Source organism: Choristoneura fumiferana, chromosome 10 (genome assembly GCF_025370935.1).
Source record: "Choristoneura fumiferana chromosome 10, NRCan_CFum_1, whole genome shotgun sequence".
NCBI lineage: Eukaryota > Metazoa > Arthropoda > Insecta > Lepidoptera > Tortricidae > Choristoneura > Choristoneura fumiferana.
This window is the reverse complement of record NC_133481.1, coordinates 18,730,661-18,874,839: the sequence shown is the minus strand read 5'-3', so window position 1 is coordinate 18,874,839 and position 144,179 is coordinate 18,730,661. Positions and strand designations below refer to the sequence as shown.

The 144,179-nt window shown below is 38.4% G+C and overlaps 2 protein-coding genes across 6 annotated transcripts in view; both read right to left on the bottom strand.

Moving 5' to 3' along the window:
• LOC141432247 (uncharacterized) overlaps positions 1-17,248 on the bottom strand; it is a 38,175-nt gene extending 20,927 nt beyond the window's left edge. The window contains exons 1-6 of the mRNA XM_074093786.1: positions 17,169-17,248; positions 13,899-14,081; positions 2,890-13,278; positions 2,247-2,447; positions 1,257-1,435; positions 445-571 (exon numbers count right to left, since the gene is read on the bottom strand). Of these exons, the coding sequence (XP_073949887.1) occupies positions 445-571; positions 1,257-1,435; positions 2,247-2,447; positions 2,890-13,278; positions 13,899-14,021 (11,019 nt within the window). The 5' untranslated portion in view covers positions 14,022-14,081; positions 17,169-17,248. The remainder of the gene's footprint in view (positions 1-444; positions 572-1,256; positions 1,436-2,246; positions 2,448-2,889; positions 13,279-13,898; positions 14,082-17,168) is intronic.
• Positions 17,249-25,941: 8,693 nt separating this feature from the next.
• Positions 25,942-137,231, bottom strand: Msp300 (Muscle-specific protein 300 kDa). Of its 5 annotated transcripts, none has more exons than XM_074093780.1 (36): positions 136,714-137,231; positions 95,514-95,575; positions 94,756-94,851; positions 94,247-94,423; positions 86,263-86,426; positions 85,035-85,311; positions 83,556-84,736; positions 83,011-83,217; positions 82,185-82,418; positions 81,103-81,279; positions 79,914-80,157; positions 78,598-78,777; positions 77,969-77,995; positions 75,038-75,412; positions 66,543-74,591; positions 66,395-66,469; positions 62,228-65,955; positions 61,929-62,106; positions 61,533-61,718; positions 60,259-60,606; positions 59,611-59,871; positions 58,715-59,185; positions 57,301-58,599; positions 56,530-56,703; positions 54,158-54,259; positions 53,146-53,383; positions 52,608-52,942; positions 50,044-52,494; positions 41,756-41,888; positions 40,679-40,851; positions 37,760-37,911; positions 31,589-32,381; positions 31,356-31,514; positions 31,065-31,277; positions 30,717-30,992; positions 25,942-30,056 (listed from the first exon to the last, which is right to left on the bottom strand). In XM_074093780.1, exons 1-36 carry the CDS (start codon positions 137,204-137,206, stop codon positions 26,025-26,027), a joined length of 27,720 nt encoding a protein of 9,239 aa, XP_073949881.1. In that variant the 5' UTR covers positions 137,207-137,231; the 3' UTR covers positions 25,942-26,024. The 5 variants fall into 5 exon arrangements, with proteins under 5 accessions (XP_073949881.1, XP_073949882.1, XP_073949884.1 ...); XM_074093784.1 differs by lacking the exon at positions 25,942-30,056 and adding an exon at positions 30,171-30,403; XM_074093781.1 differs by lacking the exon at positions 77,969-77,995.
• Between the last annotated feature and the right edge of the window lie 6,948 nt (positions 137,232-144,179).

Sequence of the window (144,179 nt, the reverse complement as noted above, 5' to 3'; positions counted from 1 at the left end):
ATGAACCAACAAATGGCGCACATATCAAATTACTGGTTAGTTAGGTCGTAACTTTTTTTCCAAAAAAGGCTCCTCAATTATTTTATATTTATCTGTCAACTTTACCTTTTCCACATACATTTTAATATAACAGATGTCATATTGTCTAACACATTTGGTATCTGAAACATCTCGTCGTCAAATTATTATTGTAAATGCAGACCAAATCGCGTGATCGCGCCAACTACCTTATTTCATAAACGAGCTAAGGTTTTTAATAGTGGCTACAAAATATAAAAACACGTAACAAAATTGCATTTATCACTTATTTCTGTCGGACAACGAATGAGGATCTAAGAAATGAAACGATCACGAACCCCTGCGTGTTTGACAATACGGCCTTAAGTTTGTACCTTACGAAGGGGTATAGTCAGACATGAAGCATTTTTGCGCAATTTCACTAACCTGAGCGGTAGCCGGGGCGTCGTCTGGCCTCAAAGCGTGTAAGCTGCCTTCTTGTTGCTCGGCGAACGCCCGCACAGTGGCCGCAGCGTCGCGGTAGCGTTTCCACAGCTCCACGGCTTTGTGGTACCTGGGAGCGATTTGAGGAATATTACGTTTTTGTTGACGACACGATAGTCATGAAGACAACGGTATATATAGAACATTGATTTTACAGTACTAATAAGGAAAAGAACGCTAAATTGTTTGTGCGGATACACTACTAAATACCTGGTACTACATGCAAGAGGTCCTCGCTTTCACATTTCGTAAATTTAGTAAGAGATTTTTCGTTTATTTCCCTTATTTAATATCTTCTAAAAATAGTCATGGTAGCCAAGTGATTTGTCCTATGGCCACTCAAGCTGAGGACTGTGGGTTTGAGAGCCTAGCCTTAACCTTTGAGATTTTCGTAATTTTATGCTGAGATGCGACAGGGATTTGCTCGGGGATTAAAGACGAAAAGCACTTACTCATCGTATCGCACAGTTGCGTGAGGTTCCGGCACGTGTGCTCATACGCAGCGGCGGCATCGTCGAGCTCCCTCTGCATCTTGGCCGTGACGGCCGGCTCGGTGCTTGCGGCAGCTTGCCAACTAATTTTCTGTTGCGACGGGAGAGGGATAGGAAGACAGTGCTTACTTGTCATACAGCTGGACGAGGTTGCGGCATGAGGTCTCTCAGCATTCAGGCTGCAACGGAGGAATCAGGTCCGCAGCAGCTCGCTGTTGTGGCACGAAAACGATTCGCTTGGGGTTTAGTTCGAAAAGCGCTTACTTGTCGCACAGTTGCGTGAGGTTCCGGCACGTGTGCTCGTACGCAGCGGCGGCGTCGTCGAGCTCCCTCTGCATCTTGGCCGCGACGGCCGGCTCGGTGCTGGCGGCGAGCGGCGCCGCGGCAGCTCGCAGCTCGCCGACCAGCTCGCCGTTGCGACGGGAGAGAGATTCGCTCAGCGTCTGCAGATGGAGAAAAGGTTAGAAGAATCTGCGACAGCTCGTGATTGCATAAGTGATTTATAAAATGGCTATAGAAAATACAAACATTGGAACATAAAACCTCCTGCTTTTTTGAAGTCGGTTAAAAATGATGACATAAAACAATTGGTGCTTTAAAAATAACCCTCAATATGTTTGTTGACATCATAAATGCACACACAAATCTCATCTTTCTTAAAAATAAAGTTGTGTTAAATACTTGTGATGTATAGACATCATTTAATAAATCTGTTTAAAAAAATATACCTCGTTGAGTTTCTTGCCGGATTCTTCTCAACAGAGGTTTTTTCCGAACCGGTAGTAGATTTTTTGACATTCATAAGTGCTTGTTATAGCCTAAATTGAATAAAGATATTTTGACTTTGACTTTCGATTTTGAACACGGACCACTGGATTTTTTCCAAAAACCATACATACCTAGTTAAAAAAAAAGAAATCATTTACAAGAAAATACAACACAAGACACAACAAAAAATCGTCAATACGAAGGATAGTGTGTCAGCATGATGCTGAATCGTTAAAACACCCCAGTGCTGATTTTCAGTAAATAAGGAAATAGTCTTAGGGGCTGTTTCACCACCCCTTGATTAGTGTTAACTGACGGTTAAATGTGATGCCGTCTCTATTTGTTTTGTTCAAATAGATGTAGACGGCATCACATTTAACCGTCAGTTAACACTAATCAATGGGTGGTGAAACAGCCCCTTAGTGTTTTCTTCACAGTTTTGTGCCTGTTTTAATAATCAACTGGTCCATAACCAAATGAACCAACCTCAAGCTTCTCAGTTGCCTTCAGCAGACGATCGTAGTCGACTTGGCCCTGGACAGTCAGCAACTCGGCCATGTAGTCTGCCTCTCGCACAGCGCCCTGCACGAGCTCCAGCTGTCGCTCGAAGCGCCGCCACAGTTGGACTTTGGAGCGCAGACGGGCACTCAGCTCGCTAGCATCGGCTTCCAGTTGCGCGTGAGTTTCCTGGCAGATAATGAAGGTTATGTTACTAACATACAGAATAAACCACACTAGCTAGATATTTTTTGGCAGACATATTTCTTGAAGATCATAGGGGTGTATCATAGGAGATTCAAAAATTCGGCAAAAGCAGCTACCCTTATTTTTACATTTCTAAGGGGGTTAAAGCTAGTTCAATATAAAAGTAGACAAGATCTTGAGCAAAGATTATCGAAACTAGGCCATCAAATTTGAACCTTGGGATTTCGGCAGTGGGATACAGAAAAAAATACTTGTTTAAGGGCCTGTTTCAACACTGATTGATAAATTTTATATGACAGAGGTATCTTTGATGCCGTCTCTGTTTGTTTTGTCAGAATAAATCGAGACAACATCTCATATATCTGCCAAATAAAATTTATCAATGAGCGGTGAAATACAGGCTCTAATTGTAGTATTAGCTTACCTGTAATCCATTGATGTCCCTCTCCAAATCCGTAAGTGAGACAGACACACGTAGACAGGTGGGCAGGGTATGAAGCGCCTGGTTAAGCGCCCTTATGTCCCTCCACTGCGCTGCCAGGTCTTCAAGCAATCGCTCACAAGTTTCCGACGCCCGCTCGACAACATCACTGCCAAGACGCTCCGCTGCCTCGCATTCTTCAATAGTTAGCCGAGCGCGGCGCTGGCTCTTCTGACAGCGTGTGATACCAGCTTGCACCTGGACTATCTTCTCCTTTAATAACATACTGCGTTCTAGTTCTTCAGCTATCTGGTCGTCTAGGTTACGCGATTGCGATAGCAGAGCGCCCAAACGGTCCGATTCGGCAGTGGGCAGCAAACTTAATCTGCCAAGCTCGTTTTGAATCCTATCGACTCGTCCAGTCATCACTTGAAGTCGCTCGATGTAAAGATTCAACTCATCTTCGCTTTTTATAACAGTTTTTAAGCTGTCCAGTGTGGCACGTAGCTCTCTAATTTCATCTTCTAGGATGTTCAATTTCTCCCCTGAAGATACGTCGCGATCAGAAATACTCTGGATAGCTGAAGAATGTAAGCTGTCTATTTTACCAGCCAGCTCTCGCCATTCATCTTCTATCTTTAAGAAGAACTGCCGTTGAACCATCTCATCAGATATCGGTAATATTTCCAAAGCTTTTTCAAACTGAACTCCAGATTCGTTCCTTAGATTGTTGTGAACTTCGTGCTGAGCCTTTAGCTCCCAGAAACGTCGTAGGTTACCTGTCGTGGTTATGTTCTCAGGAGTAATATGTTCGAGTTCCCTATTAGCAATCTTCATCCAGTTTTCAATCCTTTCTATGATGTAGTCGTACGTCATCCAATTCTCCTTGAATGCTGTCAGGCGAATAAGCCTGGAATCTACGTCTTCTTGTAGTCTGAGTAACGTATCTAGCGCCTGGGAACACTCTGATTCCAAGCCCGAGCAGACTATAAGACTTTGAAGACCCTCAGTTATTGATAAGAGGCGTAAGATTTTAGCATGATGATGTGATACATCCAAGCTGACAGACTGGTACAGGTTGATATATTGCTCATGGTCGATAGAAGTGACGTTAGTAAGATCAGGGACCCTCTGTTGAGCTACTCTAAGCCACTGCTGTTCGTCCTTCATGCCTTGTTCCAACGTGGTCCATCTGGAAGCAGCTAGTGTCATTTGTTGGGCGCGACCGGCTGCTCTATCTATGATGGCCGTAGCCCGATCGTGAAGGGAGTTGTGTAATGATGAGTATTTGGACCTAGTTTCATTGTCCAGATTATCTTCGAGAGACTCTAAGATTGCTCGACAGTGGCTTAAGTTAACGAAGAATTTTCTGTGTTTTTGGATTTCTTCGTGCAAATGTTCCAAATCTGATACAATTATCTTTCCATCAACTAAAGCTTCTGCCACATCAGTAATTTGACCAAAGTCTTGTAAAGTTTGTTCATATTCTTCTGCTAGCGCTGATAATTGAAGAATTCGATCACGTTCAGTGTTTATGGAATTTTCTACTTGCTTGGTGTCATCATCACAAGTGTACAGGTTAGCTGGACATTCTCTCTTTGGATTAGTTTCAACAAGAATGCGATAGCGTCTAAACATCTTTGTAACTGCATCAGAGTTCGTTAAATTAATGTTTTCTAATTTGTCAAGCTTTTCTAGTTTTTGTTGTGTTGGAATATCAGCTAAAATAATATCATCCAAATTAGACTTTACTTTTTCCACTGATTCTTGTAATTTGTCCGTGTCGTTTAAAAATTTGATCCAGTCTTTTTCAACTTCTTTTACTGTGAGTGGACTTTGGCTATTCAACGTACTAACAGCGTCCGCTTGGCGTGTTAACATCTCAATCAAAGTGATAATTTCCTCATTCACTTCAGTTATCTCAGTGATTTCTTTCAGACGTCGAATATAACTATGCAACGAATCTAGACGCTGATCTTCATTAACTGATTTACCGTTGGTTATAGTTTCTTTTTGGATTCGGTATTGAATTTCTTCTAACCAAACAGAAATTGTTTCAATGATAACTACAACACTCCTTTCAGTTTTTGTTGGATCATGTTTAGTAATGGCCTTCTTTAAATGATCTAGCTCCTTATGAATGACTGCATCATAGGATTTTTCTACTGATGGATCTAATACAGCTACTGTCATAGAGTCATCAGGGACATGTCTAGGAGACTCTGCTAAGGACTGAGTTCTTTTTTCTAAAGCATCATGCAGCCTTGCTTTCTCAGACTTTCGAGAGAAGTCAACAGATTTAGACGGAGAAGGCGATTTAGATTTTGAACGTTGAACAACATCAGAGTAAGTAAGTTTATGAGGAGCAAATGTCTCTTGCCGGTCAGGTGATACAGGGCTAGCAAGTTGAGAAATACCCTCGTCTATAGATGAAGTATCTTTACTGGAATAATCTTCGCTTGTAGGAGTTACCGACATAAGCAACTCTGTTGTAATAGGATCTGATAAACTTTCTGGTGTTTGCGCCAGTGGTGACTCCATTTTTCTTTTATGTTTTTTCTTCTTTTGTTTCTGTCTTTCCCCAATTATAGACTGTGGTGCTTCCATTTGGCGTTCGTTATCAAGGAAATCATTCGTCGCCTCGGGGATAGTTACTTGTGCTCGTAGGTGAATTTCATATGGTTCATCAGTAGAAGTAGATATGGAATCTTCGGAATACACTCTTGGCGATGTCTGCTGTGTATTGTCAATAGTTACTATATCTCTTTTACTTATATCCAGATCAACTGGTCTGGGTGTTACAGGTACTTTAACTTGAGGATGTTCGGGTTCCCTAGGAGTAGTCTGTTGAGTACTATCAGCTGTCGTGAGCTTCTTAAGATCTAAAGCAGGAACCGTTTCCTCTTGTACTGATTCCATTTTGAGATGTTCTGGTGTTCTAGGAGATGTTTGTTGACTGACATCAGCAACTTCTGGTTTTGGAGGAGCAGGTGCTATCACTTCGGATTTCTCCTCAACTGGCATTTCCTCTTGTGGTTCATCAGACTGAGTAAATGTACTTACAACAGGAATATCTGGAGTCTGTATGCTAATTTCGATTACTTCTATTTCTTTTACTGGTGTAGTACTCGTTTCCTGGTCAGTAATTTCTTGAGATGTTTGAATGTCAGTTTCAACAGTTTCAATCAACATTTCAGTGCTCTTTTCATCTGTTTGTATTTGAGGTACTGGTGATGTTTGTATTTCTTTACATTCTACTATAATTTCAGGAGCCTCCGATTTCTCTTTTTCTTTCGGTTCTTCTAAAGGTGATGAAGTTTGTGAGAACTTTTCTTCCGGAGTAACAATATCATGAGACACTACTTGAGTTGTCGCTTCGGACTGAATCACCTTTTCCGGTGATTCCGTTCTACTTGTTTGTATTTCCGTATCAATAACGGGTGTTTTTTCAGCAACTGTAATTATTTCTTCAACAGTTTGAGTATCAACCTCTTTTTCTTCCCTGGGTGTTGTTTGTGCTACAGTTTCAGTAACAGGTGTTGGAGATGTTTGCAATTCTATTGCAACTGTCTCTAGTTTCAACTCCTCCTTGTTCTCTTTAATAAATTCAGTTAGTTCAGGCGAAGTTTGCACAGAATATTCTTGAGTAGGGATTTGTTCAACTACTGGTACAGTAAAGGTTACAGTAGTCGTTACATCTTTTTGTAAAGTTTCTGGACTACTTTGAACACATTCTTCAACGATTTTAACTGTACTAATGTCAGATGTTTCACTCATTGTATGGTAAGATTCGTCTTTAGGCGATTCTACATTTTCATTTCCGATCTTAGGACTTTCGGGTTTTTGTTCTTCAATGAATTCGGGCTCCTGTGGTACTTCCGGTTCAGATGGTGGCTTTTTCTTACCCTTCTTCTTTTTACCTTTCTTTTCTTGTACAGGTTCTACTATTTCTACTGGAGATGACACGGACGTATCTTCAGAATCAGCAGTGCTTTCTTTCGGGTAAGTAGTTTCTTCACTAATACCATGAGGTTTGCGTTTCTTTTGCCTTTTTCTAGGCACAGGTGTTGGTCCTTGAGAGATCTCTTCGGCTTCATACCCCTTCTCTTCAGTAGTTCTATCAGATTCCACAAATGAGTCTGGTTCTAATGATTCTACTTTAGGTTCTAAAATATCTTCAGATGGTTTAGGCGATTCTAAGGGTGGTGATGTAGGTAGTTCAACATAGTGACTTAAAGAGGAGCTGTCTGTTTCTAAGACACTCTTATCAGTTTCAGTAGGCAATTCAAAAGGCAAGTCTGATTTTATAGACTCATCCAAACTACCCTCTGGTGTAGGCTTGGGTTTCTTTTTCTTTTTGCTCTTTTTCGATCTCGATGAATCAGGTGTCTCGCTTGAATCTTGATCTATTTTTTCAATCTTAACTTCGGCGACTATTTCTGTTTCTTTAGTATCTTCTAGAAATTTATCCTCTGTAACAGGCTCAGGAGTAGGTTCTTTTACAACAATTATTTCTTCTTTAACAGGTGATGGAGAAGGTTCTTTAGTCACAATCACTACTGGTTCATCAAAAGATTTTTCTTCAGCTATTGCGATTTTAGGATGTTCTTCGGTAACCTTGATATCACTGGGTAGATTAACATCGATATTCTTTTTAACTATGACCGATTGTTTCGTATCAAACCCTTCAAATTTGAGGTCAAATTGTACTTTAGGCTCATTTTTCTTAGAATCTATCTTTGAAAGTGACATAGAAATATCAACAGTTTGTAACGGTTTGGCTTGTTCGCTTGCATTACTGGCAATATCGCTTTGAACACCCATTGTTGGCTTTAATTCTCTTACACGAGTGTCATGACGCTCTGATTCAAGAAGTAGATTGATGTCATACTTCTCTGGTTTTTTGGATATTATATCTAATTTTTCACTAGGCATTAACAAAGCTTGATCTTCTAGATTTCTATGAATATCAATACCAGTAGCAACTGTCTCTTGATCACGAATATCGTGTAGTTTCTGGTCTTGTTGTACATAAGAAACTTCTGAGGCTAACGGGAGTGTTGTGGCAGTTTCAGTAATAATGGTTCCAATCTCAATAGGCTTCACTTTTATAGGTGATTGTGCCGAAATAAGTTTTTCTTTAACTTTATGCACTTTCTTTTCAATCAGAGTATCTTTTATTTCCACTGTCTCTGTCTTTGATTCCTTTGTTAGTGGTATTTCTTTTGTATCTCTAGGTTCTTGAATAGTTCCTTCCAAACTTAAAAGTTCTTGCGTTATGTCAACTACGTCTTTTTGTGACGGTGAACTGATCTTAACTTGGTCTAATAATTTTTGATCCTTAATTTGTACTTGTTGTACGATAATAGGTTCTGTTCGCTCAATTATATGTGCCACAGTAGTTATTTCACTGGTTTTTGTTGCTTGTGGGTATTCAGGAACAACATCTTTTATAGTTTCAGCAGGTAAATTTTCTAGCTTAGATTGTTCTTTTTCGGGCTCAATTTCAAATGAAGCGTCGGAAGGCTCAAGTGCATCTAATGGTAGGACTTCTTTAGTTTGAAGTATACTCGCAGATTCTGTCGTATTGGTTTTACTGACAGTTTCAGGTAAAGTAACAAATTTCTCTTTTCCTGCAAGCGCTTCAACAGCAACAGTATCTAGTGTTCGAGACTCATCAACTGTAATCTTGTCTGAATGTAATTTTGGTACGCTTGGTAATATAGTATTTTCGGCTTTTGGAGATTCTGGCCGGTGTTCTGCTTCTGGATGTAAAGCATGAGCTCTCTCGTTTGAAATAAAATCAGTAACTGATACACTAACCACAGATGAGACTGGTTTGCTTGTTATCTGGGTTTCAATTTGTTGAGGAGATTCTGGTTTGCTTTGTTCTTTAGTATTGATATCCTTAGGTGACTCTAACTTGCTTGGCATGTCAGTCTCGTCAACTTTGGGAGATTCTGGTTTGCTTTGCAATTCAGTTTTGTCAAGTTTAAGTAATTCTTGTTGTTTTTTCAATTTATCTTCAACAGATTTAGGTGATTCTGTCTTGCTTAGCAACTCAGGTTCATCAGATTTAGGTGATTTTGGTTGTTTCTTCATTTCACCTTCTACAAATTTTGGTAATTCTGGTTTGCTTTGCAGCTTAGTTTCCTCAGGTTTAAACGATTCTGGTTGTTTCTTTATTTTAGTATCTACAACATCAGGTGATTCTGGTTTACTTTGTACAGTTTGCACAGCTTTTGGTTTGAGACTTGCATCTGGCTGTAAAGCTTGAGCTTTCTCGTTTAAAATGAAATCAGTAACTGATGTGCCAATTTTAGATGATTCTGATAGTAGCTGTAATTCAGATTCTTCAATCTTAGGTGAGTCTGCTATGCCTGAGAACGTTGTTTCAACTTGTTGAAGAGATTCTGGTTTACTTTGCAACTCCGTTTCGTCAAATTTGGGTAATATTGGTTTGCTTGGCAACTCAGTTTCGCTAAGTTTAGGTGATTTTGGTTTGTTCAATTCATCTTCAACAGATTTTGGTGATATTGACTTGCTCTGCAACCGAGTTTCGTCAGGTCTAGGCGATTTTGGTAGTTTCTTCGATCCACCTTCTGCAACTTTAGGTGGTTCTGGTTTGCTTTTCAACTCAGTTTCGTCAGGTTTGGGTAATGCTGGTTGTTTTTTCAATTCAACTTCAACAGATTTAGGTGACCCTGACTTGCTCTGCAACTTAGTTTCGTCAGGTTTAGGTGATTTTGATTGTTTCTGTAATTCACTCTGTACAACTTTAGGCGATTCTGGTTTACTTTGCAACTCAGTTTCCCCAGGTTTAATTGGTTCTGGTTGTATCTTTACTTTAGCTTCAACAACATTAGGTGATTCTGATAAACTTTGTACAGCTTGTTCAGCTTTTGGTATATGACTTGCGTCTGGGTGTAAAGCTTGAGCTCTCTCGTTCAAAATAAAATCAGTAACTGATCCGCCAATTTTAGGCGATTCTGACAGTAGCTGTAATTCAGATTCTACAACATTAGATGAGTCTGTTTTTGTTTCAACTTGTTGAAGATATTCTGGTTTGTTTTGCTCCTTAATGTCAATTACTGTTGTTGATACTGACATGCTTTGCAACTCAGTTTCTATAGTTTTGGGTGATTCTAGTAGTTCCTTTACTTCGCCCTCTATAACTTTAGCTGACTCTGGTTCATTTTGCACTTTACTGTCATCTATTTTAGGTGCTATTGGTTTGCCTTGCGATTCTGACACTATTGGTTTGGGTGATTCGGATTCACCTTGTTCTATTTTGACAAACTGTGGCGACTGGTCTTGACTTGGCAAGTCAATCTTTAGTGATACTGGTACACGAATTGCACCAGGATGCAAAGCATGAGCTCTTTCATTTGAAATAAAATCGAGTACTGTGCCAACTTCAGACTTCACAGAATTAGTTTCTCTAGTGATTGCTTCTAGTTTTTCATCTTGTGCTTGTGTGTCTATTCCTTTCTTATTTTTTTGTGTAATATCAACGGAAGATATTTCAAAGTCAGATTCTTTTCCATGTATTGACAATTCTTTTGTTAAGTCGATTTCAGGTAATGAGTCATCTCTAGGACAAATGTCTGATGTTTCCCGAATTTCAATTTTGTCTTGTTTGAGTTCTGATTCCATTACTTTAGTCGCTTCTTCAGGTGCAGAACTTTCAATCAATTTGTCGACAAAGGTTACTCGTTTGGTCGGCGATGCTGATTTAGATTTTCTGTCATGGCTTGTTATTTTTTCTACTGACTGTTTTGTTTCAATGAATATAGGACTAGATACTTTCTCAAGTTGTTCTTTAGTAGCATGTGTAGATTCTGGGACTTCTTCATCTTCGGGAATAGCAACAGGTATTCGTCCAATATTAACATCTATTTCAGTTGTAACAGTAGTATCTGGAGTAAATTCGTCATCTGGCTCCTCGACTATTTGCTCTGTGACATGTTCTTTGCCATTTATAATTTGAACTTGTCTTATTATTTTAATACGTTTAGTCTTTACGCCTTGTTCTTGAACGGTGTGTGTTGACACTTTGGGTTCTTCTTCAATAATCTCTACATCATCGGGTTCATCGATTACTTCTTCCGTAACATGTTCTTTGCCATCAATAATCTCTATATGTTTGATAATACGTTTTCTTGTTCTGGTTATTTTTCTTGTCACTTTTTGTACTATCGTAGCAGTATTAGAAGAAGATGTTTCGAAAGTGGAATGATGGTACCCTTCTGTCGTTAAAGTAGTGTGGCCCTCGTGTGGTTCTTGAACGAAGTAAAGTTCTTGGGGTTGTGTTCCCTCTGGCACACTTTCGTACATTTCAGAAACTGTCACCGTTTGTTCAGGTGTTGTTTCTCTAATCTGTGACTGTCTGACTGTTTTACTTGACGTTGTGAACTGTGATTGCTGTTGACCTTCCATTTGTATAAATTCTTTCGATAAATGCTGATTTGGAGATAATTGTTCTGTGGTAGCTTCAGATACTTTAGGCGGTTTGTCATCACCATCATCTGGCCTACTGTCTTTAGGCTCATCATCAGATTTAGGACTTGTTCTTGGATGCTTGTCGTCTTTTTTCTTATCAGGTAATGCAGGTTTATGATCATGATCCTGATCATCATCTATTTCTTCATATTGCACACCACCTTGGTCTTTGACACTTATTAATACTTTCGGTATCTGTTCTTCGAAGACTTCGACATTATCAGGTTCATCTATTACTTCTTCCGTTACATGTTCTTTTCCATCTATAATAACGACTCTCCTTATAATTCGTCGTTTTGTTTTCACTATTCTCTTAGTAACTTGTTGAACAACAGCAGTCACGCTTGAAGACGATGTTTGTATTCTAGTATTACCATCACTTTCGGCTAGCTGTAGGATTTCTTCAGGATTCAATCCTTCTTCTAATTTGACAACCATGCCAGGTCTTGAAGTGAACTCTTGAATTGTCACTTCACTGCCTGGTAGCCCTGTAATGACTTGGCCGCCGAAAGTTTGATATTCAAGTCTTTGAACGCCACCATCATCAAGCATCGTTGAACTGGATCCCTTATCTTCTTTCAAGGTGATTTGCGAAATCGATTGATCTTGTTTTCCGTCTGAAATCATTTGTGTAGTATGACGATGGCTATGAACCATTTGCTGACGCGTAACGAGAGTTTTCCTTATTTTTTTGACAATTATCCTCTTAGTCCCATCGGCATCGACTACTACTTCGGTTGTTGTCTCATCAGGCTCCACCATGACAGTTTCAAATGACTGCGGCAGACTATGCGTTATATTAAGCTGAGAATCTTTACCTTGTTTGTCATCTCTATAATTAGCATCAACGAACAACGATTGCTCATCGATCTTTTGATCTCTGAACACGGGTCTACTTTCGATTTCAAATATTTCATGGTCACCGGCAATGGTTTGCCTTACTTTGATATTTTCTAAAATTTCTTTTTTATCTGATATCGGGTCACTTGTTTGTATCTCAACATCATGCGGTGGAGCACAAGTAATGGAAACATCCTGAGTTATTATTTTCTCGGGCTCGCACATGATAGATTTATCTGTAACAAATGGCGATTCAGATCTCAGACTTTCTCCTGTTTGAGTCTCAATTGTGATCGTCGGTTTTTCTTCTTTGACAACAATATGTTCTATCACAACCTTCTTTTCACTAGGTGTCTTTTCAATCGGTACTTCCGCTTGACTAGGTGCTTTCTTTTCACTGAAAGTTTTCTCCAGGTTAGGTTCTTTCTTTTCAGTGAGTAATTTTTCACTAGGTTCTCTCTTTGTACTGGGTAACTCCTCACTAGGTTCTTTCTTCTCACTTTGTAACTTTTCACTTGGTTCTTTTACCTCTTGTTTCACTTTTTGAAGACTTTCTTTGAACGACGGAACTTCTTGTTTTTCCTCTGCTTTGACAATATCACTATCTCTAGGAGAAGCAATTTCTTCAGGCATTGACGTTGAATCAATGGTCCTGTCTGTCTGAGATATATCTTCCTCAATGACTTCAGCTACAGATCTTATCTGCAACAATACCTGTCTTAACCGTTCTATCTCTACAGTGACTAGATTTCTCGTTTCTACTAACGATTGTTGTGTTAATTTCAATTTATCTTCCAAAGATTGACTAGATTTATCATTACCGATTATAGTAATCGATTTTAATATAATTTCATACTCTTCGTATTCTCTGATATATCTCTCATAGACTTCAATATATCGTGTAATGTCCTCTTCAGTAAGGACGTCTAATTGTTTGGTAGATTCTTTAAGCTCGTTGTCGATGGTTTCTAACCAGTGGTCTAGTTTGGCAATTTTCTGTTTTTGCTCTTCCATTTCCTTTGCTTGACGAGCCACTTCTACTTTGGCGTCCTGTAATGTATAAAGTATGGTTTAAAATCTAAAACATAATTTTTAGCATTCATAGTCAAATAAACTTTGATAATTTAGAGAAGCGATTACAAAAACATAAACATGAAATAATTTCGTAATTTTAACAAATTTAGTTATGTGAAATATTTGACATTATATCACATTAGTTATATGAACTTAACTGGAATGAAACATTTGAATGGTCGGTCGGCTTCCTAACGATCAGTCCCAATAATCTGGTGAGGGATAGTTTTATTTATTAAAATAAGGTTTAACATACAGGTCACTCATGTATTCGTAGCCGATGTACGTTCAACATGTTTTGAACCAATCCGTGGTATCTCATCAAGGTGAGCGCGAACAGAAAGCCAACCGTGAATAAGCACACTATTTTTATAATCATACCTGTGTCACACGGTACATTTAATTCAAAGTGTCTGGCCAAAAGTTTAATTTTGACTCATTTTTTTTTATTGGCAAGTACAATTCGTAAATGGATTATTGGGACCATTTATTAGAAAACCGCATAATATCAGTGCCTGATTCATATATCATCCACATACTATGATTTGTATTAAAACAGACAAATAAAAACACGCAAATAAAAAATAACCCATTACCTTTCTTACCTGGATGATGTCCAGCCCCTGCCTTGCTTGCTGCAATAGCTTGGATATCCTGACTCTAATCAACATCAGCTCCCGACTCAGGGATTGAATCTCCGTCTCCTGGCGATATTCCATGATCTTGGATTCTAGGAGCTCCGCCGCTTCATCACACTTCGTGAGTACTTCGATGCCCTCCTGAAATTTGAAGGTTAAGGAATAAGAAGGGGTTAGGATGTCAACAGTCTTACAACAATCCAAGTATGTTCCGAACTTGTACAATTGTCATTACTAAAATCGAGTGCTTATATAAACAAAATACATATCACGGGACACTAGACACCAATTGACCTAGTCCCAAAGTTAGCAAAGCTTGTATTACGGGTACTAGGCAACGGATAAACATACTTAAATAGATAGATACATACCGTAAACTCAGGTTTCTATAGTCCGAAGCTTTCATCAATAGTCCAAACGGACTTTTGAACATTTCAAACCATCACAGAACTGCTAATGTTTAGGAGGTTCATCGTGCATTTTCTATTGGATCAGGCTGAGATGAACCTCCTAGATGACGTTAGCAGATCCGTAATTGTTCGAAATATTAAAAAGTCCGTTTGGACTATTGATGAACGCTAGGACTATAGAAACCTGAGTTTACGGTACTTAAATACATATTAAACACACAAGGCTCGAAAACAAACATTCGTATTTTTCATACAATATGCCCCGACCGGAGATCGAACCCAGTATCTTAAGCTTCGTAGTCTAGTTCTTTATAACCACGGGGTATCTAGCCGTGTTTTTTTTAACTTCGATGTTTGCTACGTAAAACAGCTTCCGATGCCTAATTCTACTTATTTGAAGTCATAAAAAATAAAGTTTAGCTCAGGCACCACGAAAGTACTCCAAGACAAGAGGTGGAGGAATCTAGTCACGGCTTCCTTCGATCAAATTTCTTACAAGCGCTTTTTCTTAGCAGCACTTAGCCATTTTGTTCTGGCATCCCCCTACCTTCGCGGTTGCTGGCTGAGCCAGAACGTGTACCTACTTTACAGCGATAATCCGCTTTAATTTGTCATATTGTTCATTACATCACGTTGTTAGTAATTGGCAATGAGAATTATTTATTACATCCCACTAATTCCACTAATATTATAAATGCGAAATTGTAAGTCTGTGTGTTTGTTTGTTTCATTTTTACTTCATCACGTCCTCGGTTTGAGTCCCGGGGAAGGACATAGGATAGTTTTTATCCTGGAAAATTGCACAGTTTCCGTGGGATATTGCGCGGATGGAGTCGCGGGTAACGGCTAGTATAATAAATGCGAAAGTTTAAAAGTCTGTTTGTTTGTTTATTTATTTGTTTGTTACTTCATCACGCCTAAACCTCTGAACCGATTTAGATAAAATTCGGTACTTATACAAATAGTTTGAGTCCCGGGGAAGGACATAGGATAGTTTTTATCCCGGAAAACTGCATGGTTCCTACGGGATAGTGAAACCGAAATTTACGCGAACGGAGTCGCGGGTAACGGCTAGTTGTCATTTACATAGTGGCTCAAAATTAAATGTTCACAAGAACGCACTTTTGTATTTAGCCACAAAACGTGACTAAATAGACCTTGAAACGATCAAATATTTTAAAACTAATTTCTTCATTCATGTTTGAATAAGCTAGCAAACACTATTTTAAAGCGTGATTGTGTTGAGGAAACTTCTAAATATACCTTTACCCATGACTTGTTTACGCTTCATCGTAAATGATACTTATGTCATTGTATGTTCACAGAAATGCAAATTGTGTACGTTTAAACAAGACTTGGTAATGGTTAATCAATGGACCGCCATTTAAATCCATTGAATGCCCTATACCTAAATGGTTAATTCGACTGGATGGAGCAAGTGGGTCTCCTGATTTAGACAACTGCAACACCATTGCAATGCGTTGCCAATACCTAAACCTCAAGTAAATACTCTACAATTTATTCTTAGTTTGGTTGATGATATTTCAATTTATTGAATGAATTTACGGAGAAACATTAGGTATTGGTTAAACAAACGTGAGTGATTTGAGTTCTATTTCTTTTTTGTTTGGCAATACAATACCAATATGGTAAACAATCAACGACTTGCTCTTTTAATATTTCATTAATGTTGAAAAAATCGACCCAGAAGTCCATCGTTATGTGCGTTGATATGATAATTAATTTAAAAAAAAGTGGCATTACTTCCCGGACATGTCTGGGAAGTGTTTATTATTGTGCAGGTTTTTTACTTTTACAAGATTGTAGGTAGGTGGTTGTATAAACATATTGTGTCGTATAAATATAATATTTTCGTTTTATTTCCTCGCATATTCGAAGAAAAGCAGTATACAGGCCTCGGCAGGAATGTCATTTCCCGCCTCTGCAGTAATATACCTACTATTAGGTACACAATAAATTAACAGTGTAATATAGATAATAGTAGTAAAGTAGTTTATATTACATATTTCTATTGCTCAAAAGACTTCGTCTGTAATAAACGTTTATTATAATTACTATACCTAAGTAACTTAACTCTTGGTTTTTGATGACAGTCTTGTTTTTTTTTAATTAAGACTGATTGAATACAACAAAAATAAAATATTTAAAAATAATTCTGCCATCATACAGAATGATTACCTACTCTAGTACTCATGGCGTCATGAAAAACAAGACACATGATACGAAGACAAATTCAATTTTAAATCAAAAGCTCAAAATACTTCTTGACAAGAAAACAAATGATTAAAGACGCCCTTTATTTATGTTCTTAGTATGGTGACTGTCAAAGACTGAAATTAATGTTCCTAGCGTTTACTTCTCACTATTATGTTTATATTTATCTCCAAGGTTTGAAGTTTTATGTTAATAGCGAAGTGAACTATATTGTTCGGTCATAAAATTGATTTTACTGCCTCTTGGTTAAACACAACATTGCTGTTTGCATCATTAAAAATATTGCACCGTTAAAACTTTTAATACTTGCCACTAAAATCAATATTGAAGTATAAAAGGATTAAAAATTATTAAGCACTTAACTTTTATTCTGTAAGTTTTTTAGGAAGAAGATTTTACAATTGACTTTATTTTTTAAATATATGTAAAAAAAATATCATGTACTTAGCCATTTTTAAACTTAGCTTTCCCCTGGAGAAATTTCAATATCAAAGTAAATAATTAACTTTTTTTACCGTATTTGTTTTTCAACACAATTCCGCATTCACTGTTTACTTATGCAATAATTTCAATATTCACTCACTTTTAGAAACAATTGAATTTTATATAGCTTAACACTTCGCAGCTCTTTGTGGTTCGATTTCGGTTCGAAGTGTTCCGCTGCCCGCGAAACACTGTCCCAATGAATGATGCCAAACGCCTATATTTATTATTAACCTATGTCGTAATGTATAGTACCTTGGTGACATCATCACAAAACATGGCTAAAATGCAGTCATTGCCGTGATAAATCAATATGCAGGAATTGATGACGTTGTAGTTTTGTACAACAGATTCTAGTTTTGTTTACGCTGGGCCCAAAATATCGTCAAGCGTTTGCCAACTGATGCTATCATCGGTTTTATTGTTGAATTGTTTCTATAGACTTTGTAAATCGCTTGATAATTCTGTCTAAAAATTATCAAAAATGCTAAGGAAAATGCTTTGGAAAAATATCTAGTCATTTTTGTATTAAGGTGCACATCAAATTAAGTAGACTATGTAGAGATAAGTAGAGATAAAGATTTCCACAATGAAAATAAAAGCAAATATAGGGGTTATTCAGATATTGATTATTAATAATTGGAGACAGCAATGCATTTTTCTGCACTAACCCTTTAAAAAAGTAAGCCCTTTTTTCGAGATCCATAGCTAAGTTACGAGTATTGAGTCGACTAGGACTTTTTATCGAGTAACTATATTGAATTTATTTTGAACTTGAATTTAATATCAATTAAAAATATAATTAAACAGGGAGTTTTCAATTATCTAAACGACCATCGTAACTATATAAATAAGAAATTAATTCGCTTCTTCGTTCGTTTAAGCGTTCGGTTATTTACTTAGAAGAGTTTTGTTTACTTAGAAGTAGGTATAACTTCAGTACCTAGTTCGATAATTGTGTCATTATTCGAAAGGTAGATACTTACTGCATTCATGATTCTTTTTTGAATGATATAAATTATATTGCGTTTTCCACGCGGACAAAATCGCGGGCAAAACTGAATTAAAAGCCTATAGAAACACCAACAATGTCATAAGTGGGTCGGACAGTTAATTTTAAGATAAATGGTATATTTACAGTGAAACTTACCCTAAGACCTTCCTCCATGGCTCCGAGACTTTCATCAGGTAGATCCGAGAGGCGTGCTTGCACACTCTTTACTTCTTCTAGTAGACTTTCAATATCATTAGACAAGTCATCCTGAGAACACACACCCAGATTAGGTACTACTACATTATTAACTGGAATCGAATCTAAAGATGGATTGACATCAACGTTTTTACTTGCTTCATCTTTAAGTTAATCATCATGAATAAGTTTGTACTATAAAATATTATACTTTTTGCAACCAAAATAAATAATTTTGAATTTGTAATAGTAATCATAGGGGGCATTATAGACAACGTGAAATTTAGTTTTTGTTTCATCACTAAATGCTAAGTCCTTATCATTTTTAAATTCTAAATTGTTTTCGAAAGCATCACCATCTTTAAATTCCATTCCATTTACAAAGATTAGATGCAGGGGTAAAAATAAAACGTCGAGCATTTCAAATGCATAGGCATGTTAGCTACGGACAACATCAAACCTCAAAATAAACTTAGTCGACGCCGGCTCATGCTAAAGCCATTCAACATCAAAATATTATTGGAATTAGGGCTCGTGAATAAAGCTGGGCGTGTTTTAGGAGGATGAACACGACGTCATAAGAAATATTATTTAATTCATTATGACATTTTTTTAAATGTAGCTAGTGACAATTTAAGTTAAGTTACCAATGAAGAATAACTATGAGAGAGCAATATACTGAGCTATGCTCGCAATTAGCCAATTAGCACAAGGACAAGCTAGCCAGTGTAATTTTATATTCAGAGTAAAAATTGTAAGAAAATTTTAGTGTTCATCCGTAATACATTTTATTGTTCATTCAAAGGAGAGTACTAGGATTTCTAAAACTACATCAAAGTCACAACTGACCTCAGCTTTTGCTGTGTTTTGCAAAAACAGCATTTTTATCCATCTGGTGCTAGTTTATGAATGCCAAAGCCCAAATAAAACATTTCTGCCTCAAAATCTTAAAAAAAAGCATAAATTTCGTCGATCGTCTTGTAGGGGCCAAATTTTCGCTATTTAAAAAGTATGTTTTTTTGGAAAAACTATATTTAAGTAACAAAAAAAAATTTTACGGGTCTTTACCAAAAAAGGTTCATTGTTCAACAAAATGTAATAAAAAACATTTAAATAAAACCATAAATGCAATCATATGTTTTTATTACAATCAAGTTAAGACCACTGCTTAAAAGCTAGGAAACAGTGTTCGACAAAAATGTGGGTTAAATATATAGATGACTAGACATGACTAGATTTAATGCTAAACACACTACATCGACTAGAATAAATAAAACTACATACATACTTCAAATGCGTAAAAACTATTGCGACTTACATACAGTGCATGCCAAAATTGGCTCTACAAGACGAACGGCGGTTTGGTTTGACACTGAATGTTCACGATACAAATCGTAATATGTGATATTAAGAATTTAGTATAGATATCATGCCAAACATAAAAAATAAATTGCAAAGTTGTACAATACGACTGTAGGTCAGTCACCTTGGGTGTCCTCTGGGCTGCCGCGGCCGCCGGCTCCTGTAGGGGTGAGGGGGGGGCTGGCTCTAGGGGTAGGTTTGTTAGTATATCCTCTCGGGCGTCACCTAATGTTTTTTCAGTAAGAGAGTCAGTGAGCGTTTCGACGCTCAAGTAGGAACTCTGATCTTTCCAACTACAAATGCCGCCAGGTAGGTCCATTGAGATATAGTTTGAGTCGAACGGCGAGCCGCAAGAGTCTTTAGACTCGTCCGCGTCAGAGGCGTGGCCCGAACTACCACTCGGGTCCTTATCTTTATCATTTTGATCGTCTACGTTTACTTCTACTTTAGCTATAGAAGGTGTTTTAGATTTCCTAGCAATCGAAAGGAAATATTGGCATTCCGCGTCATGATACAGGTGTTTTTCGGGCCAGAACGAACTATCGTTTACAATATTTTCTTCGAGACTATCACGTATAGTTTTATTGTATGTTTTAGCTTCAAGTGAGACAATTTCTGGAATTTCTAATTGCTTTTGTTCAACATGGCGACGTTCAGCGTCATCTATCACTGATTTTTCGACCCAGAAATTGTCTACTTCAGTATTGGATAGGGTATTAGTAATGGCATCATGGGCAGTGTTAGAAAGGTCTGTTCCTACTGGTACAACAGTTTCTACTGGTATAACAAACGTCTCAGCTGATTTTTTTTCTTCGATGATTTGCTGGATTTCTGTGACAACTGGTTCGGTAGTTATCATTGTATATTTTTCTTCTGTATTATCAAGTTTTTCAGGTTCATCTTCTAACAAAGCGTCGATCATGCTGACACTAATATGTTTGTCTTCTAGTTCTTCTTCTATTGTGGTAGGTCTTTGTTCTTCAGAACATTTATCGCCTTCCTGCGGGCTTTTGGCAGTACTGATGGGTATTTCTTCAATATCAGTTCCTAATGTCATTTCATGTTCTGGAGACGCTAATAAAGGCGTCATACTATCTAATACATCATTTTGGGAATCTGAAGTTTGGGAGTCGACTAACTCTTTCGGAGTGCTATCACTGACTTGAGAAGAATCTTCAGGTAAAAGCATTTCTTCGATTTCCCTTTGTAAATCAGCCATTTTACTTTCAAGAGACCATTCTTCAGTAATCTTTTCTGCTAGACTTGTTTCTTGTTTATCGATACTTTCAGTATGTTTTTCCTGTACTACACTCACGAAAGCTGGTTCTACATTAGAGGAAATACCAATGGGTATAGTTTCCTGTTTAGTTTCCATGGTTATAGAAGTTACTTCTTTCGATGGACTCAATTCAATAGTTAAAACGTCATCTATGCAACTGGGATCATTCTTCCAAAATTGAGCTTCATTGTAAAGTCGGTCTTTAATTGGTGTATTTATTGTCTCAGGTGTTGACACTGAAGATTGTGTTTTTATTTTTTCTTCAATACGTGATACCGTTAGTTCTGATTCAATAGGTGATAGTTCAACTTGAGGGGTCGTAGTAGATTTATCTTTTTTCTTTTTCTTGTTTTTCTTTTTACTGCCAATTTCTTCCACAGATGACTGTATTTGGACAGATTCAATTTCATCCTTACGCTCAAGTAATGTTTCTGTAACTATTACTTCTGGTTCAAGCTTTACAGGTTCATCAGGTCTAATACTTTCTTTTGCTTTATTTGATCGCTTCTTTTTATCCTTCTTTGACTTGTTTTCGCTCGTGTTAGGAGTAATAACAGGAGTCTCAATATCAATTTCTTTTTCTTTTGATTTAGCTGATCCACTTCTTACTTTTTTCCGCTTTTCAAGGTTTACTATCGGTTTTTCTTCCACGTCAGGGGTAGTTGGAACTGACTCTACAGTTTCAGACTTAAGGATCGATAAAGCTTCAAATCTATTTTCAGACTTCTCGCGTTTTCCCAACTGTTGATTGATATTAGATTTAGATCTGGATCTATTGTCTCTTGATCTTGATCGTGACCTGCTACGTTTTTCAACAATGATAAAGCCTTCCGCATCTACGTGCATTTCAGGTTTATGTTCTGTATCTGATTCATCTACTAATATAACTGGTGGTTTGTGAACAGCAGGAGGCTCACCGATAGCATGTTTTTCTTCTTGGGTTACTCTCTCAGGAGTCGAGCGATTAATTGCAACAATTTTAGCCCAAGAGTTTTCAGGGGACTCAAACATATGAGGTTCTTCTTTAGCAGCTACTTTGATTTGAACAGGCGCTTCTGTCTTCACAGGAGACTCGTGAGCTCTAGGTAACTCTTGTGGCTTAACAAATTGGGCGGATTCAGTGTGCTCAATTAAGCCTTCAGCAACAACTTCAGCGTACGATTTACCATCGTCAGCACATTTAGCCCATACATTAATTGTTTCTACGGGAGCTACCGTCTCAGAAGCAGATACAGCCGAAGGCGACATCACAGGTTGTTCAACAGATGCATCTCTCTTATCATCCTTCTTCTTCTTTTTCTTGTGTTTTTTAGGTTTCGAATCAGTTTGATCTTCTTGTGTTAGTTTTTCGGTTGTTACTGTAAGTTCAGTGGTTGTACTTGATAGGTCGGAAATATCTTTTTCTACTGTAATGACTTCCCTTTCTTTTTTTGTTTGCAAAATTGTTGAATAAGTTGTCTTTGTGTCAGCTTCTAATTGAGGTACAGCATGAGGTTTTTCATCATGTTTATTTCCAATCAAATCAGGGAATTGCTTCTCATCATCTTCTAACGGAATGATGACTTCAGATGAAGTTTCAATAGTTTGGTACATGTACGAGGGCGTAAATTCTGGGGCATCAGCTGATAAGTTTGAAAACAATACAGAATAGGAAGGTTTGAATTCAGGAATGGAGTCAATCGAGGGTAGTAAGTCTTGTAGGCTATGAATAGGGGATTTAACATTTTCAGTTCTTACATCTGTATTAGCTTTGGATATTAGAACACTTTGTCCTGGCTCTAAGAAAGTTTCTAGATCTTTATCGATATTGGTAGAAGCAGTTTGTTTAGAAATTGCTACATTGGTTTGAGTAACCGTAGGAATTACAGAGTCTACCGGATTTAATACTTCAATATCAGTTACTTTGTCTTTAAGAACTTGTGTAAGAACACTTTCGTCCGTAGTATTATCAGGCATAAGCGTATCGTAAGATTTATTTCTAAGAGTTTTGAATTCCATGTTTGATTGTATTTCACGCTGAAGGAACTCGTCCGAAATTTTTTGAGGTGTGACCAGTTCGGTATTAATAGCATCGGCATGTTTAAAAGGTTCTGGTAAATCTGTATTTTTGTCGCTTCCCGAAGTGACTTCAACTAATGGATACTCTTCAATTTCTGGATTTTTTGTGAGAATTGTGTCTTGAGTGACACTTATTTCTCCAGTTTCATAAGGCACATGCGTTATCATGGTAGTAACATCTGAGCGAATATTGTCCATTGGTGACCTTACAACAATGTCATCAGTACTAATTATGACAAAATCAGAATCACCAATATCGTCAACCGTGACATCAAAATTGTTATCAATTTCTTGACAGGGTTCTACGATAACACCCAAATCTGCACTTAGTGTATCTTGAATTTCAGTTTGGGCTTGAGCAATCGAAATATTTTCTGCAGATGTTTCATCTTTAAACACCATTGACACTAAAGTGTCATGGAGAAAATCAGCTGGTAATGAGTATTCTGGCTGTAATTCTAATATTTCATTTGATTTTCTATCTGCAAAATTCTTGTCAAGCGGCAGCAAAACATTGCTTTCACTTGAAATAAAGTCTTTAGTATGTTCAATCAAAGTTTTATTTTGTGTTTCTATAATCTCATGACTAAATTCTTGGTTAGAAGTTACTTTTTCTGTTTCTATATATAGTTTTTGTGATTGCTGCTTATTTTCTTGTTCGGTCAAAGTTTCTTTTTCATCAGAAACATAAACTGATTCGATTTCAGCTTCATCTTCAAGACTTTTTTTGTCAGTCAACATCACAGCCAATTTTTGTTCAGCATCCTGTATTTCATGATAGCTATAACGAAGTGATTCCAAAACTAGACCTAAACTACCAGCAGGTTTAATAGACTCCACAATATTGTCTTTAAGTTCTTCATTTATTTTGTCATTGTCACTCTTTATTAAATTGATAGAGTCTATTTCTTCTTTAGGCTCCACTTCTGTGCCAGTTGTTATAATCAAGTTATTTATACCAAGTTGTTCTGCTTCAAAAATGACTTCAACAGTCGCCTTTTCTAGTTCAATATTTTCTTCAAGTGGCTTTTCAGGAGTAATTTCATTTGCAATTTGTCTAGACGTGCATATTAATGCAAATCGTAGTTCAGCATCATTTACTTCCTGATAATTATACCGTGGGAGTTCGTGTAAACACAGTCGATTTACTTGAATTTGTTGGTTAGTTATTACAGTCATGTTATTGTCTATTCCATTAGAAATTGGAATAAGCTCGATTTCTCCAACCATAGTTGCAGTAGTTGTCTCAGGTGAGGCAATAGCGAGCACGGGTTCTACAACTACTTCTTTAACTTCTTCCGTGGTTTGTGATGAAGAAGGCTCTTGACTACCTTCCCTAGATTTGGTAATACCTAACAAATATTCCGCATCTTTAAGTTCATGGTAACTTTGCCGTGGTCTGTCATCAATAAATTCAGATGGCGCAGAAATAACCGACGGTGAAACTGTAATAGTAGTTTTGTCAGGTATATTAGCAGCAGCTTGTAAGAGTTCCTTTTCAGGTTTTACAACTAGTTCAGATAAGTCTTTGACGACTTGAGAAGGTTCCTGGCTAGCTTCTCTTGATTTGATTACTGCTAATACATATTCTGCATCCTTAAGTTCATGGTAACTATTTCGTGGTGCTTCATCAACAAATTCAGACGGCTTCAAAGTAACTGACGGTGAAACTATTTCAGTAGACTCGTCAAGTATAGAAACGGGTTGTAAGGGTTCTTTCTCAGGTTCAACAGTTATTTTTTCTACAACTTGAGGAGGTACTTGGATACCTTCTCGCGATTTGATAGTACCCAATAAATATTCAGCATCTTTAACTTCATGATAACTTTGCCGTGGTAATTCGGCACTTATTTCAGAGGGTTTAGATACGATTAATGATGAAACTGTAGTTTCAGCAGTAGTGTCTGACACCGTTACATCTTGCAAAAGTTCCTTAGCTGATTCTACAGTTACTTGTTTTACTTCTTCCACAACTTGCGGCAGAGAAGGTTCTTGGCTACTTTCCCGAGATTTAGCAACAGCTAATAAATATTCCGCATCCCTTAGTTCCTGGTAACTTTGTCTTGGTGGTTCAACAACTAGCGACAATCGTTTAGAACCCTCTAACCCCTGCGCTATTTTCTCTTCGGTAATTATTTCAGGTTTAAGATCTGCCGTCAACTCTTGTTGAACATGCGTAATCTTATTACTTTTATCAGGAACTTTTACTTCTTGAACTGTTTTTATTATAACATCTTTCATCTCTGTTGACGACATAGTTTTAGTAAGCGCATAACGATTTTCTGCATCTGCAACCTCATGATAACTTTGCCGAGGTATTTGTTCACTCAAATGCTGTACTATGCTTGCAAATAATTCGTTTTCTTGTTCTTCAGGTTTGTCTATATTTGACGTATTATTATCATTTACATTTTCGAGTACGATTTCTTGTTCAGATGTAGAAACTGGTAATGTAGCATCTGATTTTTCAACTGATGTTTTTTCACTGCCAAAAGTTTCCTTTACCTGATTATCTACTACAGTTTCCAAAGAAGGTTTATTCTTTATAATAGTTGATGCAAGCAGAATTTCAGCGTCTTGAATTTCATGATAACTATGCTTTAGTACTTCTTCTTTAAGTGAAGAGACACGATTTGTTTCTGTAGGTAATGATCCCAGTATTACGATATCTTCAACTAAAGGAGTTTTAATAGACGATGATTCGATTTCAAGTGTTTCGGCTTCAACATATTCATCTTTGGTCGATTCAACTGAAATAAGTTTTTCGGTTTTTTCACTTTTATCTGGTTGGTTTTGAATATATTGAGAGTAATCATAACACAACTGATCAATATCCAAAACTAGCGAATACGTCTTAACGTCTGCTTCAAGCTCTTCGTATGGTATTGAAAATTTATTGAATTCTCTAGATCTATTGCGATCTTTTACAGATCCAAATATCGCCTGCTCAATATCTTCATCGCAATATTGTTCTTTAGGACGAGCGGCTACTTCGTAGACATTTTCCTCTTGTTTTATTTTAGTCGCCTCAGCTTTAGTTTGAGGAGCATTTGTGGTATCAGGTCCAGTCAAATCATCCTTCCTTGTTCACCTTCCAGCTTATCGGCAATAACTTTAGAAATGGTTATCTCGCTCCCATATTCTGAAGTTTCACTAGCTAAGGTTTCTGGTGCTTTACATGGTAAAGTCTCAGACAAGCCAAGATCAGATTCAGATTGCTGGATTAATTCTAAATTAGCAGAACCATCTTTACAATCTGTTACATTTATGGTGTCAGTGGAAGACATATTTTCAGAAACATTTCCAATAGTGTCTAGTTCTTCAATAAACTTTCCTTCAGTGTCCGTTTCGGATATTGTTTTGTCACTTGATTCTTGTAAACTAGATGTAAAATTCTCGCTTACTTTGTCTTCAACAGACTCTACTTTTTGATCAGCAGGCTGTTTACCTTGAATTTGTTCATCTGCTTTCGTGGTTTCTAGACTACTGGAAGCAATTTCATCAGTGATTTTGTCAACGACAGCCTCATCGAGTATGCCAGTTTCAGTAGTTTCTTCCAAGGAATTAGATTTACTACTGAAAACTTTTACAGTTCTAATAGGAGGTAGTTTCTTTTCTTCATGCGTTATTAGATAAATGGTTTTGGTTTCGATATCTCTAGATACAGGTGTTGTAGTTATAACTTCTTCAATGTTGACAGTCTCTTTGAGAGATTCTGTATTGAAATTTTTATCATTATTATTCTGTTCACTACCAGGACTTGATGTTGAAGATGATATGTCCTGTTTTTTCTCCGTCGTGTCAACGGCAGTAACTATATTTGTATCTCTACTTGTCTTTGAGATTTCATGTTTACTATCTCTTACTCTGTGTTCGCTTTTTTGCTCTTGTATAGCATTTGTTTCAACTATTGTCACTTCCGTGGCAACATGTTTAGATGATTCTTCACGTAATGATTTTGGTAAGTTGAAAGTTTCTACAGAAGTAGATTCTTCTTCAGCCATCAATGTGTTCCAATCCATTGTTATGACACTATCCTTTGAATGCAAATCTACAGACTTTTCTGGTTCTAGTGACAAGTTAGATTTTTCTGTTGCTAAAACACAGGATCTTTCATCTACAGGCTCTTCTAATTTTAATGACACGTTAGATTTTTCTTTTGTTAAAACACAGGATTTTTCAAGTGTTTGAGTTTTATCTCTTCGTTTTTGCGCCTTGTCTTTTTTAGTGCTCTGCGACTCTTCAATTTCTTTGAGAGCTCTTTCTACTTCGTCATCTACAGGTTTCGGTTTCCTGGATTTACTCTTTTTCTTGTGACTTTTAACGACTTCAAATTGTTCTTCTTCAGCCTTTGTTATTTGTTCAAATTCTTCTAAGACATCTGATACAATCGTTTCTGGAACACTTTCAGTGTGTTTACTTTTCTTTGTTTTAGATTTTTCTTTGATAAGTAAATTACTATGTACTACCTCTGTAGTGGATGTACTTTGCATCTGAATAATAGTATCTTGAGATGTCTTTTCTCTTGTTTCAGTTTCAAATGAATCTTGTTTTTCAGTAACAATATCGTCAGGGATACTTTCTATCCTTTTTGATTTTTTGGACTTAGACTTTTCTTTATTGGTTTTAACTTGATCTTTAAGATTAGTATCAGGTTCAGATGTAATCTTTTCAGTTTCGGCTACCATGATTCTGTCTGGTTTAATGTCCTTTACTTCAGCAGGTTTTTCGTTTTTGGATTTCTTTTTCTTAGGCTTATGTTCTTCAATTTGTTTGACTATATTTGGTATTTCTTGCACAATAGGATCAATGGCTTTTACTGTTTCTGATGGTATTTCCACAGTTTCCAAAGTAGTTTCTACTAATAAAATATCTTGCTTATCTGAATCTTCGGAATAAGTTAAAACCGTTTCAGGATTTCTCAAATCTTTGTCTTCAGACAAAGTCAAGACTTCGGACATTCCGGTTGTTTGCATCGCAGATTTAATTTTATCTTCATCACGATCTCTCTTTTTCTTTGATTTCCTTTTTGGAATTTCAACATCGGATACCTTAACTTCCTTATCAATAGAAGATACCAGTTTATCCTCTGCAGACAGTGTAGCCTGATTGTTATCAGTATCCACCAAACTTGCATTGTATTGTTGATTTGAAACGGTTGAAACAACTTCAGTACTAAAACTACTACTTGCGATGCTCGTCGAAGTTACAGCTTCAGACCAGGTTTCCGTATTTTGCAGGTTCAAAATTTCGCTGCCTTCTTGCACGTTTTTACCACTCTGTGGCAAACTAACCTGTTTTTCGTATTTTGTTGATGTTAAAATATCTGCATCAGTTAGAGAGTCTTTTGAAGTTTGTTGAACAGCATGTGATTTTTGAACGTGTTTGGTATCGTCTTTTTGATCCTTATTTTTCTTTTTAGATTTTATAGTGTCTACTTCTTTCGTTGATTCGATATCCTTTATCAGTTCATTTATTTTTGTGCCTATATATTCAGTATCCATAGTTGAATCTTTGTCTTCTTCAATAGATTCATGACAAGTTGTTTCTCCAGTGACAACAGATTGATCGAAAACTTTTAAAGATGTAGCAGAGTCCGATTTGACTTCAGAAATCTTGGATTTGTTTTTCTTTTGTTTTGGTACAATTTCTGATTGCTTCAATTCAATTTCTTGGGTCTCAGTTTGTTTTACCTCTGGTTGTTTGACTTCTGATTCTATTGTTATATAATCTGTCACCATGACTTTAGTTACATCTTTGTTGTTTTTATTCTTCTTTGCCTTGGATGAGTCTGGCATTATTTTTGAGATTTCAGAATGCTTCTCACGGATGTCTTTAAATTTTTTCTTTTTATGTTTATCAGAGCTTTCAATCTCTTTAAGTGCCTTTTCTATTTCATCTTCGTTACTTTTAGACTTCTTGGTCTTTTTCTTTTTATTTTTTTTACCTTCGCTATCGTCATCATCATCTTGCTGATAATTTTCTGTTGTAACTGTTTCGGTAACAGTCTCTACAACAGTAGCGCTGTGTTGTACTTTTTTAGTGATCTCTTTTTTTACGATTTCCGGTTTTTCTGTAACCTCAATACATTGTGTTACAGGTTCCAGTTCCACGTCTTCAAAGTCTTCGACTTCAATAACTTTCTTGACGGGTTTCTTTTTTTTGAGAGTTTGGCCTTCAAAGGCCTTAGTTGGTCTTTTTTCCGGAGCTCTTCTCTGCCTGGGCATGTCTCTAGAGCGACTCCGTTGACTCCTCTCAGGCCTTTCCGGTTTTAGCCTCAACGTGTCAACACGTTCTTTTTTGATTGGCTGCGCGCTTTCACCGCTGTCTACCACGATCTCTTTTACGATTTCGACTTGAGCCACCTGAGGTTTCGGTAGGGGCACTATGACCTGAGTTTTAGGTTGCCTACGTAGACCTAATGCTAATATTTCCGCATAAGATAAATCTTGCGACCTGCCTCGACTATCGCGACTCTGATCCCTTTCACGATAGTCGGATCTGGCGTACTCTAAGGACGGCACCGGGATCTCTTCCACAGCCTGTACGACCACCCGAGCGATCGGAGTGGGCTCTCGAGCAACCGGAGTAGGCTCTCGAGGGACCGGACTGTGGTCCACGGATCGTTCCGCATCGTAATCTACTTCCTCGGTAAACGTCACGAACTCGTCCCGAAAGCTCGGGACGTCCACGACGGGTGCACTATCACTTTCATACACTCGGGTCGTGCCACCGCGGTCGGACCCGTCACGAACATCGGTCACACTTTCACTGTGGGGTTCCTCTCGCGGGGATGCGCCAGTCTCGGCGGTCTCATCGACTTCCGGGTGGCTGTGTTCGCTCGGGTATCGGGGCGAGCACGCGGAGCTGGACCGGGAGCCGTGTCCGCGCACGATCTCGGCGTACGTGGTGCCGCCCTGGCAGGCGGGGCTGCGGGCGCGGGGCGGGGGCCGCGCGCGGCGCGCCTGCGCGGAGCCGGCGGCGGCCGCCAGCGCGGCCAGCGCGCGCGCCGCCTCCTCGCCCGCCGGCGTCGGCATCACGAAGTACGGGTCCAGGCCGTGCACGGCCCGGGTCAGCTCTTCGATACGCCGGGTGACCTCCTGATACGCAAGTACGGACAAGACATGATTTACAAGTGTTCTTTTTAGTTTTTAAGCGATTCTGTATCGTGTGGGCGATGAAAGCTGAGGATCATGAAAAGAAACGACCGAGGCTGCAATGTTTCGATTATATATATTTAGCGTTTTTTTATATATATAAAATTTTATAAGTAGGAATCGAAAATAACTAGTGTTCGGGCTTAAAGCTAGATGATGGGTTTCGCGAGGGTCGCCTAGGCGTCCGGCAGCGGGTCGGGGTCGGGCGCCCCGCGCTGCACTATCAGCTTGACGCGTTCGTTTCGCGCCTGTATCTTGCTCTGAAGCGATTTGACTCTCTCCCTACACGCCTACGAGGACACGTGACCGGACAGTTAGTAGCGTGGGGTGAAGGAACAAAAGAAAAGAAAATAAAATGAATGCGTAGCCAGTGGTAATGTACAGGGCCTCGCCTCGAGCGGCGGGCTCGGTGCCGAGCGGTGACCGCCTCGATCGAGATCGATAAACAAAACTAGAATATTCGCTAGCCTCCTACGGGCCGATGGTGTCGGTGCGTGTACAATCTACGGACCGACGCGTGCAGGGAGGAGGCCCTCTCTACTGAAACCGGTATTAACATAGGTTCCTCCGTGCATGCGCGGGTCGTCCTGCGTGTGGGCTTACCTGCTGGTCCCTATGCGCGCGCTCGGGGTCCCTGGGGCTGTAGTTGGGCTGCGCGGCGTGCCTCAGGCGCTGCTCGGCGTCCAGCAGCTGCGCGCGCAGCCGCGCCACGTCCGCGCAGTAGGCCTCCACCTGCGCCAGCGCCGCGCCCAGCGCCGCGGCCTGCGAGCCCGTGGCGCCGCTCAGCGCGTCCAGCGAGCCGCTCAGCGCGCGCGCCGCCGCCGTCACGCCCTCCGGCCCCGTCGACTGCGCCGCCACGCCGTCCGGACCGAAGTGAACCTGCCCGCAAATACGCGTTAACATACGTCACAAACCCCCTCCGAACCCTCGGTAAGCAATCTTCACACTCACGTTGAGTTTCTCGACGGCGTATGAAATCTTAGTTTTCTGGGTCGAGATGTCGTTTATGAGCTTCTCTCTGAGAGCGAGCCGGTCTCTGAGAGGTTTCTTGGCGTTCTGGGGCGCTTCGAGCGCGCGCGTTGTCGCCTCGAGCCAGTGCCCGACGTCCTTCAGTTTCTTCTCGCATCTCTCCCATTCCTCCGCCAGTTCTTGCAGCAGGCCGTTCTGAAAACAATGAAAATGTTAGGACCCGGGTATTCTCGTAAAAAATAAACGCATGTTCACTCTTCATCGTGTACTAACGGTCTTGGCCAGTCGCTTCTCGACATCTATGGTGGCGTTCTCGGCCGCTTCGAGCCTGCCGGGAAGGTCCCCGGAGCTCGTGACGCGTTCGATAGCTTCTATCTCCTTAGTCATATCCGCTAAATTTTTAGTCTGCTGCTTACAACTCTTGAGTGCATTCTGTAAACAAAGAACAAAAATGAGTTAACGGTCCGACGCGCGGCACACTTCACAAGTAAAAGGCGAAAGCTCACTCCGTATTCAGTCTGTTTCTGCTGGGCTTCGGCCAGGTCCGTGAGGGGTAGAGGACGCGCGAGGAAGGCGCGTTGCGTTTCGACCCATAGAAGGACGCGCTCGAGGAGCGCGAGGACGCGCGCGACGGCGTCGCAGGCGTCCTCGACTGCTGCTTGACGAGCCTCGAGCTCGCTGGTGACGGCGGCCAGGCGCTCGGCCAGCGCGCTGACCGTCGACGACACGAGCTGTCGCTCGGCCGCGTCCCGCGAGCCCTCCACGATGGCGCGCGCGTTGCGCGTGAGCCGCTCCATGCGGTCGGCCACCTGCGGGCCGTCGGCGCGCGTGGCCACGAGCCGCTCGCGGTAGGGCGCCGGCGGCAGCGCGCGGTCCCGCGCCGTCAGCTCCGCGGCGCGCACCCAAGCTTGCACCTCCTCTACATCGGCCGCGTACTCCGTGCGCGCGGTGCGTGCCCGCTTCCACTCCCGCTCTTTCTCCTCCATGGCGGCGGTGAGCGCCTCTGCGGACAACTCGAGCGCGGACAGCTCCTGCGAGACGTCCGCGGCGGCAGAGCCGCCGGAGCGCTTCCCGCTCTCCTCCGTGAACTTCTTCGTGGCCTCCGCGAGGTCGGAGACTTCTTTGGCGAGCGCCCGCAGGCCGCTCTCGTCGTCCTCGGCGAACGCGTAGAAGGTCTTGACCTTCGCGAGGCACACCTCTATCCGCTGCCGGAAAGCTTCTATCTTCTCGGACACGCGGTCGAATTCGGACACTATTTCGTCGATCTCGGCGAGCTTCGCCGCTAGATTCTGTCGCAATCTGCAAAAGAGATGCACGTTAGAGTGATTAGCGAGTAACGCGTCGACTGTTTGGAACGGGGATCGGCGAGGAGCGCACGAGTTTAGGAGAGCTGCCAAAGAGCGACGAAAATAGTCTGACGGCGCGTCGTGACGCGGCGCCCGTGACGGCAAGGTCGCCGGCGCCGTACCTCGTCGTTCGTTGCCGGTCGCGCGCGGCGCCTGCTCGCCTCGCCCGCTCGTCGCTCAATGAACCGTTCCGATAGATTCGCTGGACGCATCTAATTTTAAATTCCACGCTCTAATGTTTGCACGGTGACATCAGACCGAGTTTTTTCGTTGCAACGGCGAGTGTTTACGTTTTGCACGGTTTACATTATGATAATCGCGGCCTCGACTCGGCACTTAAACGCCATATGTTGGCAAAAAGGCACACTATTATTCAGTAGAATTGTTGGCAGAAAGTTTGAAGTCATCATGGCGTAACGGTGATTAAGAACGCATAACATCCGCCGCGCCGGCCGGCCGGCTCGCCCCACTCGGGTAAACAGTATGTCGGCCGCTGCCAAATCTAGTTAGTTAGTACACAGATCACATCTTACTAAATCTCAGGCGCCCTGCGGCAGCTCCTGCTCCACAGAAATACGCGTGCGTCGGTGACTCATCTCATCACCGCTAATAGGCACCCCACATTTTCCCCGGCAATACAGTTTATAGCCGCGCGAGAGCGACTCGAACACGTCGAGATATCCTTATAGAACGTTATCTTGTGTCGAAACGGTAGAAAGCCCACAAACTGCTTATTTTCGGACCGGTCTGCGTAGTATTGTTGTTGCCTCGCGGAAGCACCGCGCGGGGCCGGTTCGCGGCTCGCGCGTCGCGGCCGCGATCGTTAAGCACATATCGTCCTTAAAGCGAACCCGTTTCAAAATCTATAATTTAGAATAAAAATGGCGTATGAGCTAACAATATTCCTGTGCCTAGGTTCCAGTGCCGACTGAAGCCCTGACCTACAAAGCGGCGGGGCGCATGCGCGAGCCACATCGACATACCTACGTCTGTCAGTTTGAATAAGTAACGATTACACGGACGTCCCCCGGACCGGCGGTCGTCTGGGGCATGCGCGCTGGGAAAACCAGCTTTCTGGTGAACTGGGAAAGTTTCCTTTCAGGCGTGACGTAGCAGGACTTAAGGCGTTCCCTTGCTGAGAAAGCAGCTGATTGATTCTGCTCTAGACTGCCTATAGGGCATGAGCGAGCTAGACTTCAGACAACTAGTTAGGCGTTAATTAGGTGAATTATTAAATGGTAATTTTAGCTAATTAAATCCTCGTGCTCACTGAAATAGCCTCGGCAGACGTATTCACTTCCTGCACCGGAAATAGCGATGACACAATACGTTAACTAACCGCGAAACGTCTGTGTATAACGCGAGAGGAAAAAAATCTGTAGCATCGAATACAGTGAATATATATTTCTTGCCAAGACAATTAAGAAGGTTTGTACACAGAAGTACGAAAAATTTGTAGAGTTAGTAGCGTTGAATACGAAGTTAATTTTGGAAAAAAATACAAAACAGTTGCCTCCGTATTAAAGTACAATAGTAACTAGAAAACAAAGGAAACCTAATTGGTTTAAAAACTGTAAGTAAATAAAAGTTAAAACGGGGAGAAACAAGTCTAGTGGTATAGAACTGTGTTAAGTGTCTTAAAGTTCGACAGTCGGGAGTCCGGACCCATTCAAAATCGTAACCAGCTCAAAAATTCCCAGTAATGGATCCCAACTGTTAAACTTTAAGTTACTGACTACTAGACTTGTTTTTTTCCTTTTTAAATTTTATTTACTTAAATGATACCTCATAACTTGAAAACCATCCAACTGTTTAAGTTACAGGGAGGACTAAAGAAACAGACATACTTATACATACGAGTACATACGCTCGACAAAACACAACCGTCCTTCGGGCAGTGGGGTGAAAAACGATTACTCAAACAATTAAATTTCACTAAGCCTAGCTAATTTAATAAGAGAATACATTTGAATTCTACTTTTCGTGAAGAAGCGGAAATATAGTTTGTGCATCATGACCGCAAATAAATCAACAACGTGACGTCACGCTCGAATGAAACATCGCCCTGGTATTCTGCGATTCAAGGTCAAACGGCCAAAGCTACACATTCACCAACCATTGCTGTTTCCCGTCCAATAAATCACCATTTTGCCGTCCAAGCCGCGCAATGTACACAAACAACGGTCCTTCTAAAAATTGTCGTGACGTAACGTTCTACAGCCGCCAGGATAATTTGTGCGCAGTGCGAAATTCCATTCAATCGATTTTGAGCCCAAACCCCACCAGCTTAAGTGTCCCATACATTTATATGAGTTGCATTTATTAAAATTGTCTACAGTTCGCATTTATGACATCATGGCGTAACTAAAAATCTTCAGTCCTTGGATATAATAGTGACACTATTGAATTATGTAATCATACAAATATTCCGGTCTAAAATTATAGGTGAGATCATTTTTCGTACTGAAATTAGAAATCATTGATTGCAAATGAGTGATTGCATTGGCAGAGTAAATGTAAACATTTTTTATGTCAGTCTGGTTCAAATTATATCCTGTTTTACTTCGCAGTTTGTTTTATAGCTATTGGATTGGTGTCTAGTCTAAGTTATATGGCTATGAAGCGAAACAAGGACCGAAGTGAATGCATACGTGTTTGCAAATTGACTCTACATTATTGCAAGCGAAGTTTCTTCTTAGTCTCTGAGAGTTTCTGACAGAGAGAGAATCATTTAATCTGCATTTTACGATATATTGCAGGTACTTTATTTATAATATGGACCTTCACAAAGTATTGCAAACGTAACGTAATGTAACAAGTAGCGTAAGTAATGTAAGTAATAAGTATTTTTTGTACTGACTTGTGGTTGCAATAAAGAATATTTGTATTGTATTGTAACGCCTGAATTAATCAATTAGAGAAAACCTGGCAAACTGTACAGATATGATTTGGCACTCTTATTAATTTGCTTTATTTAATTTATCTCTATGGCGGCCATTATTAAAATCTACGAGTATATAGCCTTTCGTGTATAGACTCAATGCAGAAAATGGCTACCAGGAATAATCGTGGGAACATGCGTTATTGTGCTATTGACATTCGCATACATGTAGTCAGCAGGTTACCCAATTTAGCGATAAAAAGTGACTCATGCGTTTGTCCTTGACCGTCCAAATTGAGAACAAACCAATTCCGCCTTTATTACAATTAAAGAGAGCCCAGACTTTAAACCAACATACTCCAAAGGACCGCGCTGAATTTACAATTCGCATCGTTTGAGGACCGCGCTGAATTTACAATTCGCATCATTTGAGTTTCATATGCGATTGGAAAGACGTTACGGCAACGATGTAAGGTCGAGAATTAAGTTTTCAGACTTGTTTTGACACGATGACTCCTTTTGGTAGGCAATAAACTGGTCAAGGCACCCATTGTCTGCGATCGGAGACGAATCTTAATGATCTCCCTTTAATATATCTTATTGGGCACTGAAGAAACCTAGTGGCAAAGTGGTCAACGAACATTGAGTTTAATTAATGTTGACTTTTCTACTTAACTAGAAAGGATAAGTTATTTTGTAGCGCGAACAGAGCAGAATGTAGCATGCGATTGGAAAGACGTTACGGCAACCATGTAAGGTCGAGAATTAAGTTTTCAGACTTGTTTTGACACGATGACTCCTTTTGGTAGGCAATAAACTGGTCAAGGCACCCATTGTCTGCGATCGGAGACGAATCTTAATGATCTCCCTTTAAATATCTTACTTTTTGAATTGGGCACTGAAGAAACCTAGGGGTTCTCCATTGCTACCTATAACTGGTCAACGAACATTGAGTTTAATTAATGTTGACTTTTCTACTTAACTACAAAAAGGATAAGTTATTTTGTAGCGGAACAGAGCAGAATGTACCAATTGCTGTTTACACAAAGTAAGAGTAACTTGACGTATGTTTTTTTTTCCAATTCCATTTAATACACATTAGGAAATTCGTGAGGGCTAACGGAATGCTAAAAATGTGTGGGCAAAGACGCTTAGACGTCCGATGGCAAAAAGTAAATGGAGCTATTATTGTCGTGCAAATATGTAAAGCTATAAAGTAATCTATATTCCCAAATTAACCCCCTCTAGCCCAAAGTAACTAATTTATAACTTGGCATAAGCAACTCTACTGTCTCTATTTGAAATCGAAAGCCAAACGCCAAGAATCACAACTCTAAGTGAATGAGAATCAGAGCGAAAGTTTCTGGCAGCATTTGTAGGTAGGCATCACTCGACAATTAAACTTTAACAAATAAATATTGTTCCATCATTATTATAAAGATTGGATTGAATTTAAAAGGCAAGTCACCGAGAACCTAACTGAGGAACATTTTGTTGCTATTGCTTGACATTCGATTTTATTAGTTTCACATGTCCTGGTGTTTACCTAAATATATGTGGATTTGTCAAGAGCATAAGTCCGAATTCACATCTTTGAAAGTCATTGATCCACTTCAATTGATCAGATTAACTTGAAATTTGATATGGGTAATTTAAAAGGTGACAGAGCTTCTCTACATTTTTTTATAAAAAGGTTTTTTTATATATATTTCATAAATGTCATTTAAAAACAAGAAAACGTTAGACTCACTCTTTGCTGAACATGAAGGTAAGCCAAAGAAATTCGCAGGAAACCAATAATGATTTTTATGCTACTTGAAAAACCGCCAATTCCAAGTCATCAGTAAATGCAAGATTTCCGACTGTTTCATGAAAGATTTGTTTGGGTTGCTCAGTAGTTAACGCCAAATCGCCCGTAGGAGGCACACATCCACGCATTTAGACTTTATGACCTACATACAGAAAAGCGATTCTAGGAAAGTTCTGTAATTTCGCTCTGAAATTATGTGTGATGTAATTTTTTATTACTGAGAAGAATAAAATAACCATTTGACCTCATTCGATGAAGCTGAGAATTTGAAAAAGTTGCGATTTAATTTTAATGCGTAAAAAAACTTTTTTCTCTGCTTTCTCAGCGCAAGAGTACACTTGAACTTAAAAGATTGAATAACTTTCATTAATGAAATACCTATTAAAGAATTCATAATTATAAGAATATTCTGCATTTTTACTTGGCTATGAGTGTAATTGCTGTCTGTTAAATCTATAGTAACACGAATAATTTACAACGAAAATATCTTAAAGTTTACGACCGTAATAACCAGTGCCGCCGCCGTGCTCACATTTTTACCCTCTTCGACATCGTCGTGCTTCTGTTTGAGCACCGCGTCCGTAGAATAATGAAACACTTTCTACACTTAACTAGAAAAATCTGCACCATTGTCACTTACTTCTCATAAGCTTCCACCAACTCCTTGACAGATCTGTCAGTCTCCTCTGCCGCTTCCTTGGAGTGTGGCTTCAGAAGGGTCACGACGAAGTCTGCGTGTTCCAACAATTCATCCCTTGTATCCTCAAGACCCGCTACCTCGCTTTGCAGCTCCTGCATAAAAAGATTTTTATTGGAAAATCTTAACAAAAACTTTTGGCGTCACTCAAGGGATTCATATGAGTATTAAACTGTTTATGGCATACTTAAGGAATCATAATCCAATGTATCACGTTCAATTAGTCACCTACTTTATGTGTAGTATCATTAGTAGTTTCTACTATCAAGTAATTAAATATTTTTATGGAAAATAGGTCTGTGTTCGCAGTTACTTCTTGTGTTTTACTATAACTTATAGTAAACATGAATGAGATATCATTAAATGCTGTCCCATGTCAATGTCCAGACAGGCGCTACTTTGTCATGAATGGTTGAGAATTGTTAAAATATTCCACAGTTGGGTTATTGCCAGCCATACATTTGCCAAAATCAACACGTTGTTTTGGCAGAAGAAGCAATAATTAGGTCAAAACTGCAAAGTGTTGTGTGTCATTGCATGTTTCAAATTGTTGAATAAAGGCGTTGGACAATTAAACCTACTGTAAGTACCTATCAACAGGGCACATACTGGTGCCGTAAAAGCTTATATGTAAGTACCCAGGATAGTCCAATTCTTATTGCCTTTTAGCTCACTTGTGTGTAGGCAAATCTTTTGATATTTATCGCCACATGAACTTAAACTGATTTGTATTTCATATTTTCACTAAACTTGGCAATAGGGGGAAGCTTTATAACAGCTTTCGCTGTCGTGCTGTCCCATGGAACAATTCCAATATTCGAGATCGATTGCGCCGCATTCCTTTCGGCAAGGCAGACGGCACTCTGCGGGTTTTTCGGAAGCTCATTTAAATAAGCTCCCGGCCCTATGCTACGAAGTGCAAAATTCGAGCTTCGCCTCTTGCCGTCCCGCTGGCGCTAATTTTATTTAATACGAGAGTGAGAGGGACGGTACGATACGAACTTCAATTTTCGAATTTTGTAGTAGCACCCCTGGCTATTGCAAGGTTTTATTCAGTGACGTTAGATTAGTCTATATCTCTTTTTTTAACCCCCGACGCCAAAAGAGGGGTGTTATAAGTTAGATGCTACTGTTTGTCTTATGGCATTGTAGCTGCCAAACGGATGGACCGATTTTGATGCAGTTTTTTTACGTGAAAGCTAGTCTTCTTACGGTGGTTCTTAGCTATGTTTAATTAAAATCAGTTAAGGTATTTTTGGGATATCGAATTTGAAAGTTTGATAAACATATTAAGAAAATAAATTTTTGACATTATCTCTGTGACAGTTCAAGATAGAGGGTTGAAAGTTGGAGTGATTACTAGTAATGAGGCGACAAACAATTGACATTTACCAATTCAACTATTCCTCACAGGGGCCACATGTCCTTCCTTAGCCCTTTAATTTACAGCCATTTTTTAAAAATCATATATCTGGCTCTTTCTAAATTTTCTCTAAGTAGTACCCAGGCATGGCGCTATTTGCATATGACGTCACACGCTAGCAAGTCTTTCTCTCTCTAATATTGAACTACATTCATTTTTAACTCTGTTTTACATAAAGGTAGCTTAAATTTTCTGTTCGAATTTACAAAAATACCGTATTGTGAAAGAATGGTGAGCTTATGAGACGTTATTTATATCGTATTTATTGCGTCTATGTGACTCACTTGCCTGCTTGGATTAGCCTGGGCTTATTTTATGACAGAAATAACTACTTTTCTTTTATTTTGTCTCTACAATTACTGTATGCTACTGATTATAAGTAGGACAATCTCCTTGGAAGTTTTATAAGTTATTACTGTTATATTTGATTTCAACTGTTTGATGTTATGTTTTCAGATGTATGTATTTGATTTATAGTATACATTTGTCAGTCACGAACACGCGTATGCGTATTTGGTGTGAAAAAGGTCAAAGCAGTGACAACCAAATTCTATATTGGAATAAAAATTAGCGACATATCACATTGTCATATACCTACCATCAAGTGCTTCCAGCACCTATGTTCGAAGTTCATGTCGTGCGGTCCCTCTGACACTTATACTATTTAATATGAGAGCGAGAGGGACGGTACGATACGAACTTCGATTTTAGAACTTCGGAGTAGGCCCTCTGCTTGAGGCCTCGAGTTCTTTCCCCGGTCGGGGCATATTTTGTTAGAAAAAAAACAATATATTTGCGTGAATCTTGAATGTTTAAGTATGTGTGTTTATTTATACATATAAGTGTGTTTATCCGATATCTAGTAGGTATCTATAGTACCTACCTACCTGCAAGCTTCATTTAGTTTGGAACTACGTCAATTAGAATCAATCATCTCATGATTTCTTCATTGATTATTTTTAGCTTCCGGCACCAAAAGAGGGGTGTTATATGTTTGACGCCGATGTATGTCTGTTTTTCTTGCGTTAAAGCGAGTTTACTTGTGGTGGTACAGTCGAGTTTATAAACTTGTGAGCATTTGATCAAAAATATCTGAACACGACTCTATTGTTAACGGCGTAGAAGCGTGTTTAAATATTTTTGATCAAATTTTTGGTCACAAGTTTATGAACTCAACTGTACTTAGCTACACACACAACACATAAACATCACGCCTGTATTCCCAAATGAGGTAGGCAGAGCACACGAAACGTAACCGCTTCGGAGCCACTTTTAGCAATTTACACACTATGCTTTTTACTGTTTATGTACTTAGCTATGTTCGATTTAAATTTGTTCTGCCGTTCTAAAATATTGTCTAGCCAAGAAGGAATTATTTTTGAAATACTCGTATCCCAAGGATGCAGTAAAAGTTGATGCTGACTATCCTGACGCCTCACCTGTAACGCATGCCTGGTATCCACAGCTTTCCTCCTCGTGCTAGGGTTCGCGTCCAGCTGCCTCAGCCTGTCGGAAGCAGCCGTGACCGCGGCGGCCAAGCTCCTCTGGACATCCAGGAGTTGGCTCCACCGCTGCAGCTGGTTCTCGGCTGTGGCTGCGCGCTTGGCCAAACCTTTTGACAAATTTCTAATAAACAACCAGTACTCTGGCACAAATTGCATAATATCTAATATATCTATATTACCATTATTGTTACTATTTATTTACCTAATTTATGCACAATATCATTATTATTGAAATTATTGTAAATATTACACTACAATCCTGGTCTGACTTGTTGAGGTTTAACTGTTTCGAAAATGGTTATAAACTGATCGAGAGTTGCCATATATGCTTCCGGATTGAAAGTTTCTTTGCGAACTTCCTTTATGTTGTATGTTTTTATATGTTTTAGTTTTTAAATGGGTCCCACTGAAAAACAGCGTTGCGGCTTGCCGTGACACTATGCTGAGTGGGGTCCACTTTATACTATTCGATGTTATTTTTATTTTTTCCATCTAAGTAATGTATTTTTATGTGTATCGAATATGTGCAAATAAATGTCTCTCTCTCTCTCTCTCTCTCTCTCTCTCTTATATCCTTTGACGATTTCAATATAAATGCTTGTAACTTGACATTATGTACCTAATTTATGATGTGATAGGTATTATATTGAATGAATAAATACACTAAACTAAACTACCTATTACTTGTTTTTAACCACCAATGCAAAAAGATGGATGTTATAAGTTTGACCGTCATACGGCCGCGACCCCCATAAGGCCGCCACTGGGACGGATGACCCTGGAGCCGCCACTGGGACGGATGACCCTGGAGCCGCCACTGGGACGGATGACCCTAGAGCCGCCACTGGGACGGATGACCCTGGAGCCGCCACTGGGACGGATGACCCTGGAGCCGCCACGGTGTATACAGGGCGCCTCCAATCAACGCAACTGGAGGTCTGGAAAGCCTATGTCCAACAGTGGCAGTTCTTGATGATGACGGTGACGAGGGGGTCTACGACGGTGACTTACCTTCGCATGAAACGTTCCAGCGCTCGGCGAGGTCGCGCGTGCGCTGTTCGACGCGCTCTCCGCTCGCCGCGTCGGCGCCCGCGCACAGCTCGCGCGCCCGCTCCCGGACCACGTCCAAGAGCGGCTGCTGGTTCTGATGAAGACACTACACGTTACAACCAACCAACCGACCAACGTCCTAAGAGCGATTTCGAGTCATTATCCGTACGTTTCAAAGACTTCACTTTCGTGGTCACGCCTAATTTGATCCGGACTAGTCTTAGGATTATTCCCATGGCAAAATTAACTAACTGTAACTTGTCATTAGTTTGCTTCTGCTGAATAAATATTTTCTTTCATTCTTGCTTTCAAATTAGATGACGGAATCAGATTTAGTACGTCTACGACTTGTATAGATCTACGACCTACGACTGCTCCAAACCGTATTTTCACTGATTCAAAAACGGTCTAATAGACCACAGAGTTGACGGTGGAAACCTAGAGCGGGGGGTTGCGGGAGCTATTTTGCTCACCAAACGCTTTTAGTAGCATGTTGGTCAAATTTGTTCCAATTCCCGGACACTCTTCTTTTTTGCTATACGTGAGGGACACTTTCGGTAACCTATCAATAGTCCAAGCGTTTCCATCAATAGCTAGTTTAAGAGAATTTTATCCTCCTGGGTCCCCCGGTCCTCATTTGAGGATTTAAAAATAAAACTTTACATGATTGATGTTCGGTTCAAATTGTGAAAACAGATATTTTAAGTTAGGACTCAGGAGGTTCATTCGCATTGTCGTGTTAACGCTTCTAAATAGACATCCAGGGCACAGAACAGAATAATGAAAGAATCATAATGAATGTGTGGATTTAGAGAAACAGTTTTTTCTACCGTCGACAATTTCTCAATCCATTACTAAGCAGTAAGTAAAGTATTCAGTATAGGTTTATTCAGAGAATTCTACTTAGCAATAATATAACAAGGATTGTGCTCAAACGTTTAACAAGGGAGTATGAAAGTTACAAAGTTATCAGCAACTTTGTACCTGAATTCAATACGTACATACGTAAACAGTAAACTATTATGCTAAAAAAACTTTTGCAAATGTGTACTTATTGTATTGTCGAGTTCCGAGTTAGGAAAACTTTTATGAATAAGTCATTGATTAAAACTAAACTGCAACTTGGCCAGTGTAATTTGTTTGTGTTTTTTTAATAGTAAGTTTAACAGTCTTTTAGTTATAATCAACTGTCAAAGTCGGAGAAGTAAAATTAACTTGTAATTTCTGTATAAAACTTTAACTTGGCCGACTTAATAGATAAGATCACAATGCAACAAGAACTACCATCAACCAAAAATGATATACTTATAAAACTAGACTAGCTTTTGCCCGCGGCTTCGCCCGCGTGGAATTCGTTTATCGCACGCTATTCCCTCGGGAACTGTACCTTTTTCCGTGATTAAAAGTAGCCTATGTCACTCTCTGATGTCTCTCTCTCTCAAGATGGCGCGACGACTTGGTTAAGATCGCGGGATCGCGGTGGATGCGGAAAGCACAAAACCGGTCTGAATGGAGAGCCTTGGGGGAGGCCTATGTCCAGCAGTGGACGTTTTCGGCTGACATGATGATGATGATGATGTCACTCTCTGGCCCATAAACTATCTCTATGTCAAAAATCACGTCGATCTGACGCTATGTTTCGGCGTGAAAGACGGACAAACATACAAACGCACACACTTTCGCATTTATATTATTAGTACCTATGGATTGAATAGTACAGTCACCAGCATTAATATCTGCCACAGCGGAGCGTGCAAAAATATCTGACACGTCCTTCCGGCCCTAATAATAGAGTAGTGTTAGATATTTATGCACGCTTCTGGTGTCAGATATTGGTGCTGGTGACTGTACGAGGCCCCACGAGGTTAATGCATCTCTAAGTTTTTGACGGCCCAATTAACAATTGATAACTTTCGTTTCGTTTAACTAAATCAGGCAATATAGAGCAAGTAACAAAGCAAGTATAGTTCATAATAAAATTTGTCCTTTTACGGTAATAAAATAATATTGGCAAACATTTACTAGAATTGTCGGATTTTTCAATTTGCATGGAATAGGCGTGTGCTATATGGTGACAATTTTGAATTTTCGTCAACGGAACAGTGTAAGCTGCTTGCAGATAAATAAAGACTTGCGGAACGTAATATACCATAGTAGGTTGCCTGCCAACACCAAGATATTAAGAAAAAGTAGTTTTCTTAAGCACAAACCCATTTTAATGACGCTTTTGTCTCTAACCTCGCTCTGTTTACAATGTTATCACTGATAAGGTGATAGCGATTTATAGCTTTATTTTCTCCAGTTTCCAGCCAAACTGCGATTAAATGTATGCACTTTCTCGCAAATCAACATTTAGTTAAATTTTAAGATACAACGTGAAAATATTCAAAGATAATTCGACTTTGGGGCAGTTGCGGAGATTGCGCGCTATATTATTAAACCATGTAATATGCAAGTCAAAAATACTAGTCTCTATGCGTCTCTTTCATTGTTGGGATTAATTGTTAACGTGTAAGGCCGCGAAGCGGTTCAAACGACATAATATTCTCACTACCGAAATTGACGAATACATCCATGCACTGGAACCAATCAACATCCATGAAGACGGCCACATACGTCGGCGTAGCGGATTACCAAATTAATAATGTTATACTTCATGGAAATATTCAACGATTTTGGTAGCGACCTTATCCAAATACCAAACTAATATCTAAGCATCGTTAAAATAAATCAAAAATATTATACCTACACTAGGCAATATCAAGATGAAAAAGAAAAGTTAGAAAAAATATGTTACGCCTACAATGTAACTGCACCTGAAACGACTACCCTATGCTATAAATTTACTCTATACAGTCAAGGATGATGTTTCTTCAAAATTACTGTCATTTTAAACAGGCTACTCGACCTCCCGAAAAGTACTCATTTGCAAAATGTCATAGCCAATGTCAAGTGCCGGTTTTGACACAAATTGACATAATTGGCCGCGACCTTGACACTTTATCTAATAGCAATTTATCTTCGCGCAGCATACTTCTATAACCTAATCAATATGATAACGCGAAACGATGTGTTATGTAGGAAGAAAGTTTATACATGTATTTAAATTCAATTGTTTACTAATTCAAGGCTTATTTATGTAAATACTTAGTTGACAGAAATTTGAAAGACTAATCGTTTGACATTTATAAAGCCAGTTTCTGATAGCTCTGTGATAAAGTATCTAATTTATTCAAAATTTTACTATCCGTGTATTTTTATCTATGTGACAGTAAACGAGTAACACGGGTATTTTTAATGTTTATATTGTACGAATTTTCTTTCTTAAAAAGTAATGTAATAATAGAGCACTATCAAACCCGGAAATATTACTTCGCGATTTCATTTAGGTACGTTTAAAATCCGTTATGAGCCCCCTCTTCTATCGGCAATTAAATAAGTGTTTCTACTGTTCCATTTGAGTGTTTTCATAGATTCAACTAACCCACTGCACTTTAAATAATAAAACGCTTCACTCACCTTCCTTTTACGAGGAATTTTGAATACTTATCTCTACCTAACAAAAATAAACAAAACAATGTAGCAAAAACAAAATGCTACGTCGGCACGTGAATTTCACACTTGTTAAAAACAATACAATAGGGAGCTGTTTGTTTGTATGGAGTTGTCATTGCGGTGTATGAGCGACGACTGAGTGAGCCAGCCTTGACTTGCGTTGCATGACATCATCCAGTTAAGGCGATCATGAACTCCTGAGAATCATTGTGCAATCAATCAGCCATACAGATCGACGCGACAGACCTTTTTAGCAAACCGGCCATTAGAACAAGAGCTACCTAATTTGAAAAAGTTGCATACTTAGCTATAATTTTTATAAATTAAAAAAGATCCCGTTTTTAGTCTTTTTGCAGACTTTTCTACTTTATTTTCAAAATAAGTATTTGCATTGCTGGATAAACAGGGTCGTTTATGCTCATTAGCATAATCTTGACATTTTAAAAATTATACATAATCTATCAGTACGTTTAGTTGTAACAGTTGTAATTAATTAATCACAAAATTTTGACAATTTACATATTGAAGAGTAGCGATCAGCCTTATTACAATTAAAGGAAGCATTTTCCTACGAGGAAACAATGGCGTTTCATTCCTTGACAAGGATTTTTGATGAAACATTTATCCTTATTTGTGGTTCCTGTTTAGCTACTTAGCTCTGTTTAGTAAAATTTAATGTTTTTTTTTTATATTATATAAATAACGAAAGAATAGTTTCTCCTTAATAAACAGCGAGTGCATTCACCTATTTCAATGAAAGAAAATTGTGCTAAAAATAAATTAGATTTCACGTCAAAATAAGAATGGAAATACATAAAGAAATAAGTCAGGTATTTAGTTTTTTGTTTACGTTAGCAACACTTTATAAGGACCATAGGTGCAAAAAGTAAAAAAGACTGACGTATAATTCTTAGAAGCTTAGGTATTATGTATTAAGTATTACAATTTTATTATTAATTAGTAATGTTTTTATATTTTTAGGTATGTAAGTTATCCATTCTTCATGTCGATTTTCACCTACATTTAGTTATCGTATGGGCTCAAAATTTGTTTTGGATATGTAGATAAGATTACAATGCAAGTACAGGCATTAAAAATTACATTCAACAAATAAATAAAAAAGCTACTACAAACGTTTACAGTCAACTTGTCTTGTTGTTTTCTTAGATGGCCAGTATTTTTAAATCTGGCCACAAACATAAAATATCAACTAGCAATACTTAAAAAGAACACAACCTGACTGACCCTCCTTCAAACAGTGGACTCTTTTTTAAATGGCAACACTGTAAGGAGGAAATGACTCATATACCTTTGAAACAGAAACATTGTATGGCAGTTTGCGGTATGCCTACCAAGTTTCTATGTCACAATCTAAATTATAAGAGGTTTCTCTGTAGTAATTCGTAGGTACCTACTCGTACTAACTTACTGATAATTCTGGTAGGTAACTTGGTATTTCTATCAAGTCTAAGGAACATTGATAAAGTTATGAATTTCAGCTTGTAGTACATACTTTTTTGTTGCTTTTTCTATCGCAATGTCATCTAAACCACATTTTCAAACCAAATTTTGAGTCTATGCCATTATCATAAACTGTTGAAGAGTTCCGTCCTGCGCAGCCAAATTTCAGCTTAATCGGATACCAGGAAGTAAGAGGCCAACGAACTCAATTTTTGCAGTTATGTGAGCTTAGATGTTGTGAGTCGCGTATTTTAGGTCACGTAAGTTCTGATGCGTTCGGTTTTACACAAAACGTACTATTAGGTATCTATTTTGTGCTAAAAGTCCAGTTTGTGGCACACGGTAACGCAAAATGAGTTTTAAACAAATTGGACTTTGGTATGAAACTAAAATTACACGATCGAAAGTACGTTTTGTCTAACGTTTGGTAAACAACGAGGTTTAAAAATCTGCAAACCATTTTTTGACCACTCCGGGTGACACCTAAGTAAATAGGTAGTTACGTATAAAAACGTTGCAAAAAGAAAAGTTATATTAAAGAAATATCAATAATATTAGCGTGTATCTTTCTATCTTTAGATATATCCTTATATGTACATATAGAATCGACTGTATTATACCGTATCTGAGTTGATAAAAGTATTAATATTGTGCAAGCCATTGCCCTACAAGGAATCGATGCTGATATCTGATAGCATTGCGTCACTGATAGATAATGAAAGTTTTATTAGGAATGTAGAATGAAAATACTGCGCGTATATTTTTGTATTTCCATGCTAAGATCGTTTTAGATACGAAGATAGTAATGCTATAATTATTTTTAAAGTCAGAGGTTGTTGGTTTATAATTTTAAACCTATTGACTAAAGCTTTTCGGAGAAAAACAAACTAAAGCGGTCGGAGTAAAACAATTGGGTACCTAAAGTTTTCTAGGATGGTCCGTAATTTCTCGTAGTAGACTTATAATGTAGCTCACTCCTGTAGATAGATTTTTTTTTCACTTTCCGTTTTTTGTAAAAATAAATTGAAACTTTATACCACACGTTTCGTGAGATTATACCTAGTGCCATCCACGAAGGTACGTGATTTTGTCAAAATTAAACATTAATGGCATTGTAATAAGAACCACGGCACGCGTCATCGTGAATGACTACCTATAATAGGGTTTGTGCCTTAGTCTGTTTGATTTAAAAAAAAGAGGTCGGATTGACAGCTGTCAGTGTTGTCAAATGTTGCCGTACGTACGTACGTGTGTATGTACATACGTATGTGTCGTTGTACGGCGACATTTGACAACTGACAGCTGTCAATACGACCTCTTTTTAGAGTTCCGTATTTTTAAATCAAACAGACCAAGGCACAAAACCTATTAATCTCACAAAATGTGTGTTTTGCCGAAATAAAGTTTCAATTTATATTTACCTACAAAAAAACGGCAAGCGAAAAAAATCTATCTACAGGAGTGAACTACATTATAAGTCTATCGATAAAAAATACCGGGTGTGACCTGTAATACGAGCAAAAAATTAAAACATAGATCGTCCTCGTCAAACTGAACAACATTAGTTCAGCGACTTTTTAAAATAATGGAGTCTTTGAATTTTCCTTTTTTCTTACAAATTAAATACCTATTGCTAATATTGCTATCAATGTACGCCATCCTAGAACACAACTGTCATCGCCTGTCACGCTATAAATATAAAACATTTCGCTTTACATTGCTTCTTCGAATAAACTAAGTGTAATAAAAATTAAAAAAACGATTTTTTTTTAAATGTTGCTGAACTAATTTTTTGCTCATATTACAGGCCACACCCGGTATAATATGGACCAGCCCAGAAAACGTAAGGTAGGTAAGTACCCAATTAAACGAGGCGCCTACATTGACTCGTAAAGACGCAGACACTACCACATTACAAATTATAATTAAGTTTTTCTTCATAATCATATTCAGAATTAATTACTTAGGTGGCGTACCGTTCGACGCGCGCAGTAGTTACTTAAATTATTGTTTTTTCACAATTACGTACTTTCTTCCTTTTAATAAATTAATATACTGTGGCGGTTTCTTTGAACAATAACAAAAATGCCCAAAACGATTCGTAGTCAACAACGGATCATTGTAAATAATGTTTATAATAAACTACTGAAAGAAAAAAAACGCTTGGGGAATGAAACTATTTCACTACAAAACCTTTCCAAATTAACATCAGAGCTAACAGGTAAACGTTGTAGACAAGTCAAGATGTCATTGTTCCGACTATACTGAACTATTGCCATATAAATAAGAACAATAGCGCCCTCTTGACAATAGTCATATATTTTTGGTTTACCTTTAACTGTCTTTTTAAAATACCGCTATGTTCTCCATGAAGAGATACAAGTTATATAAAATATTCGCGCTTATTTTCGGAGTATTATTTTTAATGGTGGAGTTTTTGATTAAATTTTGGTTGTTACGAGTATTTTTATAAACGAATGAATAAACTGTGTATCGTGTAATTATGTTATAATCATCTCAACACAAATTACAGGCTACAGAATCGTATTTTATAATGTAAATGATCCTCCATCATAAAGCCGACTACAATCAAATAAAATTACCATTGAAAACTTCCCTGTTTGTAGTGAAGTTTAGCTTTTAAGTTATTGAGTAGGTATTAAAAATCAATGCTCAATATTACTGCCTACGAGTACACAACTATGTTCTCAAGAAACTAGGTATTACATACTGGCAAGAACACAATTACTAAGCTATATTTGACACATACTCGTACATCGGGGGGTCGCAACCCTATGGTTGTGGGATACAACAAAATCATCTATTATACAGAATGACTTCATTTTATTGTCAACTGCACCAAAAGTTCACTTACTGGTAAATAATAATAAGTTTATTATTATCAATGAAACTATGCTATTCATTCTGCGTAGGCGTCAAGATCAACGTTCTCTGATTCATCTATAACTAAACAATGTTTATATCTTGTATTAAAGTCAAGTACAGTTCTTTTCGAACACGTTTGAGCACAGTACGTTTTCGCACTGACAAAATGTCACTATCAAACACTTGTAGCTATTAAATAGTCATACGAAATTTATGCCAAATTTATATCAAGTGTGCTAACGAGTTACACGTCATCGCTTGAGAGTCACAATGTGGAGACAGTTGCATGAAAATAGGCATTGTAAATTCATTTTCAGTATTTTAATATGAATGGAATCAACACTTACCTCAAGATCATTTTTGGCGTGGTTCAGCTTCTCAAGATGCAGTCTCAGCGCGTCTACGGTCGTCACCGGTTCATCCTTGATGTCATTCTTATCCAACATCACCTTGATCTTATCCACCAGCTGGCAGAAGTCCTTCCAGATCTCCAGGTCTTGCTCCAACTGCGCTTGACGACTCTTTGCTGAGTTCAAAGTATTTTTCAACATTTGGTTGTGTTTTTGGTGCTCTTTTGATAGTTCCTCCTGTTCCGTCGCTGCCAATGACGCCCAGATTTTATCAACTATGTCCTGCATCCGCTTGCCTATTAGATCTTTCATTTCAGGCTCAGAAGCGTTGAAGAATGACTTGTGTTCTTCTAAATCAGATTCTATATTCTCAAAGTCAGTGCCATTCTTACCCATGTCTAGACGGATAGCCGCCTCATTTACCCAGATATTGAATTTCTCTACTAGTTGTAAGTATTGTTGCCTATGTTTCTTATTCTCTTGAAGGTATTTCTCTCGGTTTGCTAATTCAGCTGGCAGAGATGTTTGCAAAGAGTTAGCTTCTGATACCATTTCTATTAGTGATCCAGGGACACCATCATCATTCTTTATGATGTCAGTAATTTTCGTTAGTTTGTCTAAGTAAGACTGAATGCTTTTTGCTAGATTGACATGTTCTACTAGTTTTTTATCTACGCTACCTACGTCTCTGTTGAGGAGTGGTCGTGAGTGTACAGCGGCTTCGTTGTCATGTAGCCATTGCAGAATTTCTGAGAGATCTGATGCCAATTTTTTATGTTCAGCCGCTGCTCTCTCGTGCTCTTGCCGCTTCGACTCTACGGTCCTTCTTAAAGCTAACAGCTGTTGCTTTAATGACTGCAACAGTTCTGTTATATTATTTCTGTCTATAACCGTTCCTTCAGCGGCAATTTGTTGACCCTTATCTGTAGCGGTAGCCAACAAAGCTTCACAACCTTGAATCTTGACAATTATGTCATCATAACGTTTAATCTTGTCTTCTAAAGAGTCACTAGATTTTTCTATGTCAGCTGTCAGATCTGTGTATTTAACAATAAACTCATTGATTTCTTTAATAAGAGCAAAGAATTGCTCTCGTAGCAATAGTAAAACTTTCAGTTTCGATATTTGGTCTTCAATTGTGCTCATTAAGTCATCCTGTTGAGTTAATATATCTTGCAGATCATGTAAATTACCTCCTTGCAACTCATTCAACATTGCTTTATTCTTTTTGAGATCACCTAAAATTGATTCATAGGCTTGAATGATTGGTTGTACATCTTCCACTTTACTACCAATAGGTTTGTTCAATGCTTTAAGTTTATTCTGAATTTCAGCTAAGAATTCAAGAGCAGCAGCAATCTTAGCTGCAGCGTCTTTGTATTCCTTGATGTGTTTTAAAAGAACATTCTTTCTGTCATTTATTATGGCATTGATTCTAGCGAATCTATCAGATAGCACATTAACTTGTTCTTTAAGTTGCAGTTTATTTGAGTCAGATAACGTATCCAAAATGTCTTTTGATTTGTCTTTGATCTTGCTTATATTCTTTTCAACATCTTCTGCTTCTTTACTTAGTTTTTCAAACTTGGCTAATTGTTCTTCTAATACTTGTAAGCTTGAGGTCCTAAGTTCAGGTGTCGCTGCAACCTCAGCTTCATTCAACCAGCTTTGGCATTTAGCCAGCTCAGATTCAAAGTCATTTCTTCCATGCATCAACTTGTTCAAAGCAGCTAATTTATCATCAATGTCAACTTTAGCAGAAGTGTAAGATTTATTTAAGTTTTCTAAAATAGCTTGTAACTTAGCTCGGTCTTCTGGTGAGCAATCTTTAGAGACAGCATTGCCCTGACGCATAACTTCACCAAGCGTATCATTATTAAATTCTGAGAGATCGTTTTGATGTTTTTTGTGAATAGCAATTTCTTTTTCGACCTTAGCTGTTTCTAAAGGCACCGGGCCACCAAGTTTCTTAATTTCGGCCAGTTTGTTCTTAAGCCAATTTTTAGCTTTTTCAATATCATTTTCCAGTTTTCGCCTGTCTTCATGGCTGGGACCTAGTCTTTCAATTTCCTGTTTAATGAGTGACGCTAATTGTTTTTGTTTAGATGATAGTTCAGCTAATTCTGACTCCAACTGAGTTTGTTCAGAAGGCTCAAGCTCAGACTGGATATTGCTTACCTTCTTTTCGAGCGAGTCAATGATAGTTTTCTTACCATCTGTTTCTTTCAGTAGATTGGCAACCTTTTTCTGTCTCTCTTTAACCGATTTGCTTTCATAACCTAATGGTTCTGGATGATGCATGTTGTCTATTTCTTTCTGCATCCATTCGTTTTGTGCGTTAACCTCGCTCTTGGTTCCATCAATGGCTTTGTATGTAATTTCTAGCATCTGAAGTTTACGTTGGATGCGTTTAGCTATGTCGTTGTACCTCCTTTCAACTGATTTCATCTAAAATAGAAATAACAATTATAATTATGATGTAAACAATTATACAAAGTTTGTTGAAAGTCAATATTGATAAAGTATTTCAAGTAATTAGATCAGTGTTGATGAATACTAACCTGCTCTTCAACTTGTTGGCTCTCCAGATTGCTGACAATGTTGATCACTTGTGATCCAACAGATTTAATATTATCAACTTTGTCTTTGCCTGACTGCTCAAATTCAGTTATCAATTCCTTTAGAGCGCTTAGCTTTTGAGGACACGGGAGACCAGATCCTTTATCAGCTACACACATTTTCTTCAGTACTGAATCGAACCAATCATGTATCTCTTGGAATTTAGTGCGGTAGTCATCTATTATGCCTTGGTTGCCCTTTTCACGTGAAATTGCCTTGAGGATATCGTCTTCTAGATCGTCTAGTTCTTCCTCAAGGTTGATTTCGTCTTCTAGTCCTAAAATATCAATATAGAATTAGTACTTATACACCATGTCACTGTAATAGTATTTTTTTATAAAATGTTTACTGGGTTTAATGAGATATCGTTAGCATATTTTTTAAGATCAGGATTTTGAATGCTTAATCTCTTTTCTGCCACACCTGCTTGTTAGGTTAAGACCATTCACAGATGGAAAAATAAAACTCAATTCTACTTACCCTCAGTCGGTATTTCAGTCAGTAGCCTATTTCTCTTCTCACTAAGTGACGCAAGCGCATCGTTCATAGCAGCCATGTCTTGCTTAGCAGCTTCTGGGCGGAGCTTGGATGGATTCGCCAACCAATCACGGGCCAGAGCCTTGTGTACGTTAATCCAATCCTGGATTTCCACGACTTGTTTCATGGCTTCTTCCATGCCATGCACTGCGTCACCTAATGTCTCGAGGTGGCTTTGTACCTATGAAGAAAAGGAAATTTGGAGTAGCTGATTATGTTTATAAATCTGTTGATAGTATTATATAAGTTGGCATCAAACGATTATTCGTCGATATTGAAGTAAAGACCAAAATTTACTTTAGGCCACTATAATCTATTTTATCTGTGGTTGGTGAGCTTGGTGAAAAACTCAAGTAAATTACCTGTTGTGTTGTTGTAGTGCACAGAATTGATTGGGACTTAAGTCATTTTTAGAATATGGAACGTCTAAATATCTATAGTAACACGTAACTACTAGGTACATACAACAGGTCATATACTTAAATTTTTCACCTATAAGAAAATGGCAAAAAAGTCAAAGACGTATATTTGTTCAAATAAAAAAACTATAAAGCAAGGCAGCATGCGTAAGTTCCACTGACATTCATAGTACCGTACCTAAATAATTTCCCACTTTATTTAACTAACTTTAAGCTCCGGTTCAGAACTATAAAATGAGATTATATTTTGCTACAGGCAATTTAGTTTCATTATATTTTTTAACCTCCGACGCAAAAAGCTGAAAGCTCTTACACGCGTGGACCGATTTGATTGCGTTTTTTTTTATTTGAAAGCAAGTTTTCTAGCGATGGCTCTTAGAGATATTGAACTTTGAAGTGTCAAAGTCGGGGGTTTTCCAACTTTTTGTACAGTTTTTTTTTTAGGTTGGGTAATTGACAGATTAAATAAATTATTTAAATAACTAGGAGTTCTGAGGAATTAATCATATAAAAGTCAGTGGAGCCCAAAGCGTTACCTTTTGTTCGAAAGCCACAAGCTTTTCGGCGAACTCTGGCTCTTCGGCGTTCTTTAGTAACACATCGACGCGTTTTGTGGCGGTTACTTCACTCACACGTTTCTAAAACAAACCATGCATCACAGACATCGACTCACACAGTGCTGGTTAGTATTAGTGACCAGTGCACACAGTAATTAAGACAAGGTAATTAAGATAAAAAAGTTTTTGTTAAAAAAAGTTTTAAACTATTTCAGTCTGTTGGTTAAATCGACTTCTAAGATTTGACACGCACAAACACGGTAAGTTAAATAAAGCTTGTAAAATTGAAGGCACCAGTTGCTTTTTATCCTTCATCTGCAAATCACGAGAACTAAAAGCTTAATTTAAGGTTAGTTTTGGAAAAGATGAGGTATTGAACTACCTTGTCGAAATCATTCACAGAGCAATATTTAAGTATTCATAATAAAACAATCCAAACATTATTCTTAGAAATTTATCCTGTAGGTACATTGATGACATCATTTTTATTAATTAATAAATTGAACAAGAAAATGAGTTCTTTTTTATTATGAATACCTGGTCGTTCAATGTAAACTTACTTAGTTGTCACTGCATACAGGATATCCTACAGGTGTTAATAATTCTAGCAATAGTGAATCACATTTAGTGCAAACTCATTATCATATCATCCACATACATACGTGACTACAATCTGATTCAAGACAATTCAAAACAATATAAATTTACTCATAACTCTGTACTTTATGACTCTTCTCTCTATGAAAAAAAAGAGGTAATTTGCTCAATTATAATCACAGCACATTCGCACCTTATATTTATTATAAAACATTTTGTAATCGTAGGCGCTGATTTAATTTCGCTTTGTATTTTAAACACTTGTTTTATTGGTTTGCACTTTACGTCTTTCAAAGATCTAGGTCTGGCTGTTTTTTTTAAAGCTAAGCGGTAATAACCCTGTCCCAGTCTTTCATATTCTCACAGCCAACCAAATTCACCTATTATTTTCTTTTCCGTGCTTTTTTTGTTGCTAGCCAGTTCAATTCCAAAATAAGAGTGCTGAGGTATCAGGGAGCAGTTAAACACTTTTAGAATTATCTTGAATCAGCAAACCAGGTGCACAAAAGTACATTGCCAACGGAACCTACTGGTAATTGACCTAGCTACACTAAATTATTTATTTTTAAAGAAAACTACCGTGATTAAAGGCACCGGGATTGCTCAATAGTACTTATATGTAGATATCAGCTAATAATCGGATAGTTTCTGATTTATTCGGGATGCTTTATTCAAGGAGTATGTCTCAGTCTTGCATGCTTGTGAGGGTGCGTGCTTCACGCACTCCATGATTAAGCATCTCGGATAGATGCGAAACTGTCGGACAATTATCTGATATATTTGCAAGTAATCCGGTGACTTGCATTAATTAATGTATTTTAGTTTTTACACTAACTACTAAACTTATTAGTTTAAAATTTTCAAAATTGAAGCATCTTACGTCAAGATTATTCGTTGGTTCTGTAATTTGTAGACCTGGTAAACTTATGGATATGTTAAAAATAAAGTTAAATTACGCAGTAAGTATTAAATTATAGTTGCTTAAACTAACAGGAAGCTAACAGCTTAACCGTTGTTTAGGTTTCTTGAAATATGAGAGCTAAATAGTACAAGACAAGCTTATAATCTCAAAATAGAATCTAGGCTCTTTAAAGTGAAATATTAAAGACGTACCTACTTAATGTAAGTAACACGGAAATAAAACTGGCAAATGCAAAAAAAAACATTCAATGTTGAAAAAGGGTCAAACGTTATTAAAAAGTTAGAATTTTCGTTTAGGTGTTAATACTCGTAGCTTATCATATTACACAATATACAAGCAAGACCGATCGTTGATCACATTAGAGTAAGAAGTACTAAATTACATCTCTAATCTATACATAGTAGAAAACAAAGTCGCTTACCGCCGTCTTTCTGTTAATATGTTAATGTCTGGCTGTATATATATAACGTATATGCGTAGATTTAAACTACGGAACAGATATTGATGTGGTTTTCTTTTCATCAATAAATAGTAATTCAAAATAACGGTTTACAAATAAACGTAATATGTACCAAACTGATGACGCGTCCGGTTCCCGCCGGTGTATTCGGAAAGTAGAATAGAGTTGTAATTTTTTACTACTATAGAAATAGAAACAACGCTCTTTTTCTGGTTAAATACACAGGTTCACCCACTTGTGGTATTTTCGCATGATGTGTCAACAATCGGTCCTCACAAAAGAATCTATGTCAGCAGTTAGAATAACTGAAGTATAAGTTTAGAAAGAAGTGAGCACATCAGAGGCAAGGATGGCCCCTGAAGCGGCCAGTACCTGGTCGATTAGGTCTTCGAGTCTTGCCCGCACGTGGAGCTCCCTCGGCGGTATGGGCAGCGGCGCCGTGTCGGCCGGGGAGGAAGGCCGGGACACAGAAGCAGCAGCAGCCGAACAAGCGGCCACGGCCGCAGAAAGACGACTCTTTTCCGTTTGAAGGCGGTTGTGGAGAGCCTGAGATACACACGTAAGACGTCAGCGGGAGATAGATTTGCTGCTTCAGATAGTCAACTCACATTGAACGATGCGGCACATTTAATTGAGAGAATACACATTCCATTTGACGTATTCTCTTAGTGAAATGAGACGCTTAGTGAATCAATGCGAATTGCTCCTTGGGCTAAACAAAGCGAGTGTTCTTTTCGGTATCTCGGTTTTACTCATGAACGTACGACCGTACGTGACGTGGTGTCACTCACACAGCCGTAAGAACTAAACTGAAATTAATTAGGAAAGTGAGAACAATCAAAATTAGGTAGGTAACGACTTTGACTTTACCTATTCGTGATCGGTTTTCATGTGGTGTTACCTTAGTAACAGAAGAACTCTCAATTAAAACAGCACAATAAGGATGTACCTTCATAGATGCAGAGCAGAGTGGAGACCAGCAGAATCTATATATATTATGTGAAAGCTATGTCACATTATCACATTGTAGGATGAGTGGATAAAATATGGATATTATATTATTATACTAGTCCGATTATCCGTATCACTCCGTTCTGCTTCTATGGAAGCGTATACTAAAGAAAACGTTAATGTGATACTCACCCTAGCTTTATCGAGCAACTCGCGTCCATGTGACAGACCGTCAACCGGCACATCCAGCTCCGTAATAGCAGGCTCACAATCATCCAGGTTGTTCAAAATACTCTCCAAAGTATCCTCATACTCTTTGAATTTAGCGAGACCTTCTCTAAGACGTCGTTCGATTTGCAGCGCAGTTGCCAGCAGTGACTTGTGGCTGTCATTCACGTTCTTCAGTTGTTTTCCAACCGTATCACGAATAGAAGGCGTCGTGGCTTCGTAGCGCTCGATTTGAGCTCGTCCTTTACCTTCTAAATCGTCCAGAGTAGAGCGATACTTCTGGATATCATCCAGTAATACAGCGTGTTGTGCCAACTGTTCCTCAGTCTGCTCCCTATTGGCGATGTATAAAGAGTTGTGTGCCATCAGCTGGAACGAAATCTGTAGCAACCACTTCTCTGTGTCCTGCAACGATTGGTGATACTGATTGTAGTCCTTTATTTCGGACTCCAGTTCAGCTTTCTTCGCTGCACATTTGGCCTTCAAAGCGTTACACTTTTTCTCAATTTCTGTCACAGATTCCTTAGCAGCAGGTTTTTTAGCCCAACTGCTGAGTTCGGCAGCCTCGCTCTTAAGCCTCTCGAGTTCGGGCTTCTTATTCTTGATTTCATCTTCAATATGCTTGTATTTCTCTAGAAGTGTCTTCATTTCACCAAGTTCACCACCCGTTGGTGGCACTTTGTCTAGGTTTTGTTGAGTGTCGTTTATCCATTGGTTCATCTTATTCTTGGAGTCTTCGAAGTCTTCCCATTTGCCAATAGCGGCCTTAAGTTGAGCAGTAATAGAGTTAAGATCAATCTTTAGTTGGTCCCAACTTTCCTGTAGAACTTTGACGTCATTCCGAAGGCCATCCTGTTCTTCTGGTGGAGTGTTGTTAAGCGCTTTCTTAAAGGCTTCTTGTAAGACCACTAGAAGATGATGGCCTTCAGTCATACGGTTGCTGACAAGCTTAACGGTTTCTAATTTATCTTTAGTGGCATCAATGTCGCCAACTCCGATGGAATCATGGACGGTTCCATGCGCAGTCTCTAACCACTGTTGTAATTCATTCTTAGCTTTAATGAATTCCGTATGGTCCGAAAGGTTTTTCTCACCATTTGAAACTAAGCTTTGTATCTTGGTTAACAGAGTCGTGTATTCAGTTTGGAGATTCACTGTCTTATCGCGAACCCAAGCGCATGCACTTAGCTCCATTAAGTTCTCGCATCTATCGTTGAGTTCTTCCAAAACATGCTTGTTTCCCAGAGCTTCTGCCAACAGCTCCTGTAAAACAACAATCACATTAAACTAACACAAATAAATGAATAAACAGTTCGTAAAATACACGTAAGGTTATAAAACGATTATATTATGTATAACTTTTTTTCAAAATACTTACTCGGCATTTGTCAAGATGTTCAGGCGTAATCTTGTCAACCTTCTGCACTGATTTCAGCTTGTTATCGAACTCTTTCACCCACTTGCTCATCTTGTCTGACGTCTCAATGAAATCTGACCACGCAGACAGACACTTCTCCAACAACTTCTTAGTATCTTTGCAAATTTGTTGCAAGTTCTCCCATTCGATTTTCAGCTGTTTGATTTCCTGATTGATGTTATCTTTGCCTTCGTTGCCAGTTGTTTTTAGAACAGCGTTACTGAGTTCGACTGCTTTTTTGAGCAGTGCTTCTCCTTTAGGCAAAGATTCGATGATTTTGTTGACATTCTGTAGTTTCTTCTGAACTTCTTCTTTCTCGCCATGGGAGTCGGAGCATTGCTGGATCTCCATTTTGCAGTTACGTATCCAGTCATAGAAGCTGTCGTAGGACTCCTTGTATTGTATGTGGGACTTCACGTAGTCGTCCAATTTCTAGAAAACGAGCGTAAACAGGTTAATTATACAGGTGTTTTAAAATTAATCTAGAATAGTTCAGTAGGTATTTAGGTAGTTTGGTTAGTTAGACTATAAGCACCCCTGTGAATATTTATTTAGGATTTTTTTTATTGCGGCTGATAACTGTTTCTATATATTAATCGAAAACCTTTATTTTACTAGTGAAGAAACGTCAAAAACACTTCTTTTGACCTAATAGTTTTTAATAATTCACGGTTATTTACACTGCATTATATTTGTTACGGTATGTAGACCACGATTAGTTTGAATGAGCTCCCGATATTTCGAAGCAGTTGCATGCAACATGTTCACGGGGTTCTTTTGACTTGAAGTATGGAATTAACAATCTTCTAAAAATTACTAGTGCTATAAAAGCTAATGTAAGGATGATTAATGCTCACAGAAATCATATCGTTGACAGTCTTCCTAATATCTTCGTAGCGTTTCAGCGTATCATCTATTTCCTTGGACTTGAGCGAGGCGTCTTCCTGCAGCTTCTCCTTGAGCCTCTTCACCAGGTCGCTGTGGGACTCAATGTCTCGGTTGAAGGTCTTGAACTTCTCCAGTTTAGCTTTCTTCTCGGACAAGTCGTTTAGAAGCGAGTCGTCCGATTGTATCTTCTGATCGATATCGTCCAGCCATTCGACCAGAAGCTTGTGGATCTGAAATAGAGGTTTTGTTAAATTGGTGAATGGCTGTGCTCGGTTTATGTTACTCGGATTATTCGAAGTGAGTGTAATGCAAACAATCATTGCAAGTTAAATATAAGCAATAAGCCTGATGTAAACACTTTTTTTTATTAGAGTTTCGTCTTGAGCTGACTCAACCCCTGGGGGCTTTGTTTCCGTGGAGAAGTGAAAACTAAAATCTCTATCCCGACAAAATTTTGAAAAATCTTTTCTCAGTGAGCCTATCTCTATGTTCCCTAAATAATGTGTTTGCTAATTTACTTATTCCGGGAATAAATTTGAAGTGTCCCTGTTTTGCCATTCAGTCAGCATGCTACTCTTTTCTAGATACAAAATAGATGTTTTCCAGTAGTTACGTACCTTAGATATGTCATCAAACTGAGAAGCTCTGCTCGTCAACTTGTTCCTCACATCCTGCAGATCAGCGATCAGTTTATCGAACTCCTGCTTCAGATTATCAGTGTCCTCCTGTATCTTAGCGGCTCCCGCTTGTTCTGTGTTCATGATAACTTTCTCCTTTAGCTCCAGGAGGTATCTCAGTTTGTTTTGACCCTGCTCCAGGGATTGGCGTAGCAGTTTGACTGTGTTGAGTTTGCTGTTGACCTCTTGCAATGTGTGAGGTATTTCAGCGCACTGGTTGAGCTTCTCCCGCGTCCTGTCCAACCAGTCTTGACATTCACCGTACAGTGCGTTATGTTGTTGATGTTCCTGTGAAATTCAATTTAGTTCATCAGTAAGTCGTTTCTTACGTGTATTTTGAAACAAAAGATTCACATTACATTAAAATTATCAAACACATTAAAAATTAACGAAAATATGACAGGCATGTTGACATAGTACATATAAGTCAAATTATTTCCGGAAATAACTTGGGTTCCCAATCGGCACTAGGCTTGCGTGGAAACTACGGTTCAAGACCTCTCCTTCTGAGAGCAGATCTGTGACCGTATTTTCTAACGTTCGCGATCATATTCACCATCTCTTTCTTCTCTTATCTAACACCGTGAGACAGAAAGAAGTTGTAGAAACGATTGTGATTTAAACTACGTTAGACAATAAGGCCTCTGCGCCCTGCAGTGGGATGTATCTAGGCCGAGATGATGATGAAAAAAACCGGGCAAGTGCGAGTCGGACTAACGCACCGAGGGCTCCGTGCACATTTATAGGTATTTAAGTAAACGGGATTCGTGTCTTGAAGATATTTCTCGCTTTTTCCGAGTGATTTAATGCATCCAGTGTATGCAGAGGCCTACTCTTAAGCAAAATGTACGCAGTGTGGGGTCAGATTATATTGGTCAATGATATTTACAGACAGACATAAAAAATCAAGATTTTCAGACTTTTCTAGTTGGTTGTGTTATAATAGCTACCTTCATACCAAATTTCAAGATTCTGAGTACACGGGAAGTAATTAAACGGCTGCATCTTTTGAGTGCGTTGGCTTAGAAGTTTGATTTTTTCACAGCTCCAAGGGACAGTAGACCTTAGTATTTAATATAAATTACAGCTTGATACCTCAACGCGTTCCCGAAAAAAAGGGTCTTGACAGACAGACAGATAGACAGACTATAAGGGTTCCGTTTTTTCCTTCTGAGGTACGGAACCCTAAAAATCTGTATATCTTTTTTAATTACCTGATAATGCACTTCCAGCCGCTTCATCACCTCCTTGGCTAGCGACAGCAGGGCATTGTACTTGGTGGTGAGTTGGGTGATGCCATTCGAGACCCTGGTGTCAGAACACGTCTCCAGCAAGGTTTGCGCGTGCACGTTCAGCTTATCCAACTCGGTTTGCCAGTCAAACAGGGTTTGGAGGTGTCCCTAGAAAATGATGTGACGTTAATACGTTGACAGGAGTCGAATGAATCAAGGACTTAATAAGTGTACGAACGTGATAATCTAAATACAGTTCATTCTACTCGTGTTGACGGCAGATATAAAGTGGCCGGAAAGTCAAGGTAATTTGAGTTCTGCTGTGAATTAAATTACATACTGTGAAATTCTTTTAATGTACATGGCGTAAGTACTTACTTGGAACTCCTCAAGAACCACTTTCTTCTGCTCCAAGCTGTTCTGTAGATTGTTAAACGATTGCACTAATTTCTCAGTCTTCGACAACCAGTCTAGGGCTTCCTTGTATTGCTCTTCGTACTCCGTCCATTTCACGATACCACCCTCTATCAGCGCTTTCGTGTTGTTCAACTGTTCACTGTGAATTGAAAAATATGATTAAAGCAACGCATACGGATAATAAAGTAACGATATCTTCAGATATAAAATTCATTAAAAGAAATATGTCAGTTCAACATGAATAATTCGCTTATACTTACACGTAGGTATCGTATTCTTCCTGCATAAGTGCCACTTCTTCCTCAATTTCTTCTCTATCCTCATCATCAGCGAGCCCGCAGGATATTTCACCCTGCTCTAAAGCCTTTTGCAGCTTCGCTTGGCCTTCGGGCAATTCGCTTTCCAACACTTTCAGTTGCGATATCTTACTGCTCAGCGATTCTTTGTCTCCAGTCGCATCAGAGCACTTTCCTAATCTTTCCTTAGCAGCTCTTATCCATTGGACAAAGTCTGAACCAGCATCAATAAACGCTTGATGTTGCTCAACAGCTTCTCTCTGTTTTTCATACAAATCTTTAGCTTGTTTGGACAGCGTTTCGTATTTGCTGGTTATCTCAGACGCCGGAGCTTGTTGCATAAGTTCTGAAGCCTTAGAAGTTACAGACTGAATCATGGGTTCAAACGAAACGATATCTTGAACAATATTGTTTGTTTGACGAAGTGTGGCTTTCCTTTCGCCGATGCTTAATCCAGCGGTCAGGCCGGCCAATCGGTCTTGACCCTTCTTGGATTTAGCGACTTTCTGCTCGCACACTTCTTGTAATTTTGCTTCCCTATCAGAAATCCATTGTTGTAGCTGGGAGTAGCTGGAACTGTAGTCAGCCCATTGAAGCATAGCAGTCTCAAGATGAACTTTGGCTGTAGTCATCTTTTTCACGAGGCGATCCCATTCATTTTGCAGTTCTTTAAGTTGCGTATTGATTTTATCTTTACCGTCAGACCTAGTATTTCTTAAGACCTTCTCTCCACTGTTGACTGTAGCGTGGACTAGATTTTGACCTTCCTCTCTTCGTTTTAAGAGATCTTCTATTTGCTCTAGCCGTTTTTGTAAAGCTTCTTTGCTGCTGTTGCTGCCGGCATCACTGCCACTACGTGTGATTTCCCACGCATCATCAATCCATTTCTTGGTTTTCACGTAATTATCATCATAGGTTTGATGTTGTTCATAGTTAGTTTCCACTTTCTTAAGTACATCATTAGCCATGTTTACCAATACTTGGTACCTTGAATTGAGATGTCTTAATTGGTTGTTAACATACGTATCCAAGTGAGACGATAGCAACCCAGCAGCAGAAGCATTAAACTTATCGATGTCAGCCTTGCCTTTGTTTAGCTGATCTACAATCTCCTTCACCTCATTCACTTGTGCGCCCTTTTCTTTGGCTGTACCAAGCAGAGCAAGTTTTTGGTTTTTAATGTGAATTTCTTTTTGTTGCAACCAGTCAGAAAGTCTCTCATATTCGTCCTTGTAGTCACGCCACTGGCTGACGGTGTCCTCAAGTTGGCTTTTCTGTCGCTTTATTTCATTGAAAAGATCGTCGAAACTCTCTTTCAAAGCCTTCATTTCGTTTTTGATGACTACCTGTCCTTCAGGAGATGTGCTTGCTAACAATACTTCTCCTGTGTGTTGCAAATGCTCCAATAAAAGTTCTCCTTGAGCTTGTTTGTTAATAAGAGCATCAAGAGGCGCTACCGAGTTCTCAATAGCTAGTTTATCGCTCAAAGGCTTGGATTTTAAAGACGGAACCTTTTCTCTAGCTCTGCTGAGCCATTGAATGAGTTCATCATGAGCTTCCTTGTACAATCTGTGATCTTTGTAATGCTCTTCTCTATCCGCAAGTAATTTCTTAATTTTATCGTAAAGCGAGTCGAATTTGTTAAGTGTCTCTTGAGCTTTAGAAGCAACTTGGTTTTGCTGACCACTGGCTAGCATTTCTGCGGCTTTAGCTTTCAATGTATCGACTTCCAGACGATCGCAACGAGCTTTTTCTTCAACTTCCTTTAGTTTTTCAAGTTGAACTCTTTTATCAGACATGGACGATTCATATGGGGATAGTTCAGAGAGCATATTCTCCATCCAAGTATTACTTTTTTCTATTAATTGGATTTGTTCTAAGAACCCAGCCCACTTTGTGACGGAGTCGTCTAAAATGTTCTTTGTTTCAATCATTCTAGACAAAAGAGCAGACCATTGTTCTTGCAGCGCTACTAAAGAGTTGTTTATAGCGTCATGACCAGCTGGAGCAGTATTCGCCATAACATTTTGAGCAAGCTCAACCAAGGACTGTACCTTTGTAAAACCTTCATCTTTTGCAAGTAGAAGGTTTTGAATCAATACCAACTTGGTTTCTAAATCGTCTTGAGAGCAAGAGCTCAAATCGGCACAGAAGTCCAACTTGTCTCTGAGCTCTTCAATCCATTGTGAGCATTCAGTGACATTGCTGGTAAACTCTTGGTGAGTTTTGACATATTGCTGCCATCTATTGGTAAGATCTTTAACTTTCTGTGAGAGAGTTTGATATTTCACAGACAGGTCTGATATCTGTGAACCACGGGGTCCAAGTACTCCCGTATACAGATTCTGTGCCTTTTCTGTAATGTTGTCAATCTCAAGTTCCTTGGCTCGGACTTCTCCTTGTAACTCTTGGAACTTCTTAAATTGTTCTTGTTTTTCTACTAACGTTGCTTTTAAATCTACCGCGTGTATTTGAGTATCGGTATTTCTGATCCAAGCGAGACACTGGTCTTTCATGTTTTCGTATTCGTTCCATTGCTGTATTTTGTTTTCCAATGAATCAATTGTCTTTGAAATAAATGATACTAGACCTTCCCACTCTTGATGCGAGGCATCGATTTGGTTTCTGATATTCGCTTGGCCTCCGCTTATAGTTCCTGGCAGTACTTTTTCACCCAAGCTGCGTATTTTATCAATACGGCTCTTTTCTTCAGGCAGAGTATGTTGCAGTGATTTCAATTTCTCACAATTACTACTCAAAGCTACTCGTTCTAGGTTGACATCACCCCACAATTGAGCTGTATTATGCGTAGCTTCTACCCATTCTTGTAAGTCCATCACAGCTTTAGTATATTGTTGATGATTGTTAACAATGGCTTCATATTGCTCAACGAAAGATTTTGCTCTAGCTAAAATAGCATTGTGTCGTTGTTGAAGAATATTAATTTCTTTTGTTATCTCTTTAGTGACATCAGGCAAGCTTTGTGCCTTAGCTTCCAAGTTCACAATATCTTGCTGATGAGAAATTGCATCTTGGAGGGAAGCTCTGTAAACATTAAGTTGATTGCGTTTTTCATCTAACGTCGCTTTGAGTTCGATTTCTTTAGGCAGATTATTTTCAGCTGCTGTGAGCCATTGTTGTACTGTTTTTAGATTATCTTCGAACGATGACCACTTATTCAATTCAGAGTCTAAATCACGCTCAGCCTTAGTGATACTATCGTACAAGTTGTCAATGGCTTGTTGAATATCTTGTAACTGTTGTTCGATCAACTCTTTACCTTCAGGTGACGTCGAAGGATACAACTTTTCTCCCAATTCGAATGTGTTATTTACTAGCAGTGTGGCATTACGACGTTGACTTAACAAGTCATTAAGGCTTTCGCGTTTAGCTTTGATACCTTCAGGGGTATTAGACAAGTTTTTGTTGCATTCTTCAAACTTGTATTGAGCAGCTTTTATCCAATCAGTGCATTGGTTATATTTCTCTTGATATGCGTTATGATCATTAACAGCTTGTTCACATTTTTTAACCAGTTCCTTGGCAGTGGATTGAACCGACTGGAACCTAGACGTCATTTGTTGTAAATTCATAGTGATTCTTGTATCATTACAGTTTTCTATCAAATCACTGAATTCGTCGGTCAATTTGTCCACGTCATTCTCAGTCTTCTTGAGATTTGCCAAGATAGCCTGAAAACAAATGAAAGTCTTAAAATATTGTCGTTTCATATAATGCGCTTTAGAAAATTATGCTAATACTACAACAACTACCATTAGTCTTGTAACAGTTAGATAAACAACAAATATAATCAAGGCGTGTTGTCAGACATAACCACCGATACCACAGCTTCTACTAATTAGTAAATTGTAGTAAAACACCGATTTAACCAATAGATGTAGTAAGTTTTAGCTGAATCAATAGGTAGTCGAATATCTGAACAATCAAAACCGAATTCATAATTAATGCAGCTAAAACGATACATCGTTAAACTCAAGGTAGATAAATAGAGCAGTGCTACGTCATTCTTTATAGTCAAATGACGATAAACCTTGTTAGACTGTGGAGTTAGATCTACTGAAAATTAGGTTATATTATCCTACAGTGCTTTACTTTATCTCCAGCTCTTACTTGGTCCAACGCTTCGCCCAAAGTAATGACGGCGCTCAAATCATTTTCGTGATTATCAATCGCTTTACATAAGTCCTGTTTAAAATTGAATATTAAAATCAAATCAAACACACTGCTGTACATATTTACAATAGAAATCAAGACTTACTTGGTATTTGTTGAGCTGGTCCACCTTCTCTTCTAACGTGGCCTTCGGAGAATATGTTTTGAGACTCATCTCAGTGTCGCTGAGCCAGTGCTGCAGACGGTCGTTCGCGCTGTCAAACTCGACCCATTGCTGTATTTTCTCTTCGATACCGCGCTTCACATCGTGAACGGTAGCTGTGAACTTTTCCAAATCGGCCCTAAGCAAAGCCAACTCTCTAGACATCCCTTCTTTCCCTCTAGGTGACAACTTTGCACCATTGCTCTCAATCAAATCTTGTAGAATCTTTAGCTTGTTGTTGCCAGTTGGAATGGCATCTAATAATTCCTGTATTTTAGCCATTTTGCTTTGCAGTGCTGCTTTGTTGCCAGTGAAGTCCGATAGCAAATGAAGTCGATCCCACAGGTGTTTCTGGTAGTCTTGCAGTGATTTTTGCTGATCGGCAAATTGTTGGTAAACTTCGAAATTGGTTTCATGTTTATCTATAATGGCCGATAGTCTGCTTGTTAAAGCGTTATAGCGATCCCAGACAGACTTAATAATTCCAGCCATTTCGTCACTTTCACCTTTCCCGGAATGTAAAGTAGCAACTACACTCTTCGCTTTTTCTGTCACCGTTTCTATTACCCTCTTGTGGGAGTAAATTTCTTGAAGCAGAGTTTTATTCTTCAGTAACTTGGACTTAATTTCTTGAGCCGAATTCAATACTGCCTTATCTTCTCCATCCACGATCTTTTCTTTCTCATCTAGCCATGAGAGCGTTTGTTGTAACACGTCTTGATAGCTTGACCATTGAAGCGTTTGGGATTCGTATTCCTTTTGCTGTTGCAAAATGGTATCATTTAATTTATCCCACCGTTCTCTTAGTGCTCTTATTTCAGATCGGATATTTTCTCTACCATTGGCAGCTGTTTCTGGTAGAACCTTGTCACCTGCACTGGTAAGAATACCAATTTTATGTTCTCCATTATCCCTTTCCAACAAAAATACTTGCAGCTTACTACCCTTACTTTCAATTGTTAGCTTGTCTTCTTTTGTTACCATTTGTGACAGTTGTTCTTCTAATGGCCTCAACCAGGCATCAAATTCGTTATGCAACTGGACATATTTCTTATGGTCTGCAACTAATTCAGTCCAGTGGTTAACGATTTCTTTAGATATTACGTGCAATTGTTGATAGCGGCTGCTAATTTGTGTGACGAGAGGCTTGAGTCGCTCCACGCCACTTAACTGTATGAGACTATGAGAGTCGTCTACAAAAGCGTCGATTTCTTTTTCCTTGGCGTTAATGCTGTTACGCAAATCAACGTATCTTTGCAGTTGTGCTTCTTTCTCTTGTAAAGTTGAGCATAAGCTTTGATCACGGCACTGGGATTCTTTATCTTTAAGCCATTCTGTAATAGACTCAATTGAAGAGTCAAATTTATTCCAAATATCTAATGTATGCTTCAGTTTCTGTTCAGAAGCTCCAATACTATCAACCGAATTACGTAGTTGGTCAAGTAAGTTGTCAATCTCTGCTTTGATGGCTGCATTTCCAGGTTCTGAGGTGCTCTTGCTAACTGAAGTGAAAACACTCCTTATTTCATCAAGTTTCTTCGAACCAATCTTTTCAATGTCTTTTAGAGCCACAGCAGACTGTAGTTTTCTTGTGATTTCTGGTTTCTCACCAGTAGCATTCTCGATATCAAGTAACTTTTCTGATTGAGACCCTAACCACTCTTTGTACTGCTGGATTAGTCGAACTAAATCCTCATGCCGCTTGACGCAATCTTCTAAATTGTCTTGGAGATTTTGTGATTTCGTTACAATATTTTGGAATAATTGCTTGATTGACTGAAGGTAGACATTTAATGACGCATCATGAGTCTGATCAACTAATTGTTGAGCTTTGTCGCACACAGATTCTACTAGCTGCTGATGCGTCATGATCTCCTGGTGCATAATTTTGTGATTTTGTAGCTGCGCTTTTTTCTCTTCTAGAGAAGCTTTCAATTCTGTATGACGTTGCATAGCTTTTTCGACATCCTTTAACCATTTTGTCAGTTGCTCTTGGGCAAGAGAGAAGTCAGAAAATTGCAAAAGGCACTGGTCTAATTTGTTAACAGTCTCTTGGAAACTGTCACCAAAGCTATCCCACAGTGTCCTAATTTTACGAATCTTCTGGCGGATCACTTCCCGCCCATCTGGGCTAGTGTGAGTATAAAGCTTTTCTCCCAAGCTTAAGAACTCTTCAAAAGCAGGAGTCTTTTTGGTCCTAGTTTCATACAATTCCTTGGCTTTATTTTGTTTTTCTTGAAGAACAGCGTAGTCTCCAACTATTTCGTTAAGATCTTGTAGCTCTCCAAGCATGCCCATTAGCCAATTTTCCATGTCATTGTAATCGTTCTCAAATTCTTTGTGTTCTGAAACAAACAGCTCATACTTGGAAATCGTTTCACTGACAAGATTCTTTAGAGTGTGGTATCTTGTGGCCAACTTCGATGTCTTTGTAGTGATGTCCGATTCGCTTGCAACGTTTTGCGTACTACCCGATCTAGCTAAAGCAGAAAAGTCACCACTCCTTGATTCTAGTTCCTTCTGCATTTCTTTAACCTTTTGTAAATGAGCAATTTTAGCTTCTAATGTACTCTTCAAGCTTTGATCTCTCAACTGATTTTCTTTTACTTTAAGCCACTCTTCTAGCTCGTCCAGAGTTTTTTGGCTTTCATTCCACTGTTTCAGTGTTTCTTTCAGTTTTTCATCTTGAGCTTTACACTGTGAAGTAAATTGATTCCACGTGGCACTGAGCTGCTCATATTCACTAATAAGTATCGGATGTCCATTTGAACTGGTGGATTTAAGCACAGAGGTTAGATGAGATTTCAATCCATCTAAATCATTCTCTATGATTTGCGCTTTCGATGTTACCTTTTCTATAGCAGCAATCTTCGCGTCTACGTCATCTTTTTGGGATACTACTCCATAATTCAGCATGCTATTTTCAGCCACGATATGGTTAAGACGATCGCGAGTATCCTCAAACATCTGGACGTATTTTTCATGTTCTGCAACATGTGACTCACAAACGTCGATTCTGTCCTGCAGTTCTTTAGCCATATTTTTATACCTGGCAATGGTTTTGGATAAACTCTTCTCAGCTTCATCATCAGGCATAAGTTTGATCTTTTCCGTCAATTGTGTAAGCATGGATTGGTGTAACTCTACTTCTTGATGTAGAATTTTGTTGGCGTGTAGTTGAGCCTTCTTTTCAGGCAGTGTCGCACACAATTTGGATTCTCCAAGTTCTTTTTCTTTGTCACTGATCCATTTCTGTACTTGATTGAAGGTATCATCAAATGATGACCTCTTATTAATAGTGGTTTCAATATCCTTGATGACATTGTTTAATGAATCGACTGATTCTTCGAAATAGTCTCTAAGAGCTCTAAGCTCGTTCCTGACTACCTCGCGGTCTTCAGGCGTAATTCCACTAAACAGTGATTCACCTGATTCAATTGCATTGTTTAAGAGCTTTTGTCCAATTTCCTTGTTTTCATTTAGCTTCTTCACTTGCTCCAAGTCAGTTGGTGTTGGCTTAGCATGCTTGCTCATTGCAGACAACTCTTGAATCTTACTATTCGCATCTTGAAGCCAATTTTTGAATTCGGCTATGGATTTATTGTATTTGCCCTTGTTGTCTCTTAGGTTTTTAAGCCGGATGAGATGATTATCCATAAACTTAGAAACAGTCTGGTATCTGGTTACTAAATGGTTAATATACTGTAGAACACGTGAGTCTGGATTTTGAGACATAATATTCTCACCAATAACAGTAAGCTTATTAACTTTATCACCATAGTCCTTGATTTCCCTGTTCAAGGTTTCAATGTCAACAATTTTACTGTCTATTTCATCCAGTGTAAGAAGATTAGCTGCTTCTTGTCTGACTCTGTTCTCTTTTTCTTTTAGCCATTCTGATACATCCTCCAGTAGAGTTTCATATTCTTGCCACGCCTCAATGTTTTCTCGAAGTTTACTTTTGATTTGGTCATAGTTTGATGTCAGTACATCAAGATTTTTCCTTGCCTTTTCTGTCTGCTGAGCAGCTTCTTGAGCGCAAGCTGGTTCCGCAACAAAGTGAAGGATGTCGCAGGCTTCTTTCAATTCTTTCACTTTGGCAGTACAGTCAACTAGGCCATTCTCAACATCTGCGAGGGCAGCGTTTTTAACCTCTAAATTATATTTGTCACTGTCAGCATCTGGCATACACCATCTAGTTTTGTCGTCTAGAATCTTAAGATTTCTATTAAACATAGCCAGTTTGTCTGTAAACAGCTTTTGCAGGAAGGTTAGCAGTGTTGTCTCAGTTTTATTTGCATGTATCAATACGCTTTCAAATCTCTTCTGTAATCCACTTAGCTCTTTAGGGACAAGAGATTCATAAAATCCTGGATAATTAGCATTCATTTCAGACACGTTTTGCGCTAAATTATCGATTTCATCGTTTAAGTCTTGCAGCTTGGCTTTGCAAGATTGGCATTTCTTCAAACGATCCAGAATTTTTGCATTGTCTCCTGTCATGTCATCGCATTGGATTATGTCATCTCTTATTTTGCTCACACTATCAGATAAGCGCTTGATTGTGTCCTTAAGCTTGTTCTCTTTTGTTTCCAAAGACGATACTGCACCTTCGAGGTTATTAGCCAAAGTTTCTAATGCTTCAAATTCGTTGTCTAAATATTCAATAATTGATGAGACCTGTCCAATCGGAATGTTTTTGTTGAGGTTCATTATCTGTTCACATTTTGCTTTAATGCTGTTTTTCAAGCCCAAATATATTGGCAACTCTTCCTTGTATTTTGTAAGGTGACTTTGACCGAATCTTATTTCCAAATTGTCGCTAGCATTCGCCAAGTTTTGACCGGTTTCGCTCAACCAGGTAATAACTTGGTTCTTGGTATCATCTATCTGTCTCCATACAATCAGTTGAGATTCTAAATCTTGGATTCGTTTTATGATAGCATCGTTAGCTTTTTCCCATTGTGCTTGAGAATTTAAGAATGCTTCTTCGAGTGGACTAGTGTCAAATCCTCCTAATGTAGAAGCTTGTTTGAGGATTGATTGTTTGATAAGATCCATTTGATCTAATAGACCTTTGGATCGTTTAAGTATTTCGTATGCCTTTTTAGCTTTATCTAAAGCGTGAGCAGTTTGTACATAATCTTGAGGAGCGTCTTTGCATTCGCCGTGAAGTTGCTCCGCTCGGGTCATTTCCCTGTCGAAAGCAATAGTGAAATTTTTCAACTCTTGCAGAGTGGATGACAACAATATATATTTGTTCTTTGAATCACGCATTGCGTTAACAATTTGGTCCCAGTTATTGTCAGCTGTTGATAAAGCGTTCTGAATTGTACCCATATTTGGTTGATCTTCTCTCATTAGATGCAGGCCTTCTTCTCTGAGTTCTTTCCTAACAGATTGTTTTTCTCTAAGGTTTGAATCCAATTTATCAAGTTCTTCAGTCATATCTTGGATTGATGCTTCTGTTAACGGTACAGGTTTTTGAGCCATATCGTTCAAAACAGACTGAACGTTGTGAAGGACTTCAGTCAAAGCATTATGTTGAATATTAAATTTATCCCATCTGGCACCTACTTTTTGCACTAAATCTCTCTTAGTTGTTACCTGGTTAAGCAAAGCGTCTGCTTTCATTTCAATTTCTCTAACAAGACTGGTAGGTGAAATTATCCTGCCTGAATTTTGATCAGTTACTTTAACCCGTGAAGGTCCATCTAACAAGGCCACATTACTCTTCCATTCTGGTATTTTAGTAATGATATTGACCAGTTCTTGACGTAATACCTCATAGCTTTCAGGTGTAAGTTTTTGTCCCTCGATTTGATACTGAATGTGACCTAATTGTTGTTTGTTGTCCTCATACCAGTTTAAAAGGTCTGACCATTTTTGTAATACACCTTTGTTTTGTTGAATGTTGCTCTCTATGATTTGATAATGTTCTGCAATGTTCGAGTAGGTGTCACTCAACGACCGTGATTCATCAGGATGTGACGCTAGAGTCATGTTTTTGATCTCGTTGTAAATGTCAGCAAATTCAGGCGCTTTAGCTGCGTGTTCCTGAAGCAAAACGTGCATGGATTGAAGCGCTGGTTCGACTTTGTCTGCACCGATCTGATCATAACTCTCTGTCTTTCTTCTGAAGTCTGTTATCCAGTTGTCAAATGTGTGTAACTTTGTCATGAATTCCTGACGGATGATTATTTTGTCCGATAGTTCATTCACGCGACCTCTGACTGTCTCCGCGAGGTCATTTGTGCGCTGTTTGATGTTGGCTACGTTGTTCTTTAGTAACGTAGCTCCTTCAGGTTGTATGCTGTGACAAATATTGTCGCAAGTCTGTGACAGGCTGATTATCTTCGCTTGTTGCTGTGATATTTCATTTCCAAAGGACTTAAGTTTGTTTAGCTCTCGGTCTAATTTCTCAACTTGTGGAGAATCTACTGTAACGCTGCGACTACTAATTAGTTTCTCACCATTTTCTATCCATGTTTCTAATTTCTGGGCTTCTCGGTCAAAGTTTTCCCAGTTGGTTACTAGTTTATCGAGCTTGTTATTCCACTGATCAGCTTGATCGTGGATCACTGCCCATCTCGAGTGGATAGCGTCTACTTCATCAGGAGCGCTCGTCTTGCCTGACAGCTGATGACTAACGCTAGACAAAATCTGCAGGTTCATCAGCTGTTTATCGCAGTCAGTCAGTAAAGCTTTAGATTGTTGCTGCATTTGCTGGGCTTCAGCTAATGTAGATGGCTTAGGAACGCTGCCCAGTTTCATCTCCGCTTCTTCAATCCACGGTTTGATTTCAATTACTCCTTTTTGGTACTTCTGCCAGCTGGCCAAATCATGTTCCACAACCTTAGTTTGGTGTTCCGTGGACCTTTGAAGATCAGCCATCATTTTTTCCAATAAAGCGACTTCTCCTTTAAGTCTATTGGCGTCTTGTACTTTATGTTCGACGGCTAATTTAGTACCTTTTTCTGCAACGCCTTTGATGACATCAAGTTTCTCAGCAATAGTCTTTTGAAGCGCCTGTGATTTTATCACACGCTCTTCAGGAGTAATGTTCTCAGATCTAATTTGAGAAATGAGTACTGGGCTTTCTTTCTTAATCCATTCACGAACATGTTCTAACTTGTGTTCAACTTTCACCCATTCCTCATTGAACCTCTCTAAATGCTCGACTTTAGTTTGAACCTCATCTTGTACTCTGTCCAGTTTTCTTCCTATGTTTTCTAGATCTTTTTCAATCACTAGCTTAGGTTTGTTGGCAGTCAAGCTCTGCAATTCAGCATAAGCGTGCTGTAATTGCGGCAGTTTTTCCGATTTTGCTTTTTCTATATCAGCATTGAAAGTTCTAGTTTCTTGAAGTTCTCTTGCGATATTAGTGACGCCTAACTCCAAACCTGGATGGGCCACGTAACTCTCAATCCTATCGAGATCAGAAAGCAGTTCTTCTTTCTGGTACTCATAATTAGACCACACTTTCTGGGTATCACGTAACTTGTGGAGACGGTCATTGGAAGTTTCATAAGCAGTGTTCCAACCGGTCTCGAGATTCCTCACGTCCTCTCTAACAAATGCTGGGGCATTAGCATCCTTGATTAGCTCTTTACCACGTTGCAGCATCGACATTACTGAAGGTCGTTGGCGGTCGAGCTTCTGCACTGCCGATTGCTGTTCTAGAACTAACTGTTCCACGTGTTGCAAAGATTGCGGTTCCGGTTCTACCATTGCCTGTTCCTTGGCTGTTTCTAGAATGCATATAACTTCGTGGACCTCGCGGCGGTAGGTGTAGCATCTTGTGTACGTCTCAGTCTTGATCATGGTGATTTCAATGGTTGGGATGAGATTCTTGTAGCGCGCGATGAGGTTTTCGAGCTTCACTTGTTCTTCCTGAGCTTCGAGCTCGGAGCAGTGGTTGGTCAGCATATCCAGAGTCTGAACCAGCCACTTCATATCTTCGCGCTTGCGATCGGCTTCGCGGCAAATGTTCTAAATGAGAATGTTCAATGTTTTAATAGTGATCATAACATAACTAAAATAATTTATTCATTAATATTTCAAAGTCAATAATTACCATCAGTTCCTTCAACTATTTAAAATGAGCAGCGTGTACAAAGATTTTGAAATAAATCATATAATCTTTAAGATACAACATTTTAAAATCAACAAAGTAACTATCATCATCATCGTTTACTGACAAGTTATACATATAGTTTCAAGAATGAGAAAGAATGAGAAATTGTTGCAAATGGACATGATGAATATGAAACCGTTTTATGATGACATACGGTGGCAAACAAGCATCCGCAACCCACTAGAATTCCTCATATGCGAGTTGTTTCATAGACTCTCTCTGTTTAGTCTTTCCGAATAGGATAGCGGTAGACCTTGCACACGGTAACCTACCACAATTTTATTTAAGCATACCCACTTACCTGGAATATAGTCTTCTCTCTTTCAAATGCCTCAGCAGAGTCCACCTCTCTGACAATGCTGTCCATAGTTTTATCAACATGGTCCATCCAGCGTTCCATCTCACGGAACTTCTCTCTGTAGGCATCCCATTTAGCTGGGATCCTTTGCAGCTGCTGCCTGAAGTGTTCTACTCTATGGACGGTGCTTTCCCACTGCTGCTCGCATTTCCTCAAAGCTTCTTCAAGTGACGTGTCCTCGGTCTGCTGGGTGTAGCTGGTGGCTATCTTCTTCAGGTTTTGGAGGCAATGCTCGACTTGCATGACCTTGCCTTGGTTGCGGAAGTACTCTTCGTTTCTGATGAGGATGCCGTCGGCGTCGTCGCTTTGGTTGTATGCCTGGATAAGATTTAGTTTTAAAATATCTATTGTTTTAAAAATAACGACGAATTTAGCGATTAAGCTGTTTCACCAATCAATTAAGCTCCTGATATCTGTGATGCCATTTCTATTTCATCATCATCAGCCGTAGCCCTTTCCGGCCGAGACACTGTTTTCCGAATTTTCTTCTAAAATGACAATTAATTGTTGTTCGTGAAAATATGATTCACGCGCGCTCAGGATAGTTGCACGATTGTATCGAGCCGGCCGGAAAGGGGTAGGACGTCCACTATTGGACATAGGCCTCCCCCATTTTTGTTATAAAATTAGACGGCATAATATATCTATCATCTATGCCAGGGTTGGGGAAACTTTTTCCTTCGCGTGCCACTATATAAGTACTAACGAAATATATGGCAGGCCAAGTTGTTGCATTTTTGGCATTGTTATTTGCTGAAATACAAATATTGATATATATTTTCTGAAACACTATGGCCATTGCCAATGAGAATGAAATTTTGTAACAATACTAAATCTTTTCTTGATTTTTGTTTGATGGTCGCGGACAGGATTTCAAGCCTTCGCGGGCCGGAGATGGCCCGCGGGCCGCAGTTTCCCCATCCCTGATCTATGCTATGATAACAGGAAGTTAACAAAATTGGTGAAACAGCATTGAAACCCAGATTAATTTTCAATCAGCAGTGAAATTACATTGTTCTTCGCTTTGAAACAAATAAACAGTTAGTCAACTGAGTTGGCAAATAAGTGACGTCATAGCTCACTATTACCATACGAACTTTATGTGGCATTGTGTTCAGACAGTCTATAAAAAGTACAGTAATTGATTGTGCAAGGTTTTCCTGAAGAAGAAAGTACATGTTTTTTTTATTTAGAATTAAAATAATTATTCTCAGAATCACAACAAAAAAGGTAGTTGGTTGACCAGTTGTATGAAAAGAAGCATGTAAAAAATAAAACAAGATGTATTACAAATTAAAACGCATGTACACTTTAAATTGTGACAGTTTCAAACATTTACCTTCAGCATTTCATTTACATCAGTGCTAGTAGAAGGAGACAACAATATATTTAATGCTCGAGCTCAAAAGTAGCTAAATCCTTTAGCACTACTTTGACTGTACATCATTTAAAGTGTACCGGTAGAAAATCCACAAACAAATCCGGAATCCCTGTGCAGTGGGCCCATAACCGTCAGAATAATGCACGCTCGACATGTTGGCCCAACATCGGCTAACCTCGGCCAACCTCGGGAAAGCGATTACACGATCAATAAGAATCATTTATCTCACTCTACATAACTGCGTCTCATGCAAGTTGCACAATTTTTTAGACTATCGCGGTCTTACTAATTAACCGACTTCTTTTATGATTTAAATTCAGGTTTTATTCCGCGTACCTTGACTTTAGAGAAGCTCGATATTACATCCGCTTTATTTTTCTGACTGACATTTATATCAGCATACCCGCAAATTCTCCAGTCGTCTCGTGATCATGGCGCATGCCGAATATATATGAGCCGAAATATCGAGCGTCTCTAAAATCAAGGTACGTTGGTCCAATATGTAGAGCGGGCATAAAACACAGGACGAGACACAATAGTAACAGAAACAGACGATAGATACAAAACTTAAGCAGTTGTGTTCCATAGTTGACGTGTAAACGAGAAAAAAAGACTAGATTTTCGGCATGATATTATGTGCCACCTCGTACAGTCAACCACAAAGAGATCGATACGCCCAAAGTTACAAAAATATGTATACACGACTCTATTGACTTAATTAAATACATAATTTTGTAACTTTGAAAGAAAGAAAGATAAATATTTATTCGTGACATTTTACAAATTAAAGAAAAAGAAAAAAGGAAATAAAGACAAATTTTGACACGAAATGCTCCCAACTCAGCATGATGTCAACCTTGCGGCCGACGCTGGTCTTCCGTTGGAACCATTTAGAAGAGTTAAAAGTATACATCAACAATGAACTCGACAACTAAAACAATTTTTTCACAATACACAAATCTAGTAATTTACAACATAAAAATATACCTTAACTACACAAAATAGAAATAAAAGAAAAAAGAACAATATGCCTTGGCCGTATGGATATCTTTGTAGTTGAATATACCTATTGGCTTGCCGCAAAAACTTAGACACGATTCAAACATGCCCAATATAACATTTTTATTAGATAACTGTTAAACACATGTTCAATTACTGTAAAAAAAAATGTTGTAACGTGGTTTATGTTGATGTAATGCTGTTTTTTGTGGGGTGATGTTTGTATTTGTAGTCTTGGTTTTTTGAACTTTTGCAGTTTAATAAAATTTTGAGTTGGTTGGTGTGTTTTGCATTGTGATATTACCATGAATAAAAGCTATTACAAGCTTTTATTTATATATTTCTCCATCCCTTTTTGAAGTTTAAAGACCGTATTAAATTGTAAAGAAACACATAGAAAACGAAAATGAAGAAAAACGCAGAGTAAATCCCGTTTTTTTGACAAAACACTTCACACCATAACCCACAATAACCCGTTTTATAATTTTGCCCACCTCGGGATCATCTAAAGACGACGCCACCTGTGAATAACGTTTTTGTAAAAAATATTATGAATGTAGATATAGATTAATAGACCGGTTGGTCGTCCAGGTACCGCTGGAGGGACGAGGTCCTGAATCGTTGTTTTAAATACATTATAAATAAGTTTGTGTTAAAAAAAAATGAACACAAGCTTTTTTCGCTAACTGCAGTTTTTGTTGACTGTACCTGTATTGTCATTACATATTTTAATCTCTTACGCAGTGCCTTTTTAGCAGGCTCTTCCTTTTTAAAACATCTATCTAGTTCATTATTTAGTTACTCGTGCCGATTGATCGACAGTTGCGATAGATGGCAACACTCACCACTATTGGCGTAGGTATGCGATTAAGATTTTCGGGAGGTTGTTGGAGAGACGAGATGTAGATTCTAATCCCGACCAACGCATCCGTAAATCTTTTTCGTTCAAAAAGAAAACTTTAGTCGTGTACAATCACCAGCACCAATATCTGACACAACAAGCGGGCATAAATATCTGATAAGACTCTATTTCTAGGGCCGGAAGGACGTGTCAGATATTTTTGCATGCTCCGCTGTGGCAGATATTAATGCTGGTGACTGTACCAGATCACACATCCCTCACCTGTTCCTCATACACGATCTCCTTTTCGATGTCTTTGATGCAGTGCGCGAACACAGCCTCGTCCAAGCGGAACTCGAGCCGCATCAGGTGCGGCGGCGCGCGCGCAAGCAGCTCGCGCCAGCGCCGTTGGAGTGCCTCCACTGTGCCCACCACTTGCGGCCGCTCCGCCTCGCTGACCAGCTGTAAGATAACATTGGTATTACACTTCTCACTCATTGGATGACCATTCGTGTGAGATCCAATGAGCATTTATTCTTTTAGTAACAATATTAGTTCTGTGTGCTTATTAATTGTAACTTGGATACCTAATGTCCCAAATAATTGTTTTAATTTAATTTCATTTTATTACAGCCGCGTTCTCGTGAGCGATTTACTCGGTCTACTTTTCATCATGATCAGCCGGGAGTGGGGGACGTCCACTGCTGAACGAAGGCCTCCCCTCAGAACGCCACAATGGACGACAACTTGCCACTTGCGTCCACCGGTTTTCCGCAACTCTCACGGTCACGATGTCGTCAGTCCACCTGGTAGGAGGCCTGCCAACGCTTCGTCTTCCGATTCGTGGTCGCCACTTGAGGACTTTCCCGGTTATTTGTCCTAGGAGCGATGTGGCCCGCCCGCTACTTACATAAGCTTGCATATTCTTTGAGCTATGTCGGTCTAGTTCTCCGGCGAAATTCTATCGCGCAAATAAACTTCTTGGTTGAAATTATAGATTTACTTTTATGTGAACAAAAAAATCTTAATCAAATGGCGTTCTCACGGTCGCTATCAATAATCGCTCCCTGCTCATACAAGCTCATTCACATCACTATTTATTAAAATTGAGACGACTCGCTCACTAAAATTGTACATACAAGAATCACATTTTTAGGCGTTCCGTTCATGCTTATGATAAGATTGTCATTCAATCTTAAAATTAATTTAAATTTATTAACTAGAAAATCACCACGTGTACTAGGTTTTAGAGTAGACCGCCAAATTAACATTATTTCAGCCCACATCACCCACTGCACTGCCTAAGTCAGGAATTGTAACTGTGTTAGAAAAATGGCCTTCCGTGTCCTAGTAGGTGGGGCTAAAAAACCGTGTTCTTCGCATTATCTGACATTGCACCACGCGCGCGAACCAATCCCTGCTTTGTTTTTGAATTTTAACCAATCAACAAGCACACGTCTATTTGCAACCTCGAAAATTATTCGTATTTGAATCATATCGTTTTGATTTAAGGTATGGCCACTTTTTGTGTGGAATTTGTACTGAGTTACGCTTCCTGACTTACTATTTTATTCGTAGCCCACTGCTAAAATCCATACCTCAATAAGTTCCCTTCCGGACCTCACTAGCTCAGCCACAGCCCTTTCATCAGCTCCTTGGAAGAACCGCTTGTGGAAGTCCACAGCCTGCTTGGAGTCGACCCTCGTGTCGGCCAGCAGAGCTTCGGCCCTCGACGCCCACTCCTCGACGGCTCGCTTCTTGCTCTCGAAGTCTTCCCAGGCGCGGACTAGCCGCTGCAGTTCACTCTCGCGGCGGGTCGCTTCCGAGGATATATGGGCGAACCTGCACGAAATTATGTTCTTACTCGTGTTTACTTGCTGCACAATGATTCAACCATTTAAAACCAGTTGAATTGTAATTCCGGGATTTACTAAGCCCCATGGGCATTCCCAAAAAAGACATCGTGGATATCATTAACGTTGTAATGCACACCGTGCCAAATCTAATTAGTCTAAACCCAGTGGTTGCAATTTCGAGATTATATCCGTACTCCGTGGCAATATATCCAAAGTATCTACATACCAAATGTATTCGAATCCGTCGCACTATTTCAGTGTGAAAGAACAACAAACATACACCCACAAACACACATCTACTCATAAACTTTAGCATTTATTTTTTATACAGTACAATACAATACAATACGGTCACGAGCGTTAAGTTGGGACCCATTTCGTGAAAAAATCCTTTGAATTGTCACACAAAATGACAGATTCGATCTCAAGTGGGTCCCAAATTAACGCTCGTGACTGTACAATGCAATGACTCTTTAAATATTAAACACCAACACAACGTAAGCAGTACAGAAAACAGGCATATAAAGATTTTCGAAGGTAAGCAATAGGCGGCCTTTTCGCTTCGGAGCGATCTCGTCCAGGCAACCTCTACAGTACCTTGTTTATTTATTTAGTAGTTAGTATTACTAGTAGGTTTGTGCTGGGTTCCCAACTGTTTTCCTTCAAGAAATAAAGAAGGGTAAATTTCAAATGTAATTCCGCACATGTTTTAAAAAAAATTTTGGTGCGAGCGGGGTTCGAACCCACGACCTCTCAGAATCAAGGCGATAGAGGAGGCATATTAAATTAACATTGGTGCATTCGAAACCACGTGCACTATCCGCGTGGGAACTATGGCAATAGCCCTCTTGATCTGAGAGGAAACTATGCCCAGCAGTACAGTATATAGGCTGGATAATATGATTACTAGTAGGGTATCTAGCTGGCTGACCTGTCGTTAAGGTCCCGCATGAGCCGCACTTGTTCCGTGACGTCGGCGCTGCGGTCTGCGTCGGCGGCCTTGACTATGTTCTGGAACACCTTGTTCTTGCTCTCGAGCATGGAGCGGTAGTAGGTCGTGCGCGAGAAGAACGACCGGTGCGACTCGTAGCGCTCCGTTATCACCTCGCTGGAACAAGGTTTTGTTAAAAAAAAATGTATTGTCAACTAACAAATGTCACTGGACAATTCACACCAATAATATAATAAGGAATATGCATAGAAACATATAGAACACACGCCTAATGCGATAATGTAGCCAAAAATGTTAATGTATCACATTCGATCCGTCCCGAAATCATAAGACAGGGTTCGAATCCACGATCTCCCGTTTATAAAAAATATGTCAAACCACTAGGTCAGTGTTCCGCAAACTTTTTTGTGTTCAAGGTAGGATAATACCGACATGAATACCGACCCCGTATTAGCCCACGCCCATAGAAGCTCATGTCAGTTTCTATGGGCGTGTACACAAAATACAGGGTCGGTATTTCCATATTGGTATTATCCGGGCCGGGAAAGTGTGTCACCCCGGCTACCCCACTAGTTCCGCCATCACACAATGAGGGCTATCGTTTTTTGTCTCACTAGATGGCGCACTGTTGCGTGAGGTTTTTAAGTGTGGCTTTCAGAGTCTGTTATTACGGGCGTTAAAACAAAGTTTAGATTAAAATCATATTTAATACACTTTAAAACCGTACCATAAAAATATCCAGCAACCACAGTGTTGCTTAGTCCCGTTTTGTTCGGAAAAAAAGGGAGGACAAAAGTTTCCGAAAGACAAAACTGTCTCAAAACACAGACATTCATTGCCCCGTGACGCATAATTGCCATAATTAATTTCAGGTAATGCAAAATATTCACAAAATTATTCTAATTATAATAAACCCGCGTAGCTCACCCAAAAACTATGAGATTTGACATTTCGGAGACCTCACGCTACACTAGCGCCTCTAGCGGCGAATTCATTCGCGATAGCCCTCATTATTTCACCCTATACTATTAGCTAGGTTTTCGCCTTAGGATCTCTCTCACCGTCTAGTCTCCACAGTGGTCCTCAGCGCCTCATCAGCCTTATCCAGCCACTGGCCGATCTCCCGCTGCCCCCCCTCCAGAGACTCGTGCTGCACGAGCAGCTGGCGGTACTGGTGCAGCTTGACGGGCACGGTGGCGCGCACGCGCACCAGCGCTTCCTTCTGTTGCTTGAGGGTGGCCATGTTGGATTCCACCTCGTCGCGGGGTAGCTCTGCGATCGCGTTCTGGAACGTTCTGGAAGGGTTTGGGCGGTGAGTTGGAATGTTCGATGAAAAGAGAGCGCGGGGGTGGGGAGTGCATTTAATTTAGCTGTGGAATAAATATCGTCGGACATTTATATCAGTTCTAGTCTTAAATCAAGGTTTTGTCTTTGAGAGGATGAAGCCAGTCAGGCAGTTTTGCATGTCATTAAATTAGTTTTTTAAATCTAAATTCTTTTTAGTGCCTAGTAGGTATGAAATTTTTTATAAACACTATTACATTCCTAAAAATATTTTACTAGTAGTGTTACTTGTACGTTAGTTCTCGACCGAGCCTCAATGTTTATTATGAATTTCACTATTAAGTATTGTTTTTTTTTTATACAAAAAAGTACCATAGGGTACTCAAATTATTCACCAGTCCCCACTATCCCTTAGAAACAAAGCCAAATAGAGCATCACACTACAGCACAATGTCTCTTATTTTCCTCTCTTCTCCTATTTATGTTTTTACTGTGTTTTTGTTGTGATGTAGTGTGTTTTTCTTGTCAATAAATGTTGTGTTTGAGTTTGAGTTTGAAATATTTCAAAATTATACCGATATCGTTGCATACAAAAAGTCAAACCTGCTGATAGTCTTGAACAGTTCCTCGTGATGTTCGATCTCTGAATTGAGCTGCAGCAGCTGGTCGATGTAGGCCTGTATGTCTGCGGTGGCGGCGCGCGGCGCCCGCGCAAGCAGTGCGTCTGCGCCGCGCAGCCACGCGTCCAGCGCCGCCGCGCCCGACGCCAGCTCGCGCCGGTGCCGGAGCGCGTCGCCGCCGCGGACGTATCTGCATCAACAGGGACGATTAGGCAAAATACAATATTATTAAGATTATTTTGTTACTAATAAATAATGCTATGGGCAATAAGTATCCCTATCCTATACGTGGTCTGAAATAAATCATTTTTTATTATTATTATAAATGCGAAAGAAAGATGGACCACACATGCTGAGCCTGAGCATTTTTCCTAGGCAATAGCATATTCTTTCACGATATAATTCTTGGGAAGTGCCTTCTCTTAAAAGAGCTTTCACGAGACGCGAAGCACACTCACGCATAATAATTACATTATAACCCCCGTGCAGATGTTAATATAATCAATAAGTAAAGAAAATAATAATCACCTTTCAGCTTCTTCCCAAACTCGTTCCCATCTTTCAGTGATCTCAATGTATTTGCGCTTGACTTCGGACGCTATCTCTTCAGACGACGTCGCAGCCAGGAAGCCGGCGGCGTCGCCCAAGAGCTGGTGTCTCTCCTTCCACACGGTCAGGTCTTGGAAGAACTCCAGCCTTTCATCCTCTGACACGCGAAGCATGTGCTGCGCCTTGTCCAGCCAAGCAGTGAAGTCATCAGCCAAGGTGTTCCACCTCTCCCAATGAGCTATCACCTCTTCGAGCACGCTCCGGGCACACCTCACCTCCGAAGCGACTCTCCTCCACGACTCCGATACCTCTCTCAAAAACGCATCAATCTCTCTAGCTTCAGTCCTATCTACTTGACACACTCTCTTGTACTCCTCTGCTACTTCTTTAATATCTACGTACGCTCTGTCAAACTCTTGGAAAATCTTATTCTTGGTCACAAAATTATCGTAATCATCTAATAAGGCACGAACGTGATCAATGCGGCCGTACTTGCCGGTCCACGTGGCCAGCTTGGCCTTGGTCAGTTCTGTGAAAGCTACTATGCAGCATTTGTGCTCTAAATACTTTAACCTCGCCTTTCTCTGTGGGGCTCTTCGACTCACTGTTTCCAATCGCTCTTTCATTTCTTGGAGTCGTTCACCAGGGATGCGCGCGGCGTCCGGAGACCTCAGAGCTGCTTCAAACCTGTCGATGACTTCCGGAAGGCTGGCGAAAAACGAGCTGTGCTCTTCGAGTTTCTCGCTGATTATGGCTGCCGTTCTTTCATCTAGGTTGGTAGGTATTTCGTCGAAGTATAGAAGGTACTCGGCCCTGGCCAGCCATTCTCCTACCATACTGAAGTCTCCGGGTAAGTCTGAGTCCAAGAGCCAGAGCCACCTCCTGTGCAGCCTCTCGAGCTCCGTCCAGAGAGAGACGAGCTCGCGCCAGGACTTGGGCGCTATGGCCACAAGGCTCTGAGTATACATGAGTTTTTCGAGTTTCTGGTAGACAGGTTCGCGGGCGAGCCTGTCGTTTTCGGCGCGAACGTAGTCTTCGTAGTTTCGCGAGAGAGTTCGCGTGTCGTAGTGCCTTTGAATGATGGTGACGCGTTCCGTCAACCACATTCTAAGAGATTCGTACTCCTCTTGTACTGCCGCTACAGCATCCGGTCCTGTTGTCTGTTGAACAAACATTATCATTTATTCATTTACTAGCTGTTGCCCGCGACTCCGTCCGCGTAGAAGTATGAAAAATGGTTACGTTTACGTCCTATTCTCAAACCTACCGAATATACACAAAAAAAATCATAAAATCGGTCAAGCCATTTCGGAGGAGTTTGGTCACAAACATTGTGGCACGAGAATGTTATATATTAGAGATAATACATATATCGCTTCAGAGCGATCTTTTCCAGGTAACTTTTTATAATAGAAGGAGGTAAGGAATATAATTACATCAGACGGAGCTGTCTCTTACCTTAGGTTCAGGATATTTGTGCAAAAACTGTGCCACGTATGTCATAATGGATCTTTCATCCGGCTTCTCTACATCCACATCCTCGGCATCCAGCAGGCGTGCGATGCCCAGCTCGCTCTCCGCGACGTCGAAGGCGTGCTCCAAGCGCTGTCTGTTGGTCTTCCGCTTCATCTCAGCCAGATTGATCAGGTTGGCTTTGATGGCATCGATGATGGCGAGGAAGGCTACGCCGTCACGCCATGACGGACCGAAGTCGGAGACTTGGATGTTTGAGTCCCTGGAAAAGACGTTGATGTATTGGATCGGTTTTTAAAATTACAAGGTGTCGTAAGGTTTCTCCAAGACTAAAATAATTTCAATCTCGAGCATATGAGCCGAAGACTACTGGAACACGGGGAAGCTTAAATAAAGTTCCACCTTACAGGCTGGCTCAAACCAAAAAGTCGTCGCAGACGTTTTTAATTAAACATTACCGATCAAAGAAACACAAAGTTCAAATCTATTATTGTCAAGAAGATATCAATATCTAAGGAGTATCATACAATTCATAATTACTTACGTCATGGACAAAAAGAAATGTTAGGAAACAATTTCGATCCGCATTAGCGATCCCTAAGCTGTATAGGATGCCTTACTTCAAATAGCGAATACTTGTGTGTATCATTAAAAAACTTTGTGAATCTGTTTTTTTTGTATTCTTGCCGGGTTTTTCTGGACAGAGGTTTCTTCTGAATCAATGGTAGTTTTGTTTTTTGCAATTCATAAGTGCTTGTTACAGCCTAAACTGAACAAAGACTTTGACTTTGACTTCTACTCACTTGGGCAGTGCGTTGACGACCCACTGCAGCAGCGTTTTCTTGGCGCCCTGCTTCCAGCGCTCCTCGGTGCGGTGCTTGGGCGTCACCTCACTACTTCTATCTACTACTAGATACTAAAAATAAAGTCACTTCGTCTTCTCACTTAGGCAGTGCGTTGGCGACCCACTGCAGCAGCCTCTTCTTGGCACCCCGCTTCCACCGTTTTTCGGCACGATGCGTAAGAGTCGCCTTATTGCTTCTAATACTAGATACTTTGGAGCCACCTGAACTACTCATTTGGGCAGTGCGTTTGCGACCCACTGCGGCAGCGTTTTCTTGGCGCCCTGCTTCCAGCGCTCCTCCGTGCGGTGCGTAAGAGTCACTTTACTGCGTCTAATACTAGATACTCTGGAGCCACCTGATCTACTCACTTGGGCAGTGCGTTGGCGACCCACTGCAGCAGCGTCTTCTTAGCGCCTTGCTTCCAGCGCTCCTCGGCGCGGTGCGTGGGCGTCGCCGCGCCCGACTCCTGCGACATCACGGACGCGCAGCGCGACCCTCCCAGGTACTCTAGAGCCCGGCTGTTCTCTTCAATCTGGGGACAAGAGGCGAGAGTCAAAGAAGTGTAAAACGTTTTTTGTTTTGCAAGTGTCCGAGTTATTTAGAGAAGTTAGCAGGGATGTTGATGTAATGATTGTTGCTGTGACAGGAGCTGGTGCTAGTATCGTGAGGTTCGTTTGATAACTAACATTTGCGTCACGTTACGATAACTAAAGGCCTGTTTCACCATCCATTGACTAGCGTCAACCGACGGTTAAATGTGATGCCGTCTCCGTCTATTCGAACAAAACAAATAGAGACAGCATCACACCTAACCGCCAGTTAACACTAATCAATGGATGGTGAAACAGCCCCTAAGTGTGCCAAACGCAGGCACGACTGTAACATATTTCGCTTGCCATAAAACCCTCATTGGCAAAGCACAACCGGCTGGATCTGCTGATGCGGACTCATTTCCCGGCCAGTGCAATGGAAAAGCTTATTCGTTTAAAAAAAACAGCTCCTTTACATGGCTCTTCTTTAGGATTCTGTAAACCTAAAAGAAAACGTTTTTGAATGTAACAGGGCAGGCTAACGAGAACACGGGTTTTAGGTGTCAAATCATGACGTTTCCTACAAACTGAAGTACATATAGACTCTGCCACCGTTTCAATAATAGGTACCTTAGGTACCACAGGGCCGGATTTAGAGGTTTTGAACTTTTGAGACATAAAAGGATAAGATCCTTAAGAGACGAGAAACGTAAGACGAAAAATAAAATATAACATAAAAAGTTGGTGACCCATCGAATTTTTTTTTTCAAACTCCTGTTAAATAGGTATATACCTCCCCTAAATTTGGCTCTGTGGGTACCATCAGCCAAATAAGTGGTCTATCAATTTCTAAACAAATTCCTATCAAATGAATATGTCGCTAAAGTCGAACTTTCAAGTTAACAGACACGTCTATTGGCATTCTTGTTTTGTGACATGCAAACGATTATCAACTTTAGGGTGGTAGACCACATATTTGGCTGATGGTACCTACCCACCCTTCTATCCTTGAGTAGCGTGAAGTAAACATCTTCGTTAAGCAACCCGGAGAAGGAGAAAAGCGTGGAGCACCAACACAAACCTAACCATATTATCATCCCTGAAGTCACGTCAATGAGGGCTATCGTTTTTTGTCTCACTAGATGGCGCACTGTTGCGTGAGGTTTTTAAGTATGGCTTTCAAAGTCTGTTATTACGGGCGTGAAAACAAAGGTTAGATTAAAATCATATTTAATACACCTTAAAACCGTACCATAAAAATATCGAGCATGCCACAGTGTTGCATAGTCCCCGTTTTGTTCGGAAAAAAGGGAGGACAAAGGTTTCCGAAAGACAAAACTGTCTCAAAACACAGACATGTCAGACATTCATTGCCCCTGAACGCATATTTGCCATAATTAATTTCAGATATTGCAAAATATTCACAAAATTATTCTAATTATAAATAAACCCGCGTAGCTCATCCAAAAACTATGAGATTTGACATTTCGGAGACCTCACGCTACACTAGCGCCTCTAGTGGCGAATTCATACGCGATAGCCCTCATTACGACGTCCCGCCACTGATACCTTTTTAACCTAAGATTTCAGTAAGTATAAATTTTCGATTTCTGTCAAACGTTAGGTACTGGCTTTATATAAAATAATTTAAAGAACGAAATAATGCAAGATATGACTACCTTATTCACAGGGTGATCGCAAACAGTGCTCCCTATGTTCTCAGCTAAAGCAAGGCCAGCAAACTACTGCAAGGTTCTACGTATCATACAAAGCATTAGCGGAGTTGCCTTTAACATGTCTTTCACATAGATTAAGAATACTGTTAAAAATTGGTATTATAATTGTGGGAGCGAGGTACACAACAATATACGGGAATAATGTACGGGATGCCCCCTCCCATTTTCCTAAAACGATTTATTTTTGCTATTTAACACCCAAAGTTAGTAGCGATCAAAGTACACTCCACATTTTATCGATATAACGTGTTGTAGGTATTTTTTGAGTAAAATGCCTGTAGCATACAGACGGACGGACGGACAGGACGAAACTATAAGGGTTTCGTTTTTGTTGTTTCGACTACGGAACCTCGAAAATTTAAATAAATTTGATACAAAGACAACTAACTAAGTGCCGCCTATTGCTCACCTTGTAATTTTTTTTTCTCTGTGTATCTGTTTTCTGTATCGCTTACTATGTCTGGTGTACAATAAAGAGTCTTTGTATTGTATTGTATTGTATTGTATCCTATTACATTGTATAGTGGAAGCTTAATGGTAAGATACCTGTGACCTCTTAAACAAACGCACCTCTCTAGTTTTCGGAATTTATGCGCGAAATTACATTTTAAGTTTACCACAAGCTTTTCTTGAAGTAATCGTGAGGTAACGTGCATGCACCTACAAAGCCATACAATGGTGTGTATGAAGTTCTGCTGCACTCCAAATCCTCTCATTCCGAGAAGAGGCCTGTGCCCGTCAGTCGGACAAGATAAATTGGAGATGATGAATTTAATAATTGATTTTCATATCGCTGGCAATGAGGAAAGCGTTGCCATCTCCTCTTGTAAGTACTCTGTGACGTTTCATATCCAACGTATTCAAATTTAAGCCTTGTGTTTTAAGATTTAAGATTTCAATTGCTTTAACCTAGATATGACAGCCGTCAAGCATTGAATTTCAGTTCCGATAGTTGCACATGACATGTATTGAGCCAAAATAAATTAGATCAAATGACATTACATAAAGCCAACGTAATTGTGTTGCCTCGATATATTTAGGAAATGTAATAAATACCTATGTAATGTAACAAAGCAAGAGAAAGAGCGATGTAATACACGCAAGTTCGAGCGAGATCGACGAGACCACTTTTTAACCCCTGACGCAAAAAGAGGGGTGTTATAAGTTTGACGCCATTGTCTGTCTGGCATCGTAACTCTTAAACAGATGGACCGATTACGATGCGAATTTTTTATGTAAAAATAAGTTATCTTTTTTTCATCTTTAAAAAAAAACTCTATGTACAAAATAAGTACCTAAACAAACAAAATTTACAAACATTACATAACATAAAGACTTTTTTGGACATGAAACTACCGTGAGGCTCACTCATATTAAATTATATTAGTACCGAATAACGCACATCTTAAATCGAATTTAGCTCGACATGTTTCGTGCTAATTCGTAGCCCTTCTTCCTGGGAGCAACGCGACTCGGCGGCTGCCGCAACACGCGCACTACGCGCCACCGCTCTCTCGCGCGAAGCAGCACGAAAACCCCGAATTAGCCCGAAACATGTCGAGCTAAACTCGATTTAAGTCAAAGTTCAAAACTATTCAATGGGTGGGGCAGGCATGTGCACTGCTGGTCTTGGGTCACTACCATCCGATGGATCTGAATTTATGACGTGTGCCTCGAATGCATTGCATGCAATGTGTTCTATCTATCAGACAAAATTATTAATATTCATTCAATTTTTATGGAATAATCGAGAAAAACTAACAAAAATGCAACTTTGCCAGCTCAGTAGGTATAAACGCTCTTAATTATTTTCAGATTAACATAAGTAAAGTAAGTTTTGCAGGTGGTAGGACCTTGTGCAAGGTCCGCCCGGATTGCTACCACCATCTTGCTCGCTAATCCTGCCGTGAAGCAGCAGTGCTTGCACTGTTGTGTTTCGGCGTGGAGAGTAAGAGCCGGTGAAATTACTGGCACTAGAGGTATCCCATCTTAGGTCTCTAGGTTGGCAACGCATCTGCAATACCCCTGGTGTTGCAGATGTTTATGGGCGGTGGTGATCTCTTACCATCAGGAGACCCACTTGCTCGTTTGCCATCCAGTCGAATAAAAAAAAAAAAAAAAAAAAGTAAGTAGGTATGCCAAATTTCAAGTCAATCAAAAACCACTGGAAGTGCGTCTTCAAAGGCTTGCAGTCGGTGAGTGGTTGCCAAGATTGCACGGAAACTGAAAGCGGATTGCACAGTCGGTTTGCATTTTTGATGCAGTTGCTGTAACTGCATCAAAACTGCACTCAAACTGACATTTTGCAGCTGGGTTCCGTTCAAATGCTGTCCGACTGTACCGGCCACGTCCGTGGTACCGGTCCTAACTTGCTAGATTTGACCCATACTAATAGGGCAAGTTAAATAAAAAGCTTGTTGTAAATATATACGGTATTTGACAGTTTTTTATATGTATTATGAATTAAAACTTCACAATGCCTGTTATCGAATAGAGAAACAATTTTTAAGCTATCTTTACAAATATAACTGGCATGTGACGTCACACGCAAGTAGCGCCATACTTGCTGCATAGAAAAAAGCGTTTGAGGAAGAGACAGGTTTATAGATTTTTCAAAAAATCACTATAAATCCAATTTTCAACCGATTTATGTTTTCTCTTCGCTAAACACTGTGTGTACATCTATATTTTTATAATAATCAATAAGACATGGCAAATTCAGGAGTTGTCAAGTACCGTATTGCGTAAGAATAATAATTAATAACATGTAAAATAGTTAAGAAGCTTTGAGAACTATTTATGTATTAGTAGAACTAGTGGCCCGACGTCTGAACTACTGTGAAGCAGCCACTTAATTACACTCTATAGCAATCAAGACCGATCAGATTCCGGAACGTCCAAAATTCTCAGGACCCACACACACAACACACAAACGTCACGCCTGTATTCCCAAACGGGGTAGGCAGAGCACACGAAACGTTACCGCTTCGGAGCCACTTTTAGCAATTTTAGGTTTTAAGTTTGACAAAAACGGTACAATAGTGACAGGTTGCTAGCCTGTCGCCTACGGTATACCTTAACATATCCTCAGTCGCCTCTTACGACATCCACGGAAGAAATGGAGAGGTGTAATTCTAAACCGACACCACACGGGTCTCAGTGACAGTTCTCAGGACCCCCAACACAAAAAGGGGGGTGTTATAAGTTTGAGGTGGCTACAAGTATAACCGATGTTGATGCGGCTTTTGTAATCGAAACGTAATTTAATTGAGATGGTAGTTAGCTAAGTTTCATTCAAATCTGTTAAGCCGTTTTTGAGTTGTTTATTTAACTTCGAAATGACAGTGACCCGCCACTTTTTCGCCTTTTTAAAATTGTTTTATTATTGAAACAAAAATAAATAATTGAAATAATTGTCGTGTTTTTTTCCCACCCTTTATTGAAGATCACAAGGTCAATGGACGCCTCAGGAATCTAACCACTTTTGATTACTTAATACTTACCCTAGACTATCAATAGCGCGCACTGAGGGCAGGCAGCGTCTCCAGCATCAGGGTAAGCAGTGTTAGCACTGCCTATCTGAGTTGCATGCCCCAGAGACAAGCTATGCAAATAATCGCGCCTGCATTGAATATTTCTGCCATCGTAACGAAGAACGCTACTAGGTATCTACTCCGTTTAAACTTTGTTTGAAGAAAGGAGCTATTTTATAAGAAAGCCTAAAGCTCTATAAGCAAAAACTTCGTCGATCCTAAAACAAAACACAGTTATTATCGAAAGCGTCATTTCGCGACTACTGCGTTCTTCGTTAAAAGGGCAGAGGGCCTACTCCAAAATTCGTAAATCGAAGTTCGTATCGCACCGTCCCTCTCACTCTCGTATTAAATAGTTTAAGGGGCTGTTTCACCATCAATTGATTAGCGTTAACTGGCGGTTGGGTGTGATGCCGTCTCTATTTGTTTTGTTCGAATAGACGGAGACGGCATCACATTTAACCATCGGTTAACGCTAATCAATGGATGGTGAAACAACCCCTAAGTGTCAGAGGGACGGAACGACACGAACTTCGATATTCGAATTACGGAGTAGCCACGCAGATTTATAGTCGTGCATCATTTTCCACACCCTCCCTGGAAACTATTCAACGCAGGCGCGGCTATTTGCATAGCTTGACCCAAGGGGCGCTAGTACTTGCCTATCCTGCTGCTGGGACGCTGCCTACCCTCAATGCCACTAAGATACTAGATATATCATATTATATTATGCTACAAGCAATGCATACCCACCTTTGGTCCGCGCTCCTGTGGATCCAATGTACTGAGTGAAGCTTGCGCAAACAAAATACGTTCAAGCCAATTAAAATGAGAACAAGTCACATAAATACTCGGTACAGCACATTTTAATAAAACTATAAAGCATAGTATAATAATCACAGACTAATGCTTTATTATAAAATGAAGGAATCATAGAAATATAAAAAAATGGCTTACATGAAAACTGCCTTATTTCATTTAATAATAAGACAGCTGTTTTTTAGGCCTTTCATGCTGAGAGAAGGCCTGTGCGCAGCAGTGGGATCCATTGCACACTTAAAACTCTAATAGTTCATAGAACCTTCATTAACAACAAAGGCTTGTATTATCAGGCCCGGTTTGCTGTATCATTTAATTCCGATTTTAAATGGCCGTTAAGTGCATCAAGTTGCACATTTATTATCGCTCTGACATTACTCGTTAATTTTAATTCTAATTTAAAAAATAGGTTATTTGTAGTAGAATAACGATTAAACACTTCTTGGAAGCGTTTATATCCCGCTTCAGTACCAAATAGATACCTATACGAGTACGGGTACGTTCGTGTAAGTAGATATAGCTTGTTACTCAGCGAGCTTTTTTTCTCGTAATTTGGTAAAGTTCGTGAACTTAGGTAACACTAGCACACGAACGAAAAGTGTGCGTATCTAGTCACATATATTACTGTCGAAAATCATAATATAATGTTTGTCATAATTTTGTTGAGTCATAATTTTTCCTAATTTTTTTATAACTTTTTAAACGGTCATCCTCTAGAACTGTATAGGTTAGGTTAGCTTTGTTTTATACCTATAACAATTCTATACAATTAATAGATTCTGATAATGTTTTATTTCCAAAAAAAACTACTTAAGTTGTAAATTTAGTAAGTACTAGGCTATGAAAATCGCTCAGCGGTAGAGTAAATTTAGGATAGCGGGCTTGGCTCGGCATGTATTTGCAGATCGGTAAATAAAATTTAAAAGGGCGCCACGAACGCAATCCAATACATTATGACAAACGTGTGATTATGACTTTCAACAATTATGCGAGCTACTGTTAAACTTAATTTAGCTTTTTCGCTAGAAAGTACGCGAACTTGCTCATAGGTCTATCTGGTCCTTCATTATAAGTACCTACCCACGGTTAAAAACCCATGTTGCGAGTGTGCCTGCAAAAAGATTAGTGTTCTCTGCAATTACTAACACGTTAACTACAAACTTTCTGTGTTTTGACTACAACTACATTCTTAAATACCTGTGCTTTAAACTGTTATAGTTACAGTGGTTTTCACACCGACAGCTACAAGTGGAACTGAAGGAAGCTCATCTTAAGGACATTAACTTGGATTTTAATATAGGTACTAAAAAAATTAAGTGCATAATTTTTTTATAAAATACAAATAAAATGTATTCTGAAAAGTTTTGTGAAAACACTACCCTATTCTTTCATGATAATGCAAGTATTTATTTTTAGGTACTCATTTGACGTTTTTACTCAATAGTTAATGTTAGTTAATGTTGGAAATTTGCCGCGTCGCATCGCAATGCATCTCGGCGTAATCACGTATAATTTATTGAAATCTACATGACCATGGCTAAAACTCGTATTAGTTGAGAGTAACTGGACATTTTTACAAATTTTATTTAAAAACAACTTCTGAATGACATTTTCACGAACGAACTTTTCCGATAACATACGATGAAAAACTATTGCGCACTATATCCTGTAAGCAGTTTTTACCCGACTGCCCAAAGGAAGGTTATTATTCACATCACTCAATGTCACGCTCACCTGGAAGTATAGGATGATGGTCCAAATCAAGCCAAGTACGACGGCAGGTCTTCCATCGACGAGGTCCGCTGCGTTGATGTTCACAAGCTTGATACGCTTGCCGGCCAAAAACCGCAATGCTGTGTTCGCATTGGACAAAAAGTGCGGGCGGCGCAGCACGCGACCGCGTTCCATTGGCTGAAATTAAATGTGTGCGTTAGACTGGCGTGGCTTAAGGCTTAGGTATAACGATTTTGTTTCCACGATAGATATGGCCAAATGTTGTTTGAGAAAGTTTCATATTAATAGGACTAAATTAGTGCTAAGGTTACAAAGTAGAATCGAGTGTCATTATTAACTACAAACTGTTATTAGTTCATATCTTTAGATCTTTGAATTCTCTGCAAAAGCGTTCTATAAAGTTGATCAACTCTGACAATTTAATGAAACCAACTATAGCTCAAGTTATTACTTAAAACTTGGTTTTCACTTTGACTTCTAATTCAACTTTGACTTTGACTTTGACTCACCAGCTTCTCTCCTGACAGCACTTCCAGCAGTGCCAGTAGTTTGGTGCCATCGCGCAGGTCTCGTATCAGATCGTCGATGCGCAGTGGCGGTATGCGCTGTAATAAGATCAGATATTACATAAATAAAACACCAAGAAATAAAGGAAATAGAGCACTAAAGTGAAAATCAAAATCAGAGTTACCCCTGTAGTGAAAATAGTTAAAAAAACCGGCCAAGAGCGAGTCGGACACGCCCACAATAGGGTTCCGTAGCCATTACGAAAAAATAAATAATATTTTTCTAAGAATTTCGTATTTTATACGGAATCTTCCAAGTTTAGGTATATTTTATACCTTAGGCTGCTATTTACTCTTAAACTACTAATATTTCTCAAGCAAACTTAGCCGTTATAGTTTTCCTTGAAAGTTTGATATACTTTACTACCATTATGATTTTTTTCAAATTTTTCTACCCACCGGTTTAGATTTTAGGGAGGGGGGACAGGGGACGCTCGATTTTAATGAAAATTTGCACTTTAAAATTGAATATTATGCAAAAAAATCACTGTTTTTTGTTTAAATTATTATTCTACCATTTTGTCGGCATAGTTTACATACATATTCGTGCAAAATTACAGCTTTATAGCACGGACAGACAGACAGACATGGCGAAACTATAAGGGTTCCGTTTTTGCCATTTTGGCTCCGGAACCCTAAAAAGAGGAAATATTAATAAGTTCCGGTCTTTTCTGTACAGTGTATATTGACAAAATACTAACCTTCGACAAATGTGAATTGATCCAATTGACGAATGTCTTCTTTTGCACTCTTTCCTGTTCATCTGTAACAATGAATTTTTCAATTAGAAAACTGTCGTACTTTTTTCATTTCTATGGCTACAAAATAGTACACTTTCTAAGGCCAAGTTTACACGAGCTTAGTAACTAATGCCTAGCACAAGTTATTTTAACATTTCACGTGTGTGTAATAAATACCAGGTTTACATGACATTAGTTACTAATTCCTTGTACATGTTAGTTTAATATTTCACGTGGTTACAATGCCAGGTTTACATGAACTTAGTGGTAACTAATTCTTTGTTCCTACTTATTACTTTAACATTTTACTTGTGTATAATCCCCGGTTTACATGAACCTGGTAACTAACGCTTAGTAAGGTTTAGGCTTAGTGAGGTTTTTCTAACTCACTAGGTACGATATGGCTACCTTCAAAAAGCGAGTGTACCATTTCTTGCAAGGCCGGCAACGCATCTGCAGTTCTGATGGTGCTGCGGATGCCTATGAGTGACGGTTATCCCTTAACAATAGGTGAACCGTCTGCTCGTTTGTCTGGTATTACCTACATAAAAAAAATTGAGGATTCCCATGGAAATTTAGTAATATCCCCGAATTTATGTTCAACTGCCGTATCTAATGGATTATATACGCGTGCGAAGCCGCGGGTCAAATCTAGTAACAAATAAATAAATAAATATCCTGGGACAATTGACACCAATTGACCTAGTCCCAAACTAAGCAAAGCTTGTACTATGGGTACTTAGGCAACGGATAAACATACTTAAATAGATAAATACATACTTAAATACATAATTAATCCAAGACCCGAGAGCAAACATTCGTATTATTCACACAAATGTCTGCCCCGGGCCGGGATCGATCCCGGGACCTCAAGCTTCGTAGTCAGGTTCTCTAACCACTTGACTATCCGGTCGTCCAAATAAATCGATGAATCATTTTCTCATTCAATACTGCCAAGTTCACTGCACCATTTACCCATAACAGACATCTGCCAAATATCAGGGCGGTCTATTTCTATTTTATGAGTTCATAGACTTTTAATACCGTCTAATATTAGATTATAATGTTTATAAAGGGAAGTATTTAGTTGCCGAAGGATTAGTGGGGTATCACGTTAAACTCAATTTATTTACGTTAAACTTCCGCGTTTATAATAAAACGGTCTGTATCACGCGGGAATGGTTGGAACGGGACAAAAGATGTAGGTCTTTGAAACATTAAATTAGAATGGCTATGTTACTAAAGTAAATTCATTGCTGCACCAGAATACGTGATTTCATTTTTACATGTACCATCAGCGAAATATGTGGTCTACCACCCTAAAGTTGATAATCGTTTGCATGTCACAAAACAATAATGCCAATAGACGTGTCTGTCAACTTGAAAGTTCGACTTTAGCGACATATTCATTTGATAGGAACTTGTTTAAAAATTGATAGACCATTTATTTGGCTGATGGTACATAGAATTAAACGATAAATAATACCAGCTGAACGCCCCCAACTCGCTGGAGCTTGCAACCAAGTGGTATATAGGATGTGCTAAGAATAACCTACAAGTAGAAGAGCTAGTAGAAGCTAGTAGAAAAGGCGGCACTTATTTCCTTTTAACAAGCTGTTAGCTTGCAATTCTCTCGTTTGCCCGAATTTCTTATGCCATAATGTATTGTTTTCCATAATTTTCATTTGCCATAAAGTAATTTATTTCTGAAATAGTATTTTCTTCAGAGTTGATATTAAACTAACCTAACCTAACCTACTACCTACTGCATTCTATGATGACATTTTAAAAAAATCCTGAAAACAGCACGGTTCTATATATGTTTATAGCAAACGTTGGTATACATAGCAAGTGAAATTCAGGCAAATGAAATTTGGGCAAGTAAAAAAAATATATATTGCATGTCTAATTTTCCCAACTCCCTGTACTCGGATCGAATTGAAATTTGCTACGGATGTGTACTTTGAATGACAATGCAAGGAGCAACTATACTCGTAATCTACAAAAACTAGTCTGCTTAAAAACTTTTTACAAACGATTTTAGGGTTCTCTACATCACGGAGATCGAGAATGGATGAGACGGGCACAAGATCGCCAAGAGTGGAAGAAGGGTGGAGAAGCCTACGTCCAGGATTAGATATCTAAAAGGCCACCATGATGATGATGATGATGACATCAAAAGGAAACGATGGAACTGTTATAGGATCACTCTTTTGTTGCATTTTTTAAAAACCAGGTTTGCTACCCCTTGAAGCTTTAAATAATAAATGGAAAATCGAGAAGTCTTGCGACAAAACCAGATTTTACCACACTCCTGATTTTATGCAAAAGAAATGCACATTTTTTTATGTGTTCTTGATTAGAATTTTCGTATGTAAATACACCGAAAAATGTACTTATCTATCTGTGAGTAAAAAAATAACACTTCGCAGGGTTCTAGGCTGTGTTTTATAATTAAAAGGAAAAAAACTTAAAATTAGCGCATTCCTCGTGTAATTGTCGGAAGCCAAGAGACAAAATTACAACATCAAATATTACAAAAAAAAAGTAGATAATGTTGCAATTATTAAAATTGATTTCAACACTGAGCTTTCCAAAATCTCGCAGTGATCCTGTCCCGAGCCTAACACACTGAAAACTCAGGATGATTTTCAGGTAAAACCAAGATTGCGCCAGTAAACACTGGAGCGAAGGAACAGCTACTCACATCCCTTTCTACTGTGTGATCAATACGGCCCAAACCAATCACTCCTCCAGGACCCTCAGCACGCAGCGCACGCAGCCGGCACGGCCTGTCACGGAACCATCTCTCATGAACAAGGGTTGTCAGTAAGGAAATCAAAAATCGCTGGACCGTCGATTTAAAAACCAATTTTCGACAAGTTTCTTGCGGCGCATTCTTCTTGGCAACAATGGTCTTCTCGTCAACTTAATAAAAATACCTAGTATCCCCCCCCCCCGCGGGTCTGTTAGATCGCATTCCCAAAAGCATTTTTTCCTTGAAGCTAATTCTCTTTTCCTATTTTTTCCCGAACACATTTTTTATTGTCTATTTTTTTCATGTAGAGATTTTTCATAAAGCGTTTTATAATGTTCACTTTTGTTTTCTTCGCATATTTACCAGATTTTTTTTAACCTTTGGAATGCGAAAGGTAAAAAAGTCCTGATTTCTACTTTCGCTTGTCTCATAATAATAGGTATCAATAAAGCGGATTCAGATGAAAATAGAAAAAGATACGAGTAGCTTTAAATTGTGCACTGATCAGTGCTAAATCAGTATAAAAGGTTAATAACCTAACCAACCAAAAGTTGGAAAACCCCCGACTTTGTCACTTCAAAGCTCAATATCTCAAAAAAGAACTGAACCGATTTTGATAAAACATGTCTCAGAACCATCGCTAGAAAACCTGTTTTGGAACCTTGCTTCAAATCGGTTCACCCGTTTAAGAGCTACGGTGCCACAGACCGACAGACAGACACACATAGTGGTCAAACTTATAGCACCCCTCTTTTTGCGTCGGGGGTTAAAAACAGCCCCAAATATAACCAGCAAACCAGCACCGTTGGCAACCTTAAGTCCCTGAGTAATCTAACTAACTGATTTTCAACTTAACCTCAATAAGCTCGCGTGCAAGATAACACAATGAACTAAAGACATAATCCGGTTGAACTTGCCTTATTTGTTTTATGTCATTTAATGAGAAAGCTTAGGTTCCGTGTCATTTTGGCTACGGCACCCTAAATAACATTCTTCACAAAAATACCGGTTCTCGCTGTAATGGGAAATAGTTATTTGGGAGGGAAACAACACATGAAAGGGTTGGAATAAATACCTAGGTAGGTATACTGATTGCGATCTTAATGTTACTTAGGTATTTATGAACCCCTCGACTCAAAAAGAGGGGTGTTATAGGTACATAAGTTTGTAGCCAATGTCCATAGATTTGTCTGTGGCATTGTGGTTCTCAAACTAACGGAAACGCAACCGACAAGTACAAATTTTAAGTGTAGAGTTCGAAATCATGTAAAAGTATTATTGACTTAGTAGAATGTGCGAACATTTTTTAGAAATTATTGGTATTAGAAAATAATTACAGTAAACTAACATAAAATAAAAAAAAATACTGTTAGCGTCTTCCTCGACCTACCCATAGCTTATACCCAGGGGTCGGATAAAAAGTGTGGATGACGTAAAAATTACGTAATCTTGCACACAAGATGATGTTTTTATTTAAACTTCCGTGTGACATGTAGTAACAAAGTAGCATTGATGAAGTAACAAAATAATCGTAAATAAATCAATGGAATACAGTGAATAAAATAAATTTCATATCGTTTAATAAAGAGGTTGATAAATGATAAGTGATAATTGTTTATGAAAATCAAATATACTATTTGAATATAAGTGGTTTGACGTCATCGGCAATTTTTGTCCGACCCCTGCTTATACCCTTTCCTTTTTAACCTTCGACGAAAAAAGAGGGGTGTTATAAGTTTGACCGCTATGTGTGTCTACTGTCTGTCTGTCTGTCTGTGTGGGTGGACCGATTTGAATGAGGTTTTTTTTATTTGAAAGCAGGTTTTCTAGCGATGGTTCTCTATCAAAATCGGTTAAGCCGTTTATGAGATATTGAACTTTGAAATGTCAAATTTAGGGGTTTCCAACATTTTGTTGGTTAGGTCAGGCTTTTCCGTAATCGGTTAAAAATAATCAAACACGACCTACATCATAACAAACAAGTAAACACGTATACCTTACGTATACGGATTTTTAACGCAACCATGCAGTCTTAGACGATGCAGACGTGCACAAAACAAAGGATGATTTTACGACCGTCATAATTTTCCTGTCGTGGTGAAAGAAACACAATACGAAAATGAGAAACAAGCAGTGACTTATGGTTCATTGTCTGGAGACTGAAAACTCCTAAACATGATTTAGGACAAATTACGCTTCGGGGAAACGTTGCTATAAGAAAGTTGTAGGCGGTGAAAATGGAAATGCGCAGGTCAGTAGGTACAGACAAAGTCATAAATAAGTGATCATTTCTGTACCTTGTCGCTTTTAGTGGTTACACAATGTCGTATGGCTTTTCAAACATGACGTTAAAGTGACAATGTACAAAAGTGATCACTTATTTATGACGTTGACTGTACCTGACAATACAATACCTAATCAAAATTATTTGTTTTCTCGTGTGAGTGGTGGACGAAGTAAGTTATAACTAAGTGAGTAATATTAATTTAGGTAGAATGGTTAAAGTATAAAATGTCATTAAATGACCTCGTCTTATGTGGGATTGAAGAAAGCAATTAAGATAAAATGTTTATTTTAGGTAGCTACAGTTAAAAAAAACACAAAAGGTTCATCTCAGAATCAGCTCCGCTCTGCCTCCAGCGAAATGCACCCTAAACACAGCTGGAGTGGGCAGAGCAGCAAGACTAGATTTTAATTGATTCAATATATGTATGATAACTGAGGTAATTTAAGTACAAAAGGTCAAGGTTACAATAATTTAAATTAACTAAGAACCTATTTGACTTATAGACAGCGATTAATTCACGAACAGTTCTAGCGTTCGTAGAATTTCAACCTGCGGGTTTACGATTTAAAAAGTTTAAGAAACCCTGCCATAGATAGAAAATACGTCTTATCTGGCTTGTTTTGAACTCACAGTGTTCATGTTTGTAAACAACTGGTAGGTATTGCCTTCGCAGTTCGCATATTACTGATTTAAATTCGGCGAGCCCTTCCAATTGCTGGCTCATTGAATTGACCCCTGTTGCGAAGTAACTCGTCGTAATTGGTGTGACAGCCTAACGAGTGTACGACAAAACATATTACGTAGGACGAAACGTTCCAGAGTCAGTGAAATACACCTGTTTAGTATACCTACACACCTAGGTACCTACCTAACCTATTCTAAAAGTTACGTATTGGAGCATAATTATTATATCACATCTTCATATTTCATTTATGCAAAACAAAAAAAACCGGCCAAGAGCGTGTCGGTCACGCCCAAGATAGGGTTCCGTAGCCATTACGAAAAAATTACTTACTTAATATTTTTCTAAGGATTTCGTATTGTTTACGGAATCTTCCAAGGTTCACTCTTAAACTAATAGGCCGATAGGACTACGTTATTTTGAGGTATTAAGTTTCAAGAATTCTAAAGTTTCTTATTTTTTGCCTGTGGGTACAGTCGTACCTATGAAGCTTATTGTAGCGTTTTGTGTCATTTTTGTTGCCTGCATTTTCAGCAATTTGAAGATTTGTGGTTGTTTTTTTTTTATTTGAATAAATCTCGCAAAATAAATTTAAAGTTAAAAATAATTATGGCATCATATCTAGGATAGCCTGTGGAGTATGTAAACCAAATTTGTGTCATTTTCGTCCAGTGCAAACTGTTATATGGACAGTATGTAAAAATGGTGTGAAAAAAAAATTACAGTTTATGAAATATTTATTTCCTATTTCAGATTACTTACATACGCCTATAAAAAAAAGTTGTGCCAAATTAGACCACGCAATTTTAAGATTTTAAATTATTTTGTTTTCTTAACCTACAAACGCTTCAAAAAAATATTATAGTCATTAGAGTTCACATATTTTATATCATAAATGCATGATAAATCGACATTGTAAATTTGTGTCATTTTCGCCCACGATATTTAAATGAATAAAACATAAAAACAAATGGTTGCGGTCGAAACGGGTCGCGCGGTCAAGCGGCGGGGCGACGGGGGCATAAGCACGCAAACACGTTCGTTCGGTACGATTTCATCTATGGGAAGCATTCATATTAGATAATACAAGTACTGTCGTCGCATGTAAGTAGGCAATTGCTGGCTGAGTATGAGTATTAAACGCGAGTATGAGTATTCCAGCCGAGACTAATATAAACATTTTCTCAAAATGTATTACGATATTTAATTTTATATCAAAATTGCAGGTGTATTTTTCCTCTGAAAACACCACGAGCTGTTTCACACACATTAAAAAAAGTCCGAGGTTCTAACAAAATAACTGATACCTAATGGGTAGGTATCAGTTGTTTTGTTTTGTTTTGTTATTTTGATTTGCTAGATGTTTTTTTTTTCTGGAACCAGATTGAATTGGCTGTAGGTACAGCAGGGCTACTGCGAAACTCAAAACTCGAAGTTCGTATCGTACTGTCCCTCTCGCTCTCGTATTAAATACTGTAAGTGTCAGAGGGACCGCACGACACGACATTCAAGTTTCGAGTTTCGTAATAGCCCTGACTCGTGCCAACTTAGATATTACCGTGACCAAGTTTGAGACTTGATAATAATAAAATTTAAATGCGACATTGTTGTCGAGTATAGCGATCCTGCAATGTTTTTAACTCTTTCATTTTTTTTCGCTGGCCTTAAACTATGTACTTCGCCTATTATATAACTTAATGAGTATTGAATTGACTGACTTTTATCTCCGCTACGTAATAAACAAATTGCATAACTTTATTTTTTTGCATACTCTGAATGTAGTACCTATTCAAATAATTAAGTATGTAAATAATAGGTACATTAATTTAAGAATCAAAAAGGCTGATAGTTATATATAAAAAAGGTTGCCTGGAAGCTTAGAGCAACCCGGGCGGAAGGGAGTAGCCATTCGACGCGTTCCTCTCTGTCAAAGTACAAGCCCAATTGGGCATACGAATTTTATAAAACAAGGCGCGCTCGGATTTCAAACTATTAGACCGAATCGAGAAGCGCGAGTGAACGCGGCGGTGCTAAAAATATCGAATTGTTCAGTTTCCTGCTGTAAAAAGAGATCTGGGACATCAAGCTTGCAAAATTATAGTGTTACATTTCACATGGAAGTAAATTGTTATCGTATTATTGCTATTTAATTACATTTAAACAACAAAGACGTACATTATTGTCGGATTCGTTTACCAACATCGAGTCCTAGCGGTACAAATTTCGGATCGGTCAAGCGATAAATCGCATAAGCGATAAAGCGATGACTTAATCATGTTACTGTCAATGTGTTAGTTTGGAGTCATCTGTAAACGAATTATTAGTGTATTGTTGGGTTATTTATGTGTTAACGTCGTCATTACAGTCAGTTGGCAGTTTTGTTTTTGCATCTAAATAAGCCGAACTGCACTTTTATGCACATTTCCCCCGCAACAAACGCCAGAACTATTTTAAAGGTAATCTACCGCTAAGGTTGCTCCCTTCCGGTAGGAAGCCCGCGTTGCTCTAAGCCTGGAAGAGATCGTTCTTAAGCGATAAGGCCGCCTGTTGTTTACCCTTGTCATTTTCATTCTGTGTACCTGTTCTGTATCGCTTACTATTTTTGGTGTACAATAAAGAGTCATTGTATTGTATTGTATTTTATATAAAAATTTAGAAATGGTATGTTAGTCGACAAAACTAATGTTAACTTTAACTGATTGGCATTAAGTTCGAAAATTCTAATGATCGAAATTTGACGTGGATCCTGCTTATGACGCTAAAGTCGGATTTGTATTTATCTGTCGTGTCGTGTCGTGTCGTCACGCATATATATAGTTAATTTAAATCGATATCTATATCTATAAGTATCCCAAATTTCAGCTAATGCTACCCAGCCGTTAAAGCATGATTGAGTAACAAACATCAAGATATACAAACTTTCGCATATATAATATTAGTAGGATGTGATCTAGCCCCTAAGCCCTTCTCTCTCACTCGAACTTAAAGGAAGATGGATATCTTGTATCTTGGGTGTCTTGTATGGTCTTGTATGCCCAGCTCTAAAACCTGGCTATCGCGTCACTGCATATCTAAAATAGCAGCGCTTAGCGTCAACAATCCTACCGGTGTGAAGTTAGCGGCCGATTATAACCCAACCAAATTAAGAAGTTTAAGTTATTATTTGCATTTGTGTGTTCATAAGAGTGACAAAAACACAATAACTAGCTTATATTCAGGGAGAAGTATTCAACCTGAACGTCTGGTGAAGCAAGAAAATTATTGCCAGCTACACCATATGAAAAAAAAACACCAACATGGAAATGAGAACCTCTTCAAATCTTTCCATAAAATAACACTGGACACTAAAAGCTTTCTATAAAAGCTGCAACTGTTAACTAACCTCATCTAGTCTAGGAGCCACATCCAATTTGGAAACGGGAACTCTCCGGTTTTTTGTGGCATGTTATTACGCACGCTGAGAGCTTTCGATCAACGCTTCAAATGTCCAGTAACCTCGTTTCGTTTTGATGAAAAGGTAGAATTAAAGCTAGCGGCCGATAAAAAAACAACTAAAATAAAAATAAACATTGATTGGAAAACGCCTTCCTCCTAGATATTATATTAATATCTAGAAAGATATTATATATTAATATGATTATGCATTTCAAAAGCTTCGATCAAATGCGAAACTACCCATAACCAACATCTAGTACGGGAGCTACGCCCAAATAAAAGTAGGGAGCCGAAAATGTATGCAGTAATATAAAAAAACGACCAACTTGGAAATGCGAACTTCTTTAAATCTTTCCATATTATAATACTGAATACTAAAAGCTTTCGATACAAGCTGCAAGAGTTTAGTAACCTTATCTAGTTTAGGAGCCACACACGATTTAAAAAAAAGCGGCGTATTTCTTTTTGTAATAAAATGTGAATAACAATAATATGTTGGAAATGCGAACCTCTCCAGTTTTTTCTGGCATATTATTACGAATGCTGAGAGCTTTCGATGAACGCTTCAAATGTCCACTAATCTCCTTTCGTTTTGAAGAAAAGGTAGAGTTAAAGTTAGCGACCGAAAAAAAAAACTAAAATAAAAATAAAAAACAATTTGAAAATGCATTTCATCCAGAAATTTTAATAAGATGATTATGCATTTAAAAAGCTTTCAATCAAATCCGAAACTGCCCATAACCAACGTCTAGTACGGGAGCTACGCCCGAATAAAAGTAGGCGTAGTGCGTAATAATATGCCAGAAAAAAACTGGAGAGGTTCGCATTTCTAACAAGTTGTTATTCTCATTTTATTACAAAAAAAAATACGCCAGTTTCTTTAAATCGGGTGTGGCTCCTAAACTAGATGAGGTTAGTAAATTCTTGCAGCTTTGTATCCCGTATTGGAAAGACTTAAAGACTTAAAGACTTAAAGAGGTTCGCATTTCCAAGTTGGTCGTTTTGTCATATTACTGCAAAATTTTTCGGCCGCCTACTTTTATTCGGGCGTAACTCCCGTACTAGGCTTTGGTTATGGGCAGTTTCAGATTTGATGGAAATCTTTTCAAATGCATAATCGTATTAATAAAATATCTGGAAGGAACACGTTTTCTAATCAATGTTTTTTATTTTTGTTGTGATTATTTTCGGCCGCTAACTTTAAATCTACCTTTTCTTCAAAACTAAAATGAGGTTACTGGACACTTGAAGCGTTGATCGAAAGCTCTCAACGTGCGTAATAACATGCCACAAAATACTGGAGAGGTTCGTATTTGCTATTTGCAACATGTCGTTTTTCTCATTTTATTACAAAAAAAAATACACCGCTTTCATTAAATCGGGCGTGGCTCCTAGACTAGTTGAGGTTAGTTAGCAGTTGCAGCTTTAGTAGAAAGCATTTAGTATCCAGTGTTATTTTATGGAAAGACCTGAAGAGGTTCGCATTTCCATGTTGGTGTTTTTTTTTTTCATTTTAGTTTCGAAGTTTTATATGCTGCTTGTTTTAATCTGGTGTAGCTGGCAATAATTCTCTTGCTTCACCAGACGTTCAGGTTGAATACTTGTCCATAAATATAAACTTGTTTGTGTCATACTAACTACTAAATATAAACTAGTTTGTATCATATATCAACTAGTGTGTGTGTGTTTTTGTCAGACCTCACAAATGCAAATAAAACCTCAAACTTCTTAATTGGTTGGGTTATAATCGGCTGCTAACTTTTGGCCGCTTACTTCACACCGGTATCTGGTAGTAACATCTTGGTAAAGCAGCCAGGAGCGTCTCCTCAGAAGGGAACGCCTCAGTGATTAATGACATCGATTTGAAATTTGGTACGGAAGTGTTGTTTAGATACAATGAAATTACAGTCAACCAAAAGTAATCAGCAAAAAAAAACTAAAACTTATTAGGTAGGTATCTCGTAAAAAATTGCCATGGGATAGGCATAAAATCTCGAAATGACAAGCGCTAGACTTAAATTCATAAAATTTTGCACAGCTGTTTTTAATACAAAGTCAATGATAACTATGATGTAATTTTTGGGATTACCCATGAGAATTCAGTAAAATCTCGAAATCAATTAAACTGTCAGATTACGCGTGCGAAGCCGCGGGTAATATAAACAAACGAACGCTGCCAGCCGGCGCTCAAGCACCCGATGTACTCTTCCCCGCGCTCGCCATTCGCGCGAAGTACGTTTCGTGGTAGTTTTTTTTTCAAATAATGAGAATCCGTGGATGAAAATGACACAAATTATGAATAGTGTTTTTTTACACCGTTAATAATCAAAACACATAAACTCTAACAACTTGAATTTTCTTTTGTGGGTTTTACAGGGTATTGTATTAAAAAAAATTAATATCTATAAATATCGTGGATGAATTTGACACAAAATATTTTGGATAACAGATATCAGTATTTTAAAACGTCTGACATCTTTTTAACAAACTGTAATATTCTTTTAGAGTTAGTTGGGCGAAATGTTAGGTACTGGTTAAAAATCAGGATTCCCGTGGATGGATATGACACAAAATGCCTATGTACATCAGTTACTGCTCAGATATTAATAAGAAAGTAAAATTTTCGTCTTTAATTTTTTTTTCGTCCAATACTAATGGAAAACACTAATACCTAAATTTCTACTTATGCAGGCACCCAAAATGACACAATTTTTTGTATTAGGTTGGGCAAATGCTCCGGAAGCTATATGCGAAAAATAAACAACTTTAATATTTTTGAAGCCTCAAAACGTAGTCCTACGGGTCTATAAGTACTAATAATTCTCAAGCAAGCTTAGCGAGGGAACGCTCGATTTTAATGAAAATTTGCACTTTCAAGTTGAATATTTCGCAAACAGATCACTGAATTGGAAAATCGTCTTGTGAATCCTACAATGGTTTTCAAACACCTATCCAACGATAATCCACACTACAGGGTTAGTCGAGAATAAAAAATCACCCCCACTTTACATCTATATGGGTACGTATATTCATGCCAAATTACAGCTTTCTAGTACTAACGGTCTCTGAGCTTACCCGCGGACGGACAGACAGATGGACAGACATGGCGAAACTATAAGGGTTCCTGACTACGGAACCCTAAAAAGGTGGTGAATATCCAGTCATTGTGTGGCATGTGCTAGTTGTAGATAAAACGCATTTGATTTTAATGAAAAAGTAAATAATCATAAATTACAGAGGCGTTATAAATTAGAGAAGTTATTTGACGCGTATCTGTGGTAGGTAACATAGAGTTCGACAGAAAAGTCGTCTATTTTTTTTTCCTTCCACAGAATCGAAACCATTCTTCGAGATCGCTCTTAGGCTGTAGTAAATTAGATAGACTTAAAATTCCCTGTATAAAGGTGCGACCAAACCGCTGCTTAAAAAACGGTGACGGCACTGAATCGCAGTGACGCACCGTATGCGCACCGTTTTTATCGCATGCTCACCACACCGCTCCTTAAAATACGCAAACGGTGCGGAATCGCAGTGACGGGCCGTAAACGACAAGACTTTTATTCGGTAAAGTCCTTACGTTTACGGCACGTCACTGCGGATCCGTATTTTAAGCAGCGGTTTGGTCGCACCTTAAAGGAGTAGGTAAATGAATGACGTAACAACACACAATTTTACATAAACTCATGTACAGGATGTCCTTAATTACTGTGACGCACGACGAGGGTAGGAAGGGGAAAATTCGAGGCGGCAAATAAATAAAAAATGTCTAGACTGCAGACCCATTTGGTTAACGATTTCATGTGTTAAGAGTTAACGCGACATCAAATTTAAACTGGCTACTAGACAAGTTTTATTACACGGTGTAATTAATTCAGAGTGACGACATGTGCACTCATCGACATCTATGTATATGTCGGCGGCCGATCGTAAAATCCGCCAGATCACGAAATTCCTAGGCGCCATTTCATGATACGCCTAAAAGTTGGCCAAGCATATCACGATGTGCCTGAGAAACAATACGGCAGATCGATTAGATCAACGCATTCGTCGATATTCCTAGCTTTATACCGGGCACATCGTGATATACTGAAAAAAAAAAGAAAAATTTAGGTACGACGAGTGAAGCGAAGCGAAGAAGTTGTCCAGTAGTGGTGTAGCGGTATAGCACGCGGCACGGAATGCCGAGGACCTGAGTTCGATTCCCAGTGCTGGTCTTATTATTCTGGTTTATTTGTGCATCTATATTTCAGTTTGTATTTTCAGCCTATATTTTGTTTATAGAGATTTTAATTGATTGGACGCCGTGGTGGCCTAGTGGTTTGACCTATCGCCTCACAAGCAGAGGGTCGTGGGTTCAAACCCCGGCTCGCACCTCTTGAGTTTTTCAAAATTCATGTGCGGAATTACATTTGAAATTTACCACGAGCTTTGCGGTGAAGGAAAACATCGTGAGGAAACCTGCACAAACCTGCGAAGCAATTCAATGGTGCGTGTGAAGTTCCCAATCCGCACTGGGCCCGCGTGTGAACTACGGCCCAAGCCCTCTTGTTCTGAGAGGAGGCCTGTGCCCAGCAGTGGGACGTATATAGGCTGGGATGATGATGATGGGAATTGATTGTCATATGATGCCTCGTATGGAAATTTAATGAAGAGCTTAGCGAAATTAATAGAAGTGTTCACTCGAACTATTTAGGCTTATTTATTGAATCGCGTTACTTTGCAGAGTTCCATATCAATGTACTATAAACAATTACTATCTTAGTTAACAAGTGTACCATGGTGAACGGTTGCGTTGCTCTGAAGATGAACTCTGATTGAGTTCGAAACGGGTCGGCGTAGTGAGGTGGTGGTGATAGTTGTGTTTGTGTAATGTATGGGTGCTCTCACAGGGTTGAGGTGGAGGACCTTCTTGAACACACATTTGTTTCATAGAAACAAACTATATCGTTAGGGCGCGGATGAGCATGAGCAGTCATTCATTTCATTTAACTAGCCTGCCACGACCTTTTTGTAAAAAAAACTTGTGAGCAAAAATTTTATCAAAAATATCTGAACAAGACTGTTGTTAACGGCGTAGAAGCGTGTTCAGATATTTTCGATCAAATTTGTACTCACAAGTTTATGAACTCGACTGTACCTTTAAAAGTTATAACAAGAAGTAACTGAAAAATATTTAAGAGAACAGAAAAGACAAGCAAAAAGGTAAACAAACGTAACAGCCTAATTAAAAATCCGTTAACGCTCGCACTTGACCGACATTTTTAACTGCGGTCTATTGGCAATGGACTAGATGACGTCACCCATTGACAGACAGCGTAAGCGCCAATGTCGGCCTTTGTCGACACGTCCAGACAACCAAGACCCGCCGGGCCATTAAACTAGTTAAGCTTCAGGGGTCTTAATTGGTTAATTTGGACCTCTGTTGACTGACCATTCTACAGTGACCCATGTCTTCTTTAAAGTATCAAAACTTTACGGGTCTTGGTATGTCGGATATAGTAGCGCCAAATATTTGGTGAACCTTCTTTCAGTGTATATTTGAAGGATGGAGAAGGTCTTTGTAGATTGGTCTGCTACCAGGATGTTGATGGTGTTTGGTAAGAATTTTTGCTGTTCTAAATTGTTTCGTATAACTTTTCCGATATAGGTATAACCTAACAAAACTTAGAATATTTTAAAACCTCCAACATTGTAATTTCTAAGCTCAATATTTAAAAAAAATGGCTGAACCGATTATTGACAATTACCGCTAGGAAACACGGATTCACGTAAAAAAAACGCATCGAAGTCGGTTTCCGTTTGAGAATTACGGTGCTACAGACAGACAGGCAGACAGATACTGGCGACAAACTTATAATACCCCTCTTTTTGTGACGTTTTTTTCTACGCTTAACAAAATGTTTTCATACATAGATGTTCAAAGTTGATTCAAAGTATACCGCGTCGAAGGCGTCGAAGGCCACATATTGAATGAAAAACTCAAAATTAAAGATTTTAAGATTCTTTAATTTCATTTTATTTCATTAGAGGCATATTCGGGTCATTTGCAGAAAAGATGCACCTTTAGTTTTATTTTCAGAAAATAGTTTTTCGAAAATCGGCTTCTCTTACTAAAAATCGGTTCTATATTCGAACCAACAAGAAAAATATGTACCAAATTTTCCATCTCAGTTCGTTAGCTTTCAGTAAGTATGAATGTTTTTTTTATTTCTATGAACGTAACGCACCTCAGAAACATTTTTGATATAAAAGTTAGGGAAACTTTAAGGATGCATGCATATATTCTGCAAGTGAACCATTAAGTTAAACTAACCCAACTACAACCAACTCCCGAAATATTGCGGAGTCATTTTAAAACCCTTGTTATATGGTACAGCATGTATTTTTGATACTACCTCAAACTGTAACCAGACGAAGATTTATGTAAGTGCTGTGAACCGATATCAAAACAAATTGTTAATTTAAAATTAACTACCAGAGCGTAATTCATTTTTGAAATATTTTCGAGCAGCAATGTAATGCGTACAATAATTTGATACGAGAGAGAAACGTTCTGTGACAGCTGTCAGTCAACAAGTGCGACGTTTTGAATAAAAACAAAGCTGTATCACGTATAGTGATGCATTGCGTGCTAATTAATTTTGTAAGGAAAATAATAAGTCCTTTTTTAAATAAAACATAATAAAATGTGATTATTATTGCCTTCACTAACTACCCTTAAAGTTTGAGGTAGTATCAAAAATACACGCTGTATATTAATACTGAAACCCTACCCCGCGAAGGCCACGTCACGTCACCCTATTTTGACAGCTCGTGACATTTACACTAAAGCCGACAAGACAAGTGTGTCAAGGCCGACCGATGTAAACAAGCCACAAACCACTTTACTATTCTATATAACTATAATATAAGAGTTGCGTTACTGAATGGCTGACTGACTGACAACACACAGCCTAAACCGATGATGCTAGAGACTTGAAATTTGGCAGAACATTTATAAATTATAAATAAGTTTTGGGTAAAAAAAATTTTTTTTGCTGACTGTACTTTTTGTTGGCTGTACTTCTATTGACACCAAACTACATTTACATACCGAATTTTGACGAGTTCCATCCTGTGGAGAAAAACCTGGCTGGACAACAAGGATCTCACAACCAGATTAATGTATTGTCACGCAATTTACATAAGTATACCAAATTTCAAGTCAATCCAACTACTGGAAGTTGGACGAATTTAACTTGCGAGATTTGATTACAGACAGACAACGGGACAGGTGAAACTAAATAAACGCTTGTAATAGATATTTATGCTTTGTGGTGTCAGATATTGGTGGTTGTCAGATATGGGTACAAGGCAACGGATAAACATACTTAATAAAATAATAATATCGAAAATACAAACTGAGACATGGATGCACAGAAAAACCAGAAAAAGAGACCAGCACTGGGAATCGAACCCAGGTCCTCAGCAGTCCGTGCTGCGTGCTATAACCCCTACACAGCTGCTGGACAGGAATCTAGACACGAATTTTTCCTACGCATACATATCTCAGATTGCCTATTTCTACTTTGCTACTTAAGCAGCAGCACTAGCGACATCTACGTTGCGTCGACAGATGTCACACTCTTTCGGAACCAACCGCTCGCCCAGGCAAGAGATGACGCTACTAAGCAATCAAATTATGACTGGTTTAAAATACTCCAAAAAACCAATCATAAAATAAAATGATATATTATAAATGCGAAAGTGTGTGTGTTTGTGTGTATGTTTGTCCGTCTTTCACGTCGAAACGGAGAGGCGGATCGACGATTTTTGGCATAGAGATAGCTTATGGACCCGAGAGCGACAAGGGCTACTTTTTATCCCGAAAAAATGCACAGTGCCCGAAGGAACAGCGCGCGATAACCGAATTCCACGCGGGCGAAGCCGCGGGCAAAAGCTAATACTTAAATAAACACCCAAGACTGGAGAACAAACATTCGTATTTTTCATACAGATATCTGTCCCGACCAAACGAACGCGGGACCTCAAGCATCATAATCATACCGGGTGTGGCCTGTAATACGAGCAAATAATTAAAACATAGATCATATTCGTTAAACTAAACAACATTAGTTCAGCGACTTTTAAAAATAATTAGTTTTTTTAATTTTTATTACACTTAAGTTTATTCGAAGAAGCAATGTAAAGCAAAATGCTTGATGTTTGTGGCGTGACGGCGACGTCAGTTGTGTTCTAGGATGGCGTACATTGATAGCAGTGTTTGAAAAGGGAAAATTCAAAGACTCCATTATTTCGTCGCTGCACTGATGTTGTTCAGTTTGACGAGGACGATCTATGTTTTTATTTTTTTGCTCGTATTACAGGCCACACCTGTATAGCCAGCAGATTATCTATATAACCACTAGGATGTCCGCTCATCAAAACTATTTTTTTATTATTTATTTACAAACCCAAGTGGTAACGACAGAGAGGTAGTTACGACACAGCAGGCCAACATTGTGTTTTTTTAATCAAGTAAATAAAAGCAAGGGCCTGGTGTCTTTGACCCTTAAGGCGATTCAACGCAAGGCGATTATTCGAGCATTACAACCGTCTCATTTACCTGGACACTTTTCTTTAAAAATGGCCGAATATTTTAATACAGTTTTTTAATTATCTAACTCTAACAAATAATTGAAAACGACATCAAAATCTACAGCCGATTCGTAAAAAATTAGACCAGAAAAAAACATAGTGGTTTGGGTGATCCTCTTAAAGGCCGGACGCACATTTCGTGCATTCTTCACTTATCATTTAAGTGGTAAGTAAATAACAGAATGATCTTAAAAATCCACTGCAAACAAGCATAAGTTCACAGCACACAGACAAACAGTACGCGAGAGTAGACTACATCAGCGCTGGGGTGTTTATTATTAACGCTTCAGCATTATGCTGAGCCAGTGTCCGATTCACAACCGCAATGACACATAGTTTCCTACGTGTTGTCTATTTGTATTTAATACTATTGTTGTGTTTTGTGTTTTCAATAAATGTTTTTTCTTTCTTTCTTTATATTTTGCAGGATCGGAGTAGGGTAGAAAGAGTCAACTGCAAAAATAAGTACCTATTCGATCCACTCAACAATATGTTACTACGGTCTTATTGCGTCAAAATAAGAGTCTGTGGTACTTATTTTTGAAACTTATAATAATTATTATACTTTAAACCAGGTTGCATTTTTTGTTTAATATTTACGTCTTTTTCTTTGTCCAGTCAAGTCCAGTCGAAAAGTTTACTAATGCCACATACGCCAATTATATGTATTAAATAGCGAAGTTGCAGTAACAACTTAGATAATTTAATACTGACCGTTTTACTGTCAATTTTAATTTTCTCTAAAAAACGGCAAAATGCAAGCGACTAGTATAAATTACGACTGTACCGTACATTAACACCCTGGCCCCGCCTCTAGTACGTCTAGTTGGCCACTTAAGAGTTGAGCGCAATGGTTCAATTTTCAAGGAATAGCTATGTAGACGTTTTCATAAGTGGCGTTGAATACCGCACAACTTTGTATGCACCGCAGTTCTGCAGTCCAACGTTTAAATAATAGAGATTCAAAATAGGCAATAGAGGGCGCTTCTTTTAATCGCCTTTTACAGCAATCACGAGAAAAGATGGGTATGATATTAGAATTTATTTACCCTGTGATAAACCAGTCATCAGGCATCCGCACTGGCATTTTCTGTGAGCTGTTGAGCGCCGAGACCGCAAGATGATCTAATGCGACCTTGGCCGTTATATCAACGTGGTTTTGTAGTACGTGACAAGCTGAGAACTACTGCATGTTACTTTACAATACACGTTTATATCGTGGATTTTATTAGCTGTTATGGTCTATTGGGATTTGTTTCAATAGACATGACAGGGCCACTAACAGGAAAGCGTATTAAAAAAAATCTAAATTTCAACTTGGCAATGGCTGATTAATCATCAACAGACGGTATTTAGCGGGCAAAATTTAATGACAGGTGTGGAGTACTTAAGTATATTGATACAACCAATTATCGCTCCATGTTTTGTTTGTAAAAGTATAATAAATATGCTTAGTGTAAATTTTAGCATCGTCTCCAAAATAATACTTATAAATAAGTATCACGCTTACAAACCAAGCTATGGTGATTAACTAGTATATGAGAAAATAATTGAGTTTACCGAATATCGAGCATTGAGCATCAAGTAACGAGCATCGAGCTCAAGGCTTCGTCACCATGGAAAAAAAATAGAGGTACCGTGTATCTAACCGTACCGTAGGTATCCCGTAAAAACTTTGAAAAAGCCATTCATGAGATAATATTAAACAAATCTTCAGTCCTAATCTAATGAGCTTTGGATGTCAATCAGTCTGTCTTCAGGACAAACTATTTACAAGTATAGATAATATTTGAGTGTTTTAGCATCTCTCGTTAAACAAATGTGCTACTAACATGAAAACTAAATCAGGAGGCAAAAGTTGTTTTCATTGTTTTTAACTGCAGAACAATCATCTTTTCTTTTCGGGAATCCATTATTGGTACCATATTGGTATATAATAGATTGTCTTGATTCGTAAACGTCAACAAGTTTGTAAAATTAGTTAACCTGCTGTTTTTACACCTGTAGTTTTTACAGCAAGACATTTATTTCCGCTAGTTTTTTGTTTGTAGAGTTTTTGTCGAGTCAACCTTGCATTCTAGCCCTGAGGGGTCGTTGAACTTTAGTTCCTGTCAGCTGTTTATAAACAAGCTTTCCCTCTACTAATAGAGTACATGCGTCTGTTCGTCAGTTTGATACATTTCCGAAGATTATGTAACTACTGAATATATTTCACAGTTTTAGTTTAGATGTAAGAAAGCGGCCAAGAGCGAGTCGGAGCCACACATGGGAGCTTCCATACTACTGCAGAATTCTCTAAAAACCAAAATCCAAACGTTTCTGTGAGGCCGCAAACGGCTCTTTTGCATGTGACTTTTTTATACAATCGGCCCTTTCGGAAAAACCATCTTTGGCAAGAAAAATACGCTGTAAGAAACTTGACCAAAATAACTATAGAAAGCTTTCTTGCAAAATTTACTTCTTATACAACAAAAAATAATAAAAAAAATTAAACACGCGACTCCGACTCATATTAGGCCAATTTTTAACAAGTCAATCAGGTATATAGAGTTAATTATATCGACGTGGATTTTTCAAAATTCAGTCAGAGTATACTAATCTATTGACTGCCCTCATAACTACTACGAAGTAAAAATAGAATCAACGTCACTATTACCAAATTTAACGTAAGGTCACCGTTGCGTCAACTATTCAATGTTACAATTAACTCCAAGCCTGCGCTGTTACCCGTAAAATTATAGTGATTATACGCGGGAAACCCCACAAGATCATGTTTAGCACATTAACCCAATTATTGGGTGAGGTTGCGAAAACTAGAGGTCGAAATCGGCAGTCGAATCTACACTGAAATTTAAAACAACCTGAATTAGCATAATGTACCCGTATTCCATATTTTATAAGCCATGATTGCTAAAGCCGAGTTTAGACTTGCAAGAAAAATCGTGCAAGTTGCATTACATTGCGAGGCCGTAAAGCCAACGAGTTTGTAGTGTCCAATCGAGCGCCGCAATGTAATGCAACTTGCACGATTTTTCTTGCAAGTCTAAACTCGGCTGAAACCAAACGCCATTCAGGCAGCTAGTTTTTGGGAGTACAGTCACCACCACCAATATCTGACACAACAAAGCGAAATATCTGATACGACTCTATTTCTAGAGCCGGTAGGACGTGGCAGATATTATTTGCACGCTCCGCTGTGGCAGATATTAATGCAGGTGACTTTAGCAATTGAAGCACAGATTTTTCTAAAAGTACATACAATAAGAGTATATTGCCAAACCTTTCGTACACAATTTATTTGGACAAAACCTAGATTCAGTACCACTAGTAGCCAGTAGGTACGTGGACCAATGAGATAAACGGATGACCTGAGGGCCTACCGTTCCGTCCCTCTGACACTTATACTGTTTAATACGAGAGTGAGTGGGACGATACGATACGAACTTCGATTTTCGACTTTCGGAGTAGGCCCTCTGGGTAAATCCGCAGGCCCACGGTGGATGCAGGCCAACCGAAGCAACTGGGGGTATATGTATAGGGAAGACCTATATCGAGTGCAGTGGACGTCCTACGTTTTATATGATAATAATGATGTTGCCAAGAGTAAGTGAGCCATAATACATATCGTGAGATCAAGGACAAGGTTTTTTCGTTTTTCATCGGCTTTAAACCACTTAAGCATGTCACGAAGTCAAGAGCTATCTAACAAGTCGGTACCTCAAGTCTCGTAGCTTTTGTAAACATTTGACCTACTGTGAGACTATGTGTTCAAGTGCTTCCATTGAACGTCTGGCTTTAGTAAACAGTGCATGTCATCACCTGAAGGAGTTATCTTTTGTTTAAATAACAATTAACCAGCTGACATGCTCGACGGGCCGTTTAAGACTAAATTAGAATTGTTTACGTTTATTAATAGTATACTTTTATTTTCTGCAATCATTAGTCCATGGCATTAAATATCGATACTTTTTTTAAAAGACTTGCAGGAAGCATTTTTTTTCGAACTGACGTATATTTATTTTGGGAAATTCGCTTGAAAAGTATATAGCGTACCCGTAAGAGCGGTTAGGTACGCCCTAAGTCCGATCTGAATTCGATCCGAATCCGATAAAATACGGTTAAGAGTAATCGTAGAACTGTTTGTAAGTACTAGGTACAGTCACCAGCATTCATATCTGCCACAGCGAAGCGTGCAAAAATATCTGACACGTCCTATCGGCCCTAGAAATAGAGTCGTATTGGTGCTGGTGACTACTAGTGTGTGTGGTACGAGTACATCAGAGAGAAATCGCATGACGGAATCATTCAAGTAGTTCTACGATTCTAAGACAATTTTTACTAATAAATATCATCTTACTTTTATACTGCATTCGAAGCTCTACTTATGTAGGTACATACAACATTATGTAATTTTACTAAAAATGTTCAAAAAACTGTTTGTATTGAATAATGTGTAAAGTAAATAAATGTCTCTCTCAAATTACTTTAGCAACTTGATCAGTAGCCCAACAATTCTATCGATAGCTCCAGATTAGCTGGCATAGATGGATTTGTGAGGCGAAGTGTTGCGTTGCGTGCCGCGTCGACGTTAGTCTCACGCGCTGATCGCAGTATCAGCATTAAATTAACGCGAACCACTTTTCGACGTACATTCTGATTTACAGGGCCAATTTATCTGAAATCAATTTCTGTGTAGTATAGTGTTAATTTCTGACTTTAACATTTTTCACTCTACGAGTAGATCAAGAGTGTATCAACTCAAAATAACTTGTTTAGATTAAGATTTCGTTCAATTTTTGGAATGTCTTTTTGAGTCGATATGTAGTGCTATTTGTATCACTAGCGTAGCGCCGTTACAATATATACACCAAAAAGCAATGCTTGCGTGGTGTTGCTTGGTGGTCCAAAATATCGATACATGAACTCTAATACCTTAATAATAGAGTGCATGTGCCGATATTTTGGATCACCTTGGCCGCTCCGAAATATCTGATGGCGACTGTACAGTCACCAGCACCAATATCTGACACAACAAGCGTGCATAAATATCTGATACGACTCTATTTCTAGGGCCGGAGGACGTGTCAGATATTTTTCCACGCTCCGCTGTGGCAGATATTAATGCTGGTGACTGTACCTACATTTATACCTAGTGCCATCCACGAAGACGCGTGATTTTGTCAAAATTAGACATTAGCGACATTGTAATAAGAACCACGGCACGCGACATCGTGAAAGACTCTACCTATATCTATTTAATATAAAGTGAACCTAAGGACATGACCATAAATTATTATTAGATTGCCGATCTGTGTGACCTACTATATCTTATACTTATAAGGCTCTCTCGATACGTCACATTGTATGTTAATTCTGCAAAGTGGGTTGAGCATGTCGGTACTTCAAAAGTAGGTAGTAAGATTTAGGACAGCTTTTATAAATATATGACCAACTTAGACCATAATTGTATGGACATTTCTTTAGCTAACCTTGTGTATATGGTGTACACATAAGACAAAATGTTGAGGAGTCAGGTTCGATTCCTCAGTAAAATCAGGGGGGTCAGTAAAATGGCGTAAAATTAAGTACTTATTAAGTTAATGTTTTCTTTAACTACCAGACTCCCGCAATACCTACTGCCCGGTATGTGAGGAGATAACAAGATCGTCAACACATCGTCATGCCGGCTTGTGTCATCTCTATTTTAAATTGATCGAGAACTCGTTTGCTTTTTGTTAGGTATGATCACTGACAATCTAGATACATCTCGAAGGCTTTTTCTGCGAACCGGGAAAATACACGTTTTGTGCCTTTTATTTATTCCAGAGCTCATACATGTGCATGTCATTACTGTCATGTGTAGATATAAATATCATATGTATACAACCTGAAAATAAATATTAACACAATAGTAGATTGATAACGAAGAGTGGAAAGGACCCATTTCACCCGAGATATTTCTAGTTAATTAGTATTAATAGTTCGAGGGGAAATGGGTATTTTCACCCGGGTTAGATAGATATACTGGGATTCAGTTGGAATCCAAAGACTCTGTATATAATATAATGTAAATCTAGAGTTAACTAATATAGAATAAGGTACTGTAAACTAACACTTATGGACATGGTCTGAATTAAATGTTTTGATTTTGAGAACGAGTACCTACCGATTGAGCTTATTGTAAAGTTTATTACATATTTTCTATTTTCAGTACATGTCTTCACCCGTTTACCTTTACTTGTCCGAATTTCATTTGCCTGAATTTCACTTGCCATATCAACACTTGCCATAAAATATATAGAACATTGCTGTTTTCAGGTTTTTTTTTTAAATGTTATCATATAGAATGCAGTAGGTTAGGTTAGTTTAATATCAAATCTGAAGAAATTACTAAGTATTTCAGAAATAAATTACCCTATGGCAAAAATTCTAGAAAACGATACATTCGGGCATATGAAATTCGGGCAAACGATAGAGAACCGTCTTCACCAACGACATGGACCTATAACCCGGCTGAAGCCTCGGGTTTACGGTGGATATGGGCCGCTTCTAATGTCTAAGATCCGTACTTGAAAATATCTTCACCGGTCTGATAATAGAATGAAATGTATTTTATAATAAATTTAGTATTTTAAAAAACATATTAGAAAGCTTTTTTTAATTATTAAAAAAAAAATTAATAAATTTTTGTTTCATCGTCGAGATAATAAGGCAATTTTACATTAATTTAAAATTATAATACATATAGAATATGTAAACGTTGGGTTTGCTATTGTTTACTTGGACGAACTACTGGGTTGCCAGGTATAAACTTAACCAGTTATTATGTCGATGCCAGTTACTTTCATTTGTACAATGAAACAAATGAAATGTATGTATGTTGACAATAGAACAAATTGTATATCAACGTAAGCGCTGTTTTATTGTGAACACGTTGATATAGGGTTGTCTGCATTTAATTAAAAATAATAATATAAAAAATGCCTGTCCAGGATTTTTAGCAAAAACATCTCTAATATATTTTCGAAAATACTAAATTTAACAAAAAATACATTTTATTCTATTATCAGACCGGTGAAGATCTTTCAAGTTCGGATCTTCTACTTTAATGGAAGCAACTGGAGGTTGATGGAGAGATGATGCATTATTATGAATGCATTTCTTCTTACGTTTAATATTCACTTATAGATAGAGAAAGATCATGGCCCAAACTGCCATTAAATGAGAGGGTATGTTTATGTTATGCAAAGACCTCACTTTTCCGAGCTCTGTTTATCCCCTAACTACTGTGCATAAAAAACAAAATCATCCAAACAGGCTGTAAACAGGTAAAAGAACCCTTTACGGCGTAAATTCTTTTACGTTTTTTAAGTCTACCATCGCTTCCGCAAAGACCATCGTTGCCAAGAAGAATGCCCTGCGAAAAGTCACATGGTTTTTTAGAGCAGATAGAGCATAGCTTGCAATACCGTTTTTACTCAGGGTGCCAATGGGTGTGTGGTACTCAGGCGCGGCATCCTAGGGGGTGCAGGGCAAATTAATTGCCCACATGAATAACAGTATTTTTTAGCTAGTAAGTAGGCATCGGCTAATTTTCGCACTCACGCGCTCAACATGAATTTAATCCCATGCTCTTTTTAAACCCCATATAATGTCTTTTCGCCATTGCAAGGTTAAGAAGTTCGACCTAAAACGACTACAGTGCTACAGTGCTTTGAGAGGACTGTCGATACTTTTACTGCGTTTTGCATTCTTCGACGGGTCTCGGCTGCACTAAGGTCAAGTAAGTTTTTAAGATAAGCTACCTTAAGTCGTTGTAATGAAAGCTCTACTTTGACCAACTTGATGGTAAATATAAGAGTACGTTTAAACCGGTCGGGAAGATATCCTAAATTGTTTGAAATCTACACAGCTGAAGCGCGAAAACGGCATCTTCATCATAATTTTTAGTCACTGGTGTAGGAAAATATTTGGCATCTTCATAGACCATTCACTCTGTATCTAAAGCTATCGTTTGATAATTTTGTATGGACACGTACTATGCTTTTGTATGGATATTTTTGATTCGTCAAATTTTGGCGTTGTAACTAATCCATACTGTTTGAGTTTGTATGTTTGTCCGTCTTTCACGTCAAAACGGAGCGACGGATCGACGTGATGACATAGGCTACTTTTTATCCCGGAAAAATGCACAGTTCCCGAGGGAACAGCGCGCGATAACCGAATTCGAGTGCTCACATAAATTGGAAATGCGTTGGTACTAAGATTTTATATCTTGAGAATTAATTGAGAATATTTAGTTATCTCATAATTATAAAAAAATATGTGATTAAACAATAAGATAACAGCAAGTATACTCAGGAAACCAATTCTAATAGTTTTTTATATTACCCGCAGTCAGGCAAGTCTAGAGTGCGAGACTAGTAAAATTTGCATAATTATTCATTGTATTGTTTGGCGTCAAACCAAACATACTGTCTGTCTGTACCTAGAACACAACATTGTAGTAACATGGCATATCGCGTTTTAGAGATATAAATAAAACGGCATTGAATTTAAAGCAAAGTCCGAGTAAGTAATTGAATTTTGAGGTTTTAACTGGTGGTTCAAATGGCTCGAGCCTTTGGTCTTTTAATCTCTTAAAGCAGTGTTTTGCAATGTGTGGCTCACGACCCCGTGGGGGGTCACGAAGCCTCTTTAGGGGGGTTGCAAAGCCCCTATTAGTTGCTGGGAAAACTACTACATAAAAAAACAGTTTAAAAATATTTATTCAGAAAATGTTAACTAATGATTTGTCACAAAAAATACTTACATGAAAAAAGGCAACGGGTTGGGGGCCGCGAAATATTTCTTGATACTAAAGGGGTCGGTCATGAAAAAGGTTGAAAAACACTGTCTTAAAGGGTCGCCTCGTTTCTTGACTGCTAATCTTAGGTAAAACTTTAACCTTTAGACTTTTTAATCGTTATAATAGCTTTCAAATCTACTTAGTCAAAAGCTAAAAGTCCTTTTTGATTTTAAAATATGAAGTCTATCTAACCTTACCTAAACTAAGTCCATTCTAGGAGCAAAGGAAGGGATAACACAGGATGCTCCAATTTTGACATGAAATATGATCTCGCATGCCGATTTTGTGAAATTTTGCCTCGATGAACTCTCATTTTTAAACTGACAAAACGAAAATTTGATTTCTAGACATACCTAGTGAATTTAAATTTAGAACCATATGTAAACAGTCTTAAATAAATACGTAAGTGATAAAAACAGGACCTGATTTTTTGGCGGTTGAACCAGTTCTGCAATAGTTGGCGATGAAGTAATGCCGATGTTTGATTTATTAACTGACTACAGTAAGAGGAAGCATGTTGGAAAGGTTAGCAAGTATATGTCGGACAAGAGTGCAAATCCACTATGCATCTCGGGTTCTAGTAGTTTATTATTATTGTTTAGTTGTTCGGTATTTTGAAAAACGAATGGAAACTAAACGTTGGCATCTTTAATCTTATGTCATTAGCAATAGAGGTGACAGCAGGGTGTCGTCTATTGGGGATTAGCGTGTCGAGCACGCGGACGTTTACCTTATGAGAGTTATAGGTGAAAAACTGTAGTAAATGACCTGTTGTATGTAGGAGTGCACAGAATTGATATGGGATCATCTTTTTCGAATATAGAACGTCGAATTCCATATGGACAGTTACTGCTACATATAGCAAACCTTGGCTTATCGGTGATACTTGGTAATTCGGTGATGCTGCGTTATTATCTTACGTTGAGCTCATAATAGTGAATTGCAAGCAATTAAATCACCGCCAACCAGATTGTAAGCATAAAAACTGACAGCTGCCAACGATTTTATAACTCGCATTTCCTCGTAGTGAGATCTGTGTAAGATAATAGAGCAGTATCACCGAATTGCCAAGTATCACCGATAAGCCCAGGGTTCAAATTCAAATTCAAATTCAAATGATTTATTCAGTAAATAGGCCGCAATGGGCACTTTTACACGTCATTTTTTAACTACCAGCGCTTTCGAAAGACCATCATTGCCAAGAAGAATGCGCCGCAAGAAACTTGGCAGAAAGTCATTTTTTCATAAAAAATATAATTACAAATAAATACTTAAAAACTATATTATACAATAAAAGAAAAAAAAATACAAAAAATAATAATAAAAGAAATACAGGATGTATGGGTTGCTCTACAACAGATCATTTACTCCACATTTTCACCTTATAATGGCGGATAAACGATGACATAATGCCAATAATATACTAAATACCAATGACAACGATCAAGAACAACGAGGTGTGGCTTTGACGTTTTGATTTTTTTATAGCTGGACCCTAGCGCGACGCCAAACAGCCAAACCGGCCGTTGCGCAAGCGATGATCTCATGCCGGTCACGGCTACAGACCATAGTGAAATGGACTGTGTTTTTATTCTGTACATGCAGCGTTTACTTTATATTCGCGAGTACGGTAGAATAGGAACGACAAGCATATTGTCACATGAATCTTTAAGCTTGTCTACAGTCTGTTCAATATAGGAATGGATAGAAGAAAATTAGGTTTTTTAGGAAGTCATTTAATAAATTGCATTTTTTTAGTATACGGTCTAAACTAAATTCTAATTAAAATATCGAAGACGTCAATATTAGTTTCAATTATTCATTAACTAACTGTTTCTCGCGACTCCGTTCACGTAGAATTCGTTTATTGCTATCCCGCGGGAACTATGCAATTTTCCGGGATAAAAACTATTCTATGTCCTTTCCCGGGATTTGTACTATCTGTATACCGAATTTAACCTAAATCGGTTCAGCGATTAAGACGCGAAGAGGTAGGTAACAAACAAACATACAGACTTACAAACTTTCGCAATTATAATTAATATTAGTGAGATTAACTTTGCTTTTTTTCATACCATAATTTAAAAACAATAAAAAAACTTTTTCAATTTTGTTGAAAACATAAACGTCTTCCTATAAAATATCTAAAGAGGCAGAGGTAAAGAACATTCTGCAAGAAACAGAACGTTTATAATATTGTTAACTCGAGAAATATTCTGTACATTATTTATAGTTTTTAATCGCCAGTTTGGATCAAAATTTGGTGACCTTTAATCTTATCCGAATAATTAACTTTTCACAACTAAAGCACTACATCAAATTCGATGAAATTTGGAATGGAAAAAAGCTTGAACTTCATAGCAGTAACTACGAGTAGAATATTTTTAAACAGGAATTGAGAGCGGATGAGTCCTCGAAACACAGTTATTAAACTATGCATAAATATAAATCGAATTAATATTATGTATTAAATTACGTATTAATATTGTGTTATTTTGTAACTACTTACATTACGTAATAATCAACTTACAAAGTAAACAAAATTATGACTTCATCTAATTACTTCTTTTATTCATCATCATCATCATAATCATCATCATCATCATTATTACGGCTTCACAAAAAATGTTTAGAACCCCTTCTTCTGTGACCTTCTAGAGTCCAATGTTATCCTGAATGGACTATAAAGTGCTTGGTTCTCTCGTTTTTCGCCGTAAATATTTTTCCCAAATTATTAATTTCCCGACTGTTACATAATGGACGAGTTTTATTTTAACTTTACGTACTTCTGAATTGTTATAAAACTAACTTAACCCAGGGGTCGGCAACCAGCAGCTCGCTAGCCACATGAGGCTCTTTGGATGTGAAGCGCAGCTCTTTAGCTCCAAACTGTATTTATGCCAGTACAGTCAACTATAAAAAGTTTGATACGACCCAAGTTACAAAAATGTGGATACATGTAACTTAACGTTAAGGTCGTGTATACATAATTTTGGAACATAAGCCGTATCGACGTCTTTGTAAATTGACTGTACTATTTATTGTTGGCAAGGAAAAAGTACTACATTGGATAACGGTGGATGTAGTGTAACTGGAGATCTATGGAGTCTGTAGTACTTTTTGATAAACAGCCATTGTTCGTCTCCGTAGAATCAAGAAACGCTGCCAATCCAACCCCTCCTTTCTCCCCCTAGTATTTAAATTCACAAAATACCTAAGCAATAGCCTTATCGCTTCAGAGCGTCCTCAAACAAAACAGTCATATGTGAATTTAAAATTGATTTCCATTCCATCCATCAATGACTACTTAAACATATATTTTTTAATAAGACTCCTAAAAAGCCAAGCAATCCGTTATTAGCTCCTAAAATGGAGCTCCCACCTACACGCAGTCGAGTGATCAACAAAAACTAAATGTGCCGACGCGGAAACACCAAGGTCAAGGTCATGATGCAGCCGAACACCAAAACAATTTTGATCAAAACCAGTAAAGGTTATCCTGACACTTTGACCTCGATCTGCCTTAGCAGTAAGCGTTGAAAACCCGAGTTTACTTATACTGCTACGATTCAATGTCACAGTGAAAGTCAAAATATCTTTATACTATTTATCTCTACTATAATGGTATGATAATAAAATAATTTATTTACCTACTGTGCGGAGGTCTATCTCAATGAACTAAAGAAGGTCGTGGGTGAGCAAAGAAATTATTTTAGTTCAATTAAATAATTATTCAAAGAAACTACCACCGTTTCGTTTCGTTGTTTCAAAATCATGATTTCCGTAAAAAAAATCTAACAAGTGTGTGAAGTTCCCAACACGCATTGGGTCCGCGTGGAACTACGGCCCAGACTCTCCCATTCTGAGGGGATGTACAGTCACCAGCACCAATATCTGACACAACAAGTGTGCATAAACATCTGATACGACTCTATTTCTGGGGCCGGAAGGACGTGTCAGATATTTTTGCACGCTCCGCTGTGGCCGATATTAATGCTGGTGACTGTACTCTGCAGTGGGATCTATATAGGCCGAGATGATATTAATTTCAAAGATCGGTGTGTCGGGTTCACGGTGGATGCAAGCCGCTTCCAACCGAGGCAACTGGAGGACTATGGGGGAGGCCTGTGTCCAACAGTGGACGTCCTACGGCTGATATGATGATGATAATGATGATGATGATTATTATGTGATGATATGCGAATTGAGACGATATTTCTTCCATTCTGCTACAGCCTGACCTCATTCATACAAACTTGCACTAATAATACAGACATGATCTTCCAAGAAACTGTAGCTAAGACCTTGACTTGCGAATTACAAATTAGCAGTGCAGTGCTAAATGTTAAGCAAATAGCAGAATTGCCTGCAATGTAGTCACCATCAGATGTGTCAGAGCAGCGGTCTCTTTCTGCCCTCAGCCTATGCCGTAGAAAGAAGTGGTGAAAACGATAGTGATTCCGAGTGCGTCAGACAATAAGCCTCACGCTGGCTCAAGTCTTTGATCAAGTTAGAGCGAGATAGTCTACACCGCGCCGTCAAGATTTTCCTGTGCACTATTTTTCATATTTGGCATTTTGGCGCTCCTTGCCATCTGGCGTGTAGAACTACATACTCCTTGCGGAGGCACCCAAGGGCCGGCGCTGTGTCAGAGGTGGCATTATCGACAAATATAGTGTTACTCTAGCATCATCTTCAACTGTCATATCACATGAGAAGAAAGTAAGTATTAGGTAAGTACTTTAGTTTTTAGGGTTCCGTTCCAATATGGCAAAAACGGAAACCTTATAGTTTCGCCATGTCTGTCTGTCTGTCTGTCTGTCTGTCCGCGGCTTTGCTCATTGACTATCAATGCTAGAAAGCTGTAATTTTGCACCAATATATATGTGGACTATGCCGACAAAATCGTACAATAAAAAATTTAAAAAAGATCGAAATCTTTGGAGCCGATTCTGAGATCCCCGAAATATATATTATATGTATATACAAGAATTGCTCGTTTAAAGGTATTAGATTAGATAGATAGATTGCTGACATAAATAGAAGAATAAAAATGGACAAGATTTAACGACAACTTCTCGCTTAATTACAATAATTTATAACCAATAATTCCAGATAATTCGTTTGATAAAAACGATGAACTGGTTCCACAGAAGGTAAGCAATGGTGGTGACATCATCGGCGCAGGCGCCGCATAATAATTACATAGATACTATCCCCGCCACCTAACACAATCGATTGTTAATTTAAAGTACTAATTATTAGTTTGTTTAATAAAGTACTTTGCCTAAATAATTTCATTTATACGTGCTTGAATTTTTGCTTGTTTGTTTCTAATTGGCCTACTTATTTTTATTCATTTTATGTTCAATTTAGTTCGATTTGAATTGATTTGGTGACCCACTAAAACTCAATGTCGTGACACCACTTTTTTAACAACTGCAATCATGTCTACATATATTGACGCTTTGCTATGTCGTAGGGAAGGGATATAGCTATTGTTTTTTATTCAAGGTATTCTAAAGACCTAAATGACCATTTTACAATTAAATATGACGAATTCCTTTCCATTTCGTGAATTCCATAATTTGCCTTAACCTTTTTCCATTTCATATTTTTAAACTGTTGTGTACCTATATTAATTCGTAAAGCATTCACTAACACACTTTTTAGACGAACTCATTGGCAGTTCCGTGCAATATTTTGAATGATTTAGCTGTGTTAATTAAATACCTGATATTGCACGCATTTTTCAATCGTAATATTTTTATTTATTATGCGCAATAAAGTGGTTACATCTGTGGGTTACATACATATACAAGTCCAGAAATTTTTAGCTCTTCTCTATGTGATCTCACGATCTCAAAACGACTTCACCAGATTTGTAGTAAATTATCCTTATACGTAAGCGAAAATGTGGTTTTATAAAGTTTTCACTTTTCTTTGCAGCGACGCACTTCATTCTACACTGTCCACATAAACTGGTATTTGCTTTCCAATAGCAGATTTAGGTAAGCGTAGTATTACCTAGCCAGGAGCAATACTTGAACTTGGAATACTTGACTTGGATGGTTCACTAATGTTTCGCAACTAACGTTTGGCAACCTGATTCATTTCGCAACTTTTCATTTCGCAACTGTTTATTATTTCTGAAACTGTATATTTCAGGATTTTTATAAAACCAACCTAACCTAACCTAAAGGGTTCTACACGATGGCCCTAAAGTAAATCCTGAAATATAATAATTTAGAGTTTGCGAAATGAATCCGGTTGCCAAACGTTAGTTGCGAAATGAATGGATACCAGTTTGGATAGGTATATGTAAACAAACTTTAGCTGCCAGATTTGGTATATTCAAGGTTTTTATACATTTTACTTATATATCATTATAATACAAACTAGACTAATATGTTTCAATATAGAAATGTAAATGTTTAGATAGTTTAATGGGAAATATTTAGTTAAGTACCTATCCAAACCAAATATAGTAGCATGTATTGTAATTGTATATTGTATTGTATTGTAACTCTTTATTGTACATAAAACATATAAAAATTACAGTTAACAAGAGAAAGAGATGTACAAAAGCGGGAACAATATGTTTATTGATATGGACCTTAGAAAAGTAACACCTGATTCCATAAATGATCTGGTACGTATATTGCTAAAATATTTACCTATTTAAAATATAAATTAGACTCTCGCTCCGAGTCGTTCTTGATGCAAAGGCTATCTATCGCCGTTCAACGCGGCAACGCGGCAAGCGTGTTGGGCACCTTTGCGCCAGGAACGATTCGAGGCGGTCTTTTTTTATACTATAAAAATATAATTTAAGTTAGCTAGTAGATTTATTATTTAGTAGTATTTTAGCTCTTAGGTATATGATTGTATTTTCTATAAGTTTATATTCTTAAATAAATTTTCCACCATTTAAAATATTCATTTATTTACCAAATGAACTCGACATTTCGACCACAAAGCCATTATTTACTAAATATTACATCAGTTCCAATTCACAAATTGTGATTTTCTGGAGCAAATTCACGAGTTACTACTAAAATAAATATATTCAAATCACCATAGGTGTCCCTACAATATTTGAAGGATTTCCAGTCCAATTTAATTTTGGATTAAGAATCCAATCATCAGAACCTGATTTGGTGATTATGGGACCTAACTGGAGCTAATGCCATAGGTACCAATGAATAAAAAATCAAATCGGTCCATAAATGAAGGAGATCTGATGTAGCAAACATAAAAAGAACGGATTGATGAACTCCTCCATTTTTTGAAGGCGGTTAAAAATTACAAAAAACTCGGCAAAAGGATATCAAATTATCCCTTATTCCTCGTAGTACCACCAACTTGTATTATGTACACCGGCTCGGTAGTCGCGTATGTACCACTGGGTCAACAGTCGGTAAGTACACTTTGTTCTCTGTTGCAAAATAACGATACATTCTCAATATCAGGGCCTATAAACATCTTTATGGTTTATCGGCGACCACTGAGAACAGCCGTGAACCCAGTCATGCGGTTATCGCCCACAGATACTGTGGCCAATTGGACTTCTCTATTACTTAAGACCATGGCATATTCATCATCATCATCACCATCATCTTAGCCGTAGTACGTCCATTGTTGGACAGAGGCTTCCGCCATAGACCTCCAGTTGCTTCGGTTGGAAGCGGCTTGCATCCACCGTGAACCCACGGCTTTAACCAGCATGGCATATTATACAGTCGAGTTCATATACTTGTGAGCAAAAATTTTATTAAAAATATCTGAACACGCTTGTACGCCGTATAGAGTCGTGTTCAGATATATTTGATCAAATTTATGATCACAAGTTTATGAACTTGACTGTACTATCAATATATATTGTCCATACCATGCCCGGTTTAAGAATAGGGCAGAAGTACCGTTTGTGGCCACTGTACCGTTTATGGCCATTTATTGTTTAAATAAATTTATAGTAATAAAACATTACAAACTTTATTCGTTTCAGTATAAACTTTTGAAAACTGAATAAACATATTGTTTTAATAATTTAAATGTAAATAAAATTATATACTCTTAGCGGATATTGATACAATTTGTAGCTACACTTTTGAAACATTCAAAGTGTTTAAAAATTAAGGCGCAATATTTCAGTAAACCGAATGCAAAAGCTAGTTTATACTGCGGTTATCCTAGATGGTAATCGGTAGACACCTGTGCGAGAGCAATGTAGCAGAACGATTGGCATTGTACTTCAACGCTTTTCACAAATGGGTCGCGGGTACAATCATGTGGGGAGAATGCTGGCAGATTGCGGTCTGCGGTTGACGTGACATAAAGTAACAAGTCATTTAAATTTAAGTAATTCAAAACGGGTTTCCAGTAGTTCCATCCATAGAACAGAAACATGTGGCTCTAGTAATTCACGTTCCCAGTTTTACGGACTAGATACGAAGAGCTATTCTTCAAAATAAGTACCATCGGGTTTGTTTAACTATTTACTGGTTAGAACGTCACTCGTTTCGTTTTAGTACGATTCTGTGTTCCTTTTTGTTTTAAGAATGATATCGTAGAGTTCGAAACTTCCACATTCCGGCTACTCCGGTGCCCATGCAACCTAGGTACATTGTTTTTAAAAAAAAATTGATGAAAAATTTCTTTGACCGAAATTTTTTATCTGCAATATTCAAGATATATTCAATAGTCATAAGACACCTTGTATATCAATGCCATAAATCTCGACCACATCTTCTAGAAGCCAAAGTCACTGATATCAGTGAGCAAACGTGACATCGTCCATCTCTTACTAAGTAAAGTCTAACAGAATATCCTTATTTATAATAGGGACAAGCGTGTGAACTTTATTACATTATGAGTAAGTCTTGAATTAAGCAATTTAGCTGATCGCCGCTGATGTCATTGCACAGCGCTGCCGTCACGAGACGTGTTTTCGCATTGTCAAGCGAGGACTAAAAATAGGCATGCGATTTAGCGGGAATGCATTGCGAAAGTGTTGTGATCATTTATTAGCTTTAAGCGATGTGAAGGCGCCGTTCGCGAACTCTGGAGAACCAAGGGTTTTGACAGGGTTCGAAAATTCGATCGTCATTTCAAAAAAACTCATTTCGTATCACATATGCATCTGGAGTATTTCATAGATTTTTTAAATAAAACATTTCCATCTAAGATGACATCATTTTACACAAAAGATCCCTACGGGTCGAAGTGTATACGCAAGGACCCCTAACGATAAGATAAGATGACATTATGATGACATGAATTTTCGACTCTTAAACTCACTTTCTGTCGGTCCCCAACTGATTGCTTGCTGAAGGTTGACTGGTAGAGATCCCTTAAAGGGATAAGTCCGCCTTTGTACAAGTATCTCAAATATTATTAATTACTATTAATCGCGATTCATTTAATCAATCAACGTCAATATTTTAGTACCTTATTTGTTAGTATAATTATTTTAATAATGTCAATATTTATAACAATAATTATTAATTGTATTTTGTTTCTCTTATTTTGTACAATAATGAGTTTACATATGTACATACATACATACATCTGGTAGAGATCCTTTATAGGGATAAGTTCACCTTTGTACATATATAATATATCTCAACGTTTGTCGTTTAAAAATACCTCGTTGAGTTTCTTGACGGATTCTTCTCAACAGAGGTTTTTCCGAACCGGTGGTAGATTTTTTTGTACATTCATAAGTGCTTGTTATAGCCTAAATTGAATAAAGATATTTTGACTTTGACTTTGATCAACGAATACTAACCGATAGTTCTATCTCAACAATATTCTTATAATAATCAAATCATGGTCCTGAATTGTATAAAATACACATAATATAATCAAGCATGCAAATTCCGATGTTTTATCAATTTTTCTTTTAGTGCAAATTCAACAAATCAGATAAAACGAGCAAATATGATTTTGCGGCCGCAATAATTAGGATCAGTGGAATTATATCTTTATAATTATTTGCATAGAAATTACTCAGAATTGTGTCAACTGAAAAATAAAATGAGTCAGAATTGTAAAGGAATTTTATCTATATTTTTTATGCACTTATACTTATTATTAACAGTTAGGTACAGGTCTGCATAATATTTTTGTAAAAAAACAGTCAAGTCGAAGTATTTTTAGAAGTCATAAGTTTTGACTGCGATTTAAAAGAAAGAAAATACATTTTTCACTTCTCATGCTCGTAAAGTTCGTTTTTATGCTGTATCTTAAAATGACTTTTTATGCTCTAGTGCATAAAATAAAATCTTCGTCTAAGACCAAGGTAATCAGGTGTGAACAGAAAAGTTTCTACATAAAACTAAAAATCAATCAAATCAATCATCAATAAAATTAAAAAAAACTATTTTATAATAATGCATAGAAAGTGAATAATGGTTTCCACTGTTGCTATTTCATTTCCTCGCAATCTAAGTGAAAAGCAGAGTGTAAAACTCGAGCATTAAACCTATTTTCCCCTCGACGTGTCTATCCGTCTAGGGTAAAATGGCTCGTTTTATGCCAAATATACTATATTTAACGAACAGACATAGGATAGCTTAGATTATGTTAATTAGACTGTCGCCTTACAAAAAATTTCCCGAGTCCGCACGAACAGTGCAAGTTCCAAAAACCTCAAACATATGGCTCTAAAACTAAATAAACGAGAAATCTGGTGAATAAATATGTACTGAGTTTCTCAAGGCTGAGATATTACTTGTCTATCTCTAGATACATTATACTAATTTTGATTTTTGCTAACTTTAGGGAACGTTCAACAAGTCAAATGAAGTTAATTTTCCAACACACAAGTGGCCTAACTCTACTGTTTTAAAGGAAATAATAAATTAAGATTATTAATTATGCGCAGTTAACAGTGTAAAATTTCTTAATTAATGACTTTTTTGAGATTACAACTGTGTTTCTCGTCCACACAATACATATTTAGCAACAGTAGGTTAAGAAAGTGAGTTTTGTTTTATCTCTCTTAAGTAGTTATATCGTCACTACTTTGAAAAAATCTCGTATCTAAAATCAATATGTGTCAACAAAATTGAACCTTGATGTAATGTCTATAAAGTTCACTCAGAAAAATTATCTATTTTGAGCTACGAGTTTTTTTTAAAGTAGTGACATGCTGAATGTAGCTCGTCAAGTTAGTGAATTTTACAGTTTGACCGTGAACTTAGTATATTATGCATCATCATCATCATCATGTCAGCCGAAAGACGTCCACTGCTGGACATAGGCCTCCCCCAAGGCTCTCCACTCAGACCGGTCTTGTGCTTTTCGCATCCACCGCGATCCCGCGATGTTAACCAGGTATGCATATTTTTTTATTATTTTTGTAAATCAATTTCCTTCAGTGATTGTACCTGTTATTATCACTTGTTATACTAGATAAGATAGCAAAGGATTAACGACACGAACGATGAAATTAAAAGCATGTTTTAAGGTACGCTTCCATTGCAGCAGAGCGGAGCTGTGGTATGCAGAATCGATCAATCCATGCTAGTTTGCTTCGTGCGCGTGTTACTCTATTTTTAAAAAAATTGGCACCTATGTAGAAAGCTGGGTGTCTGGAAAAACAGATAGGCTACTTATTATACCGATATTTTCCCACATACATGATACAGATAAAATCTCAAAATTTCAACCGCTAGGATTAGGACATGAATTTTTATGCAACATTGATGATTGGCCAAATTAAGTGCCAAATCCGATGTGTTTTTAGACCTGGCATAATGCGCCTTTTACTGTAATTCAACCGCTCTGCCTTAGATGTTAATCATACAACAGTTGTTTGGCAAATAACAAAGTATTTTAATTTGACAGCCTATTTAAAATAGCCAGGAAAAATCTCGCCAGCGCGATTTAGGATGTTACAATTTTCCGTACAGCAACATCTATCGGCATATAAACTAAACATATTAGATTACTGCTCTACACTGTAGATCTACTGCTTCACAATGATGTAACGATCATCAAAGTATAAAATCTCGTCCACAATAAAAACCGAATTTAGGCATTACATACTTGTTTATCCTTGGCCAAGGTTACTCTGACATTTGTATACATGTATATCTACCAAACTAGCTTAGTTTTACGGCAACTTCTCGTAAATTGAGAAACTTGTGTGCTGCCTTTTATAACTGCAGTCTTTATTAATACTTGATATGTATTTTTATGAGGAAAGCGTCGTAAGACTCGCAGCTTATGCTGAGCCTGAGCCCAATGCCTCTTACTTAATAATAATAATCATTTATTCGCTTTAAACATTAGACATAAATTATACATACATACATACATACATAAAATCACTCCTCTTTCCCAACGGGGTAGGCAGAGACTACATCCTTCCACTTGCTACGATTCTGGCATACACCTCTCGCTTCCTCTACATTCATCAATCTTTTCATGCATGCACGTCGGTTTAGAGTACTCCTGACCCGACCTTTCTTCAGAACGTCCCCGATTTGATCGTGGTACGTTCGACAAAAACACCAAACAACAAAGAAATATCTGGCGGTGCTGGCCTGAGGCTGAGCCTGTATCTTGAGAACCTGGAGTGCAATTTAGACATACTTGGGAATATATAAACTTAGCCGTATTTTCTATCATTAAAAACAAAGATATTAACAGGTAGGTATACAAATATAAACAAAAAATAAATAAATCAAAAAGAAGAAACCGTCGCCAGCGCATGTGTGTGTGTGTGTGTGTGTGTGTGTGTGCTGCATTCGTACCTACCGAGATCCAACCAGCACTAACAAGATAGAAGGGCCTCCGTTTAGGTATATGTTAAAGGCACAAGCCACTCTTTCAGAAACACCTTCAATCTAACTGCAGTGCAACTTGTTATTTATTTAGTTAGTCGTGTTTTTAACTAACTTATTTATTTTAGACTCGTTTATACTTTCATGATGCGTGCTTTACCACTTTACCGTACTCGTACACTCCCGAATACGAACGGCGTAATTTTCCAATGTTTTCTCAGAACTTTATTACTTAAAATGTAAACAAGCTGTTGTCTGTGGGATTATTTTATCTAATTCGCAGGAAATAATAATTATCCAGGATAGGTAATAACTATCTATGTCCTTCCCCGGGACTGGAACTATCTCCATACCGGACTTGAAAATCGATTCAGACGTATTGCCTGAGTAAAGCCCCATTTAGACCATGCAAGAAATTGCATTACATCGCAGACTATTGAGGGACAATGAATTCAGTTGATCAAACAAATACCGCAATGTAGTAAAACTTGCGTGCAAGTTCTCGCATTGTCTAAATCCGGTGTAAAGCCGAGTTTAGACTTGCAAGAAATATCGTGCAAGTTGCATTACATTGCGGCGCTCGATTGACCACTTCGAAACCGTTGGCTTTACGGCCTTGCAATGTAACGCAACTTGCACGATTTTTCTTCCAAGTCTAAACTCGGCTTAAGAAACATCTTCATAAATTTTCTCATTTTATAATATTAGAAGGATGGGTTTAATTTACCCGGCAAATATTTCCATTAATATTTGATGACTGTTTCGCACTACGTCTGACATCATCGCCTAGTCAACAAGTGAAATTACGTAGCCAATTAATACCGCAAGTGATTCCGTAACATACATATAGGCTGTGTCCGTAATAAATATTCATTGCCAAGGGCACTCCTATTTTTTTTTTGGTATGAGCCCTTTTAACCCAATATTTTCTGCTGACTGTATTTTTGGTTTTGATCATCCAACCTACATAATATGTACCTTAAGGTACCAAATTTTAAGTCAATTCAAGCACTATACAAGGTTGGCTAGTGGATCAAAATTAACTAGCAAAATTGAAGCAAATAAATTAAAATATTGTAAAAACTAAAACCAAACGCAGACCGTGACGGTAAAAATAATAAAAGGTAAGGTTTCCATCTTTTAAAGTCCGCCTTATTGTAGATAGTTAATTTAAGTACAACGCAGTGGAAACAAATATTCGACGGAGACCTCTACTCTTGCTCTATGTATTACATATGACCTATGTAGACATCTAAAAATTACGTCTCTACATGTAGGTAGTATATTATTTATAACTTTTAAGTGACGGTACGAATAGGTAAGTGTAATTTTTAAATGCTTTATTATTATTTAAGTATTACAGTTACATACAGTTGAAGTCAAAAATATCTTACCACCATCGCGTCAAATATATGTATAGTACATCAATGTGTGAAAGTACAGATATTTTTTGCAATACAAGCATTTATGACTGACTGTAGATAGGTACAATCGATTTTAATTTCCATCGAATTAGAACTTGACTTCTGCAACCTGTACAGTATGAAAACAAATATACTTAGGAAAGTTTGTAAAATAATTTATGCAAAAACAAAAGGGCTAAGCATGACCCATTGTCATTATGTTAATAAAACTGATTGATATTCAAAATAATGAATCAACAGTTTCAAACGTGTCTTAGAAGGACCATAATTCTTATCAATAAATCTAAGCATCCTACCTCGTATCTGCGCGATGTGCGAGTCATACTCCGACTTGCTCCTCACGTACTCCACCCTGGGCGCAGTATGCAGCGTCTGATGCCGGTATTCGGAGTACCATTCCAAAGGCGACTCCGGCCTCTCCTCACTCAGAGCATGATGCTCCGTCACAGTTCTCTTCACCACTCTCTCAAACTTAAACTTCACCTCCTGATGCGAAGAGACTTCGTACTCCTTCGCCTCTTCAGCCGCCTCAACATGCCGTAACTTGTAATCCGGGAACTGGGTGTCAAAACTCCTTGTCGGCGATTCAGTATCGCGCGTGTGTTTCAGCTTAACTTCGATTTTCGGCGATTCCGTGTGCCTTTTGCGTTGTTCGATTCTCCTTTCTATGTCGTCAACGTCGATAGCAGCATCAACGGTGTCTGCAGTTTGTCCTGTCCAGACTTTTTCGTAGTATTTAACGCGGTCTCGCAGGTTGCTGTGCGACGGGGAGTCGCGGCCGTCCGCCATCGCGACATGACCTCACCGCTCGGAGGTTCGCTCGATACTGTACAGTACAAGTCGGAGGCTCGGTGCAGCGGAGGCTCGGGCGCAGGCGTCGGCCCCACGTGTAGACGGCCTGCAGACAGCTTTGGTGGAGTGCTTCGGTAGCCTCTGTTACTAAAAGCTCTTTGGCAGACGTTCTTTTAATTTTATAGTAGGCTAGGCTAGTCGGTAGTTTACGTGAGAAAGCGATTAAAACTGCTGTGAATGTTTTTTCGTTACGTTACGTGGATGATTTATTCGTTATACAATTGCATTTTAAAAAGTTTAGATAGGTACTTAAGTAACTTTTAATAAGTAGATAAGTAAATAGGTAACGTCAGGTCCTCATTAATCACAAAAGTTTTCTTAATTAAAGTTTACTTATATATTAACGCACGTATGTGTACTTGGACGAATGATTTCAATGAAAACTTACAAAATTGGTTTTAATTTAAAATTAGTGACTAGTAGCAAATCAGGCTTATCTTTGAAGTGCAATTATCGCAATCAGCCGCGAACTTGTTCGTCTCGGTGATGTAACGGAGATAAGGGAGCGAGGTCGCGGACGAAAACATCCATTAGGCACAATCGAATCTATAACTCCGAATGGTTCATTCATTTAATGTTCAAGTTCAACTATCTTAGTAGGTACATTTTCTTTCAAAGTCTATTTATATAAAAACGAATTAAAGATATGTAATGTAATGTTCGCACATCTCTTCATAACGGTCGCACCTATCATTCCCGGTCATATACCCGTACAATGTCGTAACAGGCGGCAAATTTTGCACTATTGTAAGAATTAATTATTTTTTAATTCTTTATCATCCTTTAAACAGTAATAGTTAGCCCATTTTACTAGCGTCTTATTAACTTCATTTCAGCTGTGGAATATTCCCTTAAAATTAACGTAAATCAAAAAATAAAACGTATAATATTTCCGTAAACACCTGGCAGTACCGGGGCCTGGCAGATAATCATTCAATAATGTCGACCTACTTTTATCAAAACAACCCCATTTTTACCCCTCCCGGGTTTGCTCACTTTGCATTAGCCGGTATCAGGTTTTATTGTCCTGTGTCACGAAGACGCCATCATTCAATGACTAAAATATCGATACGAGAAACTGGTATTAGTATTAGTAAGCCGCAGTAGGTAACATAGAGATCTATTGAATATTGAATAACTTTTTTTCCACCGTATGTTGTTTGTTTGTTCATAAAACTGTGAGCAACAATTTGATCAAAAGTTTAGGCAGATCATGAAATTCCTAGGCATATCATGAAACGCCGCCATATCGGTTCTGGTACTTCGCCGGCCGCTGCCGCGGCACGCTCGCTTCGCTCGCTCGGCTCGTGCGTCGTGATCACAATTAATACTAACCACTCCTCGCTTCGCTCGTCGTACCTAAATTTTTCTATATAAATAAATAACAACTAGTGAATACTTTATTTACCAACAAAATACTAACCTCTAAAATACGGGCAGACGTCCATGGTTTTTTCACATTGTGCACAGAATTCGTTTGATTCACATAAAAAGAACGGAGCTGATGTTCAAAAGCTTCTTTTGCACTTCTATTTTGAATTCAATCACTATTTTCGGATTAAAGATCATTTTGTTGCGACGCCGACATTTTTCACGCGCTAAACAAACACGGCCGGTCAGCTGGTCACGGCCGCCATTGCATACGCAGCGCCACCAGTGGCCAAATAAGAAACTATTTTACGATGTGCCCGGTATAGAGCTAGGAAGATCGACGAATGCGTTGCTCTAATAGATCTGCCGTATTATTTCTCAGGCACATCGTGATATGCCTGGCCAACGTTTAGGCATATCATGAAATGGCGGCGTTTCACGATATGCCTAGGAATTTCGTGATCTGGCGGATTTTACGATCGGCCGCCGACATATAGATAGCGTAGTTCTCAGCTAAGTGTATTTTATTACAATCGGTTCAGCCATTTGGGATATTGAACGTTGAAATTACAATTTCGGGGTTTTTTTTTACTTTTTCTAAGTTGGTTAGATTATATTATTATCAAAACAGTGTCAGTTGGAAACAAAGTGTAGCGTTGCGTATAGCTTCGTGAAGCAGTTATTAAATATGTCGGTCGGTCGATTTGACCCGAATTGCCTTTCGTTTTATTGGTCACGAAACTTGATACGAGAATGCCATTGTTTTTATGTAAATGCTCGCAAATAATATTACCACAACACATTATATAACCATAGTACATATACGTAAGTAAAAGCGGGATTTTTTAAGATTTTGCAGTTTTTTTTTCATACAACTAATATTAAAACCGGCCAAGAGCGTGTCGGACACGCCCAAAATAGGGTTCCGTAGCCATACGAAAAAAATAAGTAATATTTTTCTAAGAATTTCGTATTTTATATGGAATCTTCCAAGTTTAGGTATATTTTATACCTTAGGCTGCTATTTACTCTTAAACTACTAATAATTCTCAAGCAAACTTAGCCGTTATAGTTTTCCTTGAAAGTTTGATGAACCGGTTTAGATTTTAAAGGTTACGCTCGATTTTAATGAAAATTTGCACTTTAAAGTTGAATATTTTGTAAACAAATCACTGAATCGAAAAATCGTTTTAGCAACCCCATAATTATTTTGAAAGACCTATCCAACGATACCCCACACTACAAGGTTGGATGAGAAAAACAAAATCACCCCCATTTTACGTCTATGGGAGGTACTCTAAAAAAGTTTTTTTGATTTTTTTATTGTACCATTTTGTCGGCATAGTCTACATATATATTCGTGCAAAATTACATCTTTCTAGGATTGATAGTCTCTGAGCAAAGCCGCGGACGGACAGGCAGACAGACAGACAGACATGGCGAAACTATAAGGGTTCCGTTTTAGCCATTTTAGCTACGGAACCCTAAAAAAACTATATAAAAAATAATGTCAAATAAATACTTTTTCATTCATTCATCCGTCCATCTCGTTGGTGGCGCTGCGCTTGTCAATCCGCGGTCCCCATTCGAGTACTCTTCAATCTCATCTCAGCTGCTAAATTCCATCACCGAGCACTCGGCATAAGGGTGGTTTTCATCCGCACCATCTCGATAATTGGTGCTCTTCCACTGTGCGGTTGAAAGGTTCCTTTCTACCTCGCACGTGTAAAATATGGAATGGACTCGCTGCTGTGGTTTTCCCATCTAGCTATGATTTGAGTACCTTCAAAAGGCGTGTATCGCCTATTGCAAGCCCGGCAACGCACCTACAGCCCTTATAATGCTGTACGTGTCCATGGGCGGCGGTGATCACTTACTATCAGGTGACCCGTCTGCTCGTTCGCCAGCTGTTCGATAAAAAAAAGATCCTTTCAGCCCCAACGAAACAACCCCAAAAAGGCCTACCTATTGCCACTCCAACGAGCTAATTCGCTTGGCTACGTCGATGACTCTCGATCTGCTTCCACATAATATCTCCTTAAACAAATATAGCTGGTTTGATATATTGGCTAAGTACCTGTAGACTTTAATTTAGTCTGTGATACCGTCTTCTTGTGTTTAAATCGTCGACGTTGCTTCTAAGAAACGATCAAAGTCAAATTGCAACAGGCGCGGCGTCAACAGTCCAGAGACAACCCCTTTGTAATCAAAATCAGCTGGCTCTCCTATCCCTTTCTAACACGTAGCGTGGCACATTACAGCTGTCTCACTAAAAGCCCTGTCGCCCTTGACTGACGAATTAGGACACTGCGCAGCAGACGGTGACCCGGTTCGGACCCTTCCGAAACACCAGTCATTTTAATTGCAGTTTGCTCTGAACTATCTGATATGACGCAGTTAACAAAACTGACCGTTAAGGAATATTTTAATAATAAAGGTGCTAAGTTTATAATCCTTACCAATATAAATGTGAAAGTAATGTAAGTTAAGTTAATCCTGACTTTAACTTCGTTGTACATATTCGAATTGTGCAAATTTGTGAGGAATAACAAAAAATTATTCCAACAGACACAGGATGACGATTCTCAATCGCGGCATGACCTCAGGAGCAGGAATAAGCTAATCAATTCGTTTACCAAAATGCAAACTGTAAAATCAGGCACATATCATATGGCGGTATATAATGTGATTACGGTTAATATAACGGAAATTGAAAACAACAAAATATTTTGTACAAGACTGAAGAATTACTTGCTATCAAAGAGTTTTTATACTATAAGAGACTATTTTGACAGAAGCTTATAAAGAAATAACACTGATTTTAATTTTAATATTATAGAATATTAAATTATTAATAAATAATTGTTGTGCCATAACAGGGTTTATAATGGGACAATTTTATTTGTAAGACCTTGTACACGTATAAAGCAATAAATTATTATGATTAAGCATGTCTTCGGATGGAAACCTCGCAGTTAAGGTAGGCGTCCACTTATCCGCATCGTACGCTTCGGACGTATCGGATTTGTTGCATTGTATAGAAATGTGCGATGCGTACGATGCGGACAGGTGGACGCACTTATATGAGTTTCTATACAAAGAATACTACGATCCGTAGCATGCGTGCGTCCAATGCGTACAATACCGACAAGTGGACGCTTACCTTCAATGTACGAAACCATTGCCGTAGGGTAACGGCACCAATCATAGACATACTAAGGACAGTAGTACCCAGTAATAGACAACAAAGATTTGTTCACCATTCACGAACTTTACTACTTATGATCATCAGTCATCTGATTATTTGTTATTGGTTTAAAAAAGGAGTGTAGGTAAGTTTCTTAAAAATTGGTTAATGGAAAAAAAAAACATTATTGGTTCCTGTCCATGACTGGTACCATCACTACTTGTCATCATTAACGTTATGTAAAATTTTTGGCAAGCGTGGGTCGTTCAAATTGTTGCGGACGGCGCCATGCTACTGTTGTCTGTCTGTATGATACGTCTTCACGCTTAAACCGCTGAACCAAATGAAATGAAATTTGGCAAGAAAATAGTTTCAAGCGCTGGTAAGGACATAGGATACTTTTTATCCCGGAAAATTGCATAGTTCACGTGGGATATCGATAAACAATAAAAATAATATTAAAGAAGATGGTTCTCACTTCCCGTCAGGTCACCCACTAGCTAGTTTATCCCCATGTCATAATAAAAAAATGCATCTTTGCAAGCGACCGAGTGGGCCGCCTCGGTTCAATGAACCCAAATCCTACCAAACACCATTTACATTGGAAACAATCTACTTTAAACCCTATTTTTATAACAAAAAGGTTTTATTAGCGATTGGTAAACTTTCTCAAGGATTATGGTAATGTTACTTTATGTAGGTAGTATGTATGCAGAAAAACCATAAAATTCTGTCGCGCGATTTTGCTGAAATTGCACCTTACGTTGTTGCAGGAAAGGCTTCGGTGTGCGAACGTATTTCGCGGTTTATACATGCAGCATGTTTTGAATTTAGTTTAAGATAATGCATGTGAAGTTAGTGTTAGCAACCTATCGATAGTTTCACAATCGATAGTTTTCATCTAGAACAAGCCTATTTATAATTAATAGTTCTATACATTAAATAAATAAAATAAATAAATAAATATCACGGGACAATTCACACCAATTGACCTAGTCCCAAAGTAAGCTTAGCAAAGCTTGTGTTATGGGTACTAAGCAACGGATAAACATAATTATATAGATAAATACATAAAATATATTAAATACATATTAAACACCCAAGACCCGAGAACAAACATTCGTATTTTTTCAAACAAATATCTGCCCTGACACGGGAATCGAACCCGGGACCTCAAGCTTCGTAGTCAGGTTCTCTAACCACTAGGCCATCTGGTATATTTGCCAACTTCTTGATAAAAATATGTATAAAAATCCGGGGTTCTTAACCAAATACAAATGCGACCCGCTCATTATTTTTACGGATAAAAGAATAATTTTAAGCAATAATTAACTTAATAAACTGAAAAAAAAAATCGCAACGACCCACTAGAAGCTGATTCCAGACCGAAATGGCAATACGACGCGTCATATCGTTCGCCCGGGCGTGCGTTTGAAAAGAACTGAATGCCCGGTAACACGAAACTGCGCGCGGTGATAAGCGACGCTAGTCTAGTCATACAGTTTGCGACAGTAGTTAAGCGACAGACATTATCATAATACTTATCAAATCTCGGCGAATATAAAGTAGAAAGCAATACTATGTACACAGTCGGTGCCCTAACATAAGTATCCACTTTTCTATGCAATTGATATTAAAAAGTGGATACATAAGTTAGGGAACCTTCCGTACTTATTTTATTTAGAAAAGCTGCGAAACTTAGGTACGGTATCGATAAAGTTGGTAATTTAGATTCGATTTATTTATTTCCCTTTGAAAATCAGGGGACCCACTTGCTCGTTTGCCATCCAGTCGAATAAAAAAAACAAAAAAAGTACATTATATTATTAACATGTCACAAAATTTACAAGTTATTCTTAAAGGGGAAGTAGAAGAAATCATTAAAATACAATGAAATGAATGTCAACATAAATCAATTTCATTTTTCTCTTTTACAAAGTATAATAAAGTCCACCACAAGTTTTTTTTAATCTGAGTACAAATTCTGTTGAACAATCGATACAAAATCGATATTCAACTATTGGTGCACTGCGCGATCTAAAGTAGCGTTTCTGCAAATAAAATGCAATCAAGTATATTAAAAGAGGTTAGTTGAAGCCAAACGGGGATAAGTTCGCGTTTGTAGCAAATCTTTAGCAAATAGATAGGTCTGAGTAACGATTGCTGCATTTTAATACCTATTTCGAACTAAGCTTCTATCTAAAATGCAAATGCGAAAACTGTAATAAAGAAGTGGCAGTTGTTATTATTAAAAGCTTTTATTTCAGTGAGGATTTCTTAACAGGCGAAATTATTGACCTCACGAATCTAGCGCCATATATATATACTTATGTAGATTTATGTCGGGAGCCT

Excerpts from the sequence above, each read along its gene's own strand:
- Msp300 (XM_074093780.1), bottom strand. The coding sequence starts at position 137,206 with ATGGCGGACGGCCGCGACTCCCCGTCGCACAGCAACCTGCGAGACCGC. Across the intron at positions 59,186-59,610 it reads CTGTCAACGATATGATTTCT|AAATTGGACGACTACGTGAA; the intron begins GTGAGCATTAAT and ends CTCGTTTTCTAG. Across the intron at positions 37,912-40,678 it reads ATACCAGGCATGCGTTACAG|GAGCTGCAAAGCGAGGTAGC; the intron begins GTGAGGCGTCAG and ends CTTTTTATGCAG.